General features: G+C 33.7%; 2 protein-coding genes and 1 long non-coding RNA gene across 4 annotated transcripts; 1 reads left to right on the top strand and 2 right to left on the bottom strand.

Moving 5' to 3' along the window:
- Positions 1-31,885: 31,885 nt before the first annotated feature.
- On the top strand, positions 31,886-64,064 carry LOC129223024 (putative uncharacterized protein DDB_G0291608). The gene is made up of 3 exons (XM_054857588.1): positions 31,886-31,999; positions 62,089-62,447; positions 63,656-64,064. The coding sequence occupies exons 1-3, from the start codon at positions 31,985-31,987 to the stop codon at positions 64,062-64,064; spliced, it is 783 nt and encodes a 260-aa protein (XP_054713563.1). The 5' UTR covers positions 31,886-31,984.
- Positions 64,065-83,445: 19,381 nt separating this feature from the next.
- Positions 83,446-110,951, bottom strand: LOC129222223 (mitochondrial ribonuclease P catalytic subunit-like). 2 transcript variants are annotated; one of them, XM_054856703.1, is made up of 7 exons: positions 110,875-110,951; positions 106,784-107,795; positions 94,284-94,325; positions 92,620-92,875; positions 89,897-90,033; positions 86,040-86,232; positions 83,446-83,665 (listed from the first exon to the last, which is right to left on the bottom strand). In XM_054856703.1, exons 2-7 carry the CDS (start codon positions 107,680-107,682, stop codon positions 83,540-83,542), a joined length of 1,653 nt encoding a protein of 550 aa, XP_054712678.1. In that variant the 5' UTR covers positions 107,683-107,795; positions 110,875-110,951; the 3' UTR covers positions 83,446-83,539. The 2 variants fall into 2 exon arrangements, with proteins under 2 accessions (XP_054712678.1, XP_054712677.1); XM_054856702.1 differs by lacking the exon at positions 110,875-110,951 and adding an exon at positions 110,152-110,416.
- A 20,654-nt stretch (positions 110,952-131,605) lies between these two features.
- LOC129222838 (uncharacterized) lies at positions 131,606-141,189 on the bottom strand. Its single transcript, XR_008580618.1, has 3 exons — positions 141,135-141,189; positions 137,723-138,277; positions 131,606-131,847 (listed from the first exon to the last, which is right to left on the bottom strand). It is a non-coding gene; the product is annotated as an uncharacterized LOC129222838 (long non-coding RNA).
- Positions 141,190-144,179: the final 2,990 nt, after the last annotated feature.

The raw sequence follows: 144,179 nt of genomic DNA, 5'->3' as shown, positions 1-144,179 counted from the left end.
TTAATTATAGTGCTTAGCTCTAGGTACAATAATTCTGATTCTAGGAAAGAGTTTTTTTGCTAAACTATTAAAATTAATTCAAGAAATTCTAGATAATCATCTCTCAAGTCACACAGCAATTTTTTAACAGATTGCAATCTATAGCTCTTATCAGCCACTTTTCCTTATTATTGAGTCTTGTAAAGCAGTGTTTTTCAACCTGTGGGTCGCGACCCCCCAGGGGGTCGCGAAGCCTTTGTAGGGGGGTCGCGAGAACTCAGTAAAAAATCAATAAATTTTAAAAAGGTAGATATATTAAGAAAAAAGTCGCGAGAACTCAGTAAAAAATCAATAAATTTTAAAAAGGTAGATATATTAAGAAAAAAGTTTACAAAATGATACTCGTTATGTTATTTATACACATTACACATTAACATACTACACATATCACACATTACCAAAAAATAAAATCTTCGAGTACTCGTTCATTTTAATGTGAAGGTTGCGCTTGATTTTGTTCAATCAATTTCTCCCATCGTGGATCCGTTTTTGCAACATTAAGTATTAAATCGTTTTCCAAATTTAAGCGATTCCTTAGTTTACTTTTTATTTGGGCCATTGATGAAAATGTCAACTCGCACAAGTACGAGGTAGCAAATGGAATCAAACACTTCAAAGCCTCGTTTGTTAATTCTGGGTATTCTGTTTTTCTTTTTAACCAAAAGGTATCCAAATTTTCAGACTTGAATTCCAATTGTAACATCCCATCGGCAGATAATTCTAGCAGATTCTCTTTGAGCTTAGTTGCTAAATTCGCCTCATTTATAGCTGCATTTAAAAACGGATTTAAGATCCATCTTTGCCCAGTGCTATCCGATATCTCTTGCACTGAGAAGTAATGACATAATTCTTTCTTCAAATTATCTAACACCATTTTCATACCAGATATATATGAATTGATGTTTATCTCGCTTCCGACTTCTTCAATGAAAGACTGTGTCGACGAAAATGAATCAAAGTTGTTTTGATTTATAGATGATGACCAGAATTCAATTTTTTTGATAAAGGCATGGAGTTTGTCTTTTGCTGTAATGACATTTTCATCCCGCCCTTGAAGACTTTTATTCAAGTTATTTAAATGCTCAAATAAGTCCGAAAGAAAAGCCAGTTTCAAAAGGAATTCCGGGTCAGAAATGAATTCAGAGTAATGTGACTTGGCTTGCTGTAAATATACTAATAGTTCAGCGCGAAGTTCCATAACTCTGGTCAGTACTTTGCCTTTCGATAACCACCTAACCTCTGTATGGTAAAGCAAATTTCGGTGGAGAGCCCCCATATCATCACAAATGAGTCGAAACAATCGAGTCTGCAACGCTTTTCCTTTAATAGAATTTACAATACTAATAATAATATGTAGAACTTGACTGTATTCTTGTGGCAAGGTTTTGGCTGCAAGAGCTTGGCGATGGAGAAAGCAGTGCATCCAACAAGCGTTTGGCATCTGTTCTTTCAGTCTAGCAATAAATCCACTCTTCGCACCAGTCATGGCTTTTGCTCCGTCACTACAAATAGCAATGCATTTTTGTGCCCAATCGATATTCATATCTTGCGTAGCTTCAATGAATATGTCATGCAAGCATTGACCTGTAGTATTTGTGGGAAGTGTCTTGCAAAATAGTATTTCTTCAATTAATTTTTCATTGGATTCAAAACGCACAAAAGCTACAAACTGCGCACAACCCGCAATATCCGTTGATTCATCAAATTGCAAGGACACAAAAGAACTTTTCTTTATTTTTTCTATGACTTGATCACGAACATCAGTCGCCATATTGCTTATCCGGCGTTGAATAGTATTGTCAGAGAGAGGTATACTTTTGAGCTTTTCGATCTCTTGCTTGCCAAACATAATCTCTGCTATATCTAAAGCCGCTGGTAAAATCAAATTTTCGGCGATAGTGTGAGGTTTTCCTGCTTTAGCCACACGAAAAGCTACTCGATAACTAGCAAGCAACGCTTTCTCATTTAGGTTGGACATTTGTCCTATAGCAGTTTTTTGATGTTCAAGAGCTTTTAATTTTCGCTCAAAAAATTCCACGGGTTTATTTTTTTCATTAGGATGTTTTGTGTTTAGGTGGCGTACCAACTTCGATGGCTTCATGCTTTCTCTTGACAAAATTTCAAAGCAAATTACGCACTGCGGTTTATTGTCAATCACAGTAAACCCAAATTTCAAATAATTCTCGTCATAAAGACGTTTTTTCTTTATTCCACTACTCCCGCTAGACGTTGATAGTTCTGATGATCTTTTCAGAAATTTATCCATTTTCAATGAAAACAAACAACACAAATAAATACGTAAAACAAGTGTTTGATATCTTACACACAGTCCGTATAACACCGTAGTTTCACTTCCGAATCGTTTTCACGTATCGCGGTCTTGCTTCCGATTTCACTTGCTTTGCGCTCATGCACTCAACTGCAACTCATTCTCATTCTCTCATTGAATGTTTCACAAGGCCTAGGCAGAGCCTATTTACCTCGAGTCAAGTAGGGTGATGAGAGTAGCCAAAATATGCAAAAGCATACCTAGAAGGGAAGAGAAGGGGGGGGGGAGAAGAAAGCCTATGGGCTCGTTAGGGCGACGAGTCCGGCGATGACGGCTTGGAGCTGTTGCTGCTGGGCCTGCATTTGTGAGAGCGCCTGTGCGAGCATAGTCAGAATTTGACTGGTGTCTGGCTTTGCAGAGGATGTTGACTGTTGAAGAGCAACGGGTCGTGGGATGAAGTCCAGAGGAGTGGTTGTCGGCTTGATGAGGGGGCGAGTCCAGGCGTTGCCGGATGCTTTCGGGAACATTCTGGGTGGTTTTGGCTGGCGAGGCTTGGGACGAGCAGGACAGACTGGTGCATTGGCAGTGTGTTCGCCGCCACATAGAGCGCAGCAAGCTGGGGTATCCTTTTTTTTCGTACACTCAAACGAGCGATGGTCCTGAGCACACTTAAGACATCTGGGAGCACGATAGCATTTGGCGGCAGTATGTCCATAACGCTGGCACTTGTAGCATTGTATGGTGGTGCTTTTGGGGCGAAGTTTTTCTATTCGGATTTTCAGGAAGCCAATGTCGTGTAGGTTGAAAATTTCATCAGCATTGTCCGATTTCTGGAGGAGCACGATGAAGAGGGGAATGAGTTTCTTTTCAGGCCCGGTCCGCATTTGGATGACTTTAATGGGGTCGTAACCTTGTTCCTTGAGAGTGGAACTGATGTCCTCGGTCGAGTAGTCAAGGGGGAGGCCACGGATGACTACCTTGAGTGGTCGTTGTTTCGGGAGAAGGCGGCTGTGGAATTGGAGGTTGTGGTCCAACAGGTAGCGTTCGATGATCTCAACATCTTCTTCTATGCTGAGGAAAACTTGAAGGTCAGAACCAGAAAGTTTTCCTTGGACCTTTCCAGCGCAGATGTCAGCAAATTCAGCCAGGAGCTTGGATGGGGAGGGAGCATCCGCCACGATTATGGGAGGTGGTGAGCGACGTCTAGCTGCACTAGGTTTGGCAGTGTCATCTGCTGCCGTACTAGGATCCTGGCTTTTCTGGGGGGGTTCTTCGGAAGCTAAGACGTTAAACTTGTTTTTGGTGGGAATGTTGACTTGCACCTCGGGCCTGTGATGGGGGGTCTCAGGAACGTCATCAATCGCTTGGTTGATCTCCATATCGTCGTCGCTGCTGTCGTTGAAGAGAGTTGCGATCTTGTTTTCGACGTTGTCAGAGAGAGCCATGATGTCTTTCTGTACTTGAAGGTCGGCTGCTGTCCAGTCGGTGGACTTGGCTGATCTGAAGAGGTCGGTCCTGATGGCCTGTAGATAATTTGAAATTCCTTTGAGGGATGGTTCGTCGGAGGAAGATTCAATTTTTGATAAAGTTTCCATGGGGTCAAAGTCATATTTTTCTAAGACAGCATTAAAGGATTTTGTAGACATGGTCCTGCGTCCGGATGAGTCGCTCCTAGTGGAGGTCGTTGAAATAGTTGAAAGAGATGGAGAAATGGGTTGATGTGCGGCCGCCTCCCGGGGGACAGTTTCGATGACGGAGTTAACTCCGCCGGCCCTGACAAGGGCCTCTACGCTGTAATCCCCGGAGCGACGGTTCGCAATCTTCCGCGCTGGTTGCCGTGGCATCGAGACGAAGGAAAAACACGTCCGACCAGGTCGGACGCTCAGCGTGGAATGAATTCAACTGCAACTGCCGTAGCCGACCGCCCCTTTTATAGGCCTGCGCATTCTAGCGAGAATCATCTCGAAGCGTAACGAAACGTCTCGAAACCTGTGGACCTTTCGCGCGGGGGACTACCAGTGCCATCTGTCGGTAGCACTCGGAACCTGTACTGTTTTACGTACTTAATTATATATTTATATTCGAATCCTAATAACGCAAACGCCTAAAACTTTTGTATGGATTAAATATTTTTAACATACATAAAATAAAAAAGGTCGGGGGGGGGGGGGGGGGGGGTCGCGAAATATTTTTTGATACTAGGGGGGTCGTGTCATGAAAAAGGTTGAAAAACACTGTTGTAAAGCATTTATCCGTATGAATAAACTCCCAGCAGGCCCTGAATCTGTTACAGAGAAGTAATTTTGGTGTAGAAATATAGAAACTGTGCATTTATTGAAAATGGCACCAATAATCAATTCTATAATGTGGTGTTGACATTTCAGAATTAATTATTTCTTAATTATTTTGTATTAGTAAAACAGGTGCTATTGCTTTTGCTAGTATTGATGCTTCTGCGGTCAAAGCGCAATACTTTGTCAACTTATAAAGAATTGGGCAGAATTGCATTAACTGCTACATCTTACAAAAAACATTTGTGTATTTACAGAATATATTTCATGGCTAGTGTAATGTTGAATCTGTGTACATAAAAACAGCAATTTTACAATGTAATTAATTTCTGTTAATGTAAAAAGCAATCATATTTGTGATTAGTTTGGTCCTTTGTCAATTTACTTATATTTGGCAATGATGCAAACTTCATCGGTTTTGAGCAACCTCTAACTATTATTCAAATGTTATAAAATTTTGTCCCACTTATTATCTTATGCATTGGAACAAAATGGAAGGGTAAGACTCAAAAAATTTTCACCTTCGAAATTTTGGCCCACCCTAATCTACATTGATAGTTAAATTGTCACTTTTCTTTCACCAATTTAACAACCTAAAACTGGTTTTTAAACCTAAAGGATTTGGGTACTTTATACAGATAGATTAATGTATAAGAAAAAGATATAGGGAAAAAATGGAGTCGAAGGTGAACTTTTATATTTCGTTTCTTTATTTTTCAAAAAAAAAAAAAAAAAAATCAAATGCGCTAAATGACATGTTGCCTCTAGACCGTGTCAATTTAAACTGCACACTTATGTGTCAATATAAAATTTTTTTCCCCAAATTATATAACCCTAAACACAGTCAAATTTTAAATTTTAGCACCATTTTCTTATCACTTTATAGACAAGAAAAAAAAACTTAAAGACTATACAATACGAAGAATATTTTATGATTTTAAGATTATTCTTATTATATTTTGTTTTTACGCTTCATACAGAGTATGATAATGTAGTTAAAAATTATTTCAAACTGATATTTTTAATTAATATTTTGTACCTTTATTTACTGTAACTGCTATATAATGCTAAATTGTTGATCAACTATGTATTCAGAAACAAAAAAGAAAGATAAAGAAAAATACTTAATGAACAATAAAATTATAAATTGACTACAGAAAAATAATAATTATAAATATTTTATTTGTAAATGTTTACACACTTTTTTTTTTTTTTCGAATTTATAGTGTCCTACACTTAAATTAATATTGTGGAGAGAGTATGGGAATTGTTTATACATAAGCTCCACATATTTTTGCAAGTGCCCTAGGACTAATTTGTAAAAATAAAGAAATCTTTATTTAACGGAAATAATTAAAAAATAACATAAATTTAGCTAAATGTTAATATAACAAAGTTGATACAACAGTTCGTAATAATTAAGTCTATCTTATTAATTTGCCTCAAATGTGCTTTCGCGTGAAGAAGACAACGATGAAATTCCATACACCTATTAAAACAAAGAAGTTGCCGCCACACAAACGCAAAACATCTCTAACTTTTTGCAACTGGCACTGCCATCACTTGAGAATTTTTCATGATTTTTTGCTTCAAGTTATCTTAGTAAAACATATTATGTTTTTCACGTGTCCGGTGTTCACTTGTGCTTGACTTTCATGTGTCACCATTAAGGCATGGATGTCAATGGCATAAAGAATTTTGAAGTCCAGTGTCTCACTAGATGGCGGCACCTCGGCTCTCTTCAATGAAAAACTGCACGACAGGTTTTAATTTTGCTGAGGATATTAAAAGCCAAAAGAATACCCAAGGGTTCTTTTACATGCCGCATAATTACACGGCATTGTTGATATTTTGCATCCCGAAAACCGAGCGACCGGCCACTTGGATTGCGGGGCGAAACCAACAGTGTATGAGGTCAAACTCTTACCTCCACGTTGCCCGATATCATTTGATATTATTTTTGTATTATTTTTTTTTTTTTTTAATCAAAAGCAGCAATTACAATATCCCCATTTAATTTTGTTCAAAAACGTTTTATTTCATCACATTATTAATTTATTTATTTATATGACTAAGAATATGTTATGTCTCCAAAGCAAGTTTGTAAAATTTATCAATTAACCTACTTTTAAGTGAATATTTACAAATTCTTTACGATTTTGAGAAATGATGAAATATGTAAAATGAAGATAATTTATTATTAAAGTTGTTTTAAAAATTATGCAATGAAACCTTCTCTTAACTTTTCCATAAAATATGAAACATTTTGGAGGTAACTGAAAAACAATTGTTCCAATTCTGAAGTAATTCCAAATACTTATGGTTATGAATATGTGGTTTTTTTTTTTTTTTTAACACAATGTAGTTTTTTTTCGTACTTTCACTTTCCTATTTTCTGAACCATTATCCTTAATATAATGCATAAATTTACATGATTTCACAAAGTTTAATTTTTATACTTGAATGATAAAAAATTTCACTAACACGATATAAAAGATCGAAGATAAAGCTTAATACAATTTTGATAGCCTTAGGTATAGGTTAGTTTAAATAAAAATGTTTTATGTTTATTGTGAATTTCTTACAATAAAAATGAAAACTGCAGAATAAATGAAACAAAATGTTACGCGTAATAAATTTGATATCTAATTAAAAAATTTGTAATCATGTGCCAAATCAATTGTAGCAGCTTTTGAAAAAAATAAGTACGATTTATAAATAATTTTTTCATATGCTAAATTTAAATTTCATATAATTATCGTTACATTTTAAAAACTAACGTGATGTAATTCAGTGTAAATACAAAATTATACATATTTTATACATTTATCTCAAAGACATTTATTAAAGGAATAATTTGACAGGATTGAGCGTGAAATAGACTGTCATCTGCATTAATTTAAAATTATTTTGTCATTAAGATTTAAATAAATCAAAATTCAGGGCTTGATAATAAAGTAACAAGAATAAAACTAGTGACAAGATTAGTTCGATAAATTTAGATCCTTAACGAAAACTAATTTGTTCAAACAATACTTTTTGCTTTCAAAAACTTCTTGAAAACTTTTATTTTATTTGTTGCTTGCGGAATAGCATACTTCATCAACTTAAGAAGATTCTGACTTTCTGTAAATATTTACACCCATAAAGATAAACATTTTTACTATAGATTGTAGGGGATTTTTTCACCAATTGCTTCAAAATTTACATTTATTTTAACTGTAGCATTAAATGCACGCCTCTTTTAGACAATAATACTATCCGTAATTCCTAAGGCTCTAAGGATTAAATAAAATGATGAAGTGATGCTTGATATAATGAATGAATCAATTAGATCTTCTTAGAAATATTATAACAAGTCACAGCAAAAACTGTTCTGTAGGATTTTTGTATAAATATTCCTAGTTCTAAATTATAAGACAGAGATCACTAAAAATTTTTTTAAGTTTGAGACAGGATCAAACAAATAAATAAAATGAAATAAACTGTTCATCTTTTAAGTTTTGGAAGCTGTGGATCTAATCAGATACCTATTGGAATATTTCACCGGTATTTATTTCATTAACGTAAAACAAAATTTTCTTCCAGATCCTCCTAGGCATTATTGGAATGACCGCCTCAAGCATCCTTCCTCAAATCCTTCCAGTTTATCCAAAGTATCCAGTAGTTCCGGTAGTAAAAGTACCTCTAGTCAAATATCCAGTTGTGCCAGTTGCCAAGTATCCTGCAGTGCCAGTTGCTAAAGTACCTGTTGTGCCAAGTCACTTGCCAGTTGTACCGGTAGCTAAGGTCCCAGCAGTTTTACCTCTTACAAAGATAGGTTATGAAACCATTCCACAGCAATATGTGAGAGATTACAGAGTTGATGGATACAAGAATCTTGGTTACGCGAAGTATCCCGAATACTTTGATGGATACAAGAATCTTGGATACGTGAAGTACCCCGAATACCTTGGTTACAAAGGATTCGCTTATGAAGCACCTTACTACGGATATGGAGATGAACTTCGTCGTTAGTTTGGACGTCGTGACGTTTTATTGATGGTAAAATAGTTAAAACTGTCATAAAAAGTTTAAAATGTAACTAATTATTTAAATAATTTTTGCTTTACAAAGCTTTACAAAGCTACAAAGTACCTATAGATAATTTAAATTAACAACGTAATTATAGAAAAATGATCAATCATTTCATTTACCCATTAAATTCCCATGAAATTTGAAGACAATTTTTTGATAATTTGAAAAAAAAAATGTCACCGCAAAGTGTATTTTAAGGAGAATTATTAGCACTGAATCCCAAATATATTTACCTTGAGATAAATAAAAATAAATATTTTACACTGTACCATGATTTCATAAGTTATAAAGCCATAATTAATTCCATCTTATTTTTTAGTATCATTTGTACTTTGCACTTTATAAACTATCATGTAGTTCTATTCATGAAATCAATGGCTTGTGAATGAATAAATAAATGGATTTGAAGAGTTATTTTTTTAAGAAAACTCTATGAAATTTAAATAATATTTTAATAACTGGACAGTTTAGTTTAAAAATAAATCATTGAAATAAAGTTTACTTTGAAGTTTTTCGTAAAATGTTGAAAAGATACTTGTAAAAAAATGAAATGTTAATTTTTTGGGGGGGGGACAGGGGGGCGTAAACGATAGGCTTTCAAAAAAAAAAAAAATCAATATTTCAACTAGAAATGGAAGTACATCAATGTTTTGTACTCAAATAATGTGTTTGTACATTTAATCCTCTAAGGTCCTTTTCTTTTTAGGTACCGTTACAAAAGAGAAATAAAATCAAGAGGGGAAAAGTCACATTTGCAATGCTAAAAAGAATTTTAGAAGATTCTTTCTAGGCTATACATGGATGTATATTTCTAGAAATGAAATAAATAAGCTTGACTCATTAATCAAAACTTATTTTTTGTGTTTTTGTTAATGATATAAATGCACTTTATGCGCAGATCATGTGTGCCACTCGAACTATGCAGTACCAGTAAAAGAAAAAATTCTCCAATATGCTACAGTCATAAATACAATGCTGCAGTACCAGTGTCATTAACATAAATACACTGATATGAAAACTGGATCAATTTGAATCACACTCAAAAACCATCAAATGATGTTTTTTTTACAGTTATGATTGCTCACATTTTTCCATTGAACAAGGGGTTTCCTTAAAACCCGAAACATATGTATGCAGTAATCTATACTTGTGTTATAAAACGTTGATTACTTTCTGTTACTTCTCGATTCAAAGTTCTTTATTTATTTCTCAACGCGTAGTGTCTTATCGCAATTCGCAATTGCGACAAACGAAATTTGAGTTCAAGATGTCAAAATTGAAATTAGTGCCAGGAGATAATGCTTTGCAGGCTGGATTTTATTCATTTATTTATTTATTTTTTAAATATTTTACTCATACTTCAGTTCAAAGCATTTTCAATCATTTTTCATTTAATAGTAAAATTAGCTTGTGTAATAAAATGTGCCCTATGTAGCAAGCGCAATATTAGATCTATTAATAATGGAATAATTAGGTGTGGAATCTTACTTTAATAATAGGATCATCATCCAGCGTAATTCGTTTTCACTGATGTTCCGGAAAAGGATGTGGAGAACAAAGAAAACAAAAGACCAATTTCCCACCGTATCCCATCATAATTCCGGAAATTTTCCATTTACAAGCTATTAGGCCGTGTACCCCGTAGTTCAATAAACTCATAAAAGTGTATTGGGAAAATCAGTTGAAATACTGATGCAGTAATTGTGTGAAATAAGTGCTTATATGAATTCGTGTAAAACTCTTTTGTTCCGGTTTACGTAAAGGTACTGCTGTATTCCAAGTCTGGTAAGCCTCTGGTGTTGAATCAGAATTTCCCTACTCGCTTTTAAAACACTAAATAAGGGAGACTGTTATGCCTTTGAGTACTTGAACAGATTTTAAGTATAAAAATCAAAAAAATTATTTTTATACTCGTCTTAAAGATACACAGCAGTATAAATCAATCTTGTCCATATCAAAATCTACCGCCTCAATTTAACAACATTTTTTTTCATTTCTAAAAGGGAAAACAAAAATTTCAGGAATATTTAGCACATTAAGGAAAAGTAGCCTAAAGCTGACACCCAAAAAACAGTTCCTAAGGTTAACTTTAAGAACTGTTTTTTGATTCCTGATTTTTTGGAACCAAAAAAGCTTAGTTTTTTGGTTGTTTTCAATCATTAAACAAAACATATTTGAGGTATTTCTTCTTAAGAAAGGATATCTCATTCTGAATTATTTTAGAAAAAAGTGTTCTATTCAAAGATGTCAACTTTGAGGAGTGTTCTTAGGGTGATAGTTTTAGGGAATTTTGCATCATGTTTACGTACCTTTGAGCACAGCATCATGTACTAATGTCACGGAAGTATGAATTTCGTGCTTGTGGCTCCTGGGGCTCCACCCCGTATCCACTAGTAATGTTATAGGCAAAATTTCCTCGTAGGAAGTAGTGACTATCATTAGCCGAAATGTACTAATGAACACTAAAGTGCTGTGAAAGTGAAGTGAAATGTGGACGCTCAAAAAGAGAACAAGCACCGCTACCACTAGTCTATTACACTATACGTATAGTGTTAGTTAATAATAATAATAATAATAACCAATAACAATAGCAATAATAATGACAACAGCAATGGTTATAACAACAATACTACCAATTAATAGTAATAATAATAACACTAATAAAAATAATAATAACAATAGTACTAATGATAATAATAAGAAAATTATTAATAATAATATTAATATTAATAATAATATTAATATTAATAATAATAATAATAAAGAAAAATTGCGTTTCACACTTTTAAGCAATATAATTTCGAAATAAAGTAAACTTTTTGAAAAAAAAAAAAGGAACCTGTTATTTTATCCACCAGCGTACATTAATCAATGAAATTATCTTAAGAATATATTTTTTTATGTGCTGAATTTCGTACAAGTTAACCAGGATTGTAAAACATGGTACTGATTTATCAAATTGTCTTAAGAGTTTGAGGTACAAGAAGAAATTGAGTACTTTTGTGCAGAAATTAAATGTGAGAGAGCAAAGATGTGATACCATAAAACAGCAAAGCAAATGAACAAACTGAAAACTTGCGTCTCGTAGCTCAACATCTTATAGCATTGAAAAAAAAAAAACGCTCCTTGCAGCTCCAAAACATTGGGATGCATAAAAGTGTGCACCTTTGTGCGACCTAAAACAGTTTTTTATCATCTAGATTTCCGAACCATATAAACTTGCCCAAAAAACAAAACATCGAAAGTAAAACAGTCTTTATTTATTTAGTTTGAACTTGACAGCCTCCGGATAAAGCGATAAAAATTCTTTCAAAATCAAAATAATTGGTATGAGAAAGAATATTGCATATAATTTACAACACGAGATTAATTTGCTTCACATCTTTGAAAAGGGAATAACTTACCACAGAGCGTTTATTACACATTCTGTGCTTTTTTTTTTTTTTTTGCCTCAAGGATGTTTTACACAGAAATGTACCATATTTTTTACGTTTTTATAGGACCAATCTAGGTGTTAGTTAACCGTTAATTATATTAGATATTTAAAAAAGTACGAGCGATCTCTCTCTCTAAACCTGAATGAAATATGATGAAACACCGACGTGCAGCACACATATACGAAGACATTTTTTCAGACAGTCATGGAAATCTCATATCTTCCTTCACATTTCACAATCAACATTACGACTTCTAATTATTGCTTTAAGCAATCGGTGCTGCATTACGAATTTAATAAGACTTGTAAATTTTTATATTTTTTCTGGACTGGAAAAGGATCAAAATATATGTAAGGATAATTTCTTGAGACTGAGAAACATTTGATTAATACATCCGCTGCATGTAAATACGATCACTGAAATTGCGAATTTTGCTCAAACAAGAAATTTGGGCGGAGTCCCAGAGCCCACGACTGAAGAATACAAAATCAAGAAACTGCACTCGACTAAAAAAAGAAAGAAAAACATTTTTTCACACAAATTTATTAGGGGTTATAAAGTCAATGGCCAGTCGACCAAAAAGAAAACCCCTTCAAACCACCTGCATTAATTTATTTGTTTGGTCGCAAAGTAGGTGTATTTAGGCCAAGGCGAATGAACAACTAACAGTCAATGTTATCATCTTAAGGTCATTGATAAGTATGAATTGGAAGTGATACCGATGCCAAGTTTTGGGACCCAAAAACCAATATTTTCAAACAACAAAACAAATTTCGTTATTGCCAATACTTTTTCATTTCGAATTATAAAGTAAAAGTGCACAGTAGTAAACAAAATTTTCAAATAACTGTTCTCTTATTTGAATCAGCTTTTAAAAATCCATAAAAGCCCTCATAAAAGAGACATCCGACAAAAAGTATTAACTGTCTGTAATGAATAGCATTTACGCTGCGTAATTCAGAAAGAAAAAAGACTCGCGTTCGGCAAGCACTAAGCGTAACACGTGTGAGCGCGTTCTACCGTGCGATATAGCAGGAAGCGTTGCTTCCTGACTTTTATGTTCCAGGTCATATACGGGAAATATCGAAAAAAAGAAAACTTCAAATCACAGGCAGTCGCTATCAAAGGGAAATATTTTGGGAATGATACCGCAAAAGAGGGTGCCGTTTGTCCCTTCTTTTGTGCCCAGGATTCGATACGATTACGATTTACTCACCAAGTGTCATCGATAATTCATAAAATGGAGCAATAGAGAAAAGAGGAGCATTTATGTTTTATGGCCGCACTAGAAAAGGTGCTTAAATTTATTTCGTGTGACAGTGACATAGTTTGGAGATTAGCGTGTAGCGACAAATTTCGAGAATAGCCGGACTTTTTTATTTATACAACCACCTCGAGACCAACTATTTGATCTAAATAGGATTTTTCCACGCTTTCGTCTGTATGCGCAATTTTGTAAGTTGGTCACTAACTCAAAAAATGACATTGCCAAACTTTCGAAACAAAACACTAAATCCAGGACTTGAACAAATGCCCCAAAAATGAATACACATGCTTCTCTCCTTCATAAATTTATTAATTTTCACTCAACTCTGACGGAATTCAATGTTTATAGTTTTTCAATGGCCTTAAAGTAGAATAAAGTCTAGATGCAATCCAAGAGTGTTCAAGTTGGAAAGTTAGTGAAGTTCAAGGTTCTCGTTTTATTTTACACTAGTGGTACTCGCACGGCTTTGCCCGTAATAGAAAAATTAAAAGGTCTTTTGGTTCGCCTGTATATTTATAAATAATGTATGGTGAATTTTCTCGCCAATAGGCTTGTACCCATGTTACAGTTGTACGTTATGATAATTTCGTATCTCGCAATTGGCTTGTGCTCATGCTACGGTTCCACGTTGTGATAATTTCGTAATTTACTCTTCCATCTTATGATAATTTTGTTCTTAAAATTGGAATAGAAAAAAAACCACATCGAATTTTCGAAAAATCGCTTTGAGGTGCACACTTCCATGCTACAAACTAACTTTGTTCCAAATTTCATGAAAATCGGTCGAACGGTCTAGGCGATATGCGCGTCACAGAGATCCAGACATCATCCGGACATCCAGACAGAGAGACTTTCAGCTTTATTATTAGTAAAGATCAAGTGTTTTATGCACAATCATACAGTCACACAGTTCAAATGTAATATAACGTTTTATTTTAATCAAATCTACAATGAAGAAGTAGATAAGCCTACTATTACACTAGCCACATCCGAACAGAAAAGTATCCTAATTTTTAGAAAAATTAATTCGACACAATTTTATAAGAGCAGCGTGATCTGTATCACCGCTTAAAATACATATAACAAATCGTTTAATAGCCAAAAAAAAAAAAAAAAAAAAAAGCCGAATTCAGTTTTAAATGAAAAACACTGAACATAGAGAAATGTTTTTGCAATGGATGCTCCTCCCATCTTGGGAGACGACATTGACGTCAATCAAGTATTTTACAAAATTTCGACACAAAATGCCTTTTACTGACTTTGAACCACGATAGTGAGTTCCTAACTATTTGAGGAACATTATTAGACATCTAACTTACCGAAGTTCAAGTTTATTCTGCAATTTATATAATGCAAATAGTTTATAAATTATATAATTCTTTCACGTTTTTGAGACAGCAGAATCTCAATATTAGCAAAAAAAAAAAAAAAAAGCTACTGTGTAAAAACCCAATTTTTTTTTAAACACCATGAACTTCAATATTACTAAGAACATAAACTCCAGATCTTATAGTCTTCAAAGGGTGAAAAGGCCTCATAATACATGCCAAGTAAGAAATCGTAAAATAAAGTAATTTTCCTCCTTTCTGACTAATTCCTAATAATTTTGGAGAATGGTAAATTTCAACTTCTCGTTTCATTCCAATTCATCAAAGTGAAGAAAATTGTTTAATGGGGTTGTCTTTCAGTCCTTCAGTCAAAAGTACTACTTTTAGTCACTGAAATTGATAGAATGAGTAAAAAAAAATAACACGGACCCAGAAAATACTTTCATTTTCCCCATTATTTATTTTTTAATTAATTTTTTAAAATGTCCGACTTTGAAAACAAGGCGTGGTCTTTATGACGTCACAAATGATGCATTTTGTGGCGCATCTCTCTACCACGTTTCTACGTTATGATAATCAAGAAGCGAATTAAATATTGAGCTCTACGCTTGTTATCAACCATATCGTTGCCAATACACGTGAGTAACGATGCGAATTAAATATTTTCCTCCGTGAATGGCAACACTAAATGGCATTTCATCATTTGTGATGTCACACGACAGAAACGTAAACAATGCTTACGTTCGATGAGCTCGACCGGTAGCGTCCGGTTAATTAATCACGTGACAGCTAATGATCACGTGCTCCAATCCACCAATCAACAGCTTAAAATGGTAACCGGTGAGGTAACCGACAGATGATAGAACGCTGCGGTTTGTAACCGGTTACTAATTGGTCGACCGGTGAGGTTCGTCGAACGCAACCAATAAAAACGCAGCGATTTAAGTAATTTTTTAAAAATATTAAACTTGAACAAATTATTTAAAAAATGGTCAAATCTTATATTTTTAAGCATGCTCTTTCAAAAAAAAAAAAAAAAAACACTTTTAAAATTTTGGAAACGACCCCATTCTTGCATAACGCTGCCTCTAAATATAAAGTTCCAACTAGACGGCGTAGCTTCTAAAAGAGAATTTAAATGGGGATTTAAAATGAACAATGACTTAAAGCGATGGTTTTCCTTCGTCCAGGGAAAGACGTTGAATATTTCGCAAAAGAGCTCAACAGCTCTTTTTCACTACGAGAAATTAAGTGATAACATGCCTAGTTCAAACTCAAACTGTAGATGATCGAGGAGCTCTTATTTAGAAATCAAAAGCAAAACATATCTTTGAACTAGACATGCTGAGGTATGTAAATGAACAGTTTCAGTGGCACAAAATTAGACTATTGAGTTAAGAGGTTCGAACGAGATAAATCTCCATCTCAAACAGGCAAAACTTACCTTCAAACCTAATTCAGGTTTTGATACGTTATTTTGTTTGTTTCATTGCTAACTTACTGTGATAAGATCGCAAATAATTCATCTTTCAAGTTTAGCATCCGAGAGCAGTTAGTACAAACTAAAATTTAAGCATTCATATAGCAATGTGCAACAGATATGTGGTATACGTCCTACAACAGACTATTCATCCCAGTGGGTTAAAGATAAGGTTTGAAAACAGAAGTAGCAGGAAAAAAATATCTCCTTTTTTTGATATTTTAATCTATAGTGTTTTTACAAGTGAGACCATTCATCAGCGAAAAGCATAAAAACACTACTTCGACTGAGGCATCCCTTCCCTCCCCAGGGGCGTCGGCACAGTCCCTAAAATACTATAGGTCACTTCCGAGAACAAAATTTTCCAGAAAAAAAAAAAGAAAGAAAGAAAGAAAGAAAGAAAAAGAATAAAACCCGAAAAACTCCTTCTCCTTCAACGGCACAGTCCGTGCAATAGCTTCACCCCTTTTAGGCACCCCTTCATTACCAAGTTCGAACAAGAGGTGAACAAGAGGTTTGAAACTAGAACGTCAAAGAAGCCATCTACTCTACAATATCACTATCATCATCCATATATCTTACTACTATTATATATGCGGAAGTTTGTCTGTATGGATGTATGGATGTTTGTTACTCTTTCACGCAAAAACTACTGAACAGATTTTGATGAAACTTTGCAATAATATAGCTTATGCATCAGAATAACACATAGGGTAGTTTTCGTACCGTTATGGGGCGCAAAACCCCCTTAGGGGAGCAATAAAATACAATTTTCGTATAAATTCTCTAATATAGGGATGAAAAAATACTTGCACATATTTACATTATATGTCCGTCGAAAACTCTGATTTTTCTGTTGAAGATGGCACCTATTCGAAATTTCTAAGTAGAATAAAAAACGAGTAATGAGCTTTTTAGTTGCATGTTCGAAGGCTTTCCTAAACTCAATACAGTATTTAGTGTATCATCTCAACTCCCTGTCGATAGCGACAATTGTTGTATAGTTGACTATCTTTGCTTTTCGTGACTGTTCAAGGCTTTTCTCAAGTCAAATCTTAAAGCAAGATTTTTGCACAAGATTGGCAAATAATATATGATTTGGCTGATCATTTTCCATTTAAACGGAACTTTAATGTAATTAATGGATTTTATTATTATTTATGCTGATTGAACACTTACTCATTATCCAATCAACCAGCAGATCGCCAAAATTTTTGCAGAAAGATTTCCGTAGCTGATGCATTTGGCAGTTTTTTTTCAACGTCGCTGTTTTTGAAGCCGAAGACTACGTCATAATGTTTCTCAGCTTTCACCATGTAAATAAAATATCGCCAATCAAAGAATCTTTAAAAAACTTTCTTTACTGTGTTAAATAATCCAGCAACTAAATTAGGCAAATCCATAAACAGAACAAAAACTTCCATTAATTTTCCTTTTTGCATAATTTCAAACAATCGCCAAATTTTACTACTTATTTTGGAAACATTTCGGATGAAACTGTTTAGCACCATTTTATGGTGACCAAAAGTATCTCAGCACCTGGCGATAATATCTTTGTAACGAAAATTAATATCATATCGTTTTACAAAGTAAGGAAAGAAGGAGGGAGCATCATCGAAGGTATCCCAAAACGATTCCCGCCAATTCGGTAAAATCGCACCAAGAGCCCACAATGATTGAAATTTCCCAAAATAACTAAAGCAAGTATAAGGGGATTACGAGCAACTTCAATAGCAATACAGAGAAGGTTTTAGACTCCATGTTAAAAAAAAAAAAAGTATCAACAGATTAATCTTTTTAATCATGAGAAGAATAATTTCATGTTTTGGAAATTTGTATATGCTTAAATATAGTGCTTTCGTTTCTAAAACAATACTATTTTGTTCTTTATACTTATTGCTATTTTACTTTTTTGGGTAAGGAAGAAACTCGATTTTTAATCCACGTCAAAAAGATGTGTTTTAAATTCTTTCACTTAAACCAGAAAACAAAAGCAAGTAACGATTTTTTCTCATAATTATTACTGACCCAGGCAACACCGGGTATTTTTGCTGGTGTCTAATAATTCTGCTTCCAGTCAATGCGCAAAATTCGATCAATATTGGCATACCATACAAAATGCAATGCATAAAAGAATTTGTTAAGCTTAGCACATCAAGTATATTTGAAAGCTTTACAATCGGTTTGAACTCGTAAAAACCATGACCTAAGATAAAAATACACTGATGTTCTCAAAAATATTCAATAATTAAGTTGTTTATTTCCATGTCAAATTTTTTTATTGATTTTCATTTAATCAAGCAAGTCATCGGAAAAAAATTCACAATCATTGTCTATGTCTGTCTCATAGTTCTTCCATTCCGTGAGAAAAATTTGATGAATTTTGGTGTCTCATGTAAAATGTAATACCTGAAAGATTTCTTAATAGCCAAGAAGATCAAGCATTTGAAACCTTTGAAGGGTCAAAACCATCGGTCTGTTCTGGTAAACAAGCATGACCTTAAATGAAAAACACTGATGTCCTCAAAAATATTCAATATCGATATTGTTTATTTCCATGTCAAATGTTGTGATTGATTTTCATGCAATCAAACAAGCCATCTGCAACTTCACAATCACTGTCCAGATCTATCCAATAGTTTTTCTTCCATTTCGTGGGCAAAACTTGATAAATTTCGGCATCCCACATGAAATGTAATACTTGAAAGATTTCTTAATGGCTAAGAATATCAAGCATTTGAAACCTTTAAAGGGTTGAAACCATCGATCTGTTCTGGTAAACAAACATGACCTCAGACGGAAATACACCAATGTTCCCAAAAATATTCAAAATTAAAGTTGTTTGTTTCTAGTATGTTGAATTTTGTGATTGATTTTCATGCAGTATCGTGTTTTCGAAAGGTCATGCGAAAAATCGAGAGCGGATGTTAAGTGGACACAAGAACACAAATAACCGGCTTGTTTGACCCACCATGCGTAAAACAGGGCTTCTCTTTTTGCTGTTCGGAGAAATACGCCGGGATTAGAAGCTGGCATGTTTATTCAGCCTTGTCTTCATATCCTACAATAGATATTTTTTATCCCATTAAAATAATGATGGGAATTTGTGCTCAGGCAATGCTAAATTCTATTCCCCATAAAAATTGAAGGTCGTTTAAATTTCCATTGTCCCGTGATCAAAGGGTTGATCTATCTAATGCCAACAACTGTGGTTCATCAATCAGAGCTGCTGTCTAACCGTAATAGGAGGGGGTGAACCACTTTCGCAAATTATGACACATCTTCAGAGCGTTCATATCAAGCAAGAGCAAAATTACCAATAAATAGCTTTATGCTTATTAAAAAATGCTTTTACTATTAATTTTAATGATAGTTTATCTATCAATCAGTTTTACCAAAAATGTGCTAAAGGGCTGGAGCTTTGACTGAGGCTATCTTTCGAACATAAAATGGTTTAAAAATTTTTCATTAAAAATGCAGCCTAAAATTATCACTCATTTACCTATGTACTCAATAATCAATAACAGAACGGGAGGTAGAAACCATCTCAATGCAGCTAAGATAGCCAACAAACTGACTGGTAGCTACAATGGACTAATTCACACTGAGTCCATAACAAGAGCGAAACTGCAGTCTCTGAATGTCACAAACGGGATGTTGGTATATTGCATGTACGGGGAGTTAGTCCTGAACGCACTCAATTTTTTGAGGACAAAAATTCAATGTCAAACTCACACCTAAAACAAAAAAAAAAAAAAGTATTTACTGTTTTTACCTCAGAAAAAAAGATCACTGAACTATAAAAAAATGATCGGTATTATTTTGAAATATTTTATTCAGCTCTGTGAAACGAAGGTTACCTATAGTAGTAAATTAATCTATGATAAGAAAGTGACATTTTATCCGAAAATACAGGGTGAGCTTGTTGCCATAATTTAAACTTTTCTGATGAAAAATGTCATATAAGTAAAATTCACTAAACAACATTATTCTATCCATATGTAAAATAAATAAAAAATGGTCATCCGCGGTAACTGTCAAAAGGATTATTTCAAAAGTAAGGTTGAAAAATAAAGATAACGTACGAAGATTTCCTTACCGTCACAGTCCTGTAGTTCTTTCTCGTTCAAACTTTTTAATTCAATAAATTTATTTTAAACTTGTCCAAGGAGAGATGGTGGATGAACTGAAAGTGCAACCGGAATACTTCATTTTGTAGTAGGTATGTTCTTAGACAGTTGAAATAATAAAACATCACCAATAAGGACTAATGCGGCATCCATACCAAACTTATTTAGATGCCCTATATTATGGCAAACATTTTTTAGTTTGTCACTATTGCGAAAGTTAACTAAGGTATTCGATGCGATAAATTCCATAGATGAAAAAGCTTTAACCATAAATGCGCTGCTACATTAGTTTTGAAAAAATGTACCAACTTAGTTAACTTTTGAAAACATATAGCTATTAGATAGAATTTGGTGCTGTGTCTACATATTGGCGAATTTTGAAACATCGTGGACATTTTTACGAAACATGGAGCCTTCTCTCATTCTTTATTTTCTTGTCATTGTTATTTTTAACCGATTTCAAAAAAATACGTTTTCAGAATTCGTCGGAGTCTTTTTACATATGTTCCCCAATTACTCGAAGGCGCCTGGACCGATTTGAAAAATTCTTTTTTTGTTTAAAAGGGTATACTCTTCCCAGGCGGTCCCATGGTGATTTGGTCTGTGTCTGATGAGAGGTCTTGGAGAAATCCAGATAACTCGTCAAATTTCGTACGTTGTGGCTACGTTCACGGCGCCAAGCAAATACAAAACTCACATCAGCGGGAGGAGCTTAACGATACATCACAGATCACGTGATTTAGCCTTGAATGGTGCACATTTTTACAGCGGAGGTTTTGTCTTCGTCTTGAACAATAATTAATTCTCACGACATTGGGATGATGAATTTTCAACGCGCCGCCTGTTAATTTTAATCTAAACTAGGTCCCATACTTTTGCTTGACCATATTTATTCTTTATAAACAGATGAGGGTAAAAATTAGAAAAAAAAATCATGGAATTTTCTTATTGAATGAATAAAAAACCCATTGTTAAAAAAGTGATTGCCATTGAACAGTAATCATAAGGAAAATTCTGAACAGATGCTTCTCTGAAGCAAACATGAAATTCATTAACTATCATTGCTGTAGTAGTCTTTTTATCTTTATCTATAACGGGGACAAATACAGAAACATAATATGACTTTTCCCACGAGCTTAGCGACACATTTTGTTGTGGAATATGAATTGGTTTGGGAAACTACTAACATTTAAATGGTTCGATTTAAATTTACACACAGATAAATCCCAATGTGGAACATGGATTAATTTTTAGTGCCAACAGCATAAAATTTTATTGCACTTAAATATTTTTTAAATTGATTTCAAGAAGGGAAGAGGTTCTTAATTCTTCGGAATGTTTTTCTGTGTGTCCCCTAAAAAGTCAAAGATTTCTGAAACGATTTGGAAAATTCCTTTTTTGTATAAATGGTTATACTTCCCAGGTGATCCCATAGTCATCAGGTCAGTATCTGATGATGGAATCCTGGAGAAATCGAAAAAACTCTTCAAATTTTGTGGGCACACTTAAAGCAATTTGGGTTGGTTTTTGTAGTGACTCGTGCATTTACTTCCGAAAAGCATGACTTGATAAAGTCGAACTGATGATGAAGACAATTTTCTTCGTACATGATAGCGCATTTGAAAGAGCCTTTCTCCACGGTCTTCGGGGGACTCTCCGAGACGCTGTGCCCTATTTCTTCCTCTATTGTGCTCACCTTTGTCGTTGTCAGACGTTCTAATTCGATATGCACGTAAGAAAAGCTTCCCCATCATATACTCTATCTTACGTACCTATTTTACACGAAGGTAAATCAAATATAAACCAGAATTTGACTCTAACGCTGCTGTTAGTAATAAATCTGAGGTGGTACTTTGCAAATATGTTGGTGGGGATATCTGAAGAAGGATTTTTGTTTTCCCACACACTTAGGAGATCTGGCCTGCTTCTGTACTCCGGCAAGAAGTGCAAACGTCTGTTGCGCAATGCATCATTATTTAATTTCTCACAAAAGAGGAAACCCAAATCCTTTGAAATTTTAAGCCAATGCCACGCACAGTTTGCGAAAGAGACACTTCACAAACTCGAGTGTATGAGTAAGGATAACAAATATGTGACAAGTATAACTTCAAAAAGTTGTTTTTATGATGGCAGTCAGCTAGTCTATTGATTTAATCAATTATTTCTTCATGTCTTATAAACAAATATGCTGACTTACATTTATCCAATTTAAATTGAAAATTTAACGTATTTTTTCATTTTTTTTTTATAATGGCAGTCAGCTAGTCAGTTGATTCAATCATTTATACCCGAACGGTTTACCCGCTTTGGGCCCCCTGGTAGGGCAAAAGCGGATTTTTCAAGTGTTTGTAATGTTTAATAACAAATAAATATTGGGTTTGAAATAATGCAAGAATCACTTTTTATTTTGAAGTTCGAGAACCCTGCTAGGAAACAAAACCGAAATTGTTGCGATAAAAATCCAAAAATTACAACTTTTGAGCATTCTTCGTTAACTTACCCGTTGTTGCCACCCTCCCTTATATGATGTGTGACAAAATTTGTAGTCTTGGACAAATTAGAGAATACTAGTCGACCCGTGCGGAACTCCACACTGAGCTTCGAATCGTTTCATAAGGCATTTCGCTCTTTAAAAATTTCAAAGAAAGAACATTATGAAGAAGAACCGAAAAAAAGTAATCGCAGAAGAGAAGGCATGTAATTTAAAGACATCAGTAACAAAACCTCGTTAAATACAACGTTGTGATAATTTGATCATCGCTCACCTTTTGGTCGTACATATTTTCAATGCAAACATAAATATCATTAAAAGTGGCTGAGTATTGACTCGTGAAAAAGCAACAATGGTGCACGTGAAAAAAACAGGTTGTGGCAAATGCAGTCCTGCCCATGTGAGCATCTGACGGGAAAAAAAGAAACATTAAAGAGATATTTATTGGCACGGATTCGAATTTGCGCCATTCTGATTAATAGCCCGACAACCCCAACAAACCTAGCAATTGCGCCTTCCTTTTCGAAAGCTATTTATTGAAGGTATCCGTAGTAAGAAACAGCAAAAAAGCTTTTTGCCAAAAAAAAAAAAAAAAATAATAATAATAATACTAAGATCATGCTTCTATATTTTGTCATTAACCAGCATGATACGATTTAAAATTATTCGTAAAGCATGAAATTTGATTAAAGAATGACGAATATCTCACGTAGCGATAGAAATAAACATTCTAGAGAAGTAATAAATTAGATTGAAAATAAGTGTTTTTATCTTTGAATATTGAACTATTTCACATAGAAGGTTGCTTTAACCGTTACGGCTTAAATGTACGCACATGTTTCTCTTTTAATCGAACACTTAAAATTCAAAACCAAAACCAGTTGAACTGAGTCCGTTTTTTAAGTGTAATTTTTCGAACGTAGACAAAATGTATTTTTTGGGTGAAACTCGGAGTTTTAATTTGGCGTAGAATTTTTTTCATTTGTATAAAAGGTCGAACACTGTTATTAGAAAAATCTACATTTCAGCGTACAAAGAAAATGTTTTTCTGCACAAAAAGGATTCCTTGAGGTAAATCTAATGCTTTTTTATGCTTACATTATGTTTAGTGGTCTGGACGGAGTCAAAGCTTAAAAAAAGGAAGAACACCCTTCGATTAACAGTCAACTTATCCGAATGATAACTGTAGCCTGCATAAAGGAATCGAAACACCAAGTAGCATTCCCACCGCATTTATTTTATTACGTATGTATGTTATGAGTACATGTAACGCGTAATACTAATATAAATTTGATATTATGTCGGACAGCCCAAGCTTGCCCGAAGTTCAGATAGTTTATAGCCGAACGCTCTACCGAAAAAAACTTATCAATTTAACCGAACAACTAAGTCCAGTGCTTTTAAGCTTTATTAAAATATAAACACACACACACACACAGGCTTTTTTTTTTTTTTTTTTGCCGAAAGCGACGTAAAAAATTGGAAAACTGCATTAGAACTTTGCTTTAAAAAATGCATAAGAACTACAGGCTGCATCAAGGTTTTGAAACAGCAAGGGCGTTTTCAAAAACTTGATTTTTCGGCCGTAAGTCTATTTTTCGTCGTTAGCCAGCCTGATAAATTTTAAAATGAGAGGGGAATAATATATAAGGTAAGATATTGAAGAGAAATGTTTTTATTTTTTTGAAAATTTTTACAATTTGTTACCGCAGGCTGCTTGAACCGTTATGACTTAGATGGCAGCACGTGTTCATCATTTAACAGCACGGTTAAAATACAAAATAAATTGAACTATGCTCTTTTTTAAGAGTAGCTTTTCGAATGTAGTAAAAATGTGATAAGCTTTTTTTTTTTTTTTTTGCAAAAGAAAAGAAAAGAAAAGAAAAAATATGTATTTTACCCATCAAATTGAAGTAGTAATTTTTTTATTTGTGCAAAGAGTCAAAAAACTCATTAGAAAAATATATATTTCAATATACGATTTATTATTTTTTTCTGAACAAAAAACAATTCTATTGTAGTCTGAAATCTTAAACTTGTTACTTATATTTTCACTTACATTATGTTTTAATTTTCCTACCAGAGCCAAAGCTTAAAAAAAAAAAAAAAAAAAAAAAAAAAAAAAAAAAAACGTACAATTCAGAAGTACTTTAGCACAAAACCACATCAATTTTTCATAGCAGGAAATTGCGTTTCCTACTCATTTATTCTATTCTCTCATATTTGTTATTCACTTAATTAAGTATTCATATAATGCACGATATTTCTCTAATTTTTTGATGCAGATTGTCCAGACGAGGGCCCGAACACGCATTCTCCTGGTTACGAAGAGAACGGCTCTGCCGATCAAGCTATTCAGCTCTGTCGGTCTTGGCGCAAATTAAAGTTGTAAGTTTAACCGAAAACCTCATTCTGGTTCTTTAAAACAGGTTTTTCGGCTGAAAAAAACAATTTTTAGAACGTGGGTCTATTTTTCGTCAGTAGCCAGCACCATAAGCTTTAAAATAAGGTGTAAATCAAAGAAATCGATCAAGAATTGAGGAAAATCTGGCGTAGAAACCAAAAACAGGCTACAGAAATAATATATAAGGATTAATCAGTTGCTAGAAAGTACTTGTAGTTATGCAGGAAAGTAGGCTCAAATTCGCAACTCCAACAAACTATAGGGGACGCTGCAGTCACTGTCAAATGGCGGACGAAAAAACTAAAACAAACGCACGCTGTAACGTATAAATTGCTTCTAAACTTAGGAAATGACAGAAATTTTTGTTCGCAGGTATTATTTTTTGTTCTTTATTCATTTGAAAAGATTTTTCAAAGTCTTTTGGTTATTTTGACCCATGTAGAAAGAGATTAGAAATCAAAAAGTATTACGAAAGTAAAAAAATAATGCAGAACACACAGTAAGTTGTTCTGAAGCAGCCATTTTCATGATGTTGAATTTGGTATTCATAAATTTTTGGTTCGCTTCGAACAGCATTTACATTTTTTACTGTTTTTTCTATACTTCTGTACATATTATGTCCAGTTTCGTGACATTTGTTGACATTTTTGTCACATAGTGCACATACGTGACAGAATGTCAAGAGTAACATTTAACACTAGACAATTTATTTCTATGACTATATGATTGGATATCAAAAAAAAATCATCATGCATTGAATTCATTCGTCATGGAAATGATTTAACTGATACGCGAAATATTTTCGAGATACATTATTCTTTCACACAATACTAAAACCATAACCCTATAAACAGATTTTTGGCGAAATTCTTCAACCGATAATGTCAGCTTTTGCAGAGCAATAAAGTAAATTTGGCGCGATATTTTAGCGATAAAAATTCCAAGCTTTTATTTTTTATTGTTCAAATTCTTAAAGTTCTTTCTGGATTTTTCAATCTGTTCTGCTATAAATATTTTCAAGAAAATTTATTTGCATACTGTATATTTCAGTTGGATGCTATAGTAACAAGGTTATTTACATCATTTATGTGGAATTAGGTTTAGGAAAAGCAGTAATTTTTCAGTATGGCCCTATAGTGTCCAGTCAATGTTGTTAAGTCCGCTTTTCTACATCGAATTGAAAAGCTGATATTTATTCAAATTCACTCAGAACAAGATAAATAAAATGTGTACTCTCAGTTTATATCAGATATTTTTGATGTTACGCTGTTGCGGATGACGATTCCAAATGATAAATTACACAAATAAAAAAAAATACACATAACAAACTGTTTGTTTTCCCCACAATGAGCACGTGGAACGCAATGTTTTAGTTTTTTCGGCAGTTTTGTAAATTACCGCAAGGTAGCGTATTCAAGCTCTGGAGTTGCGAATAATTTTAGACGGAACTTCTTGATAATGAATAAAATAATATTTTGAGCGGTCATGTAAATTATTGTTATGATTCATTAAATTACATTTATTATAATAACTTATACTCATTTTTATTCATAAGATATTTTCATTTCTGTATTCGCAACTCCAGCGCTCGAATACGCCACCTTGCGGTGATTTACATAACTGCCGAGAAAACTAAAACATTGCGTTCCATGTGTGTCTGTTGACGTAAATATAGGCAGTTTGTTATGAGTATTTATTAACGCAATCGATGTGTCTTGGATTGTTTTCAGAAATAGAAAGTGTTTTGTCCCTTAATGTTATTCTCGAGCTCCTCAAAATAATATTACTCTTTATTAATTCCCTCTAAAAAGTGAGTTGACTGTCGTAAATGGCGTGAAATCCTAAACATTATGAAAACTCTGGATTAACAAAATTCGCATCTGCAAGTCTATTCGAAGCATTTTTTTTTTTTGGAAGAGGATAACTTTATACAAGGTAAATTCTTTTATCGTTTTGTGTAAATTTGTAAGAATATGGTTTTTTTTCTTTTAATCTTAAGCTGAAAAGAAGGATAGTATGCAGTTTTATCGTAGAACGGAATGAAAAATGTTTAACGCTAAGAATTTTCATCGCCAAAATAGTGCGATTATAGTTTAGAGTTATAGTTTTAGTATTGTGCGAGCAAAGAACACTTGCTTGGCGAGATTTTGCATGTCAGTTCTGAACCATTTTTATTTTTTATCATGCGTGGATTAAAATGGTAGAAAAATAACAGAATTCGATAAGTTTAAAGAAATAATGGAAGATCAATTAAAATGAAAACTACCGCCATGTATCCGTGAGAATTTTATTGATGATGCATGACAGAATTAAATCATAATTCAGAAATTAGAAACATACGAAACCGAATGCAAAACAATTAGCGATAGTCAAACAAAACAAAGAACTTTCATCTTCCTCTTTTGATAACACTGATAAACAAAGGTTTATTTACATGAAATATTTATAGTGTTCATATAGCTACAATAAAAATGTAGTTTCATCAAGAATTGATACATTTCGAATTCAACATCGTGGAAATGGCGGCTTACAACTACGAACTACGGAATTTGTATTAATTTCTAATGTTTAGTAATGCTTCTTGAATTCTCATTTCTTTTTACATGGGCCAGAATATCCACAAGACTTTGAAAATTAATTTAAAAAGAATAAAACAAAAAAGTCATGCATACAAACAAAAATTACTAGACTTTTAGCATTTTCTACGCTACGGCGTGCGTTTGTTTTACCTTTTTCATCCTCCATTAGACGGTGGCTGCAGTGCCTCCTATAGTTTGTTGGAGTTGCGAATAGTTGAAGTTCTGAGGAATAATAATAGCGCTTTTTTAAATTTCACTATTATTTTAGTTTTTGGCCCTTTATGTCGCTTTCAAGACTCACTTTCATCAGAGAGAAATCGCCAAGTGCTACTGTTTAATAGGTAAGACTAGCCGCGATAGGCAACCGGCTAGTCTTGCCTATTGATTGGAATGGTTCTGCGCCCTACTAAAAAAAAAATATATGAATTTCCATAAAGATTCCGCGCATATTTTTTAAAAAATGGCTAAACGTGTCGTAACAAAGTAATAATGGATGATGAAAATCCCCCCACCCCCATACACAAAGGCTGTGCTATATTCGCAACTCCAACGAACTATAGGGGGCACTGCAGTCACTGTCTAATGGCCGACTTAAAAACTAAAACAAACGCATGTGGTAACGAAGAAAATGCTAAAAGTGTTGTGATTTTTGTTGTTATGTATGATTTTTTCGCTTTATTCATTTGAAAAGATTTTTCAAAGTCTTTTGGTTTGAGATTAGAAACCAAAAAGTATTATGAAAGTAAACAATTAATGCAGAACACACAGTAAGTTGTTCTGAAGCAGCCATTTTCACGATGTTGAATTCGGAATTCATAAATTTTTGGTTCGCTTCGAACGGCATTTTCATTTTGTACCGTTTTTTCTATACATTAGTACATATTAAGTTCAGTTTCGTGACATTTCCGGCATTTGTTGACATTTTTGTCACATAGTGCACATACGTGGCAGACTGTCAAGAGTAACGTTTAACACTAGATAATTCATTTCTATGACTATATGATTGGATATCCAAAGAAATCATGCATTTAATTCATTCGTCATGGAAATGATTTACCTGATATGCGAAATCTTGTCAAGATACATTATTCTTTCACACAATTTTAAAACCATAACCCTATAAACAGATTTTTGACGAACTTTTATTTTTTATTGTTCAAATTCTTAACGTTCTTTCTGGATTTTTCAATCTGTTCCGCGATAAATATTTTCAAGAAAATTTATTTGCATACTGTCTATTTCAGTAGGATACTGTAGTAACAAAGGTTATTTAAATCATTTATGTGGAATTCGGTTAAGGAAAAGTGTCCAGTCAATGTTGTTAAGTTCGTTTTTTTTTTCATCGAATTGAAAAACTGATATTTATTCAAATTCACTCAGAACAAAATAAATAAAATGTGTACTCACAGTTTATATATGGTGGTAGTTTTCTTTTCAGTTGATTGACCATTATTTCTTTATACTTATCGAATTCTGTAATCTTACTATCATTTTATTCCACTCATGATAAAAATTAAAAATGGTTTAACTAAAAACGCGAAATCTCGCCAAGGCTACTTTGCTCGCACAATACAAAAACTATAACCCTAAACAAATTTGGCGAAACCTTTCAGCTGAGAATAAAAGGAACAATGTAAATTCTTTCTTGGTTAAACATTTTTCATTTTGTTCTACGATAATAAATTCAAGAAAATATTTTGCATACTGTCCATTCCAACCAAAAGCTGCTGTAAAATATGATTAGTTAAATTAATTTAAGATTAAAAAAAACTCATATTCTTACAAATTCATACAAAACAATAAAAAATTTTACCTGGTATAACGTTATCCAATTTTGTTAATCCAGTGTTTTCTTGTTTACGCTTCCACCATTTAATACTTTTTTGAAAGAAATAATTAAAACTAACATTATTTTGAGAAGCTCGAGAATACTACTAAGGGACGAATTTATTTCTGTAGCTGAAAGCAAACTAAGACACATCGATTGCGTTAATAAATACTCAGAACAAACTGCCTGTGTTTACGTCAACAGACACACGTGGAACGCAACGTGGCAATGTTTTAGTTCCATCGGCAGTTTTGTAAATCACCGCAAGGTAGCGTATTCGAGCGCTGGAGTTCCGAATAGCGGAAAATTGTCAGGGGAAAAAAAGACAAAAGCTCTTCCATTAAGAGGTGCTTGGAACACCGAATAGAGTTGTTTCTCATTTTTCAAAAAAATATTTTTTTTCAATTTTGTTTTTGAAAGAGTATGGGTCGAAAACAAGGGGTGAGTTACCTTTTTCTTAATTCTGGTTTATTCTCTTTCTTAAAATAAGTTCAGTCGCTGATTTCATTTCCGCTGCTGACGTCACAAGTTAGCAAGTCGCTTGGTTTACCAGAACAAAGTATCATTAAAATGCCAAACTTCGCCACATGGATATTTTATTAAACTAACAATTCTCGTTCCGCTAATAATTGTTCTCAGTGAAAAATGACCAAAAGGCGATGTCTTGCCAGAAAAGAAATCACGCGCTCTGATTCAAGATTTCTGTCTTCACTTGTGACCTCACAAGATGAAACATTCACATAAATTCCCGAATATGAGAGTGAAAAATTACTTGCACATATTAATATTATATATCGTTGAAAAAGGTAGAATTTTCGCGTTCTAAACAATTTGTTTCAATGCTCTAACTTAATTACGGCGGTTGTAATTTGCGTTTTTAGCTCGAACTTTTTTAGGCTTAGCTAAAATTTAGGCACTTTCTTCATTAATTCTGTCAATAAAAAGTGGAGGAATTGTCCCACAGTTTTCTTTTTGACACCATTGGAAAAAGCGACATTTTTTACTCCAGATCTCTCTCGAACTGTGGTCGAAAAACTTAGCTTCTATTTTATTTTAACTCTACATAAGTGAAATTTATATAATAACAAAATTTCTAAATTTAAATAAGTTTAAAACATTGATTTTAGTCTTTAGATACACTCAAATGAAATGTTAAATCACAACTTGTGACAAAAAAAGTTTGCAAAATAAATCTAAATTTCTCAATTTACCATGTTTCATTATTTATTCTAAATGTGTTTTTGAAACTAAGGAAAACAAAGTATAAATATGCTGATTTTTGAGTTACAATACAACAATTAGTTTTTTCATTGCAATCTTCGTAGAAATATTTCTCAGTTACAAGTGAAAATATTTTCAAAAGAAATATTCTTCTCCAAATAATACTACTACCACACTAAAAATATCATGCAGTTTTAATGACTTTGAATGAAGTTCTTGAAAACATTAGTTCTTAAACTTAACGCAATTTTAAAATTTTGAAGTGCATTTCGAAATACAAATTTATTGCATACATTTTTAGCTAATTTTGTATCGATAAGAAAAGTACCTAGTTATTAAAAATATTTAAAGAATTCTGCATAAAAATGCATTTAACGGCAATCAGGGTCGCCCCGATGCGAGATCATGGGAGGTCACTGAGACCTTTCAAAAATTTTCCTTATTTGGTAAATCTTCTCTAATGATTTGGCAAATTTGGGAATATATAATTTCAATATTGCAATTTTTAAATTCTTGATTATCTCTTTTCATTAGATGTACTTATGTGTGCTTATCCGTATTTCATCATTCGGTAAATTGAGAATTTCTACTCTCCCAAATCTTTTTTTAATTCAGAGCACCCTGACGATAATTTAAGCAGAGGTACCCCCTATGAGCAAGGTCGCCCCTCCCTCCAAACATTGCTAAGACCCCAAGAGAAAAAGCACTCTCCAACAAAAGAAAAAATAGCTCTAAAAACACCCCCCCCCCCCCCTACAAATTTCAATGGCGCAATCTGCACCATGACCCCCCCCCCAAATGGTCACCCCCTGATTTGAATACATCATAGGGTTGCATATTAAAAAAAAATTAATCGAAGTCTAAAAACCTTTACTACATTAGGTTTTATTCTTGCTAAACCGCCATCATGCTCCAAAAGTTCAAAAGATGGAATACTCTGAACATGCGCAGTGAGGTTTACGCCCCACTGACAAGCAACAACATTATTCAACGAGTGGATCTTCACTATAAAAACAAGTGTTGCATGTGGTCACTCGAGTTAAACCTTCTACTCGCGGTGTCACGGACCGCGGAACTATTTGTTTTGTACAGTTACGGATACAGACTTCGTACCCAAACAGAAGGATTCTAAACAGCCGCGAAATGGATAAACTACTCGTAAGTAATTTACGCATATTTACATTCATATATTTTGTACATTTCGGCATTTATGAAATTATTATTATTTTTTTCGGTGTACAAACGTATTTAAGTTTCATTTGCAATATAAATTTTAAAAGCATTTAAAACATAAGATTCTTATGAAATTATTTTTTTCAATTCTCCCAAATATGAATAATGAAAAATGAATTCGTATGTGCGCGGAATGTATCAAAATATTTTCATGGAAAATGTTTTTCGAATTCTCACAAAATAAGAGAAATGAATTCGTATGTGCGTTGGGTGTATCAAAATAATGTTTAAATATTTTAAATTTTTTTGCTAAACTTAAACTTCAACACCAGCTTTTAAACGTTAAAAGTTAAAGATAATTCTATATTTTTATCACGCATTCATAATGAAGATCTGGACAAAAATGATAATTCAAACAGAAAAAAAAAATGATGTGTACTGCAATGTGCTTTGTACTACAAAAAAGATCAAGCAATTCAATGGAATTATTTAACTCTGGAGTTTAATTTCAACACCAGCTTTTTAATATTAAAAGTTAAAGAAATATTCTTGGTTTTATAATTTTCATTGGGTATTCTTATAGAGGAACTAAAGAGAAAAATCATAATTCAAACAGATAAAGAAATTGATGTGTTCTGTAATGTGCGGAATATTGAAACAAGAGATCAAGCAATGCAACTGAGTCATTTAATTCTGGAGTTATTCAAAGGGCTTAGTTGAGATTCTTTATTTTTTACAAAGATAAAAATAGTGATAAATGAAAAAAAGTGCATTTGAACCTTCAATCACACGAGATTTTTATTAAAAGTTGCGTTTTCTTGCTCTAATAAATGCTTTAGTTAAACTGAATTGTTAATTATCATATATTCTAACAGATTAGACTTAAAATCAGTTCTTGCACAAAAATCTTGAACAGTTTATTGTAAAAAATTGAAAAATTCAATAAAATTCTTTTAGATTAAAAGTTTTATTTTGTTTTTCATGTTATCTTTTAAGGATAATTATTTACTAGTTGAACCTTCAACTATTACTACTTCCTTTTACAAAAAAGGAAGAATTGTATTCGCAAAAAAATTTTCACTCAAAAATCGACCTTAATTTCCATTTTGCTCACCCCCGAATGAATGTTGAGTTTTTTTTTTTTTTTTTTTCGATTCGACCACACGTGGATAAAACCACAAGTGCCTAAGAACGTATAGACACGCGAAATAACTATATTGACGATTCCCGAGAAAAAAACAACGAGTTTTCTTGTGACGTCTGTATGTACGTATGTTTGTGCGTATGTGCGTACGTGCATATGTGCGCATGTATGTCGCATAACTCAAGAACGGAATGTCGTAGAAAGTTGAAATTTGGTACGTTGACTCCTAGTGGGGTCTAGTTGTGCACCTCCTTTTTTTTGGTTGCATTCGGATGTTCCAAAGGGGGTCTTTTGCCCCTTTTTGGGGGGAAATCATTGTTAATTTCGATGTAAACTCAAGTGGTGTTATAACTTGGCGGACTTTTGGTGATATATCGCCCGTCTTTTAGTCGCCAACTTGGCGACAAATTTGCCGATTTTTTTTTATTATTATTTTTTTATTTTTAAATCTGGTTTCAATTTGGCCACTATTGGTGATATTTAGAGAGTTAACTATTGAATCACATTAAAAGTGCCAATAATGGGAAAATGACATGGTTGCGCTTCCGTGAAATGTCAAGCAAACATATTTGCTTTGAAGCTTAAGGATGTATTATGGTTTCGGGATTCACTTAATTCCGTTCCATTTTTACTTAAACCTTGCACAACTGTGCAATGCATGTGAAGGAAGAAATTCGATAAGATCTCAGAGCAGCCACTAGAAAAATAAATTCCGTTAGCCAAGCTTAATAATTGGGCTGTTTCCTTCAGTCAACTAATTTTAGTCACTAAAATTGCTAGAATAAGCAAAAAAAAAAAAAAAAACACGGAGCGAGAAAAACTTTCATTTTCCCAACGCTTAATTTTTAACTATTTTATTAAAATGTCCAATTTCGAAAAAAGGGCTTGGTCTTTGTAACGTCACAAATGATGCACTTGACGCATCCCCACTGGCGCGCTGAATGCTTACGCTTGCTGTCTACCGCGCTTGCAGACAATGATAATTCAGTAGCGAATTAAATATTGCGCTGTACTCTTGCTATCAAACATATCGTTGCCAGTACACGTGAGTAAAGATGAGTTTACATACTGCGCTCTGTACTAATGGCATCAGTGAATGGCATTTCATCATTTGTGATGTCATGTTCAGGAGCGTAAAAAATGAAATTGCACCGTTTAAAATAAGTGTTAAAAATATTAAGCTGTGTAAAAGTATTTAAAAATGGTTAAATCCTATGTTTTCAAGCATGCTCTTTCAGAAAAAAAGTACTTTTAAAATTTCGGAAACGACCCCATTCAAGTCAAGTGACCCACACCTCTTGACTAAGAAAAACTGATGTAATAACATATCTATGGTTTTCCTTATTTTTTGACACTTATTTATGTAATTTTTCCCGCATTCCATAATTAAAATATGATAAGTAATGGACTCTCTTTTATACGAATGTTGACACGAGTAATTTTCCATGATAACAATTTCTTGAATGAGTTTAAAAAATTTATCTATACTTGTAATTTTACCATATTTTATCAGCAGCTTTAAAATAATAAGTGTCAATTTGTCATACCATGAACGAAGTTAAAAAATAAAAAAAAATAAAAGATTTATTTTTACAGTTTCAATTTGCAACTCCAGAGCTTGAATGCGCTACCTTGCGGTGATTAATAATACAGAAGAAAAAAAATAAAACATTCTATTCCACGTGTTTTCTTTGGGGTAAATTACAGGCTTCAGACAGTTTGTGGTGTAATATAATTTCAGAAGAATAGAAAAGAAAGTTTCTCACAAACACGATGAAAAATTACTGCCATTCACTAAGCGTCAAAGCAAGTTATAAGTTACGGCATGCGTTTGTTTTACCCTTTTCATCCGCCATTAGACAGTGGCTGCAGCGCCCCCTATAGTTTATTGGAGTTGCGAATTACAAAAGTAAGAAAATTTAAATGTCTCTAAAAACATTCAGTGAACAAGAATTAAAGTGGATCACAACAGTTCTAATATCTAAAAAGTAGATCCCAGCACTTGAAAATTTGCGATCCTCCGACGTAGAGAACATAGCGCTGGCCATTTACATTTTTTTCATGTCATAAATTTACTTTCAATGTTTTCATTTTTCAATCTTCGAGAAAGTAATTTTTATTTAGTTTTAAAATTTTTGTAGATATTTTTCTAACATACTAAGCATAGTCGTAAGCACGAAAATCCCCACGAGTTTCGTGGTAACCACATTAGTTCTTAAAAACAAACGCTAATACGAAATCGGCAAAATTTTTGCGTTGTAGATTAACTAATTCCATGCTCAGATGTATTAAAAATACTGCTTTATGCGTAATTTATTCAACATATTCCGTGTAAGGGTACTTAGGTTACCTTACTTATGGGTGCAATATAAATCCTCTGAAATTTTATTACAGTGATAATCGAACTCTCGAAAGTTTTATTCAACCTTGAACACTAAGCCTTGTTTTGATTTTTTTTAAAATTATTTCTTTACTTGGTTACTTTTACGTGTTCAACTTTACTTAGTCATTTTTGTTTAGTTTGCCTCTACGGGGAAAAAAAGGTTACACAATATTTCAGTTTTTCAGTACGGGCAAACATTTTTCCAGTACAGGCATTACTCGACCTGATCCTCTTCTGGTCGTAGAATTTAATAACTTCATAAACATCTTCGCTGTTTAGCATTGGAAAATTTATTCCTTAAAACGTAATGACCTGAAATACGAACTGTTCAATAATGTTAAGTATTACCTGTCATGTACCATCTCTTCTACATATACTCACTTGCAAATTAAATTTACTCAACTAAACATAATCAATCAAACTTATATCTGCCCACTAAATGATGTTTCACTATTATTTTGATTTCCTTTACTTGCGTGTATCGAAAGCAAAAGTTGAAAATCTACTTTCAGAGAGAAAAGAAAGAGAGAGAGAGAGAAAATACATTCAAACATCATGCAATACGAAAAGAGTATTTTTCAACACTTTGAGAACACTTAAAGTGTAGTAATGCTAATCAAAGAGCTTTTTTATAATTTACATGTATTTTTAATTACGTTTTTCAAAAAAAAAAAAAAAAAAGTTAATAAATATACGAAAAAAAATTCCTTAGATGCTATGCAAACAAATAATTTTCTTGAAACCTATTGAATTAATATCCAAGTTAAAGGTTAAACAGAAAAACGGGACTATATGGGTCATTCTCCTGCAATGTGGAATTTTGCAATCCTGAATTTTTAATTTTTGAACTTTTCCAGAAGGATGCAGTTTGGCATTTTTTTGAAAAACAAAATATGTGCCTTGGTAAAACTACAATAGTTCATTAAACATGTACAGTCATCGAAAAAAAAAACGAAACACTCGATCGTATTCAAAGACTATTGACACTAGAGACACGTGTAAGGTGTCATTGTTTCAGGAATAAAAAGTTCTACATAATTATGGTAAAAAATTGTTGTTAGGGGTCATCTTCATACTAAAACGAGCATCAACTTCAAAATTTTCAATGAGAACCCCCTTTTTTTATCACATATTTGTGATCAGCATCCTTTTTTAACTTTGTATACAAAGTTTTGTTTAATGCGATCCAGCCGTTACTTCAGAATCGAGTTTTGAAAAATTCCTCTCGTAATGATAAAACGTATTTTGATATTTTTACTCATAACACAAAGAGTAGATTAGGCACGGCAAAGATTGTTTTTTTATATAAAAATATGAATCGACCCAATAATAAAAACATAATTTACATCACCTAAAATGTAATTTTAGTTTTTTTATGAATTATTTTAATATTTTTTGAAAAAAATATGATTTGAAACCATATTAAATTTTAACAGGAAAACAATCTAGAAGAGCTTTTATGTAGGAATCCAAAATTTGAGCTCAAAATATTCAGTAGTTTTTGCGCTATGCTTAAAAATTTATTTTTTCCTACTTTAGGGGATCGTATACTTTTTTAAAACAGAAATTATGAAAGTTAGTTTCTTCGTAAAATAAGAAAAAAATTGTTCGATAAAATAAGCAAAACGTGGTTTCTCTACATTAGAGTTATGTCTATGAATTCTTTAAATGCATAAATTTATTCGCTGTCTCTGCAGAAGAACAACACAATATTTCAACCGTCAGTTTTTTGTGAATATCGTTCAGACGACAATGCGTAAATAATGCGAAACACTACTTCATTGTCTAATAAAAGAATATTTTATAGAACTTTTTAAATTAAAAACTACACTTAAAATACTTCTGTTTTTTTTTTTTTTTTTTCCTGCGTTTAGCCATATAGCTTTTTGTAAAACAATAACTCAGAAATATATATATATTTATTTATATTAATTTGAATTTTTGGCATCTTGAATTCAAATAATGTTTTTCGCAATCACGAGCGTGTGTATGTATGCGCGTGTGTGTTTGTGTAAGCGCATGTGTGTGTGTTTGTGTAGGCGCATGTGTGTGTGCGTGTGTGTATGTATACATGTGTGTGCGTGTTGTGTATGCAGTGCTGTGTGTGTACGCGCGTGTACGTATAGGTGTTCGTGTGTGTGTGTGTGTGTACGCGCGTGTGCGTGTAGGCGTTTGTGTGTGTGTGTGTGTACGCGCGTGTGTGTAGGCGTTCGTCTGTGTGTGTTTATGTAGGCATATGTGTTTGTGTCTGTGCAGGCATGAGTGAGTGTATGTGCGTGTATGTGTATGTGTGTGTAGGAGAGCGTGTATGTGTGTGTATGTATGCGTGTGTGTGTGTAGGATATTGACGCAACCTGGAGACGGTTTTCGCCAGAGGAGCAGCATCGTGAGGCGGCCGGCCGACGATGGTGCTGCGGAGGGTGCTGGTGGGGAGATAAAATAATAGCACATCAAAACAGTCAAATGAAAGCAATAAGCAATCCCGATTGCTCAAAAAAATTAACATGCACAACTTTTTCACAGAAACATACAGCAAAACCTCATTGTCTTGCTAGTCATATAGCAATAGACAGTGTAGAATTAATGGCTCTTCCCGATGATAATTTACTAAAAGGAAAAATTATTGCATTGTCTAAATCGGGAAAAAGTACTCGAAAAATAGCCGACAGTGTGAAGTTTTGCCTTTAACAGTATCCAGATGGGTCAAAAAGTAATATTTGCTCTTAGATAAGTTTACTGGTGTTTAGGAATTAATTTCTTTTTGTATAGTGTTTGAATAATTTTCAATGTGTTAAGATGTAGGAGAGGAAATGTCAGTCGCATTAGCGGGCCGCATGCTTTGAGCTGTATTCTGCACAAAAGTAGTAGTTGTGGCTAATTGTGAACTTTTTTTTTTGGACTTCGTCAAAGATTTAACAAAACATTAATTTGCGCGTTGGATTAGGTTGAGTTTTTGTCTATTCTTAATTATATTTTACTGTTTTTCTATTTACATTCTCGGTCATTGCCGTGCATTTCACATTAAAACCATTCTCGCAAGACAAAGATAAAATTTCAAATTATTTTCTTCTCTTTTGAACAACATGGAAAAATATCGTCAAAGAAACAAAATGAAAAAAATTATTGTTATCAATTACTAAATGCCTATCTTATTAAATGCATGTTTTTCAGAATCCAGTATCTGAATATTCGGCTTCAACTTTATGACACTGGAACTAATTCTACTTTCTGTTCTTATTCTCTGAGCACACAACGGGCCACATGGACCAACTTCGCGGGCTGAATGTGGCCCGCGTCTTCACTGCGATATAATTGCGGTTTGTTTATCCCATTCGATGACTGCTGTGGGTCCTAATAATGAGCACAACAGCCCTGAACTAGATTTAACCGAACAATGAAGCAGGTGTCATGTCATTGAAGTTGAGAGTGCCTAAAAACTGGTGGATGAAGAAAATTTATCTCACCAGTGAGATGCCGTAAACATACAGCAGATAAATTTACTTTACCTACCAGTTTATTCGGACTCTCAGCTTCAATAAGCTGACTTCTGCATCCCGCACGATTAATTACGAAGCCAGTCTGCGAAATCTACAGTGAGGACGAAGTTGTAGCCTCGGGATGGATCAACTCGCCTGGCGGGTATGCTGCGTATAGTATTGCCATAGGTGCGCCAGCCTAATGCCTGATACTATAGAAAATGTTAGTTTGCAGGTATATAGTGCGCGAAACAAAATTAAATAATGCTAAGTTTTGTTTGTAATGTCACAAAATCGGAGAAATGACAAGTCAGATTTCGGTTTACCTTGGTTTAAGCTAAAATAACTTTTGTCTTGTTAAATTACGGGTTGGACCATCTCGAATCTCGTTGCTAGAAATAGCATTGGGAAATTACTTTCCTAAATTGCTTTTAAGAGCCCTTACATGTTTAACTAAAACCGCCGATTGTGTTTTGCCTTTTTAATAGTACCACGCATTATGATCTTTCGCATAAATTATAGGATTTGAAACAGATTCTCTTTTTTATCCGACTTCAAAAAGGAGGCGGTTATCAGTTCATACCGTATGTATGGTTTTTTTTTTTGTTTGTCCACTCACCGCGTCTCACCTAGTGAACCGATTTTGATGATTCTTTTTTTAATGGATAGGGAATGGCTTAACGTAGGTCCCATTACTTTGTTTGATCATATTTGTTGTTTAGAAAAAAAAGTTATGGGCAAAAAACAGCAAATTTCACGCAATTTTCCTATTAAATGATTAAATATAAAACTCATTGTTACAAAAGTTTGGTGCCTTACGACAGTAACATTAATAGTAGTTGTATACGACAGTAACATTAATAGTAGTTGTATACGACAGTAACATTAATAGTAATTGTAATGATAATTTGGAATGAAGGCTTCATCAAGTTTCTTCAGGTGGATATTTCGATAATCGGGAATCTGGCGCTGTCGTCTCATTTTTGACGTAAATAATTTTATTTTGGTAACCCTGCTGATTTATGATGTGAATTATCGAAATCTTCCCTTCTTCAGTGTTATTGCTCCATAGTGGGGGGTAAACCTAACCTGGAAGGAAGCGAGGTGATGCAGTGATTAGGATCTGCTTAGCCTTCACAATGCTACCATTAGGTTTGCCTCAACTACAATAGTATTTTAACCGTTATCGTCAATGCCAATAACAGATGATCGGGGTTAAGTAAGAAGATACAGGATTGCATCATGAGCAACTTAGATGCTGTGAAATGTAAATTAGTTAGGAAAAAGGTAATATTTAAATGGTTATAATTAAATTAATTACACATGAATTCCAGAGAGGAAGAAAGATGAGTTTTTAGTGCCAATCGCTTAAAGTTTAATGCGTGTTTATAGAGTTTTTTTTTTTTAGTATGGAGCATTTTGATGAAAAAAATGAGGTGTAGTTTCGTGATGGTAACTTCTTACTATTTCTGAAATACCTTCTGAAATACCTACATTTACACTAAAAAGAATGAAATAAAAAAATTTTGAAAAAAAAAAAATAGAACCGACTTCTAAATTGCTCTGAAAAGTGAAAAATGATTTTTTTCCTTAAACACCATCGATAATACTTTAAAACATAATTTTTGAAGTTGGCACAAAAACGATAGATAAAATCATTCACAGCCATAACTCAATTACAACTATAAATTTAACCAGGCCCAGTTTCTTCACTATCACATACATTATGTATTGCTGACAGCATATTTGAATAACGATATAAATGCTTCGTTCGTAACTTTGGATGCTTTTCTGAAAAAAATATGGATTTTACGTTTTTTTTTTTTTTTTGCGCCAACTTCAAAAATTATGTTTAAAATTATTATCGATGGTGTTTAAAGAATAAAATTATTTTTCACTTTTTAGAGCAATTTAGAAGTCGGTTCTATTTTTTTTTCAAAAAATCTTCTTTTGATTACAAAAAAGCCTCTAGAACAATCTCTGTGTTTCTTCACTGGGTTAATTCAAATAACCAAATTTTTCCCAAATAAAGTTCCAGTATGAACGGTTTGCTCATTAACGGGTATTTATATTCTCCTGTTTCTGTTTTGTTTTTTAGATTGATACTTCGTTCATTTTATGTATTTAGAGCTAATTTTCACGGAATAAATTGACCTTGCTTCGCTCGAGTCTCCAATCTATTTAATGGTGCGTCTTCCCACGTAGTGCGGTACATTTTTTATATTTTTGTGTGCGATGACCCAAACTTCTGCCGATGTTCTGCGAAATTAAAAACGCGCAATTCCATTTTACATCAAAAGACTTTCTATTCATTCCAAAATAAACCTGTAACATAGGTGCAATACATTTATCAAACATATTCACATCATGTTTCTTGGTATTAGGTTGGATATTTACATTTCTATGAGGCTAATTTGCTGAATGATTATATATGCAATCCAATAGGTTCATATTAGAAAAGGCAAAAAGTTCCATTACTTTTAATTTGTCATTATTTGATTTACTAAACAACGACCTATACGATGGACCAGCCAAACCCCATCCGTCTTTCTTAGGTTAATCCAGATAGACAAAAATCAGTAAATATTTTTACTATTTTTTTTTCAAAAAAAAAAAAAAAAATTGACCGTAAATCGCTTTTTGCTGCAACATAATCGGCTAAAAAGTATCGATTTACGGGAAAAAATATAACTTCAAAAAATCATGAATTGAGCTGGATCATCTCGATCTTTTTTTTCTTTGTTTACATTCCGTTACTTGATAAGCCGTGACCTTGAAAGAAGCGTTTTCAATGTGGTGACGGTCCCTCAAACGTTTTTCGTTAATAACTCCTGTTCTACTGCACGGAATGCAGTGAAATTTCGCATCCTGGCTGTATTTTGCGGTCTTAACATAATAATGTAGCAAAAGTTAGGGGTTCCCATTTGAAAATCAAGAGTTGGTGCTCATTTTGCTTTGTATATGGTCCCTTATCAAAATTTTACCTACGCAGTTTTAAAGAAGGCTTTAAACCAAGTCGGATGACACCTTTCTTTCTTTTCTAGCATGTATAATGGCCGAATAATTAAAAGTGTTTCGTTTTTTTTTCTATGACTGTACATTTATTTTTCAGATAATGATGCTTTAGTTTGTACAATGGACAAAAAGTGTCATTACCATCCCATGTTAAAAAATCATGTAGAAATTCCAAAAAAAATGTATATATTTTTAATGGTTTCTAGGTTTACAACTAAGCACCAGCAATAGCCTGACAGAAAATAAAGAACAAATATATCATTTTAAGTCTTTTAATAAATTAAAAATAATTTTGAGATTCTTTTTTTTATATAAAAAATATACTGAATGCATTACATCATTCATTTTCACTCGGCACACACTTATCGTTTTTCACCACTGCATATTAAGGTCTGAATTAGTTATCATCATATGACAAATTACATTTAAAACTAATCAAATTAAAATATAATGTACTTTACAAAATGATAATCAACTGGGAACCATTGACCATTAAAAATAGCAGCAACTCACTGCCCAACAGGTACTTATTATATGAGATAATTTTAAAAAAGTAAGTTTAAGAAAAATTATGCATCTAAAATATTAAAAGCTATTCAATGTACTGAATTTGAAGGTAAAAATGTATATAATTAAAAAAACAAAGCAAATAGTTTTATTCTACCCTCAGTCTGTCATTACCATCCAAATCTTTATACTTTGTGCTGGATGGTAATGACGTGGATGGTAATGATATTTCACTTTATTTTACCTGGCATGAGCAAAATTGTAGCTACCATTCTAAAAGTTTTGCACATTTTGATCAAAGGTTCATCTATATGTAAGCAAATAAAAAACAAAAGTACATAATAATATTTAAAATAACTATCAATAGGTATGGATAGTAATCACAGCAATAAAAAATTTTCTACTTAATTTAATAGCTACACATCTGAGCAAGACGCATGAAGATTTCCACACAGTAAATTTCTGCTTTGCAAACAACTTAAGTTGGCTGCTACTAAAACTGAATACTGTTTGGGTTAATAGTGCCACCAAGTGGTTATGAAAGAGTGTAAAACCTGTTGGATGGTAATGATGCAAAATGTCAGGGACAAATTAAAACTGTTTAACTAAAATTTCAAAACTTCAATCAAACCCGAAAAAGGAACTTTGTTTTAAATTTGATTATGTGAGACAATTATGAAAAAAATCTTCAAGACATTTTTTAGTTTTATTTGCAGTGTAGTTAGATCACAAAAGACAAACTTTGAGTCGAGTGACAGTGAATGGTAATGACTTTTAAGTACATCGTTTTAGTCTCAACAAAAATAGGTATTGTCTATCACTGTTAAATCCATGTTAGTCAAAATGTGTTGATAGTTCTTATTTGTAGACATTAAAGGTCCTAAGAAATCGACGTGATAAGTGCTTAAAGGGCGATCATCTTTTGGAATTGGATTCAAAAATCCATCTTGCTTTCCACGTTTTTTATTTACCAAAATACAATGCACACAATTGGAAATAACAGTTTCGACAGCTTGTTTAAGGTTAGGGATAAAATAATTTTGTTGTACAACATCAACAGTTTTGGCTACTGCAAAATGACCATTTTCATGTACATGTTTGATAATCTCTGTTTGCATACCTTTGGGTATAACGAGCAATTCGCGATCATTTATCAATTTGTACAAAACACAATTTTTAACTACATAGTCATTTACTTTATTTACCTTGACTAGGGCAATTACTGTTTTTAAATTTTCATCATTTTGTTGAGCTGCAGCGATTTGATCTGTCAAGCAATTTTGAGTTATCATCATTACAGGATATCTACTTAAGGCATCTACATGGTTCATTTTTGTGGCGGGGCGATGAATTATATCGTAATTAAATTCTTCAAGCAACATGGCATATCGGGCAATTTTAGGTGATATATCTTTCTTAGATAATGTTTTCTTGAACGCGTCACAATCAGTAACAATCATAAATTTAGTATTCAAATAATGTCGAAATTTTTTAATTGCTTCAATGACTGCTAACATTTCAAGTTCATAGCTTGAATAATTTTCTTGCTGAGGGGTCGTTTTTCTACTAAAGTAGTAAATTGGGTTATAGTTGTTATTCGAAGACTCTTGTAGGAGTATAGCACCAAATCCGTGTTTACTTGCATCAGTGTGTAACTGAAGTTTTGCGCCAGGACGAAAAATGTCGAGAACAGGATAAGAAGTTAACTTTTCCTTTAAAACAGAAAATGCCTGATGTTGTTCTGGTCCAAAAACAAATGGAGCTGATTTCCGAAGCAAATCACTGAGTGGTTTAGCAATTAATGCATAATGCTGAATAAATTTTCGGAAGTAACCAGTAAGTCCTAAAAATTTTTGAATGTCTTTTTTTGCAGTGTAGTTAGATCACAAAAGACAAACTTTGAGTCGAGTGACAGTGAATGGTAATGACTTTTAAGTACATCGTTTTAGTCTCAACAAAAATAGGTATTGTCTATCACTGTTAAATCCATGTTATTTTGTGTGGTAGAAGGTGACAAATAAATAGTATTGAAAAAAATAATTTAAAAAGATTTATGAGGTTACAGCGAACATGGGACGGAAAATTCCACATTTCTAGAGAATGACCCATATGTACTGAAACATCATGCTAGTTAATCAAATGTTTGATTTTCGGTAACGCAACACAATACGTTCCTGTAGTAAAGTTCGCCTTTTGAAAGTTTTGTTGAGTGTTAATTATGCAGAAATGTACGATAGTATTTACCGCAACTTAAGAATTGCAATCTGCTAAGTTTGAAAGAAAGCTTTTAATAGGTGGTCGACATTATTTTTTGTTAGGCACTTAAAATTTCAACTTTTAATTAATTTTTTGTATGAAGTTTTTTTTTATTATTTTGAAGAATGCCGACAGAAAATTAAATTTCAAATAAAACGTACCGTAAACCGGGGTTACTTTGATACAGGTTTCGCATATTTTGTATTGTAGCACCCTCATTTTTCAAGATATTTCAACAATTCTTGAATCAAACGATAGCTTAACATCTCAGCTTTAAATTGCCGTTTGAATTTCTTCGATATATTGAATAGGGAGGGAGGGGGTCAATTTTTTTCGTACTAATGTTACGCCATCATCCGGGGTTACTTTGTAACAACGTGTTTTCTCCATCTAAAACGACTGTTTCGGTGGTTTGTAATAAAGTTACCCTTTCCAAAAGATAGCCTGAGTTTTTTTTTAATAAAATTCAGTTTTTCCACTTTTTTTGAATTTAAAAAGCTGGTTTTAAATGAAAAATGGTTCTTAAGTCACGTAGAGTTGTTCCTACCACTCTAAGCATGCTCATTTAGTAGGAATCAGGTTTGAATCAAACTAAAAAGAGAGAAATTCATAGGAAACTTCTTTTATTATAAAACTAGCCGCCTGCGGCGACCAGCTGGTTCGCCTTTTTACGCAATTCGCCTTTCTATGCAAGCAGCCACCTACGGCGGCTGTTTGGCTAACTTGTCATTTACCTTTTCACTTCAAGTTTGCGACCTTCGGCGGCTGTTAATATAAATTTGGCAGCAGTATTAATCAATCCATCTCTATCTTTTTTTGTGCCATTCACATTTTTACGCCAAGATTGCCTCTTTCGGCGGCTATCTACCTTTACGATCTATCTCTAAAATTTCTTATCCATCTCTATTTATTTTAACCTCCCCGGCCATTTCCTAATAAAAACAAAAAGATCACTCAAAAACCGCTTTTATTTAAGTAGAGCAAAAAAAAGTTATCTCCAAAATTCCCCGTAGTGTGCAAGTAGCGTTTGACAAAGAAAAAAAAAAATATCGCTGTTTTTTATTGAATTAAATGTGCACAACTATGAAATGTAACGTACTATAGAGAGAGATACAGCAAAACGTCCAGCTGGGGGGGGAGGGGAATGGAAAAAGAAATAAATGCAATCTCCAAATAAAAAAATAAAAAGGAACGAAAAAACTCAAGCGCTGCCGGAAAAACACGTGGTCAACACGTCATAAAATGTAGAAGTCAGCTATATAGTAAACAAAAAGAGATTAAACATTGTTTGCGATTAAGATTCCATCGTAAATATCGAATCGAAATCCAAGTAGTGACGTCAGAGGTATAAAAGATTGAAGAACGCTTTCTTCGACCGATGCTTTGAAAGACATAATGTGTTCAACATTAAAAAAATTGTAAAAAAAAAAACTATTGCGTATTTATAAGAACTTTTTTCTTCTAAAGAGGGCAAAATGTTTTTACTATTACCAACTTAAATTTCAGATATGAGGCTTTGATACTTCTCGCAGGATGATATTAGAAAAAAATAAAACCCGGGAAAAACTGAAAATTAAAGGTTTTTTCAAAAATTCGTAAAAAATACAAAAATTGCTCTGTCTTCAAATTTTTTTCATTCATCATATTTAAAATTAAATTTCCGACACTATAGTACCAAAAATATTTGTCTGGCGCGATTGGTTCGGGGTCTGTGAGGTTAAAAGTACTAAAAAGTGCTAAAAATCACATAAAACATTAAATAACTTTTTTTCTAATTAAAATATCAAAAATCGAAGCCCGAGGTGCACATCTTCAGCAAAAACTGCACCTGTATACCAAATTTCATCTTTCTAGGCCTTACCGTTTTCCCGGGATGCGCGCCACACACACACACACAAACATCTTATTTTATTATATGTATAGACATCATTTGAAAAAAGCTTGAAATCACATCAAGCGTGTTTTTTAAATGTAAAACCACAGCCATCGTAATGTTTTTTTTTTTTTTCATTTCGACAATAAAAAATATCAAGGTAACTTCATTTGATTAGAATAAAATAGAACTTGAACTAGAACTTGAAAAGAATAGATTCAAAAATTATAAACACTCGAAAAGAAATTAAGAATAAGGCACAGAAATCACAAACTTTTTTAAATAAATGAGGCACATGAGATCTTTCGCGAACATTATCCAAGGTGCACTCACAGCAGTCTTTGACTATGACTTCAAGTCAACTGAAAACAGTGTATTCTCAGTGTAACCCCATGGCCATGTTCAGAATTCCCCATGTATCAAAGTTACCCCTTCAACTTGTGTTGTTTTGTGTTTTAATTCATAGTAAATCGTAGAATTGAGTTACAGAAATAATAAAAAAGACAAAATCATCTTGAATAATTTTGTAATCAGAAAATAACTCACCCGAATTCAAAAGGTTGCTCAGTTGGTGGCACCAGAAGAGGTTAGGACAACAAACTGAAAACAGCTGATATCACGGATAACACATAAATCAGTGTTACCAAAACCATTTTACTGTTTCAATCAATTGGTGATGTCAGCGCACTCTGAAAAGTGATTCTTGAAACCCTGTGACCACCAGGGGGTCGCCAATTGTAAAATTAAGCCCGCCAGAACGGTTCAAAAATAAAAAACAGGTTTTTATAAAGTTACCCCGTCAGTCTAAAAAAACCCCGGTTTACGGTATTGCTTGCAAATCACAAAACGATAACGCATATTGCTTAGCTGAAAATTCTATGTTACTAATACTTCTGAAAACGTATCATCTATTTCTTGAAAATTAAAAATTCCAAGAGTTATTTTACAATGATCATGCAACGTTACACCGTGCTTCTTCGAGATTTCTTTTCTAATTTATCCTCATAATAATTATTTTAGCGTATAACATTATTTACTCCAGCGTTTATAGCAGGTGTTGCATAAAACAGAGTTTCTTCCCCTTCCGTGCCTTACCATGTTTTTTGATTTATTTAGTATTTTTTAAAAGGAATGTATATTACATGATAAAATACAGTTTCTTTCACTGTCTCTCACTCTCTCTTTTTTTGAAAAATCACGATTGCTTATTGCTTTCATTTGACTGTTTTGATGCACTATAATTTTATTTTCCCCCCCGCCACCCTCTGCAACATCACCGTCGACCGGCTCCTCACGATGCTGCTCCTCTAGCGAAAACCGTCTACAGGTTGCGTCAGTATCCTACACTCACACGCATACATACACGCACCTACACACACACACACACACACACACACACATATACATATATACACCCACACACAAACACATACATACATACACCTACACACATACACAAACACACACACACACACTCACATACACACAACTACCCACACACTCATGCCTGCACAGACACAAACACATATGCCTACACACATACACATACACCCCCCACACACCTACACACATACACACAACTACCCACACACTCATGCTTGTACACAGACACAAACACACATGCCTACACACACATACCCCTACACACAAACACACGTACCCTCCACACACAAACACACACGCCTACATACACACACACTCGTGATTGCGAAAAACATAATTTGAATTCAAGATGACAAAATTCAAATTAATTTTCTCTTTTTTTTTTATTTTGCTCTTTCTATCCAAAAAGCTTGCATGTCAATCAATGTTTTCCGCTCGTGTTAAAAAGTAAGAAAATCACGCGTCAAGGTATGACGGGTGAAAAATTACTCCTACATTTGAACGAAGCAATTGCCTGTTTGATGATAATTTTGGTAGTTGAAAATTTAACCCTAACTCCAGTGGAATAACCCTAAAATCCAGTAGATAGCATTAATTACATATCACTTTTTTCTTTCTTCATTCATCTAAAATGAAAGTCTTACCAGTAAAACAGTTAAGGTACCTAATTCAGTCGAAATAAAGCATTTCCTTCATGTCAAATATTGCCAAAATTTATTATCAAATTACCTTGCCGTGGTGCGAGTTTTATTGTTGGTGACGCCAGGAACGTTACTCGATCAGTGAATTCGTTACTATATATATGAGGATGAGTCGTGTAAAATGAATTCATGCAACTTAAAAAGAGTCATGTATCTTATTCATCAATGGGTAAAACAATTTTCAATAACTTGGAAGGTATTATTTAAGATTTAAAGGGTCGCCAACACATAAAAAAAATTTCTCGATTTTTAACATGGGTCAAAAATTAGAATGATCAATTCATTCATTGTTAGTTAGAAAAGCAGCAAAAATATTTGCACACCTGATGGTCGATAAATTGCAACAAGTATAAAGATCGACTCTCGTAAAATGTATATTATTCTGTTGCTCAAAATGGGTCGTCAATTTGATAGTTCTGAAGCAACAGAGCTGTGTATTGTGTCATTGTTCAAAGTTAGAAAAACGCACTTCATCTCGGATAAAGTGAATGTTTTACAATCTGAAGTTTTGAAGATTTTAAGGAAAGATAAAAGAACTGGCCGACTAAAATGTAACCAAAGTAAAATGTGGTAGAAAGCTTGTCAAGACTGTCAGATACGATAGCAAATGAAGTTAATTGCCCAAAAGAATCACTTTAAAAATGCTTCTGCCATCAGTAAGTGTTGGAAAGAATAAGAAGTTATCGTGTCTAAGTCAACTACATTTGGAAAATTCCATAAAGTGCAGTTTCAATTGCGAGTCCTCACAGTAAAACTAAAGATGAACGTGAAACAGAGAGAGACGTGCACAACTCCCCTGGAGCAAAGAGAAACTCATCTGGATGCAACAAAACTGGTGAAGTAGTTTATTCAAAGATGAATCTTTATTTCAAACATTTGTTGACGAAAAAGATGTTCAGGTTTTCTGTTTCATATGTGAAGCGTTTGAGAAAACGCACGACGCTCAGTCAAATTTGAGGCATCTTTTGTGGTATGGGGATGCATGATGGTTGCTGGAACTAGGAAACTATATGTATATTAAAACAAGTTGTAAATTCCGTTGTTTATCAAGATATAATGGATTACTGATTGATACTTTTTTCTGAGGATCAGCAGTGATACATGCACTGACACAATCAGCTATTCAGCTTTCAGCAATATTCCGCTTCGTGTTACATCTCTAAATCGACTCGCAAACAAAAAGAGAGATTTCGGTATTAAACTGGTTAAACCACTCTCCCGATCTCAATATGATTCAGACTTTGTGGCAGAGTCAAATCTAAAAAAAAGGTTCAACACTTATTACCCCCCCCCCCAACAAAACTAACCTCACTGCTGCATTAAAGAGGACATATAACAATTTTCAGTAAGTTACCACCCTATAGCCAGGGCTAAAGCAGAAATACATGAAATACACCGCCAGCTCAGTCATTCATCCGAGGACTGCAGTTTCGTGCTTATTAGTACTCATCAGCCCGGAATCGGAAGTGACTGAGCTGGAGGTGGAAAACCTCTTAAGGTAGCCATGAGTGCCAAACAAACTGGTAGCTAATATAGAAGTGCTAATAAACACGAAACTGCAGTCCTCGGATGAATGACTGAGCTGGCGGTGTATTTCATGTACAGTACATATAACAATATTAGTAGCGATACATGTAAAAAGCTGGTGGAATCTTTCTCTGAAGGGATTAGAGTTGTGAATTCAGCAAAAAGTGAGGTGACAAGATATTTGATTCAATGTAAACCGTAAACACCAGAAACTTTTGAATTATTCTGTTTATGATTACTTTTAATTAAGTATCTACGAAATGTAATGTACACTTCAAAGTCTAAGAAAGGTGGCACGTTCATTTAAATACCTACTTTGCTCTTATATTTTGTTACATTAAACTTTCCCCCGAAAAGAGAAAAGTATTCTATTCTTTTGAACTTGTGTTGTAGTACCATCTTTTTATCTCGAAAGTTTATGAAATTATTAGTTTGAATTCTCATGCACAAAGAATTTAATCATAAAGTTTGGCAGCTTTTTAACCGCATAAGTTTTTTTTTTAGCTATCACGAATTTACATAATTCAACCATCAATATATTCTCAATTCGGATTGGTAGTCAATTATTAATAGGTTTGTATACCGGGTACAATTTTGACGTTTGCAGACACTGGGCATGTATTTGGTTTGTTCCCCTTGTCGCTTATACTATGTAGCGAAGTAATAAAATGCTTTAATATTTACATATTACTGTAACTAGCCAAATTTTGGAGGTTAATCTTAATGTATGTTAAAATATATATTAAAATTATTATATACGTAGATATAAGTAGCAATAAAAATGATATCTACGTGATAAATGCACATTATGGCAGATGTCGTTAAACTTTGCATGGCTGCAATAGCACGTTAATTTCAAAACTTATTATATAATTTTTAAATATATTAATATTATAAATATAGCATTCAGCATGGAGTACAAAAAATTTTCAAAAGCGAATGAAATTTTAAGGTATTTTTTTCCTATATTCAATATTTCTGCATAAATTACTCACTTTTTTCTTAAGTTAAAAGCAAATTTGGTGCCCTGGGCCGCTGCCCATTGTGTACCTGACTCAATTTTGCCCTACTTATAAAAGTGCTAAAGCAGCAATTCATCGACATTTAAAAAATGTTCTTGGAGAACTAACATCAAAAACTAATGTTTACAGAAGATAAAAATTGTTGTAGAGAAAAGTCAATACACTAATGTGCAATCCAGCCTCCCCCCCCCTCAACCACCTCCCTTTCCCGAATCTGTTGCAGAGTCAGTAACCTGTGAAAAGAATTCCTAGAAGGGTGCTATTGTTTCTAATGAGAGAATTGGATAGAATTCATAGACACGCAATCTCGCTCATGGCATGTGAATTTTCAGTTCCGTTTATATTTCATTTGAAGCGCAGTAAAGGAGCTTTGGCCGACAGAAATTATCCAGAGGAAGAAATAAAAGACTATTTGGGAAAGGAAGAAGCTGAATACTTGCAGAGCAGGGTGGTTTTTACGTTTGTCACTACTTATAAATGTCTAGGTATAAATTTTATGCAAACTGACGCATTTGGACAATATTGAGTAAAAAGAGAGCATGTGTACTAAAGGCTCACAGGGCTAATTTTAGCATTTGAATTGAATTTATGGGGGAAAATTGATTATTTTTATGACAAAGGTTTTTCCGTCAAGGATCACATCATTTTAAAAAGTGTATGTTAAAACTTGAAACGTTATTATTTTTTTGCTTCAAATTTCTATGCTCTATAGTGCAGTTAATTAATTCATGGGTTTTAAAGTTATAGTTTTAAATAAAAATCAGACCTTCCTTTTCCGTCATTTTCTTCGCCCTAAATATCACACAAAAATAACGCTTATAAATATTAGCACTTTAAAATACATACCACAATACATAAAAAGGCCATCAAAAATAAATCATGTGCGTTAGTAAGAACTGTAGTATTAAACAAACCACACAATTTCACAAACGTAAAATATGTATAGTAAAATCCCGTTGCAACGAATTTGAACGAATCACTAATTTTATTAGTTATATTGGAAATTTCGGTTTAATTGAGGTCAATGAAAAAATATAAATTACATTTTATTGAAAATGTTCTTTTACATGATTTTGTTATTGGGATCGTCAAATTATAATTTATTAAAATAGTACTAAAAATACAAACAGTCAAAATTTAAGTTGGGAAATGGGACGCACAAAATCCTTTTTTATTTTTCAAAAAACTCCTTTATTTTTCAAAAAATGTTAACTTACAATTACATTATTAGTGTCTTCATTAAAATATATTATTAGCACCTTACAGCTAATTCAGCATTTCTTTCATTTACCAGATTTGAACAAAATTTTGCGTTAAATTTAACATTAAAAAATCTTTCACTTACGTTTTCAAAATTTTGTACGAGCTTCATTCTAGCAAAAATGTTACAAATCGTGACCAAGACGTTGGAATTTATTTTATTCATTTTTTCTTATTACCACCAATTAAAAGTAATGTTTTTCATTGATTCGCCATTTAATTGTGTGTCATCAAGTATCAATTGTTTGTATATAAGTTATTTATGAAGAATTCACAAGTTTTTGCTTTGGAATAAGAAAGAGAATAAGTGTCCTAGCATCAAATCATTGGAAGATTATTAAAATACTAGAAAGTCGCACATCGAGGTATGATGGATGAAAATTGCTTCTACTCTTCTACATTTGAACGAAGCAATTGCCTGTTTGGTGATATTCTGATAGCTGAAATTGTAAACCGAACTCCAGTGGATTAACCCTAAACTCCACTAGGTAGAGTTCATTGTTAACCATTTTTTCGTTTCTTCATTCTCCTGAAATTAGATGTCTTTCCAGTAAAACAGTTAAGTTACCGGATCAAGTTCAGCCTTGTCACAATAAAGCCAAAATGTTAAACATTATCAAAACATATTATCAAATTATCATGCCGTGGCGCGAGTTTCATTGTTGAAACACGCGGATTACTCGATCATCGGATATTTTTTATATGAGGATGATTTAAGATTGTGCTGAAATGCAACAACCATATAAATTAACTGTTGTATCATATCTTTTACACAAAATTAAAGTTATCACCCAGCTTGATGAAAAAAAAGTCTGTTGAAAAAAATTTTATTAACAAAAAAGATAAAATTTATTAACAAACAAAATACACATACATAACAGTAAGCAAAATTAAAAAAGTAAAGTTTAAAAACTTACAAATTATAAAACATAAATTACAAACGTCATAACAAAATATTAAGAAAATCTTGACTATAGTTCAACATGAGTTAGTATTAAATTCAACACTAAAGAGTGCCAAAGGCAGTGGCGTAGCTAGACTCGACTTTCGGGGGGGGGGGGGTTGTTACTTCTTATATATATATATATATATATATATATATATATGTATAATCGCTTGGAATTTTTTCCTTTTCTTCTTTTTTTTTTTCTTTCTCTTCTCTCTTCTTTTTCTCTTTTTTTTTTGAGATTAACTTTTCGGGGGGGGGGGTTTTGTCCCCAACCCCCCCCCCTTAGCTACGCCCCTGGCCAAAGGCACTGTCCGCAGTGTTTTTTAATTGGTTTAGTATGGAGTACAAACACAAATATGTATTAACAGTAATATTTACAAATTAATTTTACACAAGTAGTAAAAATGTTACACATAACAATTATTGGACTGTTTGACTCCAGAAAAAAAAAAAAAACACACACACACACAATAACTCGCATTGAAACATTCAATAGTATAAAAAATACAATACAAAATCCCCCCCCCCGGTTGGCAAGTCAGTATATTTTATCAGCTAAAAGTTAATTATTGATAGAATGTCATTATTTTGTATATATTCATTGACCCTTTGTTTATATTTTTTGAAGTTCTTCTCATTCCTAACATCTTCCGTTAGTTCATTAAACAGCCGCGGTGCCAAGTAAAAGAATTGCTTTATAATAATCGTTTTATTTGGTTTTATAACTTTATATTGTTTACCTGAAATTCGAGTATTATATTGTTTTTCATTAATTTCAAACCAGTTATTGTTGTTATGCAAAAAATACAATATTCTCTGTGCATATATTTCTCTGATATTATAGATTTTCTCTGACTTTTGTAAAATAGTATCGTTTTTATTAAGTTCTTGTTTAGATCCATAAATTATTTTCAAAATTTTTGCATAAGTTCTATTTAAATTGGTAAGATTTGTTTCATAATCCCCCCCCCCCCCATGCACAAATACCATACGTAATTATTGAGTTTATCCAAACGTTTATTTTTCATTAAATGTCCCTACATTTTCTACTCTTCAAATTGTCTATGCTGTTTCCTGTTTCCGCCATTTCGAAAATAAAATAAACAATAACATTAAATCATGCAATACGTATTTTACTGAAAACTATGTAGTATTACTTCCGTGCTTAGTTAATTACATTGTAAAAGTTTTTTGTAACCTTACTCCATTAACTCGGTGACAGCTTAGCTGCTTCCACTGCTCTAAAGTAACTTAACTGATATAAATGGTGTAAAATTACATATCGTTTGTGGAAGATTACACCACGGTAATGTAACTGTAGCGTAACGTCTCACTAATTTCTGCGTTAGGATACACCAGAATTTTCTGTACATTTACAGAGAAATTGCTTGAAAGGTTACCCATTAGCAAAAATTAAGCTTTATCTTACTTTCTGGAACGGGTGCTCATTTTTTATTGTAAGTAGACTAAAAGTTAACTGCTCGATGGTTTAAAAACTTCAGATATATTGAATGATCAAGCAATAATTTCTTTCTATATCTTTTAAATTGAAAGTACAAAAATAAAATTCGTGGGTTACAATGCTTGAAAATTCGTTATAACATTATTTTTAAAAAATATTCCTAAAAACACTTTTTTTTTTTATAGCTCTTGCCTTTAACTATACGTTTATTCAATATTTATCTAGTTGATGCTTTTTGTCAACCAATATACACCAAATATTTATTTTAATATACAAACAAGACATTTTTAATGCACTAAAAGAGAAAATGACCTAAGTGGTGTTCGAACCTACAACAAACGAATCTCACAGACAGATCACAAAGCAGCTAGAGCTTTTACCGCTCGGCCACTAAGACCGGTTTTCGTATCGCTAATAAGAGTTCACCCGATCTGAGCTGATTCTGATCTTTACGCATGCGCTTTGAATTCTACTGAAACCACAGTGCAAGTTTTCTTCAACAATTTTGAGATTTAAAAAAAAATGATACTACACACTGTAGAATTCGTGTAACGCTACGCCCATTAATACTGGTAACTTTACATATTTTTTTACAGTGTACTTTGAACAATCCACAAGCAAGAGGAGGCTATGGGCCTCCTTCATGTGAGGTAACTTAGTTGAATCAACTTTCAAACGGGCGGTTATTGGGAAATGTAACCAGGTAGAGAAGTCAGAAGACCGCCTGTCATCCTTCAAACGAAAGTCGACTGTGCCACTACCATTCTCATCCCGACGAGTGTAACCAACTTTTTAGTTAATTACACTTATCAGGATGTTTCCAAGCGTTTACAGTACTCGAGTAAACTAATTGAGGGTCTACGGTTCAGTTTTAACAGTGTTGTGGAGTAGCTGCTCGAATAAATTCGATCTATTAGTAAAAAAAAAAGCCAGAAGTGGTCAAAACATATAAATATGATTTACAAATCACTTATAAACAAACCATTTGCATTTTATTGCATACAAATTAAGAGAGAAACAATGAAAAAAAAAATACAATTAGCGAATGTAACTTCTTTAAATCGATTTTTTTTTAACTCAAAAGTGTTGAGTATGATTGTTTTTGTGAGAATGACCCACGGCGCTCCCAATTATTGCACTCACAATTAAAGCCTTTTGAAATTTTTTTATCTTTAAATGGCACAGGGATGAATGAGTTCTTTAAATAAAACTGATAGTTTATTTAAATCGCTGAAACGCATGGGTAGAGTTTAGAAAACACTAAATGAATTCGATGAATGTTTTGGAGTGTAATTCGTGAATAACTAAAATTAGTAAGAAATAAGATATTTTCTCTTTCTTTTTCACCTGTAATTAAAAAAAACAATTAAGCGAAGCTCATTAATTTTAATTATACGATACAAAAGCTCATAAAAGTGATACTTCTCATGGTTAAAAACCTTTCGAAATCCCTGCATGAACGAACAGGTCATCAGTGAAGGTTGCAGCAGAGAAGTACCTTTATTATGCTACGTCACATCTCTATCAGCCCTGGGGAAAAAAAGGAAAGCAATTATTAAACAAGAACAACCCATCAGTTAGCAACTTAACAAGCAAAAATTCCTTCTCAGTATACTTTCAGTTACATCTCTTCAGAAACACTTGGACAATCGTGAAATAACCGGAGTCCAACCGTTTGAGAGCATCGACAACAAAGATGATCGTCCCAAAGTTCACGGTTCTGTGGTCCAAATTCGAGTTAATGTCCTGAAAACAGTTAACACTTCAAAGCATAGGAAGCTTCGCGTGTAGAAGCACATCATTGCGAAAGGCGTATTGTATCATGTCTGATAATATGAGCGGGAAACAACAAATAAAACATGAATTGTTCCACCTTTTTTACGATTTCACTTGTCAAAGAGGAAAAAGAAAGCGTTGAATTGCACAACATAATTCGTGGAGCGTTTTAGTTTGCAAAACAAAACTTAAAAATGAGGTTGCAACCTTCGTTCCTGTTCCAAGCTTTATAATAATCTGAATCTTTGGAAGGAACCAAAAAAAAATAAAACAAAATAAAATAAAACAAAAATAAAATAAAATAAAATAAAAACTTAGCAACAAAAAAGCTTTAATGTCAAAATGGTTTTTAACTGTGGGATCTTGAGGTGTTTAACAAAGTAGGAGAATGTGGGGAAAAGTGAAATAGCGGAGCAAGGTGAAATATTTACTCTTCTTTTAGCACCACCTATCAATTAAAATTTTAACTATGTAGTAACACATATAGTCTATTCCAGTCAAAAAAAAAAAAAAAAAATGCATCTGAAAATCAAAAAAATGATATTACAAGCAATTTTCGAAAATTAATTGTAATATTTTGATTTCAGTCAATCGTTAATTTTGTTATTATTAAATGATAAAGTTTTTGCTAACTACACTTTAAATATCAGTTGAGACCTACTGCTATAATATTCTGTACAATTTTTATTTGTTTAATATTAGGCTTATTTGTATTTTACATGCTTTATACAGTTAGTCAAGTACATGCGGGGCAAAGTGAAATATAGTTCATTTCATTTACTTATTCAATCCTTTATCTTAACTTACGTATTCTTTTATTAATTATTAATTTTAATTCCTTCATTTTCTAATGCTCTTATATTTATTCTCTCATTCACTTATTTTCTTATTCATTCGCTAATTAATTCACTCATTTATTTTTTCTCAAAAATTCATTTATTTATTCATTTATTCGTTTATTGTTTGATTTCCTTTTCATTATTTCATTCATTCGTTTATTTACTCATTTATTTGATTAAAAATATCTTGGATAATCGAACAGAAAATATTAAATTAGAAAAATATCTTATTTTTCACTTTGACCCATAAAAAAAAGAAGAAGAAGAAAAGAAAGAAATGGAAAATGTTCACATAATTTTTTTTTAAAGTACAAAATTACTGCCAAAATCATGAAAAAAGTTTCAATGGAAGTTTTATCAGAAAATATATTGTTTCTTCTTTATGTTCAGTAACTTACAGAACAAATTTCCAATTTGTTCTGAAAGATTTTAAAATTTGAAAATTGGAAAATCTTTGAAAGAAATTTCCAATTTGTTCATTTTGAAAAAAGTAAGTTATCTTACCTATTTTACTTGCCCCACATTCCCCTACATTCTTCCAATTGGAGAACCGCGTCTTAAATCCATTTAGCAGTTCTCCTTCTTTCATTAAGTATTTAAACGGTACTCGATAAATTTCTTACGTAAATGCAAATAAATTGTGTGTGTGTGTGTGGGGGGGGGATTAAGCATCACAGACATTAAGTTCCTAAGATGATCCGGAAACAAATTATTTTAAAATAATGTCTGAGTGTATGAACTACACCGCCAGCTCAATCATTCAAGCCGAGGACTGCAGTTTCGGGCTTATTAGCACTCATCAGCCCGGCATAGGAAGTGACTGAGCTGGAGGTGGAAAACCTATTAAGGAAGCCAAGAGTGACAAACAAACTGGTTGCTGATATGAGTTTAGCACTGACCAGACGAGTGACCGAAGCAGTGGTTCGGTTCAACTCGAAGATTGAAGGAAAGGCATGGTATATTCATTATTATTATATTGGTTAGTGCCTTACTGAATATAGAATGCCTTCAACAACTCACATAATCAGGTGTTATGCTCAGAACCTATCATGCATTCATTTAGTCAATTCTTTGCATTTGGAAGAAGAAATTTACCACTTCTAAATCATTTATTGCTTTTCATTAGATTAATTGGAAATTCTTTCAGTTTTTTTCCCCCTAAAAGTAAAGTTTTTCTGTTTCAATAATTGAGTTACTTAATTATTTTGCTTTAGAAACGACGCTATTTTCCCTATGATTTTGAAATAAATTATTTTATTAATTCTCCTTTTCCAGAAGTATTTATGCAGAAATTGATAATTTCTTTGGTAAATTCAAATTAATTGCATGTTTTATGTTTCTATAAAGGCAATGTTCAACATCCCAAAAATTATTCAAGTGTTATTTTCAAATTCTACGATACATTTACTTATGTATTTATTTGAATTTGAAAAGAAAATTTTTTTCTTATTCTAAAGTTTGCATTTATTTTCTATGAGAATAATCCTGGAGATTCTTTCAATTTTCCCCCCTAAAGGTTAAAGCATTTTCTGTTTCAATAATTGAGATACTTAATTATTAGACTTCCTTCTTTAATGGCAAATGTATGGCCTTATAAAGGAGAAATAACATGTCCCACAGATTTAATTATGACAAAATGTCTGTCAGAACTAATATTATCTGGTAGCCTGTGACTTAAGCCTATGGTTTCAGTAAGACAGCGTTTCTTAATTTTTTTAATGAGTAGAACCTTTTTAAATAACCTCTTTTTCCGTGAAACCCTCTTTTTTTTGTAAGTAGAATAATTTGAAGCAATGTTCTTGAAATGTTTTATTTACAGTCAAAGTAAAAATTATCATGCCAAAACGTAATTTCAAAAATTAACAAGAAGTAAAATCTTAAACAACTTCGAAAAAAAAAGACATAAACAAAATTTTAAAGTTTAAAATTTCAGTTTAGAAAATTCATTTAATAGATTTTTTAAGTTTTTTAAAAGCAAGGAAAATAAAGATTGAGAGTTTTTGGAAACCTTGATTGACCTCCATGGAACCCCTGGGTTCCGCGGAACACAATTTAAGAAACTCTGCAGTAAGGAAATGATCAATAAGTTCTTTGACATTTTAGAGAGCCTTGACGGAAAGTACGATCTTGTGTCGAATTTTTTTTTTCCAAAACAGATTGAACAAAACTCCCAACAATTCAAAAGAAGCTAAAAAGACGTTATCTTCATCATGCTTCAGAAACGAAACCATTTATTACTGAAATTCCTCCTGCGCCGCTACATTCATTCTGTCTTTTTCCTTCCCAGAATGTACAGAAACCTTTTATCTGAGAGCTTTCGAAACCCTCAAAAATCATGACGTTTTAACTAAAATTTTTACCAATTAAATTACTTAAAGTTAGATGAAATTCTATTCCAAAACTAAGTGGAAACATAGTCAGTGAAATAAGTTCCAATATGCCTCAAAAAAATGTCGATATTTCTCTTCTTCAATTCATTTGGTTTCTTCTTCAATAGAAATATGAGGACATATTTTTTCAACGCGATTATTACAATAAAAGAAAAACGAAAATTTTGAGAAATTACTTACATTTGACTGTTTAAGATTGGAAATAGAAATTTCCAATCTCTCCCCATATTTCTATTACACCGACTGTTCTCGAGATTTCTTGGGGAGCTTTTGTGATTGGCAAACGAAGTCAAAAATCATTGCAAAAACTTAGTTTTGTGTTGCTACGTTCTAAAAGAGCATCTTTTCTCTTTTACCAAAAACTGCTGCTTGAATTAGCACTGAAAAAGCCATTTGTAGTATGAATTCAGCTATATTATCAGAAAATAAAGGAAATTAACTATAATTATCAAAATATACAAGGTTTTTATAAAGTCTTGCACAGATAAAGAAAATTTATTTTAACAAAGCTACCTCAGATTTGAACCGAATTCTTTTCTTATTTTGATCCTTGTTTCGAAAAGTTTTTACACAACATTTATGCACTTCTAGCGTACCTCTTTCTCAGTTCCGAGAAAACTTAGACGCTAATTCGCACCAAGCACTGACGCAGCTAGAGTCAACCTTCTAGAGGGTGAGGATTTGGTTATAAAAGTCCTTATATGAAAAAGAAGTGAATTGAAAATATGTGTTAAAAGCAAAGGCTCTGAGGTGCTGATAGTACCCTCCTCCCCTTTGTGATTCTCTGGGGGTGTTTTTCTTTCTTTCTAACTTTTTTTTCATAGATATTATTTTCAGTCTTCAGTGTCAGCGCCATCTACATGTCTTCAGCTAATAATATACTAATGGATAAAACAAACTTGATAAGGATGAAAATAAAAAAGAGTTATGTATAAATTAAAAATTTTTTTTAAATAAATTTTCTTTATCAGTACCAGTCTTTATAACCACTCTTTATTATCAAAGAATAAATTTTCAGCAATATTAATATTGCGACCCGGATGTAAGACATTGGTTTCAATCTCATTTAACTTGATATAAACCAATCATACAATTAAGGAATGCTCAAAAATGCTCTAAATTGACTCTGCAAACCTGTTTGTAGATTATTGCTTTCAGGAAGTGTATAAAGCATCTAAAAGTCTATATCATATGAAATGGAAAACAAGATTAAGTAAAGATATTACCGTATTGGAAAAGATTTAAAGTTTACTAGGTTAATAAAAATACTTAGATATTGATCTGAGGATTTAAAGGCTTGGTTTGGAGTAAAAGATGGTCAGATTGGAATTTATTCAGTTATTTAAATGTAAAGCATTGAGAGAATTACTTGCACAGAAGATAGAACAGGGGGTCATCATTTTCGATATTTTAATTCCAACAAGCTAACCTAACAGTTAGGAAAATTTTGTACTTCAAATGGTTTGTAATATATTGAAAATGCTTGACCGGAAATATCTCTTACTTATAATGGGGTGAGCAGGATACTTTTAAGAGGGCTCGTGATCTTCATTGAAGACAAATAAGCTAGGAGCGACCAGTATAACTGAGATAAAAACCAGTTGAAGTTCGTTACTTTTGTTTTGGTAAATACGGAAAAAAAATTTTAAATATTTTTTTTAATCTTTCGTTAGACAATAAATCAGTGAAACAGTGGTTTGGCATGTAAAAAAATCTTATTACCTCACTTTGAAGGAAGGTTTTCTTTGAAAGAAGTAATCAAGGCACATAACTTCCTCTGTTCTTCAAAGCGTCTTATATGAATAGTATCGTACTGTACAATAAAATCAATAACATTCCGCGTGAATCAAAAGATATATTGCTCAACATTTCAGAAATATAGACAGGAAATATTTATTTTTCTGCTAGAAACTTTTTCACTCTTCGCGATGCAGACATAATTAGGTAAAAGTATAAGATTATGTATCAAGTATGTTTTATGAAACTTTGTTCTAAACTCCAAAGTCTTTTTAACTTAACTTTTATTTCTTCAATCTGAAACTTTCTTAAATAAGTGTTATATTCTAACTGTATTTTTTACAAAACCATCTCATGACTTCAATATCTTTTAGCTGATTGGATTGTTGATAGAGATAATACCATTGCTCACAGCGACCGAGCCAACAGCCAAAGTCAGTGAACAAAGTGAACGCAGCGGTCGAGCTTGGCACCATGCCCTTCCAAACGCACAAACACTCCAGCAACACCAGCAGAATCAAGCCCCAGTTTTCCTGCAAACTTCCACCAATCAACCTGTTGAGAGCAGCGGTCAACAGTTAGATCCCAACGGATCGAGCAGAAATTTCGAAGAACAAGATAAAGCTATGCCATCTGCGTCAGAGCAGGACTTCATGTCTAGGCATTATGGCTTCTTCAATATCCATAGATTTGATCCAAGTTATCCTTATTATGATAGAGCTCCGTATCCTAGGTTTGTACAGTTGTTTCATTAATTTATCAGTACAATGCACCAAGCAGTACGGCCATTATCTTGCCAAGCCATCCGTGGTAAAACAATGGCCAGTTTTAAAACTTATTGCCCTTTTTTAAAATCTTGGTCAAAAATCAAAGCTAGCAAAAAATCATAAAGTAGGAAAAAAATCGTTATGTAAGGAAAATCTTACGGTCGTAAAGTGGATCAAATTATTCATCAATTTTTCATATCGAATCAACAAATATTGCTTATGTAAAGGGATTTTGATTTGTAAATAATAAAAAGGAAAAAATACATATTATAACCGAAAGTTAATAGCATAATTTTATGTTGACGATTCCTCCATCTGCTGAAATGGGCGACAATTCGATTTCGATAGATGTGAAGATGACTTGATTTTTGAATTACTTACCGATAGTATCCAATACCAGGTGGTGAGATAGTTTTGACTTTATGTGGATGTTTCAAATTTTGCTGCCTTAAAGAGTCATTATATGCAAGAAAAACATAGGAGTAATTCTTTTTTTAAGAAAAAAAAAAGATTAAATTACTATTTAACTCTCTGAGGCTGTCAAATTGATAATTCCACGAAACATCTTTAAAAAACCTCAAATAAAAAATGATTAATTAGCCGAAGCAACAACGACAATGAAGACGACGACAATGATGACGATGACAACTGTTCTGCTTCTAAGTCTCTCTGGCGTCAATTCATATTTCATGCTGTCGAATTGATTATTGCATAGCAGTTAAAAGTGCAGGCTCTACTAATATTTAAGATAATTTTAATTTCCTTTTCCGTCAAAAGAAAACCTAATATTTATACTGAGACAGTATAACGTATTGATGAGCATAAGTAAAAAAGTAACTGAAAGATTTAAGATTATTGAATTTGAGTCAACATTGTTTTTCGTGACTTGGTTAAAACAGCGCAACTCTTCTTCAGTTCAGGGCTGCAAGGATTTTTTTTTTCAAAGCAGAAGACGCAAAATGCGGAGAAAAGAGTATCCGAATGTTTTCTTTTTACGTAAAATACAATGAAAAAGCGGTTCCTTGTAACCTCGAAAGATGTGTATGCAATAATTTCCAGTTGTAGCTATCCGTTAATGTGGTTTTATGTAATTTAATTTTAATGCACCATGGTAAAAATGTATAGAACAAGTTGAAAAACAAAACTCTAAAAATGTTTGCCTCTTTTTCTTCAGGTACCCATCCCCACACATGCCTCGATTTGGCCCCGGCTACAGAAAGGATAAATACGGTCACGGATACGGTTACAGTTGCAAGCAAGGTGATGATTGCGACGAAGTGAGAGCCGCAAATCAGATTCCAGCAGTGCCTCCTCCGTTGCCATCTCATGGGCCTCACCATCACCATCCTTCTCCTTTTGGAAGTCATTACCCAGATCTTCCACCTCTGCCAAGTTTGCCCTCCTTTCCCAATATTCCGTCCTTCGGTCCGTATCCAGGCTCTTTCCCTCACCCACCAGCAAGGTTTAACGACCCCCATGCCCCATTGCCGCCACAAATGCCACCTTCAAGGTTCTACCACGCAAGATACTTGCATGAACAAGACGAAGGCAAGAAAGAAGAGGTGGATCCGAAGACAGAATAAACCATTGAGCTAGGCCGGCAAACGAGATGAAACAATCATCATCAGAAACTTTTGACGAGCTAAAACCGAACAAGCCTTAGAATCGGCAGTCAAAAGAGATGAAGAAATTGCCAACCAAGTTCTTGGACAAACGTTTTGTCAAGGATTTTTAAAACGACCTCTAAGGATATAAACAGATGGAACATCATCTTAGGAAGCTCTTAGAAGCAAAGGGGTGTAGGTTCCACCTTAAAAAATTGGATAACCAGTACGAATGGTAAGAGAACCTCTCCTCTGCTTTGGGGTCAGAGATGATACTAGTGCTGCTTTAAGGCAAAATTTAGCAAAACTTTCAATGAAAGCCTACCTACGGTTTGCAATTTTCATTCCTTTTAGTCGAATAGTAAGAAGCCTATTTACACCCTTTTGCTTCTTACTGCTTCACAGAATCTAAGAAAACTAAATTTTATTTTCGTAAGGGGAATTTGGAAAACATTTCAAGTAACGTGCTGTAAATTTTATTTTTTTGGAAAAGTAGAGAGTTGTCTTGAAAGAAATGGGGTTGAGTTGTAAATTAAAGCAATGACATGATCTTTATTTAATTGATTTGGATAAAATAATTTCTATTCAGTTTTTAGAAATAACAATTTTACATCCATTTCTATTTTTTAGAAAGAGTAAAAAAATCTTAAATATTTAAGTATAGTCGGGTCGAACCTAAACTGGCATTATTGTGAAGGTTACGCATAGCCTAATTGCTGCATTGCGGCGCTACCGGGTTAGGTTTGCCTCAACTAGTGACATTGGTTGGAGAACAGCTTGTTGAAAGTTGAAATCACGAATGTTTTTAAAAGTCAACTAGAATTTCATTCGGGGTATATGTTGAGGAGTAGGAAAGTATGAATTATATTTTTCTTCATTTATTAATCGCGGAGGTGCCTAAAAACAAAATTTTCGCACTTGAAAAAAAAAAAATGATCAGAAATGGAGGAAATTTTTTTTTTCTGAGGCGAGAGATTGTTAGTGAAATTTGAAGAAGCTTTTCTCGGCAATTACTACTTGCGAAAAAGCGTATTTTTAAAAGAGGTATACTTATTCTAGAGGATTGCTAAACATGCACACATTTGTTATTTATTGTTCATATCACTGTTGCATTTACAGACTTTCATTTTTCTCCCTCCAGTGCATTAGTTATATTTTCGTATGAAGCGATTATTGGAAATGAACTTAATGGTAAAGTGCGCGTTTTTTTCAATATATATATATATATATATATATATATATATATATATATATATATATATATATATATATATATATATATATATATATATATATAAACTATAGAATTTGATAGCTGATTAATACTTGCCACCATTTTCAATTAATGAATAAAAGTACATTAAAAATGAAAATTAAAGAATCCAATACTAACATTCTCTTAAAGGGTTATTAGATTTTATGATTGTAAAACAATCAAATGTGTAACCTTTTGTAGAAAAAATAATAAAATACAACATTGATGTGAAAAAATGTGGATGCACACGAATGAAATGCTGCCAGTTGTTTTGGTGTAATCTTCTTTCATTCAATCAAATGGAGTATGTCAAAACATTGTAAAAACAGATTAATTTTAATTAATTCATAAACAAGCTTGTTGCATTATATTTCTTTGTATATACTATGACAGCCCAAATAAACAGAAATTTGAAAAATAATGTGTCATTTTTTATAATATTCAAGTGGTCATGTTTCTTTAAAAAAAAAATTTATAAAAGGTGATTGTATACAAAATGGTTTTGCATCATGAAACGACTAGCTTCTTATATCGCCAAAGAAATTGTGAAACTTTGTTTGCGGCTGTTCCTTGTCCAGGAGAAACCATAGAGCACCTACAGCTTTGACATTTGTACAAAATTACTTTGGACCAGGAGAGTTTGCACCTCGGAGATTTTTTTTTTTTTTTTTCAATTTCGAATGAGTTTTTTTGTAATTAATTTTTTAATCTAAAATTTCATGTAAATTTTTTTTATCGAAGTGATGAAAGATTTTCAATATCTCTAAACATTATATATCATACGAAAGAGCTCTTTTTCTGTACAAGAGGAAGCTTGTTCAAATTCTCCCTAATCAAACAGAACAGGAGATACAAAGGTTTCACTTTGGAGAAAGACATAGGCTAAAAACTCAATTCAATGTCGGAGCTAAACAGAAAAATGTTACTGGAGACTGAATTCGAAGACGACTTTTCAAGCGTACAAAACGGTCACTTTGCTATGATGCTCATTACCTCAGGAGCCCCTAAGCGTCTATAGTCTGAAATTTGGTACTACAGTCGGACCTCGATTTAACGAAATCATAGGGACCAAAACTTTTATATGTTAAATCGGGGTTATTCGTAATATCGGGGTGCGAAAAAAAAATTCACTTGTCTTATCTGAAAGCCCTAATAAGCAACTGCATAAAAATAGCCATAGCTAGAAAGTGTACACTTTTTATTCAGCATTCCCTGACTTATTACACACTAGATAATTTGAAATTTTAAAGTACTGAGTAATAGGTGTTTGACAATTTCCTTGATAATTGATTCGAAATAGTTCTATTTCAACTGCATGGAAAGAAAAAAATACTGTGTCAGTTATAGCTTGCTGCAGGCTGCATGAGATATGATTTTGCAGTTTCCAGGTCGTGTAAGGCATTAGAAAAAGTAAGTGTTAATGGGAGTTTCATTTTCGCTTTCTGCATCATAATCGCTATTCATTGCCCCCTTGCCCGTCAAACATTTCTGATTCCCAAAAAAGTCTTTTTCTACTTCGGACAAGATGGATGTATCATTAGGGAAACAATCCCGTATTTCCAAACTCAATTTAACCAAAAAAAAAAAATCGGCTGTTAAAATAATTCGTTAACTCGGGGTTTATTATTCGTTAAATAGAGGTTTTTGCCTTCATTTTACTCTGGGAAAAAGAAAAATTCGCTAAATCGTGAAATTCGTTGAATAGAGGTTCGTTAAATCGGGGTCCGACTTTAGTTAGTTTAGGATGCCAGGGAAGAGATACCATTTTTTTATAAATAATTTTGTTACGTATGTTTTCATCAAGTTCTTTTTGTTTTTGGAAAGGGGCGGTGTTTTAATGTTGGCCTAATTTTTTATGAACTTTTTTCGAAAATTTTATTTTCTATGGAGCTGGAATTTCCTTTTACTCTAATTATAACTCGTATTTCAATCTGATTCTTTCTAAAAGTCAATTTAAATCTTCGTGAATTAAAGAAAGATTGTGAAGCTTCGGCGGTTGAGATGAGCGCCAACGAGCAGGGGGCAGAGCCCCTTAGAACTGGAAAATAAAACCCCGCTGCAAAAGTTGTTTAAATCTCTTATGCAATATAAATCAATTATTTTTCTTTTTGTGGTCGAAATATTTTTTCAATAAAGTGATATAAAACTGATACAGACTAACAAAAGATACTGGACATTAATTTACTTTTTATTTAATATTAGGTATCGATTAGGAAAGATGTAACTGTTCTATTCGATTTTGCAGTAGAATTTCAGGAAATATTTAACATAAAGATAACAGTCAATGAGGATATATAAAAATATTTTTAAATTCTTAAATATTCTTCTTCAGAATGAGCAATATTTCGTTCTTAGAAGTAGTCACTAAAGATAAAACATTTTTGATTTGCTGAAATTTCAGCTTTTTGGAGTGCATTTTTATAGATTAATGCTGAAAATAATAATAATAATAATGTCTTGCAATTGGTGTGAGAAAGAAAAGTCATTCAGGGTATTAATCAGTTTTATTTCTCCTTTTATTTAGGGAAAGTAGGCTTCTAGCATTCAAAATTTTATGTTTTATATAGTAAGTATATTGAATGAATAAACTGAAAATGGAACAGTGGTCATAGTTTGACGTATGTGTGTGAGAGAGTAAGAAAACTATGTATTAGTACAATGGGAGATGAATGCAACAAGTTTTATTACACTCATACACATATGCACCAAATTATAACCACTTTTCCGTTTTCCTTTGATCAACTCTAATACTTCCTGCAGCCTAATGCTGAGGGCGGTCATTCTAAGCTCGTCAACTTGCGAGATCAAGATTCTCGCTCACGTGATCGGTTGTGACGTATAAATGTCGCAACCGATCACGTGAGCGAGAATCTCGATCTCGCAAGCTTACGAGCTTGGAATGACCACCCCCACTATGTCAACAGCAATGAAATCTTTGTTGCAGACTTTCAATTCACGGCATCGAAGCTACACAATCTAGTAATACTTCCTCATGCTTAATCATTGGATTTCACTTATCCTATCATTAAAAATTTCTAACAAAGAGGGGATTATGTTTTTTTTTATTATGCTGAGACTTAACATGGAACAGATAAATCCTAGTTATTGGTTTGATACACATGGCAAGTCCATTAACAACAGAGATATTCTATTACGGACTCAGATGGGGAAAATTAAACATTAGAAAGGAATACGAGATAGTAAAATACTTTACTATGAGCACTTAAAATTATATCGTGAAAAGTTATTACTTATTTCTTTTATTAAGAATTACCATACAGCCACTTGTAATGTACATAATGTGAGATTGGTTCTGATTTCATTTCAATAAAATTTTTAACTTAAAAAAAAATGCTAAAAAAGAGAAAAAATGAACAAATCGATTTCATGAGTTCGCAAACACACAACATGAAGTAAAATTATCAGAACATTTATTTTGCATTATTGTTATGAAATATGAAATTTACGACATTTTTATTCCTAAAAGAATTTGAACTAGATCGGTGTACTGAACATTTTCAAACTTTTCACTAATTTCTTTATTTTCCTTCGCATATTTTTCCTCCTAAGCATGCCGACAATAATTTAGTTAAATATGAGTTCTAACATCGGATTTTCATTTTCGTTTTGAAACATTCCGGAAGGATTCGATTGCTTCTGTCGTGGCACGCTAAGTTTATTCCAGCGCCATGGAGAAAACTGGCCAGGAATCCAGTAGAAGCTGAAAAAAAGGAAATTTTGAATTTTAATTAAATTCTTTGAAAGAACTTTTCTGTAGAGAGAAGCAAGTATTCGAAGCTTCACTCCTATTTACTACCTGAAACTATTTCAAATCGCGATGTATTTCTAACTACAAAAGACAATGTCTTTGATAGTAGGGGAACGTGGGGCAAATGGAATAGCGGGGCAAAGTGAAAAGGTGAAATATTTACTCTGCGTTTAGCGCCACATATCTGGCAATATTTTAGCAATGTTGTTGCAACATGTAGTCAATTCCAGTCAGGAAAAAAATACCGCCGAAGATTAAAGCTTATGATAACACAGGCAATTTTCAAAAATTGATACTGTTATTGTAATATTTGTTGTTAGTCAAAAATTATTTTTGATATTATAAAATAATAAAGTTCTTGTTATTCACATTTTAAATATGAGTTTAGGCCTTCTAATATGCGGTGCAATGTTTTTTTTAATTAATACTAATCTTATTTGTATTTTAAATACTCTGCTCAAGTAGTCAAGTGCATGCGGGCGAAGTAGATAGGGCAAAGTGAAATAACTTATTTCATTTACTCACTCGATCATTTACTAAAGCACTTACGTATTCATTTTTTAATTAATGTATTTTCATTCCTTCGTTTAGTAATTCACTTATTTATTCATCCATTCACTTATTTTCTTATTCGTTCACTCTTTTACTCACTCGTTTGTTTTTCTTCACATACTAATTAATTTAATTACATTGTTCCATTTCCTTTTCATTTATTCATTCAAAATTTTACTTACAGTTTCATTTGATCAAAAATGCTTTTCAAAAGCAAATAGAAAATATTTCATTACAAAAGTAGTTCATTTTTCACTTTGCCTCATTAAAAAAAAGTGAAAAATGTCCACCTTTTTTTTTTTTTTTTCAAGGATCAAAATTACCGCCAAAAATAAAAAATAATGTTTCAATGCAAGTTTTATTGTAACGTACAATGTTCTTTCTTTTTGTACTGTAATTTTCAAAACAAATTTCCAATTGGTTCATTTTGAAAAAGCTCAGGCATCTTAACCATTTCGCTTTGACCCCATTCCCCTACATGTCAGGGCAAAGTTTAGTGACAACAATGGTCACAAGCCACAAAGTGAGAGATTTGTAAACCTCACAGAAGTTATATTGAGACACATTCCTAGTTTTCTGTGACTTCACTGCAACGTCGAGATAATAATGTATTTATGACATGTTGAAGACGTTACTACTGCAATGTCACTTTGTGACATCGCTGTGAGCTGACCATTTTGTCACCGTTACGCGATGGTTATATAGAAGAGCGATTTGTGGCCACCATTCGACGGGGGCCGTTATGTGTCAGTTACGCAACTTTTACATCTGGGTCACATTTTAGTCACTTGTGTGTGTGCTTTTAGAAGTAATGCTAAATACAATACAAAGTTTTAAAAATATTTAGAAGAAAAAAAAATGGAAAAACTGAAAGAACGAAATAGCACAAATATTGTTATTTTTTACCTTCCTGTTTCGTCAGGAATGACAAGTTGGTAAGCCGGATCGATTTCCATGGAAAATTTCTTAAATTCTTCATCGGCTGCTTCCGCTTCGTTTCTAACCCTTGTTGCCCAGCGCGTCGAAGGCGACATACCCCCATGAGTCTTCATTTTTTCTTTGCCAGATTCGATCTTTGCTTCCTTTTCAAGATATTTACGTGGCAACGTCGGGTATAAATCTTTTGTTGTTTGAAAGTATGGACTTCCCTGCAGTAAAAATATACGAGGATATTGAAAATAAAAAGCGCAATATTTAAACACATGCAATAAATTAACACAAACGAATACCGAATAGTTCAGTTATAGCCAGGGGCAAATACAGAAATGGATTTTTTTTTGGGGGGGGGGCACCGGTTAATAAAATTAAAACTTGCCTCCTCATGCAATGTTTCATAACTAAGTTGTAACAAAATTCGTTTAAATTCTTTTTAGGCACCCTTACAGTTAGCTACCTATTTCATCAAAGAGGAATTATTGGACAAATCGCAATTTTACGTAGTAGGGGAATGTAGGGCAAAGTGAAATGGTTAAGATGACTGAACTTTTACAAAATGAACAAATTGGAAATTTATTTTGAAAATTACAGTACACAAAGAAAGAACATTCTATTTTTCATAAAATTTGCATTGAAACGGTATTTTTTATTTTTGGCTGTAAATTTGTTCCTTCAGAAAAAAGTGGAAAATTTTCATTTTTTTTTCATGGGGCAAAGTAAAAAATAAAATTTTTTTCAAATAAAATATTTTTTGTTCAATTATAGAAAACATTTTTTATCAGATAAATCAGAAAATAAAAGGTGTAATGAATAAATGAAAACATAATGATGCTATGAACTGAAAATTGAATTAATTAATCAACATATGAAGAAAAATAAATGAAAGAGTGAATGAATAAGAAAATAAGTGAACGAATAATTACTAAATGGAGGAATGTAAAAGAATGCATTAATAAATGAGTGAGTAAATGATTTAGTAAATGATTGAGCGAGTAAACAAAATAAACTATTTCACTTTGATCCGCATGTACTTGACAGATTGTAGAAAATGTTTAAAGTACAAATAAGCTTAATATTACTCAAATAAATATTTCAAAGAGTATTAGAAGGCCTCAATCAATATTTAAAATGTTAATAATAAAAACTTTATTATTTTATAAAAATAAAAATAATTTTTGCCTTGCAGCAAAATATTACAATATGAGTAACAAATTTTGAAAATTGCCTGTATTGTCATACGTTTTAACATTCGGTATTATTTTTTTCCTGACTGGAATAGATTACATGTGTTACTAAATGTTACCAGATAGGTAGCGATAAAAGCAGAATAAATATTTCACCATTTCAATTTCCCCCGCTATTTTACTTTGCCCCACATTCTCCTGCTATTGAATCCTCTTCATATGATTAATATCTATCATGTATCAAAAGCCTCCTAACAGATACCTTTACCGAACATGCAAAAAATGATAACTCTTTAACCATAACAGCATCTAACGTAACATTTGCTTGATCCAATGGTATCATTAACTCAAATATGAAAAATGCGTTTGTTTCCGCAGTGTCAATATACAGAAAACTACCTGGTCTTGCCTACTCTCCAATGACAAATACTGCCAAAGAACAACATATTCTTCCTGCACTCTGAATTGACACTAGTAGAATAAATAGAGAAACAACTTATAAAGCACTGAAAATTTCCATACAATGTTTCAGAGCTAATTTGTTGATCAAGTTTGCTGCCAACCTTCTAATATATTAATACTCAATGAAAAATAACGAATTCTGTAAAAATTGTTTCTCTGCCAACAAAGTGATAATATATACAGAGAAAACAATTTGATCTTGCATACTCTGCATTGACAAAGACTGCCAAAGAAACAACCTATCCCTCCTATATTCCGAATTGATCCTCTGTTAAAAGATTAACAACTTTTACAGAATTGAAAATTTTCATACAGTGTTTCGGAAAATATTTGTGGAGCAATTTAATTTCTTACATGTAAACTCATTGAAAACTAAATAATTTTGTGAAAAGTGCTTGGATGGCAACAAAGTGATAGGGGGAAAAAACAACCTTGCCTGGCCACAAATTGCATTGCTTTGACAACGAACGGCAAAGAGACAACCTTCATTCCTTGCTACATTCTGCATTGACTCTGTGATAACAGAGAAACAACTTTTATAGAAATGAAAATTTCTATAAATGTTTCGTAGAAAATTTGTTGCTCATATACAAAAGTTCAATTAAAACTAAATAAATTCTGTAAAAAATGTTTCTCTGCCAACAAAGTGTCAATGCAAAGAAAACAACCTAGCCTTGCCCTATTGTGTGCATTGACAACGACTGCCAAAGAAACAATCTATCCTTGCTACATTTTACATTGACTCTGTTGACAGAGAAAGAAGCTATCAATATGAACTTTTAACTGCAATGTTTCAAGCAAATACTATTCTTCAGTTTAAGTTACAAGTTCAGTGTAAGATTTATAAATGACCAGGAGATTGAGTGTATTATTGAAAAAATCATGGGGAAAGACAAGGTACAGTGAAGCTGATGGACATTTGTAAGTTATTTTTCAAGAATAGAAATATTGCTCGAAACCTATTCAAATTCTGCTCAGAAGCAGAAAATACAGGACTAAAAGGCTATTATACTTGTGAGCATGCAGAATTTTTAACAGAAAAGAAAAAAGAAAATTTTGTTTCATCGTACCTCGTCTTCCCCAAGGTTTTTCTTTTTTTGCATTTGAGAATATTTATAGAGTTTGCAAAGTTATATGGATTTACGAGGTTTAAGCATGACGAGCTTGAAGAAGGTTGACGACCATTGCGGCACGATAGGTATGAATCATTGAACAAATATTTTAAGCAGAGAAACTTTGTGGTTACTAGCTGAGCCGCCATCACGACGCATATTTTTGTTTTGCTGTCAGGAGACATTCCGTAGCGCTGCGGAAATTCAATAGAGTTAGAATGCTATTTATCGCTCTTTTGACAGGAAATGACATAATCAAACCAATAATTTACATGGATCGTCAATGCATTATCGCGCCCAGAGAAATGCAAATGCCTGTCACATGACAATAAAGTGACAGGTGTTCACCAAGCTTTTCTCGCGATTCCGGAAGGGATTACTCTCGCTGCTAGAATACTTTGAAGAATACCCTGACTCTGATAACTTGAAAAGTGAGGAATGGAGGATAAAACGATTCCATTTGCTGAAATAGAGGTTAGGCGATCCGTTTTGCTTCCCCAATAACGTAGTGCGATTTTATTGAATTTATGTCTTGTCCATGTACACTTCATCCATTCCTCGCAAAGTTGGACGAAATTCATCCAAGGTTAAGCGTCTTGTCATCAGAGCCATACTATACAAAAATCAAACTTGAAAATAACATCATTTCTGTAACAGCAAGGCTTGTGAGTTGATTCAGTACATTGACATCCTTTTAGAGCAAAACTGACCACATTCGAACCAGATAACTTTCGGTTGAATGCAAAATACTTCTGTCAGTCTACAGTTGCTCTGGGCTCTCTCTCAACAGGGCAGAAGAAGAGCTTTTATTGATTTTTGAGAAAAAAAATTTTAAGAAAGATTTTTGAACCAATAAAACAAGATAACTGTTGGAGAAAAGAGTATAACCATGAAATTTACAAAAAGTATGGTGAACCTAACATCTTAAAGGTTATAAAGGCATTTCGCATTAGGTGGCTGGGCCACATATTTCGATATGCAGATGCATTCCCCACAAAAAGAGTTACCTTCTCCAACATTGAAGGAAAATGCCGAAGAGGGAGACCCCCTGTCAGATGGCTGGATAGGGTAGAAAAGGACTTAAAGGTAGTAGGAGTGAACCGATGGAGGGCCATTGCAGGGGATAGGGTTATAGGTGGGAAAGACTTCAAGAGACGGTCTTGACCTGCAACAGGCTGTAGCACCAGCGACAAGAAGAAGCAATAAAATTAAAATATCCTAACAAATACATTTGACAATAATTTAATGCCTGAAATAGACGCGAATACCTGAAACTCGACCTTTTGTCTTCCACAGTACTTTTTAAATGAACATTCGACAGGATATCCGCATTTAAAATGATATGAAGGCGAATTCATTTTCATAGTATCTAAAACAGAAAAGAGAAGATAAAATCAAATGTTGGTGAGTAGTAGAACTCTTAAATCAACCTTGAAAGCGTAAAATCGGAAATGACAAAAAAAAGTATTTGTGTGTACATTATTGCGACAAATTTTGTATTCAGTAGCTTGTGTTTCATGTAATTACTTTGTTGTAATTTGGTGTTCATTCGTTACCGTCGAAACGCCGTGTTACCCCCGACGGCTTCTGCCCCCCCCCCCCCCGGCCCAAACGCTTGAAGACATCAAAAGGGAACATAGGCACTTTATGCCAATGTAAATAATTAAATGAAAACTACTCATATTGTTCCCGAATTTGCGAAATATACTCTCAAAAAATTCAAGGTAAGAAAATAAAATATGTAAGCGTACTTTAAAAATTTAAAGCTATTCACCTACCGACGGGAAAAGGGCCTTCTGAAAACGAACTAATTTTTATTACAAACTTCAAATTATTCAGTCACAAAATAAAAGCATTGGCAGTTAACCTTGAACAAAAGTCGTTGCTGCGCAACAAAAATATTAACAGTAATCATTATGAGATTTTTGAACGAAGGCTGCTCTGAAGCAAACATGACTTCATTCAAAATCACTGCTGTGGCTAATTAGTAACTACCACTGTATATTTTAGAAAAATTCACCAAGAATGCAAAAATTTTTTCACTGTTTAATTTTGTTCATTATAAAAGCTGAAAAATGGTTTTAATTACAAAAATTTAATTTTAAAAAGTGCAATAACAAGTAGGGTGACAGCACCAGTAATAGAGAAGGGTCCAGTAACAGACAGACATAAATTTGGATTTAAATAATAAGAATTTTAGGCGGATTAAACTGATGTTGCTGTGGCCAATGAATATGGTGCAGTCATCTAGTGTTATCCGAGTGAATTTCATGAGTCAGTTGGTACGTACAAGGCAGTAGTGGAAGGTTATGAATTGCTACCACGAAGTTAGCTGGTGTTTCATGCCACAGCTAGCTGTTTAAGTTATGAAGGTGAGTACTTTCAACCATCATTGGTAAAATGTCGATATCAGTGCATGCTGGAGGTATTTTTAATGTTTGAACTATGCTCTTTTCGGTTTTCGCATCGTTTTTCACGTACAATCACTTATAATGTAAGTTTTATCTATGTCTGCTACTCATCCCAGAAAAACTCGTTTTTCTAGTAACAGACACCCATATTTGTTATTGGTCCTTGAAGCCTTTTTAATTGTTTCCTCTTTTTTTAAGCTCCAGAAGAGGTTATTCATTGATATGATTGTGCCTACATGTTCAATATTGAAAATCGAACAACGTGACTAGTCTCAGATAGGGTATTTGTTACTCGTCCAAAGGAGTATCTGTTTCTCATGACATATTTTTTGTAACCTCAGAATAGTGAGCAAACCTGTTTTATTTTAGTTCAGGATGCCCCCCCCCCATCTGTCAGAAAATTCTGTTACAGTGAAGGACAGATGCAAACAGCCTTATTGGATGTAAATAGTAATGGTATGAGTGTTGCCACTTCAGCAAGAAAAAAATAGAGTCCCACAAGTTACACTTTTGAGCAAAGTCAAAGGGGTCCTGGCATAAGCAGGATGGATCCAGACCCAATGCTTTCAAAGGACGAGGAGAAAATACTGGTACTCTGGATAGCCTCATCATCTAAAGCAGGATTTCCGATATTAAAAGAAGAATTTTTAGACAGTGTGCAGTTGCTCTTAGATGAATTGTGGAGAAATAATTCTTTTACTGATGGAAAACCTGATAAATAAAGGTACAATTGTTTTCTTAAACGGAACCCTTCAGTCGCTCATAGGATTAGTGAAAACCTCACATTTTGTCCCGTTCAAAAGTAACCACAGAAAGCCTAGGCAATTGGTTCAAGAACGTTTACAACTATTCAAAAGACAACAATCACCTTGGCACTTTAGAAAATCCAAATAAAATTTTTAATTGCGACGAAACTGCATTTTTTCTCAACCCAAAGAGATCCCGATTGCTTGCAATTAAAGGAGACAAAAATGTATACCAAGTTGTGAATAATGATGAAAAAGATTGTGTAACAGTTTTATTCACTGCAAACGCTGCTGGCTGGGCATCTTCTACCACTAACAGTGATCCATAAATACGTGAGAATCCTCATGGTTGGGGATTAGAAAAGCGGGATTCAGGGTGGATGACAAGCAAGACGTAGTTTGAATTTCTGGCCAATGGATTTCAGTCATGGCTAAAAACTCAAAGGCTGATTTCAGAACCAATAATTCTATTTGTATATGGACATGTATCTCATTTTAAACTTGAGAAAAGCAGATTCTGTGAATAAGGGAAAATATTGCTTTACCCCCCCCCCCCAATCCCAGTAAGCAAAATATCTTGCCTCAGTATTGCATAAAGGTTGACATGCAAGAAAAATCATCTTGCATTAATACTGCCTCAATGTTGTTATGTTACTCCCTTTATGCTGTCAGCAGGCTGCCACAATATTGACTGACAAGGTGTATGCAGCATAATATCAGGAAAATATCAAGGTAGGCTGCTTTTGTAACATTGCATACGTATTGATATGACAGGATAATATCAAGATGTTGTCATGACAGCATGAAATCAAGGTCTAGGCAAGATGATCTTGCTTTTGTAATCTTGCATACGTATTGATATGACAGGATAATATCAAGATGTTGTCATGACAGCATGAAATCAAGGTCTAGGCAAGATGATCTTGCTTTTGTAATATTGCATACGTATTGATATGACAGGAAAATGTCAGGATACATTGACATGACAGTATGAAATCAGCACGTTTGCAAGGTGTTTTATCCATTTATTTATTTGTATTATTTTCACTTCGAACTCGAGAATTAAATTTCATTCTTTAATTATTTCTGTTATTCTTCAAGATAGTTTTCTAGCCTGAGAATATTTTCTTAAAGCTGACATATGATCGGAAATTCATATAAAGATATTAATAGTACTCGCGATTTAATTTAAAAAATGAAAGTTTCTTCGTTTTGCGTAATACTTGACTTATTTTTTAAATTCATGCTTCTAATTGTATTATAAAGACATAAAATGCTTAGTTAGGAATAATTGCGGAAGTTTTTATAGCACTAAAGGTAGCAAAATAATAAATAAATACAATAAATAAGTACATTTTCAAATGGATGTCAGCATTGAAAATATCCCATGGACAAAACATATGAATTTATCTTAAAGAATAACATAAATACCATTGAATAAAATTAATCTTACGTGAGATTGAAGTGATAATACGAAATTCTGAGCTTCATGTCCTTTGTTTCAAAGTCTAGGGACGAAAAAAGTTATTTTCGCCATTTCTAACATTGATCACACATCGTCTGCGATATGACTTGTTTAGTACTATATTAATAAACAAATACAGTTATCAGTCATTCATAAGTTTTTCCTAAAACAATACTATTCCAGACTAATAACTAAGCAACCAACTTAACGAAACCTAAAAGAATGCAACGCCACGTGCAGCACCTCTGAACCGATTGAGGTCGAAGCAGGAAGAATGTGCCAGCAATACGAGGGATGCTGGGTAGAAAGAACTGTGCGCATGCGCAAGTAGCAACGAAGGTCCACCTGTTCTATTGTGTACTAATTACCTTGACGGCGACAGCATGAAATCAATATCATCTTGACGGCGACAACATGTATGCAGTGTTGTTATTGTAAGGTAATATCAATATTGATATTTTAAGATGAATGCAATGTTGCATACGTGTTGTTATTGTAATATTGCTTTTTAATCTTTATGCAAGCTTTATGCAGTATGAAACACGTCAATATTGACGCCGTCAGTATAATATCAAGATCTGTCAAGGTTGATGCAAGAAATTTTGCTAGTAGGGATGCTACTCATATTTTAGAGTCATTAGATGTTTCTGTTTTAAAGCCCTTGAAAACAAGTGGAAAATAACAGTGAATGGATGGAGAAAAAAGAGGAAAGTGTCATCATCTACAGGAGAAGAAGAAGAGTGGCATCCAGCTTAGAGTTCAGAAGGAGGTGAAGAATTATGAAGAAGACTGATTAGTTACGTATTTTTATTTTTAGATTTGCATAGTTTAGTGAAGAGGCTGTTAGGCAAGTTGCCTTCCTACCTAAATTACAAGTAAAATGTTTCCAATTTGGAAGTTTAATTCCAGATAATTGCACGAGTTTAAATCTCATTTTTGTTTGTAAAAATCTTGCTGCGTCGTCTTAAATTCTATTTTTTTTAATGAAAATTTTCCAGTTGGGGTTGCTAATTACTCAATTATTGTTCATTTGAATTTAAAGGCTTTTGTACTAGAAATAAAAATTATTTGCAAATTTTTAAGAGAAAAGGGTACTTTTGTCTATTATTACTCATCCTGTCCGTCACTCATCCTTTTAGCCTGTCTGTTACTGAGTATCATCAGATTTATCGGTGTCTGTTACTGGAGTTCGGAGCTTTCTTCGAAATTCAGCAAATAAAAATAGAATTGACTAATTCAGTGGATCCAGAAGCAGCCAAACGTTAGATGAGATGTTGTTGTATGGGAGAAAAATAGTTTTAAAAGTTTAAATACATACATTAAATGGGTCAGAAAATTGAGTTAACCTGAAAGCGATGTTAAGCATGTCTGTTACTGGTACCGTTACCCTATAGTTATGATTCTTAAATACGTATATTCACACCTTCTTATTGTGTTATATATCGTTTTCTGACAAACATTTAAGCCTGTCACTTGAATAAGTTTCCTGGTTGAGTACTTTCCAGTTGATGTAAGTCTGCTAACTCTTCTTTCATCACGCGATGACAAAGCTCTAGGTCTTCCCCCGGTGTTTTTTTTCACCATAATTGTCTTTCTATCTTAATAAATTATTGACCACAGTCCAAGATTTTCCTATTTCTTTCGCAAGAGTAAGGCTATTCATCCCCGTTGAAGAAAAAGCTTCAATCTACCCTCTTTCACGATCAGTTAACTTCTTACCTTTCGACATCTTCACAAAGAAAACCAAAACGAAGAAATTAATGAAAAAACTGCCAAGTTGAAGGGTTTTCCCAATCTTATTAATTACTGTGATATTTATTCCAGTATATCTACATTTATTATGAAAGAAGTACTGGTGGTCTTAAAGTTATTACTCTGGCTGAAACACTAACTTTGACTATTACTGTTTTTCTGGTAATTGCATACTTCAAAAAACTTGTCTGTTGCGTTATTTCGTACAAACGAACATTAATAATTAATAATTCAATAGTGTTGAAATCCCTTTAAGCTAATTTTTTTTTTTTCACAAGAAAACTTACTGGCCTTAAACTTTTTACTCAGGTTGTATATGTGTATGCGTATATATTTATGTGTATGTGTGCATGTTCCCTATATAAATCCAGTTTACACCAGATCGTGACCAAATTTGGCAAGGAGATACTTGGGGATCCGAGAAGGAACGTGGGGGGATCGAACGCCAAAAAAGTACCGAACCGTTCTAATTTTAATTTTAGGGTCTGAAAATGGTATTAAATAGTTCTTTCTACCCGAAATAGTTATCCGATCAGGTCAAATTTAGCGCCATTCGAAAGATCGCGAAAAAACCTCTGAAATAGAAATTCCTTCGAATTTCAAAAAAATAAATAAATAAATAAATAAATAAAACAAGGCTGTAAAATAACTCGGAAAAAAATTTAAAAGCATTTTTAAGCCTAATGGAACAGATTTTCATGTCGGGAAAATTATCGTTAACTTGATCTCATTTTAAATTAGCGTGAAAACCATTCAGAAGGCTGCGATTAAATAAAATGTTGTTTTTGTTTCTAGGTAAAACTTTCCCCTTTTGATTATTATTTGTGAATTTATCTTTTTTATTATTATTATTTTTTTATTTATTTTTTTTTCAATTTAAGGATTTTAGGTGTATTTATAGAGGGTTGCGTTTTTTTGACAGGAACTTTTAGAGTATTATTTTTTCTCTAATTGAAGCCTGAATGTTGAACACGCATCATTTGACATAATTTCTATTTTTGAAAGAGTAAGGCTATTCATCCCCGTTGAAGAAAAAGCTTCAGCCTACCCTCTTTCACGATCAGTTAACTTCTTACCTTTCTACATCTTCACAAAGAGCACCAAAACTTCGAAGATATTAATGAAAAAACTACCAAGTTGAAGGGTTTTCCCAATCTTATTAATTGCTGTGATATTTATTCCAATATATCTACATTTATTATTAAAGAAATACTGGTGGCCTTAAAGTTGTTACTCAGGTTGAAACACTAATTTTGAATATTACTACTGTTTTTCTGATAACTGCATACTTCAAAAAACTTGTCTGTTGTGTTATTTCTTACAAATGAACATTAATAATTCAACAGTATTGAAATCCCTTTAGTCTAATTTTATTTTTTTTTTCACAAGAAAACTTACTGGCCTTAAAGTTTTTACTCGGGCTGTATATGTGTATGCGTACATATTTATGTGTATGTGTGCATGTTCCCTATATAAATCCAGTTTATAGCAATATCTAGCATAGCATGAAGTACACCGTGCAAAGCCAGGCAGTACAGCTAATCTATAAATAAAACAAAGAATATGTGTGTATGAATAGGTATAAGAAAAAGGGGGGTCATGTGATTTTTTTTTTTTTTTTCATTTCTTAATTTCTCAAAAAAAAAAAAAAAAAAAAAATTTCTCAGAGGAAAAGTGTTCACATGATTGAATAGTGTTCTTTGTGCCCTGGATGTTTTCCAGGTTTTAAAAACAAAATATTTCTTTACTTCATAGAATTTTTTTAAAATGTCCTCAATTGCTCACATGCACCCCTACAGGGGGCACACATGAACAAACACTTGGGGCACAAATGAACACAATTGAAAAATACAGGATTCATATTTCAACAAAAATTTCTTTAACATGAAACATACGGGTAGTATTCCAAAAATTTGACATTGTCCAATCACTACAGTGCCCGCCGCTTATTAAAATCACATTCGTTCGGGGTATATTTGATTTTATAAAGCGGCTGATTTTATTATCCGGCATTCAAAAAAATAAAAGGTTTTGATGTTTAAATACTCTAAAAATGAATTGAATTACTTCATTTATTTCTGTTTTAAGTATTTCAAAAGGCAGTTATCATTTTAACTAAACATGAGGTTCCTTTTTTTAAAATAATTATTTGCACATGGATCTTAAAATTTAGGTGTATTGTTGTTTGCTTAGCAGAATTGGGAGAGCCAAGATTCAATATCGTTTGAGAGTTTACAAAGTGTTTTGTAACATTCAACATATTTTCCTTTTTATTCTAAAGTGCATCGTACATTATCAAGCGCTTTTCTGACATCTATTGAAAATGAAGAGGCAAATTTGACTCTGAGATTTCCTCATTTTCTGAGACTGATTCCTTCACTTCTTGGTGCTTCTTTAAAAAATTCTTTGTATGATGTTCAAAAGTTTGATTTTATAAAACGGCGATAGTGATTTTATTAAAAGATGGTTTTAACATATTTTGGTATTGCAATGATTCTGTTCTTCCAGATTTGATTTTAAAAAGCAGCTGATTTTATAATCCAGTGATTTTATTAGCGGCGGGTACTGTATTTGTTTAAAATAAAAATGCTTAAAAAATCATACTCTTTGTTAGGAACCTATTAAGGGAAAACTAAAGGGAACACACTTTAACTATACCACACCCCTCAAAACAAGGGGTCAATTTTCCACACACCAGGAAATTATCAATAACTTAATTATTGTAATAAAAAAATAAGTTACAAAAATCAAATGTATGTTAATGCATGACAAAACATGATCTATGTAAATCCTTCCTTAACAAATATTCTCAAACAGCAAACACACTAAGACACCTAAACTAAACCAAACTGTTTTTGTTTATCAATCAAAGGGTGCCTTTGTTTATCTGAGCAGCTGATAACAGCCAAATTTTCCCTCCTTTGTCTCAAGTCGCAATCCGTGAAAAACTACGACCAGTAACAGTGTAAATGCTAACTAAACACTAATGCCATCTATTAGGAAAATAGCAAATTAAGTATCCTATAGACCAGTGGTTCCCAACCCATGAGCCACGGCCCACAAGTGGGCCGCTGCCTACCTGGTACTGGGCCGTGGACACTACATGAATAAAATGAACGTTGAGAGTTATTATTAACTTTAATTCCAATATTGAATGTCTCATGGACCAAAAGCAATGTTAAAAATCCCATTAAGATTTTTTTTCCAACTTCGATCACTTGCTTTTGAGTTTTCTCACGGTTGTGAATACAATAAAATTCTATTTTCCTTCTAAAAATGTTCTTTAAGTTTGCTTGTGCAGTATCTCTTACTAATTACTCAGATATGTAGGCATCACACATACTCACAAATATCTAATTGTCATTATAAATTTTACGTGGATATATTTAGTAGTGAGTGGGTCTCAAACTTTTTCTTACATAACTGGTGGTCTGCACAGCTAAAAAGGTTGGGTACCGCTGCTATAGATTTTAATTTTTCTCCTGCCCAAAGTCCATTCAAGCATCACAAATACGTCACATAGTAGTAGTTGCCTAAACTGGATTCAGGGGACACCGGCAAAGGGTTCTTTGTTATTCAGCTTTTATTGCACGAAAGTCAAGATTTTATTTTTAAGGCCATCAGTCATACAATTACACCAACACAAAGCATTTCATCTTCAAACAGAATAAAAACAATTAGAACATACGAGAAAAAACAGACTTCAATCACATTTTTTGATTTATTTCCACATATTTTTAAAAATTAATGTATTTTTTAGATACACTGATGTACAGAGCAAAATTTATTTTGTACTATATTCTACAGTTTTCATCTCTGAATACATAACCAATTATTCAAATGCTCGTAAGGATCCAAGATTATTTTATCATCAAAAGGGATATGCCAGCCATGATCCATAGCTCCTTGTAGAGTAATGCTATGCTTCAATGGCTCCTGGAAAAATATGACCATAAAAACAAGTAGGTTATTTACATAAATATAAGTAAAAAAAAGTTAAAATAAAACCATATATTCTGAATGAATTGAATCATCTGTAAGCAGGATTCAACCAGCCGTAATGATAACTGAAGTAGTTTCTGGTGTACTTTTCAATTTAATTCAAAAAGAGACTCCTAGTTTTGTCAGCAATTTTGAATTTCATTTTCAGTCCAATGCATAGCTTGAAAAATAAAGCTTTTCTTGAATAGTTTACTTTCTCTTTAGAAAAAGGTTTTTTGAACCAATGTTGATTTCAGTGAAAGAGCTCTTTTTAAATACAACCTTAACAAGAGTACATTTTAAGGGATCAGCTTAAAAATAAACTACTTAATTCCTAGAATTCTCCACCTCCCTATCTGGTCATTTTAACATATTTAAATATTTTCCCGCTTTTTCACTGTTAAATTACTAAACTTATTTCACTCGTAACAGGATATTTATAACAGAATTCTTCAACAAAATTTGAATAGTTTCACTAACTTTTAAACTTTTCAAAAAAATTCTGCTAGAATATTTAAATGAATTAAGAGAAACAAAATACTAAAAGAACACCGAAGGAACAAGAGAGCACATTTATAAATGATAATTAAAATATTAACATTTTGAGAGATATGTTAGATACAAGGGGTTTTTTACGTAAGGTCCGTTTTGTTTTAGACACCAGTAGTTCATGCGCATACCACAACAAGTCTGTGCATCATGTACCGGCATGCCTCGGGAACAATTGTGCTCATTTTCAATTCTGTAGCTAACCTATACGGTTCTGTTCTATGCTTTCGTAATGTTTAAAACTATCAACTCACTCACCGCATCTAGTTTTGGAAAAGAAATAAGATACAATCATTGCTACATGTATTAATATTCAGGGGTGGATACAGACTTGCAGGTGTCAATAAAAGGTATCAAATCAGCAAAGAATAAGGTGCTTAGTGTGCCACAAATTGTTTAAATTAATATCAGAACGAAAAGAAAGCATTTTAAAAATACAGACAAAAAATGAAAAACTGATAAATCAAAATGATTATGGAAAACACTTCATTCATAAAAAATTTGAACACAATGTGTAACAATGTATTTGCAAATAAGGTTTTACATACAGCCATCTCATACGCAAATTATTAAATTATGATCGCATTTAATAACAATGGATGGATAATATTGTCAATGGTTTAGGGGGTGGGAAGGTCATGACCCCCATGACACTCCCCCTCTATCCACCCATATTAACAGTACATTACAACCAAACTACAAAGCGTTCAGTTACAAAGATACAGCTCTACTATTGTACATAAATTAGATCCATAAAAGAAATAGTCTCTAGAAATTGGTACTTAAGTTCTGAGTTGGGGTATAGTGACATTTTTTTAGCGAAAGATTATAAGGCTACCTAAACATGAATATATGTGGAGCAGTGCAACATATATTTGTATGTGTAATTAAATGAAGAAATGTGCTGATTGCAGTAAATGCATAATTGAATCACTGTGCAAGAAAAGGAACAAATTGTCTAAAAATAGGTCAATGCTTCATTTACAGCACAAATAAAATAAGATACAATCTTATTATTACAGGAATACAAATTATTGACTGAAAAAATCTTAAATGATCAGATTTTCCATTTTGTAAAATTATCCTCATATAAATAATAGCTGATGATCAAGTAACCCACATGTTTCAACAATGCAACTCGCGCCAGGGCATGATAATTTGATAATGTGTTTTGGTAATGTTTAACATGCAGGGAAAGGCTTTACGGTGACAAGGCTTAACTCGATCCGTTTTACTGGTTAGACTCATTTCAGGGGAGTGAAGAAACAAAAAAGCGGTCAACTATGAACGCTATCTACTGGAGCTTAGGGTTTATCCACTGAAGTTAGGGTTAAAATTTCAACTATCAAAATATCACCAAACAGGGAATTGCTTCGTTAAAATGTAGAAGAAGAGAAGCTATTTTCACCCGTCATATGGAGTAACCCGCTTGTTTCAACAATGAAACTCGCGCCACGGCATGACAATATGTTTTGGTAATGTTTAACGTGGCTTAATTGTGACAAGGTTGAACTCAATCCCGTAACTTAACTGTTTTACTGTAAGACTCATTTCAAGGGAATGAAGAAACGAAAAAATGGTCAACAATGAAGGCTACCTACTGGAGCTTAGGGTTAATCCACTGGAGTTAGGGTTACAATTTCAATGATCAAAATATCACCAAACAGGCAATGGCTTCGTTCAAATGTAAAAGCAATTTTTACCCATCATACCTTGACGGGCGACTTTCTAGTTATTATTATAATGATTTTTTTTTTTAAAAAAAGTAAATGATACTCACAATAAATTTTATAACTCCATTATCATCTGGCAAAAGGAAAATTTGATGTGACTGTTGCCAATTTTTAAATAAATTTATCAAAAGTGGATCGTCCAAGCGAGAAATGTGATCCCTCATCAAGTCTGAAGAAACAAAACGCGTCTTCGGCCCACTAGATAGGGCAGCATACACAACAAAGGGATCATCCTGAGATCTTTAAAAGAAAAAGGAGAAAATTATATGTGAAAAACATAAAACAAATATAGAAAACTTTATTCCACTATAATGTTATATCAGCTTTTTAAAAGAACCTACACCAAATACATTAAATGCAATATTTTAGGGAAAAAAAGACAAAGAAAGACTAAAATTATATATATAAAAAAATGAAGTTTTAAAAGTATAAAACAATAATTCAGGCAATTCTGCATTGGAATAAATCAAGATTTCGAAATGGGCAGATTTTGCTACTTACAACTGAAAGTTAAAGTTACAGGATGTCTTTAGTACTCTAATAAAAAGATTGCAGAATATTGAAGAGTTTTGTATAATCATTTTATAAAAGGTGCAAAATTGGATTATCTATTTATTTAATATTATCATTATTAATTTTTTTGCTTTTAGTTTATTATTCTAATTTATTTGAAAAAAAAAACAGTAATAAATAAAACAACATAGAAATAAAGAACTAAAAAACTTTTTTATGAAGGAAGCTTCTTGTTAGCGCCATAGTCAAACTATTTTTGTAATTTAAAAACTGATCAATAAATTTTATTTCTTCTCAGGTTACAACAAAAAACGGCAAAATATTTATTTAAGATTCTTTTGGCTTATTTTGTTTATTTATTTATTTATGGCAGTTTTTGCAGGGAAGAAAGCGAAAATATTTTGTGTTCAAACAATTACAAACTTTATGGTAAATCCAAGAGCAACTTGAAAGTGAAGTATGTGACACTTCACGTATGGCCCAGAACGAAGGGAGAGCTAGTTCTTCACACATAAATAGTGACAATACTTTGATATCTGCATCAGTTGCTAGGAAGTTGCTGCCCTGGAAGCTTCGACCACACTAGCACTGAAGATGGCCGCCACAGATGCAGTCGAAATGTTTGGAGTAACAACACTCAGACCACGGCACAATAGTCCGGAATCTTACAACATTATTGACATCGGCCATGAAAGCCTTCATTCTTACATTAAATTCTCTTCATTTGACAAAACATCAGTTGACATCAACAAAATGAAAAGTATAATATGAACTCAAATATTTCGTCAATAAACCACCAGGTAAGTATCCACAGCTATCTGATTTCTATTTGGTACTAAAATCCATGCCACCGGACTAAAATAAAAAATGTCTTAATGCGGTATAAAAGATTTAACTTTGAAACTGTAATGGATTTTGTTGTCAAAGGAAGGAAATAAGAAACAAAACTAATACTAATTCAGCACTTAATATTACATAACCACTACAATATTTTAAATTTACATGCACCAAAAACAAATATAATTTAGCACTTTTTAAAGTAAAGTTGAGATCAGTCATTGTGTTGGTGAGATATAATAGAAAATGTTAAGCATCCTAAAATTCTTAAACAAGTATTATAGTATGCAAACAGATAAAAGAATAAAATTAAAAAGGCACAGAGTTTTGGCATTGTTCTAGACCAGCAGTTCTAACCTTTTTAAGGCCCCATAAAGTGGATAATACATAATCAAGAACTACCTCAAAGTTTATTTTGAAAATAAGTTAATAAGTTTGCTATTGAATTTATTTATTCAAATTACGAAATATAAATACTTTTGTTACTTTCAAGCACTAAAAAAAATGTTTTATAATCATTATTTATTGAATTAAAAAGTTGTCAATGTGAGTTGATATTGCTTACTTCTAGAAATTTGTTTCATAAACATTTCGAGCAATTTTTACCCAAACAAAAGTCTTCTTCTAAGCTCATAAGTTTTGCAATATGACAGGCCGATGATCTAATTCCTGTAATTTTTAAACACTAAAATTCCATTTCGCCCCTGTCAGGGAATGAAATCCCTGCCCCAATGAAATCTTGTTCTCTCTGAGCCATTCTTCCTTCTATATATAGCCAGAGCTGCAAACTGCTACGAAAAATTCGTAGTTTCTACAAACCTTGAACTAAGACGCTACAAAATCGTGTCCAAAACTTACAATTTTTATTTCTTTTTACAGTCCAAATAAATAAATAAATAAATAAATGAAGCATTACAGATAATATACATATTAAAATAAATTACGAAACATTGCTTTTGTGCTTTGTAATGTTCAAAACTTTTGTTTCAAAATAAAAAAAGTATTGTAATAAATGATTTTAAAAAATAATTTTTTCTTTTTCAAAATAAACTGTTACTTGTCCTACTGACAGAGTTGCCACTGAGTTCCACTGCTAAAAATAGTTGCTTTAGTGGCCTGTAAAATGAAAAAGTCTCTAAAAAGTCGCCAGATGAAAGAAAAGAGTTTCCTGACTTGGGTCAAATCCTTTTTAAAGAAACTTTCTGGTATGAGTTTTTGAGTCTTACTGTTAATTAAAAACATAAGACTAACAGCATAAAAAGAAATAGAAATGAAGCATTTGCGATATCTCCAATTGCATGAAAATTAGCTCTCATTTTCAAAAAAAGTTCTCTTAAAAGCCTAAAAAAATTAAAAAGCAAAATTTTACTGACATTCATTCAGAATACAAACAATAGTTAGTAAAAATAGTAGCAGCGGAAACAACTTTTTATAAAGAAACCACGATCGAAAAAAAAACCTTTGTGTTCAAAAATATGAAAATCACAAACTTTTAATTGTAAATATGTTTATTACATTTAATTTTTCTAGTTTTTAGAGCGCTTATTTTCAAAAAAAATGAAAGCAGTAAAATGTTCTTGTTTTTTATTTTCTTTTTCCCCCTGGAAAGTACCAGTGCTTGCCATATTTAATCATAGAAAGAAAGGTAACTTGAAGTCAAAAATCGCAGACAAAGAAAGTAGCTCCTCCTTACGCGCGCTATTGTTAAAACTCTTGCCATGCTTTTTGTAGATTATTGCCAAACTGCTAAGGGCATCTTAAACGAAGCAAATTGCACTTCCGTCAGTTTTTCCTTGTCAGTTAAAGCGGGGTGGAAGAGCAGATGACGTCACTTCCTGAGCCATTTGACGTCAGTTTTGCTTGAACTTTAAAAATTATTTTTAAAAAAAAAAAGTTATCGTATTACAAAACTTTTTTCACCAATGAAGTTCATACATGTTATTCTATCATATAAAAATAAAATTGAAAAATCTAAAACTTCCCTATTTCGAACATAAACGTTCGCCTAAAAAATAATTAATTAAATAATTCTAACAGTACCAGTTACACAAAAGGATGTCTTAGTAAATGACAGTGCTCCTTTGAGAAGACAGAATAGGGAGGAGGAACATTTATCACATTAATATCTGTTTTGACTTCAACATTTGCTAACAAAAGTTCTACCTTCATGCAATGAAAGAATTAAATAAAAATACATAGTTAAAGTTATTTACTTTATCATACTACTATCAAGCGTCATACTAACAATTTCAATTCAAAAAAGCAACTTTATAGTATAAGCTTGGAATAAGAAAAACTAATAGTCATTCATTTATATTAATGCATGATTGCTTAACTAAAATTGCAGAAAAAAGTTAAGGCTGTTGTTAAATTAGCTGTAGTTGTATTGCTAGAATCATGTTCACCATAAGAGGGGGAAAAAATCAATTTTTAAGCAGAGATGAAAAAATAAAGAAAGCAATTTTTAAAAGAAAATATAAGCATCCAGTCATTGGTTAAAAAAAAATAAATAAATAAAAACTAAACATACAATAAAAATGAAAGGAAAACTTACATGTTCTGAGTAAGGAAAACACGAGCATATAGCATAATTTCTCGCAATATTGATTTGGGCCATCTATTCATTTGATATCGGCCCAAAATTAAAATTTTCCTGTTATCTTCAGCAAGTTTTTTCACTACTTTCAAAAGCTAAAAATAAATATTGACATAAAAATTTAATTCAGTTTTGAGAAACAAATATTCTTATTACAAAACTTATTTTTGTATTACGTAATTTATTTATGCATTAAAAGGTCTTGGGATATAAGTTCTTTATTATACATCTATGATAGAACTGGTTTATATACTTAAATGAAGCATTTTTATTTTACACAGCAATATTATAACGTCATAGTATTCCTAAAAGAAAAAAGAAAACTGATGAATTCAAAAACAAGTGTTTGGAGTAAAACTACCAAAAAGAAAAGGAAAAACAGGATTATTGCTTTAAACTGAAGACTGAGAACAGATCAATATTAATGCATCATCATGTCACCAGAAAACTTGGTTAGACTCCTAATTTAAGTTAACTTTCTTGTTTTTACTATTTAAAGGCATTACTTTTTATAATAAGAAAATTTTACATTATCAACTCCAATGACATATGCAACACATTTTCATACAGAATCTATTCTCCAGTTGTTTCATCTTATTTGATTTATTTTTTCACAAATATCTATGACAAAAAGTAACAAGTAGAAAAAATACTTTTATGACTCTGCAAAATATTTCATGCCATTTACAACGATGTTCTTCATTCAGATGGATTTCTTCATTAAGATGGATTACATCAAAACTAAGGCAATTCAAATGCAACCATTAATTTCAGGATTTCGCTTTTATGTTTACAAAAAATGTTTGCAAAAAATAATATAGCAAATATATCGGTTTGCAAGTGTATGCATGTATAAATCAAGATTCAATTTTCAAGAAACTAAGCACAAAACAACCTAGAGGTTCAACTCGACGTTAAATCCCGGTTATCACAAATTTGCCATTTCAACTGCGCTTGCACACGGACTTTGCTTTTTGGGCTTTCTGTTTTAAGATTTCGTGTTGCTTGTTTATATTTAGGTTAGTCCCAACAAATTAATGTATTTTCACAGCGATTTAGGGATACATAATATGAAACTACGGATATGAATAACTGATATTCTTTATAAAGAAAAGAGAAAAATGACGCTTCAATATTTATTGGGTTGGAAATATTTATTTAACGTAAACGTAAAACACGTTATGTACTTCAAAAATGATCGGAATATTACAAATATCCGTCTTTCGCGGATATTTTACGTTAGGCGAAAACAGCTTAGTATTATACATTTGTATTTAGGTTGAAGGTTCCGCTTTGTATTGGAAGTGATGCTGCAGATCGAGTACGCTCTTCTGAGGTTAAAAATTTGGCCCTGAAAAGGGTCTTTGTTTGATAGAAAAATCAGGCTCCGAATCCATTAATAATTAAGACGCAAAACTCAATCTTTACCAAGGCGTAAAAACTAAATCAAAGACAGCTTTGTAATTTCTAATTTTTATCTGTTCTTATCTCATTGTAACAAATTTAAATGCTTTTCATTAGTTTGAGCAAGAGTTTCGAAATCAGCAAAGTCCGCGCACAAGCGCAGTTGAAATGGCAAATTTGTGATAACCGGGATTTAACGTCGAGTAGAGGTTCATGGTTTTCTGCCCATGCAAGAGCTTTTCTAAAATGTTCTTTCTAAATTTGAAAAAAAAAAATTATAATAATAATTTAAGCTGAAAATTTAAAGATGCTTCTGCTCCATGATTTGACTGACATGCCACTGGTCACACTTCAGAGCAAGTCCACCGAAGAAGCCTGAGAATGCAAAGAAAAAATTCAGCATGAAACATTCTGGATAGTACTACAGGAGGCTCTGTTAAGTTGAGTCAGAACCTTGATAATGTTTGCTTCTTTTGGAAAAATACGGGAGGGTACTTGGCATAGAGTTGAGTTGGGTTACTTTCATTGTAAATTCTAGAAAGTATTCCAACTCATAACTGCCAAATGACCTGCCCCTTTCTCAGTCATCTCTCCAAAAAGAAGTAACCACTGTCAAGGTTATGGCTCAACTTATCAGAGCCACACTATATGTGGTCAAGTAGTTAGGATTACTGTTTATCCCCCAGATGATCTAAGCTTGATCATCTGAGTGATTGTTGACACAGGAAGAACATACCACTTCTTCCGTACAACCTGGTAACCCATAGTAATAGTAGAGAAAGGAGGTGGGAAAAAAGAAAGACCCTGGATGAATCCTGACTTACAAGAATGGAGTGTACATTATTGACAGTGACTGGGAAACCACAACTTAACAAAGTTTTTATTTTTTTACGCAAAAAGTAGACGAAAATGCTTATAGTCACATTTTAAAAATGTTATGGGAATTACCAAGTAGAGTATATAATTTCTGTATTTACGACATAATTACCAACTAAGAAGTTTACATTATTTATAATTAACATTTAAAGAAAGGAATTTTAAAGACAATGACAGTTAATTTTAGGATTACTTAGGAATCAAAATTCAAAGGTTATGGTATAGTTTAAAAGTTAGGAATGATAAATATCTTTAAAAGACAAATTAACTAGTGTAAACAATTTATTCTTTGAAAAATAATAAAAAACAAACTTTTACACAAAATGATAGACAGTCAAGTAGGTTAATGTGACAAACAAAAATGTAAATGATAAGTAGAATGCTAAACATGTTTTAAGTACCTGAGATGCTAAACTGTAATGGTTTTTTTTTTCCGAAGACATATAAGCTGCATTAAGTCCATCAACAATTACATCAAATGGTTTTCTCCCTTCAATAAATCTTATGAAGTTATTAAATTCTTTTTCAGTTGTGTTAATGAACAAATCACCTTTTCTCACAGATCTTTCTAAAAAAGCCAATCTCAACCGGGTGAATTCTTCATCAGTAAGACCCAATAGCGTTAAAGCTTTTTTGCACTTACTACAGTCTCCATTCCTAAAATTGAAAGCAGTGAGTTACATTTGGTGGTATATGACAGCATATAAAATCCATTAAGATTTTCAAAACATCTAACAATTTATTAATATGTAAAGATTTAAACTTTATGTAATAGTATCAGGGCCAGATTTGGAAGTGTGGAGGCCCCAGGGTAACAAAGGAGTGGAGACCCCTAATCAGGGTTCAAAAAGATTATCATATTTTCGAAAAAATCCGATACTTTTATATATATCTGAATATTTTGATATATATATATATATGTTTCCAATATTTTCGATTTTTTGACCCGTGAAAGTTAGAATATTTTGTAAAAATTTTATTGTGGGGCCCCCTTTGTTGTGGAAGCCCAGGGGCAGTAGCCCTGCCTACCCTCCCTTAAATCCAGCCCTGAACAGTATTAGTTTTTGTAGAAAGGGTCTATTACACAAAAAGTAGTCCTAGCAAGCTGAAGTTTTTTTTTTCACATTACAAGAAAAAGTCTTATTTTTAAAATAAAAAGATGCGTGTTTCTTCAAATTTCAGAATCATTTTCAGATAAATAAAACTTTTATTTCAGATTTTGGCAGATTTTGATAGCTACAAAAAAAAAAACCATTGTTACAGAAATAAATTTAAAAGCCAAATTTTTTTTTTTTTTTTTTTTTGAGAAAACTAACAAATATTATTAAAATTAATGTTCTACTATATTCTACTATAATTATAGGTCCTACATTTTTAATAAATTTTTTAATAAGCTCTAACCCCTAGAAAGTACCTGGACTGCTTCTTTTAATCATTCGTGTAATAGAAAGGTGTAAAAGTTTTTCTCCGAGGTTAAATTGCAGGACTAAAAGAAAAATATCCCATATTATAAATTAACTTGAGACAAAAATCACATAACTTGACTTTTATCTTGTACATTTGATAGAAAATATTTAATAGGCTAGGGTTTTTAAAAAGAGGTCCCACATGTACATTTTTTCATGGTGTTCTTCAAAAGCTGAATTTTTTAATTGAGTGCAAGGGGAGAGAATTGCATTGGAGGAATGCATGATAAAACCCGGCCAAAATCTTTTTTTTTTTTTTTACCACCAGAACATGAACTGGTTTTATTTTTTCCTAAAAACAGTGAAAAAAATCTTTAAAATTAGTCCTTAATAATTTGTCACAAAAGAAAAAGCAAAAATGCTTTTGAGAAAGAACATGATTTATATCATCAACATCACAACCTGACTTTAAGTGCCTTTTTAACATTTTGATAAAATCAAAAAGGTTATTATTCTGATGACTACCAGGAAAAAAAATACTCTACTAGCAATAATTTTACAGAAACCACACTCATACATTACTCAAAGCCGAAAGGCAGCAATTTTGTTTTCTTGATAATTTTATAAAATAATTTTATAAACAGAAATGAAAATGTTACTTTTCAATCTTGGCAACAGAAACATTCCATTTTGTTGAGTGCCTGAAAATAAAAAAAAATAAATAAATTTTTCTGAAGTTTAAAATATTAAATGATGAAATATGAGATCAGCACAAATGATAGACTTTATTTCAAAATATCATATTTTTGAAAATTTTGCTCCCATTACAATAAGTGATACATGAATTCAAAGAAAAATATACTAATTTTTTTTTTTTTTAGGGCTCAGGCACGATGTGTGCTTTTTGCTATGAAACAAACGCAGGGGCGGATTTAGGGGAGGGCAGGCAGGGCTACTGCCCCGGGGCCTCCACAACAAAGGGTCCCCCACAATAAATTTTTTACAAAATATCCTAACTTTCACGGGTTGAAAATATTTTATATTACACATATATCAAAATATTTGATGTATATCAAAGTATCAGATATTTTCGAACTCTGATTAGGGGCCTTCACTTCTTCGTTGCACCTGGATCTCCACACTTCCAAATCCGGCCCTGAACAAACATCTAATCTGTAACCCATTTTATTCCACCCACACACTATGTGATTCTTTTTATGGGGTTACAAGAAAAGAAAAATTACAACTATTGATGCCGAAAACATAACCTGCATTTGTACAGCATTATGAACCTTTAACTAAGAGTGATACAAAAATACTGCAGCATTACTAACCACTGATAGAGTGATGTCACAAAATGTATAGAACAAAGTAACAACAATTTGACCGACTTGTGACCCTATGATCACAGGTTGGACGCATTCCATGTGACAAAGGGTCACACATCGAACAATTGTAACTGAAATTTTTTTTAAAAAATAGGTAGATTTCTCTTTACATTCATGCACCGCTTAATTGTAATGTGAGCACTAGTTTCGAAACATTTTTTGAAATTTGGTCCATCATTGTGCTCCTTCTGTAAATTGTTTTCATTCATGTATTAGGGGAGAGTGTTGTACCTTGGGGTGTTTGTACCTTAGGACACTGCCAATTCTTTAGAATCTATTTTTAGCAGCCACAGGGCCAGATTCAAAGCAGGGCAGGCTGGGCTACTGCCCCAGGGCCTCCACAACAAAGGGGCCCTCTACAATTAAAATTTTTTACAAAATATCCTAACTTTCACAGGTCAAAAATATTGGATGTATACATATATATCAAAATTATCGGATATATATCAAAGTATCGGATATTTTCGAAAATATGATGATCTTTTCGAACCCTGATTAGGGGCCTCCACTCCTTCGTTGCTCTGAGGCCTCCACACTTCCAAATCCGGCCCTGAGCAGCCATGTTTTTGTAATCTCCAATGGTAACCTTCACCACTAAATGGTGCCATAGTAAAAATCAGCATCAAATGAGTAAAATTGATGATTTTGTGAGAGAAAGAAAATTTCATGACTCCGAAGTAAATATTTTCTTCATTTTTATTTAATTTTCTGTCTTTGTATTTGTAAATTTAATCAACTGAATTTTACTTTGTTGTAAAAGAGAAGTACTTTGAATGTTTTGCTTATGAGAAAATACTGATAGTGAATCTAGATTAACCATCATTTTGGTTTTTCTTAAACCACATAGTGATTGTAACTTGGGACAGTCAAACATATTGAACCTTAGGACATGTTTCAAGGTACAACATATGCATGGTTCTTAATAATTAAGATATGTTTAAGAACATAGAACAATGTTCTAATCGTATGTAGTCTTTTAAGCACATTTAATATTAGGTCATAATTCATAATTAATTATTCGTGATTTAATTCACTACAATGAAAAAATATATTTTTTGTTTTCTGGTGCAACATTGGTTCAAGTATATGGCTCTTTCCTGAATCTCCTGAATCATAAAGACTTTCCCATAGTACAACAAGATGTGCTCCAGGGTACAAAAGGATGTCCTACTTTGGGACAGCTTGGAACTTTTACTTTCAATGACTAGCAATATTTTATTTTCAAACTGTCTGAACTTTAAAAAATATATTGCCTCAAAGTATGTTGAGGGTAGTTTAAAGTGACTTTTAGATTTTAAATTTGATTCAAATAATTGACGTTAAAAATTAAAATATGAAAAGTGTCCCAAGATACAACACTCTCCCCTATACACTGGAGGCAGAGAGAAGCAAAGGGACGTAAGTGCCAAAATAAAAAATTTGGAGATAACCAGTACACATGGTAGGCAGAACCTCTCCTCCATTTTGAGGCAAGAGATGGAACTAGAAGTACTAATAGGTGCTGCTACACAGCATGATTTAGAAAAACTTTTCAATGAAAGCCTACCTCGGACTGGAACTTAAAACATGTTTTACTCAAAACTGGAAAATGTCCACTTGCATCCCTTTGCTTCTCACTGCCAGTGGCGTACTGGGCCGCCGGGATACCGGGAAAATTCCCGGTACGCCGGTGCCATACTCTTTTTTTTTTTTTTTTTAAAGGACTTTGTACTGGATATTGCGGCGCCAGAATAAGACGACTTGACATCATAAAACTACGTAATAGGATTGTTTTAAATCAAAGTAACTCCCATTTATTGGTTTATTCAAAAACATTAATGTAAAATGTTTTTCTCGTTCCCATCCAAATCTACTTCCTTCACCCCCCCCCCCCAAAAATGGTGTCGGAATTTTCCCCTCTTTTTTCAAAATAAAAGTGATATACTTCATAGGATTTTTTTTTTAAAACTATCAATTCACGAATCATCAAAACAACAATAAGTAAACATTCAGCGCCGACTTGAATTCATTAGAAACTAATAAACCTTTAGATTAAAATTTTTGGGTAATTCCCGTGGTTCCAATATTTTTTAGAATCAAGGCGCCTACATCACATTTTGGACATCTAACCCTCCTACGGCGCCCTTCTCTCTATAACTCAGTAGCAAAGTAAATGTTTTAGTCCGGGGAGGGGGGATGGGCTGAGGTCGAAACTTTTTTTATTTCATCTTGATATCGCTTCCAGCGAAGCAAAAGAAAAGCAAAAACTTCGGTTTCACTATAGTTTGCGGGCGGGGAGTGCGGCTGCAGCCTTACACACACACACACATATAGCTCCTTCCCTATATTTGCCATTAATGTAACTAATCATAACTAACAGGAAAAAAATGAACAAATTTGGTAAACAGCATTGCATAGTCCTTTAGTGTTATTCATGATTCAGGAGCTCTGCGGAATATTACAACAGTTTCATATTTCGTTAATTATTGTGAAGTAATTAAAAATTTCGTGGCGCCGGCGCTGTGCTCCCATGAAGACTTGATTTACCCCCCCCCCCTAAACAGTTTGGGAATCTAAATTACAGGTCTAATACTTGTGTTATAGAAGATAGTATATATACAGCGCCGATCCGAGTTTGGCATGCGACTGTGTAGGGCGCCGAGCACGAGGGGGGGGGGGGGAGTGCCAAAGAAGGGCGAAATGAAATTTTTTAAATGTTCTTGAAACAATTTTTTTTCGAAGCTTGTTCGCATTGCACTTCCCTTCCCCCCAAAAAAATCTGGAAATATTAAAATATGCTTCATATTCTGAATTCAGGAACCGTACGTGATTAAAATGTGCTTTGTTTGAGGATTGTATTGAGTGGCTTAAGTTGGTGGTGCTACCAGAATTTTCTTCTGGGCAGGATTTTTTTATCATACAGTCATCCGTTAAGCATTGGTAGTAATAAGAGGGTTGTCGATCGCCTCGGGCCCCAAGATATGAAGGGCTTGCTGAATTGTATTTCATTTTTTTTCTTTAAATATTATTCTTTTTTTTTTAACCAACACAATTGATTTAATTTCTTACTATTATGACAGACATAAATTTCAAACTACATATTCAACTGTGTAAAAATTAATATAAAATATTAGGTAATTTTCCATTATACGCTCCTTATTCTGTTAGAGTCTGGGAGGGTTGGGGCGCCAGAAAATATTCGCCCTGGGCGCCGTCATCTCTTAAGACGGTCCATCACCATGCATTATTACCATTGTCTAAAAATGTCCAAGAATGCCTGAGCACAAATCCACTACCGCATCTTTAAAGTTTCTCATTAGGGTCGCAAACGCTTGCATTTCAAACAAATAAAAATTATCAGGCTGGTAATTTAAAATTTCCTCATTGAAAAACCAAAGCGCTCAAATGGTTTGAGTGTAAAAAAGGAAAACTGGGGGAGCGTTTTGAACACTACCGTCATCAAAGATGGCCTAAAATTACGAACGTACTTAGGATTTAAATTTTAAAAAGCTTCCAGAAGAGCGCCCCCACTCAAACATTCGAGAAATGCCCCCACTCCATCATTGAAGATCGCCTAAAATTTCGGCTTTAGGACTTGAATTTCTAAAAGTTCCAGAGGTTCCCGACCCTCCCTTCCCTCTAATACACAGAGCCCGATCATTCTGAGATTGCACATGGGGCACATTTCTAATTCAGGGCCCCCTAGGGTCCGACTAAGATTTTTGAAGACACTAGGCATGAAATTCTACTTAATTCCACCTAAAGCTATTTTGTGCTCTCTCCCTCCCCCTATTCCCACTTATTCTATATCATTAAGGTATAAAATATTTCGATTCTTGCGTAGTAATACAACCATACTAAATTTGGTGGTACCTCATACATTTGAAAATTAGAAGAGCAGTATACGATAATTGTATAAGACTTGGTTAAATTTTGCCCCTTGCATTAAACCGTAAATATCAAAATTATCTATGATATAACTTTTAATAGTAAGTACAGACTAAACTTGGAGTAGTTTTGGGATTTCCAAAGACATCAAATTTTTAAAGGGGATTTTTCTCAACAAATAAGAGATTTTTTCCTTGTCTTGACACTGCAAAAATATCAATTATATCATTGTACTCTAGATTCTGCAAGAAATCATTATTTTTAATTAGTATGATAATTAAGGACAATTTGGGCCCCCTGAAATCAAAGAAGAGGGGCCTGTGCCCCGCATGCCCCTGCGGTAATCAGGCTCTGCTAATACACCAATGGTGGTCGTCCTTTGGATTTCTGATTTTTTTTGAGACTTCTGAAGCTTTCTGAGAGGAGCCTCCGAACTGCCTAATATCATCGTCAGAGATAATCTACAATTCTTTTCTGGAATTTCAATTTTGGAAAATTTCCGAAGGAGAGCCTTCAAACGTCGTCGCCTGCTAACACTTCCAATGATCGTCTAAAAGCTGCGGTCTAGGAGCTAATCTCGAAAATTTTCTTGGGGAACAATCCTCTCCCTCGCTCCAACATAATTAACGATTGTCTTAAATTTTGTTTTAAGGATTTGAATTTCAAAACGTTTCAGGGTATAGCTTCAAAGAACTCCTCTCCCTAACACGTTGAAAGTCAACTAAAATTGCGTTTTTAGAGCTTCCAATTCGGACAAAAATGCCCGTCCTCTTAACGTTACCAAAGACAACCTACAATCGTGTTTTTAAGATTTCAATGTCAAAACATTGCCGGTCCTTCTAATGTTACCAAAGATAGACTACAGTTACGTTTTTACGAAAAATACGTGTTACGTTTAAAAAATCCCGAGGGGGGACCCCCGAAACTCTCCTCCCATAACATCACCGCAGATAGTCTAACTGCGTTTTTACAGATACAATTTCGGGGGAGAGCTCAACCCCCTCTTTCTAATCCCCCGTCCGCAACGGTGGTAGGTCTATACCCACCACCCGGCGGCCAGGCGGGGAAAATTGTTTGGTTTCATCGTAGGTAAACCCCTTGACTGGGGCGTAGTGTCGGCTCTGTGGCCAGGGCCGGGACTCGGCCTGCGAAACTAGAGAGTAGAGACTCACCTACCTGTCCCGCGAGAAGCACTTGCATGCATTCGCATGGTTGGTGAGGAGTTTCTGTCCCCCTCTTTCTAAAAAAATCACATATAATCAACCATGGGCGTCACGGCCGGGGGGGTCCAAGGGGTCCGGACCCCCCCAATATTTGAGGATCGGACCTCCTCAATATTTGAAAATCGGACCCCCTCGATCATTGTCAAGATGAAATTCATTATTTTGGGGAAATTATTTTTGTTGCTCTTCTCAGCAAGTTAGCTGACATTGGAATAGGAGGAAAAACTTTACTTTGGGTTAGAAATTGGCTTACTGGTAGGAAGCAAAGAGTAGTTGTGAGAGGAAATCATTCTAATTGGAGTGATGTTTTAAGTGGGGTTCCTCAGGGATCAGTTTTAGGGCCTCTTTTGTTTATTATATTTATGAATGACATCAATGAAAATATTTCTGGAAGCATGAATTGTTTTGCTGACGATGTAAAAGTTATGGGGATTGTCGAAAATGAAGAACAAGTAAAACAGCTGCAAGAGGATTTAGATCATATTACTAAGTGGGCAGATAAATGGGGTATGGCAGTTAATGTAGGGAAATGTCAAGTGCTACACTTAGGTCATGGAAATAAGCGTATGAGACATCGTTTACAGGGTTCAGTCATAAATCAGGCAGAAAATGTTATGGATCTGGGTGTCTTTATAAATCAGGACTTCAAGTTTAGTCAACAGTGCAGTATTGCTAGTAACAAAGCCAACAAAATGCTTGGGTTCATCAATAGATCTATTTCAAACAAATCTAAGAAAGTTCTTCTGCCTTTATATAGGAGTTTAGTAAGACCTCATTTGGAGTATGCTGTTCAGTTTTGGTCGCCTTATCTGAAGAAAGATATTTTTGTATTGGAAAGGGTTCAAAGAAGGGTAACTAAATTAGTAAGGGGACTCTCAGATTTAGATTATGATACCAGACTTAATAGGCTTAACATGTATAGCCTGGAGCAAAGGAGAGTCAGAGGGGACATGATTCAGTTATTTAAATTTATCAAAATGAAAGATGTAAATGGATTAAATTTTTGCGGGGAAAGCAGGACGAGGGGTCATTGTTTTAAGCTATTTAAATCTCAGGCTAACTTGGAAATCAGGAAAAACTACTACTTTAGCAGGGTCGTGGGCACTTGGAATAGCTTACCGGAAGAGGCGGTAATGAGCAAGGGAGTGGATAGCTTTAAGAGGGCCATTGATCTTCATTGGGGACTAATTAATTGACTAGGACCAGCCTAGCTGGGCCCAGTGCCTGTTGCTGGTCGTCACATTTGTATTTGTATTTGTATTTGTATAATACATAATTTACCATGTTTAATTCACATCAAATAAAACGAAATGAACATCGAAAAAAAATGAACTAAAAAAAACAAAATAGGTGATGTGTATAGTGAACGGAAAGTCGGAAAGTGAACTCCAATGACAAACCATGGCTCTGCTCTCCGCGGAGGATGCTAGAAAGGGGACACCTTCTCCCTAGTGCTAATAAGTCAACAGAAGTCAGACGGGGATCTAAATTTCTGTCCCTTTCTTTCTTATCTCGTTTCTCGGCGCTTCCAGGTTTCTGTTCCGAGTTTTGCAGTGTTTGTTTCTCCGATTCGAATCAATTTATAGCGACCCCAATGTTACCCAAACAAAATGAGACACCAGACCTCTTTGGCAGTTTTTTGAAGCTGGCAACAACACCCTGGCCAAAGGATGCACAAAAAGTTAGAATACCACTTAGCTGGTCAAAGTTTAAGTTTGGGGTAGAAAGGGAAAGGACGTGTCATGTGTTTGACATTATTCAACACGTGGCTTCAAAGAGCCTTACCGAAGCGCGGTTTCTCAAATGGGTTTGTGGCATTTAAATTTGACCAAAAAATCGTTACGTTATAGAAAACAAAGAGGAGGAGTCTAAAAATTAACGTGCAATTTCAAAAGCAAATTGTAAGCCAGCATAGCGATGGATACTGTGATGTCACTTCCAATAGATCAACGAAAAAAGGAGCACAAGATGACCAGAAAAAAAAAAAAGACAGAAATAAAAGGAGCTTCCCTATTGGGGAAATGTTCCGACAAAAATAAAGATAATTTCATGTGGTCTTTTGGTCTCCTTGAGAGTAGGTGACCTGAAGAACGCTCCTATTTTGGTAAAAATAATTTTTTTTACATATTCGATTACGGCTATGGAGAGATGGCTTGAAACGGAAAAATGTAGCAAACCTTCTACATCAAATGAACCTGAGCAATTTTTAACTACTGAATCATTATCAACATCCACGGAACAGTCTTCAAAAAGTCAAAAGAACGTGATAGGTAAGTACCATTCTGTTTAGTGTAATACATGCAGGGGCTCGCCGATTTTATACTATTCAAATGGGGTTACTTCTCGATTTTCCGAATGAAATTCCTAATTACCCACATCACTACATCTAATGAAAATATCTTTTTGATGCATTATTTCACAAAAAACTACTCGAAATTTGAAGACTCGTCAGACAAAATTTTCTGGGAAAGGAAAGTTTATGAAAGTTCACAGTGACCTCCTATCTAGTAGCCCCTGAATGCCTGCTAATCAGGTATGCTTTACAGTCAATATTTTGACATTATGAGACCTATCGAAGCTAATGTGTTAAATTTTCTCTCTATTTTTTTTTTTTTTTTGAAATGTTTCATCTTTTATAAAGTTTAATGGAATAAGTAATACTCCTTTTAGTTATTATAGCTTAACAGAAAATTATCCATTAATAATCCTGCTTTATTGAACAAATTTTATTAAGTAACCATTTTAAAACTTATTGTCACGTGGCAGAAAAAAGCAGTTCATTTCTCTATCTCTTTCCCATCGTCCGCTGATCAGAATTCAATTATACACCAAATGCTGTTTGTTCTCATTGTAGGCCAGTACTTTTCAATCTGTGGGGTGTGCCTCTCAAGGCAGGCCTGTCACTTAAAGAGGATCAGGAGGGGAACTTTCCCTACTATCTTTGAGAAATCAGAAATTAATGTATTTACATGGGCATGGTTTTTGCTGTTTTTTGGTTTCATATGCATTGAGTGTTTGGAGGATTCAACAAAAAAGCAAAATTTTGGTGCATTTGTTACAAAAACCTGAAAAAAATTAAGAAAATACTTTAAAAGGTTGCATTATTAAAATATGATATCATGAGAGCTTAATTATTTGTGTCTTTTATTTTTGTAGTTGTGTTTTTCGTAGGTTCGTGAATGTCATAACGGTGAATTATATACTTTAATTTTTTGATTAAAAAACATCAAATTAAACTCCTTCGAATCCAACTTGTGGCAAGAACTTAGAGCTGCTGGGTTTATCACTATGTAATATAAAAATTTAATTATACTGTTGTCGCAGCTTATATGAGTCACATTTTGTCTAAACTTCTTTGATTCTATACGGCGGCTGATTCAATAAAACTGGATTTCGTTTTTGATGATTTCATTCATTAAGAACGGTTAATTCGATTGTCCACTATTTCAAAATGTTGAAAATTTGGTGCGACTACTCTTGGTGTGCCGCCCTTCGTCGTGTAAAGCTGAAAGAAGCTTCAGTGCACTGAGAAAGCTGAAATTGTATCTTCGGTCGACTATGACACAAAAGCGGTTGAATCTTGGACGAAATTGATCACAAAAAAATAGCACGGATATTCGTATCCCATGTGCAGTCTAGAAAAAATGTAATTTTTGGTATTTAATTTTTTTAAACTTATTGTGAAATATGTAAATCAAGATGTTCCCGTTTAAAAGTACTGTATTAAATGTAAACCCATATCTATTTGATGATGTCAAGTATTTGTCTTATATATAAATGAATGTTTGCCTGTATGTCATCCATGAACTCAAAAACTACCCGGCAGATTTGGCTGAAACTTTCACCGTTTGTTATTTTTGGTATACTGGGAATGTTTATAGACCAGTTCGAAAAAAATCCGATCGATAGTTCCTTTTTTATTCCAATTTAAGTTACAATCCATTGGATAAATACGAATAAAATGATCGGCTGCAGAAATTAATTCGCGTGAAAGATCTCATTGATAAGAAGTTAGCTGTTACCATTTTTCTTGAGTTTGAACAAATAAATTCTTTCTTTATTGTTTTCATGCAACAGGGGGATTTAAAACTTTTTCTATTTGATATTTTTAGCGATGGATTGATCTTGCAAACTGCGTGAGTACAAAATTTGAGTATAGTCACGGCTTCACTTGATACCTGGACCGATTATTATGAAAATTGCTATATATATATGTGTATTTTTCCACGGAGAAGGTGCATAATATGCTCATTGAAGCCACTCGCCACCAGGTGGCACTGCAGAGTAGCAACTTCTGCCCCGTTCAACCAATTGTCATGAAAATCAGTATAATGATATATTTTTTTTGTTGGCGTGGCAACGCGCGTCGGGTACAGCTAGTGTATATATATATATATATATATATATATATATATATATATATATATATATATATATATATATATATACGAATTTTTCTTAATGCAACTTGAAAATGACAGAGTTAGAATGGTCCCCCCTAATAAATTTCAGCCGACGACGCCAATGTAATCAACAATTGCGTTTTTAAAGTTTCAATTTCGAAATATGGTCGTGGAGCATCAACGAACATCTTCAGCCCGTAACATTACCAAAGCCAATCTAGAATGCACTTTTAAAACCCCAAATTAGAAAATTTTCCGGGGTGGACCCTCGAATATCTCCTTTCCATAATACAACCAAAATCGTCTAAAACTGTGTTTCAAGAGCCAAAGTTGCGAAAAAAATTCCCCGGGAGAGCCTCAGAACCCCTTTTTTTTAAATTTTAACGTTTCAATCCCGAAAATGGACGAGGGAGCCCCGCATTTCCTCTTCTCCTCCTAACATGACCAAAAATCGTTTAAAATGCATTTTGAAAACTACAAAATCATAAAAGTTCCGGGGGACAAGTCCTCACACCCCACACCTATTTTTGAGTGAATATTATTCTCATGATTAGGTTCATATTGTCAATATTTAGATGTAGTAATGACCAGACTCTTAAACCAGAAGCTGAAGACATTCTCTTTCTCTTAATTTTAAATATGTTTGAAACAATTAATGGGCCATCAATTTCATAGGGGGGGGGGAGGCTTTTTACTATCGTTGACCCCTGAAAAAGGTAGCAACAGTAACAGTCCCACATTTAATAACATCTAAAACAGCGTTTCATGTCATCAATTTAAAAAAAAACTTTGTGGGAAAGCTTCCCCCTCCCACGTCCACGAGAATCCTGTCACAAATTTAGAGAACTTCGTCTAAAGTTTAATTTTTAGATGTTCGAACTTTTGATTTCGAAAATTTCCGGAGAGGAGTAACCCGATCTCCATTTTTTCATTTTCAGGTTTTATCAAAGATAACCAAAAGTCTGGAAATTCCGTATTTAAGACTTCAATATCAAAAAATTTTCGGGGACAACCCCTCAAACGCACTGTTTTCCCTTATTAAAGATCGTCTAAAATTTCGTATTTAAGACCTCAATTTTGAAAAAAATTCCCAGGGAAAGTCCCCAAAACCCATGTTTTCACCTGAAGTTATCAAAGATGACAGACATAAGCATATTTAGGATTTCAATTTTGAATAATTTCAGTGAGTGTGTCCCCGACTCTATCCCTCCCCAAAATTATTAAAAAATAGTCATTATTTTATTTTTTTTAGGACTCGAACTTCTAAATATTTTCATAGGAGAATGCCCAATCTTCATCCTTGAAGTCAACAAAGATAGTCTACAGTTACGTTAGGGCTTTAATTTAAAAAAAATCCGAAGGAAAAGTTCTGAACAATTCACCTCCCCACATCATTAATTTCGTTTTTAGAACCTAGTATTCAAAAACACTCCGATGGAGAACCTCAGACCTCAGCATTGCTACAAAATTCTTAAAAACAGTCTGAGTTTTCGTTTTTAGGACTGCAATATCGGAAAACTTCCGAGGAGTTTTTCCGAACCCCAACCCTCCTAACTTCACCTACGATGGCTTACTATATTGCGCATTTGAGACTTATTTCGAAAAATTTCCATGAAGAGTCCCAAATCTCATTCCTTCTACGTTCACTAACGTTATCTAAGATTTTCCCGCAATCGCGTTTTGGACTTCAGTTTCGAAAAACTTCGGGTTGAGCATACCCCCTCCCCCACAAATACCCAGAACACCCCTTTTTCTAATATCACCCAAGGAAGATAAAAAAGAAAAGAAATCTCTCATTTCGACGAACTGGAGGGAGCGCAAAAGCTTCAGTCCTCATAAAGGACTGAGGATTATATACTCCTCTAATAGGAAGTTCGTCAAGTTTAATTTGTTAGTTGAGCTTGGCGGATCGGGGGAGGGGGGGGGGTTACGAAAATAGGAGAAGGCGCCGGTCAAGTGTTTTTTCCCGGCACACATTATCGACCCAGTACGCCACTGCTCACTGCCTCATAGGACATACATATTTCAAAAGAAAAATGTATTTTTTAAACAATATTTCAATCAAATTTGCAAAAGTTAACCAACAATTAAATTACATAATAACGAATAAATATATTTGTACTTGAAAATTGATTGATTGAATTACCAACATTTTAAGGTACAAAAATTGAAATTTTTGTGCATTAAAACGTTGGTAATTCATTTATTTAATCAAGTTACTGCTTTCTAAAGCGTTTTATAAGGAAGCAACATCAAAAACTAGAGAAAAGATATGTACCTTTTAAAGTAGGATGCAATAACATTTGCAACATCTTCATCAATAACTGTTCCTCTACTTTGAATGTAATTGAATATTTTTAAAACAAAAACATCTGCCCTCCTAAAATCATTTTTCTGTATCTGCAATGCATGTAGCATAAACTGCTTGAACACTTCGCTGCTAGGGTGCATATCAGGCTTTATCCATTTTGTTATTATTTCCCATGCAAGATTTTCATCATTATTTTTGACTGCTGCACATGCAAGTGCATTATAAGTATCCATAGTAGGTTTTTGAGGCAATTTTTTCAAATACTCAAATGAGTCCCGCCAATACTTCGTAGCACAAAGAGCCTGGACCACATACTCTGTCCTTTTGAAATCCAATACTGGAGCAGCATCCACTTGAGCCTTGACCTTCTTGAATGTTTCGAGAATAAGTTCTTCACCACACGATTCTACATTTTTGCTACACAAAGACATATATTTCATATAAGTTAAAAAATTGATGCTCACATGAGCTCTATTTAAATACTGTATAAAATTATGAGCTAAATCGATTTTATTCAAGTGTAGCAAAGATGACATCACTAAAGTACTAAAATTGCATTCAGAAATCATTTCATAACAAGTCATAATATCATTCTTAATATCAGACCATTCAGCATCATTTAAAATTTCCTTATGCAACAACATGTTTTTTAATCTCTCCTCTACTCTTTCATTCATTGGAGCAGGATGGTACTTACTCCCATATCCACCCTCCTTGAAAAATGATGGTGGAATGTTCACTCTTGAAAAACATCTTTTTATCAAAATATTTGTAACAACAGTTTGATTAGCACTGCATAGTCCACAAACAAAAGTTTTCAAGGGCTTTAAACCTATTAAAAAATTGTAATGAAACCGTGATATCATTGTAAGCTAGTGGCACAAGCAGTTTCAGACCATTTAAATCACAAGCATTCTGTCTTAGCCCCAGCTGTGAGACGATTATTGATTACTTCATTTAGATTATTCTTGAACATTTCCTATAGAAAAAGAAATTTTCTTTCAGAATTTTAGAGGAAGAGTAACAATTTCAAACTAAAAAGCTTTTTCCTCAATTTAAAAGCCTTTAATTCCTCTTATAAAAATGCTTCAATACATTAACATTATTAAAATGAAAGATGCAAATTTTGCTGACTTTACATTTTAAAAAATGCAAGAGAAATTAGTATTTATCAAATGATTATTTATATTTATAACATAACACACAGTTGTTCACTAAGCAGAGGTTCATCTTAAAATGCTTACAAGAGTACCATAATTTGAATTCTCAAAAGGCTTTCTATAATAGCTTAAATTTACTACTTTACTTACCATTAAAGTTATCAAATTCAATTCCAGTTTGTGGTGTTTAATTTTTTAAGAGCTACATTCCAAAAACTAATTTGAATATCTAATGAGGAATAATCTATAACTTTTTAAAAGAGATAACAGTTCCCTACCAATCAGGCTTATTCAAGACAAAAGCCCTCCAGGGTTCTAAATACAATATTGTGGTATCTTCTTTCATTCTGGGACTCCCTTAGATAACATTTAGTGTCCAACCCCTTCCTAGCCTTGGAAGGGCACAAACAGCACAGGGAGTGTAGGCTATTTCTTATCTTTGTAAGAGCTTTTTCCAAAGAAGACTTGGTTGATTCTAATCTAGAACCCTCAATGTAAAATGCTCAGAATTGATCAATGAAAAAATATCAGAAGAAACACCAGTCTAAATTTAGCAAAAGATTGTTGGCTTACAGGGTGTGTCAAGTGGAGAGTTTTTCACCCACAGCATTGGGTCAACCGTTGGAAAAATAAATGTTAATTGAGTTAACTGGAGTTTCACTGTATGGCATACTTTTTCTTTAAAAATACAAACCTTGGTTTGGCTACTTGCTTACTTTTTACCTTGGTAAGAATAGAAAAAAGTAATTGTCATTATCTACAAATATATGGCAACCATGAACCAAGTGACGTACCGTTAACAGAAAAGTAGACTGTATTAACAATATACATTTTTAAAAATACTTCTGAAAAAAAAAAAAAAACTGATTTCAAAACTGCAGCCCCAAAATTGCTCAAAAGTAAAAAATTATTTTATGCTTTGAGCACCATTGATACTACTTTTATACGTAATTTTTGAAGTTGTAGCAAAAACGATAGGTGATGTTTAACCATATTTTGCTTATATTTTCCAGAAAAACTACACAAAATTAAGAATGAAACATTTATACTGTCATTATGCAAATTATTGTTATTATCACGATATATGCGAAAAATGCTATTGAAAAATTTGAGTTTATAAAACTTAGTTTTGTTATGGAATTCTAGCCACATATGATTATATCAATTGTGTTTGTGCCAACTTCAAAAATTATGTTTAAATCATTGATTCACAGCAAAAAAATATTTTTAACTTTTTAGAGCAATTTTGTCAGCAGTTTTAAAGTCAGTTTTTTTTTTTTTTTTTTTTTTTTTTTTCAAGAATATTTTTATTTCATTCTCTTTTAGAGTAAATATTTCAGCAACTTCACCGTTTTTTTTTTCCTTTGCTCTTTATTTAAAAAAGGGTACAAAACCATTAATGCATTTAAAGTTGAAGAAACGGAGGATTTAATTGTATGCTAATTTATTTAAAACCATTTAAATATTGGCAGTTTCCCAAACTAATTAATACTTCACAATGCTACAAGTTACTTGCGTTAAAGGAATTCTATACTGACATGGCTGTGTCCATTATTGGAATCTAGAAGAAGATAAAAAATACTACATATCAAAGATAGTCAGGGGCATACACAGATATTTTGGGGCCCGTCACAAATGACTTTTCCGGGCCCTCTCCAAGTTATTTATCTCTATATCTCACGTCTAGCTTTTAAATATTGGGCTCTTTTCAAGCTTGAACAAACAGGTGTCCTTTCTCCCCCTGTGGGGAGGAGCCCCTGTGCGCGTCCCTTAAGATAGCAAATTAATTTAATGTTTGCTTCAGAGAATCTATCCCTCAAAACGCTCATTAAAACAGCTATCAATATTACTGTTTTCAAGCAACCAATTTTTTTCAATTCCTTTTAACTTTTTCAGTTTAAACAGGGAAATTTATTGTTTTTTACACATATTTTTTTCTCTACAGAACAAATCTGCTCAAAGAAAGGTACGGAACCGAAAGAACCAAAGAAAGGTTAGACCCTCCCCTATCTATTTAAAAAAGAATCACCAAAATTGGTTCACTTGGTCAAACGTTATGAACTAAGAGAAAATATCGCCTCCTTTTTGAAGTCGGCAATAAAGTGATTAAAATTCTCATACGCATTTTGTTTGGGTTTTGTTTGCAGATTTCAAAAAAGAAAAAAATCGTTATACCGTGATCAGTGGTATAAATCAGAAACCATGTCAAAAATGCATTGAAAATTTTCCGAAGAAGTAGAAAGAAGTCTTTCATAAGCATGAAGATTGCATAAGTCAATAAACTACCCGTTGCATATCATAAAATAACTTTTCATCAAACACTTTCAACAAAAGAAACATAAATAATTGAAAATAATGGGAGATTATTCCCCCAAATAAATATTTAACAAATGCTGATACAATAAATTAGTGTCAAATTTTCATTTTCATACATGCTACACTTTGCTTTGATTGTAAACAAAGTTTGCACAGTTACAGTTTAGTAACTTAACTGTAGCTTTGTCGCGTGATGTAATCTAGAAAATTTTTTTTTTTCATAAACAATTCTTTCTCAAAAGAATTGCTTAATGATACTATTAATTAAGCACAAATAAAAAATGAATTCTTCCTCGTCGACTTTGAAGAAAAAGGAAAGAAGTAAAAATGATGAAATGAAAAAGTTTACTACAAGGCCGAAACAAGTGACGTCATAATCAAGTAAATTATCATTCGTGCTGCCATCTACTGCTGGCTGTACACTCTAATGTGCGTAATGATTTACGTAACAGTTTTGTAAATCATTTTACGAACTTTTATACATTAGAAAAATTAAATAAATAAATGAATGAAGAGAAAATGCAGAAAGCTAGAACAAGGATTCACAAAACCTATGAGGAAAATATTGTATGTTATAATTACTTTTGTTGTTACGATTGTCTTTGAGTTTGGAGGTCAGGGTCCCATTGCCACTCAAATGAGCCATACTGAGCTCAAGAGGACTGATCGATGAATCCCCCAAGAGGGCGCCAAAAAAAAAAAGAAGAAGAAAAAAATCCGAAAACGCTAAACTTTGTAAATTGTAATAAAAAATAAATAAATAAAAAAAAAACTCTAATTTGAATTCCGAAATTTTGAATTCAAATTATGTTTTTCGCAATCACGAGTTGCGACAAGACTCTACTGGTTAGAGTTATTGTTTCTAGAAATGGCTCCCCCGCCCAAGCATGTCCCTCCTCCTGGGTGCTTACGTGTATATAGTTGTGTGCGTGTGTGTGTAGGCTTACGTGTGTGCACGTAGGCGTGTGTATGTGTGTAAAGGCGTGCGCGCGTAGGCGACTGTGTATGCGCATGCGTGTGTAGGACATGGACGCCACCGCCCAGCAAAAGTGGATTCCGGGGGTGCTCAGGACCAGCCGCGCCGCCGGTGGACGGTGGTGCTGCAGGCCTGGTCCAAGCTGAAAAAGGAACCGGAACATCAAGGATTGTCAAGTGAGAACAATAAGCAATCGTGATTGCTCAACAAATAAAACTAAGAAAAACCGAAGGCTCAAAAAAAAGGAAAAATAAATAAATAAATAATGCGCATAATTTCCATAATTTCGAAGGTGGAAAAAAAAAAGAAAAAAAAAACAATGGCACACAGAATTAAGGGAGCATTAGAAAAAAAATGGGCACGCACACGTTCGACAACGCAAATAACGTAAAATAAAATAGAATTAAAAAAAAAAAGGCTCGAGAGCGGGTGGGGAAAAGAAAAAAAAAAGGCACATATGAGGTGCAAAAGAAAAACCGAAAGAGCTCAGGTTTAAAGAAGGTGCAAAAGAGAAAAAGTTCACACAGGTGTGCAGGGCACCAAAACATAAATAAATAAATAAACAAAATAAAAAGTTCAAGGGTGCAAAAAAAAAAAAAAAAGAAAAGAAAAGGAAAAAAAACTGAAAAGGAATGAAAAAACGAAGTCGCATAGGCTTGAGAGAGCAAAAAAAAAAAAAAAAAACATTAATTAATAAAAGGCGTTCAAGATCAAGAGCGCAAAAAAAAAAAAAAAAAAGGGCGCAAGGTTTGAGGGCGCAAAAAAAAAAAAAAAAAAAAGCGAAAGCCCAAAAAAATAAGTAAATCTTTACTAATATTTAAAGCTGAAAGTCTGTGTGTCTGGATATCTGTGTCTCTGGATGTTTGTGTCTCTGGATGTCTGTGTCTCTGGATGGCTGTGTCTCTGCGAGATCCACGATCTCTGGATGTCTGGATGTCTGTTACGCTCATAGCGCCGAAACCGTTCGACCGATTTTCATGAAATTTGGCACAGAATTAGTTCGTAGCATGGGGATGAGCACATTGAAATAATTTTTCGAAAATTCGACTTTTTTTTTTGAGCAATCACGATTGCTTATTGCTTTCATTTCACCGTCCTTGATGTCCGGTTCCTTTTTCAGCATGAACCAGGGACACCAGCACCACCGCCCACTGGCCTCTGCAGGCGTGGCTCCGAGCACTGTCTCCTGGATTCCGTTTCTCCTGGTCGATGGCGTCCATTTCCTACACACACGTGCTCATACTCACACACACACGCTCATACACACAAGCCTTTACACACGTACACACACGCCTACGTGCATACACACAGGTCTACGCACACACGCAAGCCTACACATGCACGCACGCGCGTCTACACATACACACACGCCTGCACCACACACACAACTATACACACGTAACCGCTCAGGAGGAGATGTAGGCTTGGGGGGACAGGAGCTGTTTCTACAATCACACACGCTTACACACACATACACACTCATGCCTGCGCACAGACACAAACACATATGCCTACATACACACACACACAAACGCCTACACAACACGCACACACATGCATATATACACACTCATGCACCCACACACATGCGCCTACACAAACACACACGCGCATTCATACACACACACGCTCGTGATTGCGAAAAACATAATTTGAATTGCCAAAAATTCAAATCAATACATTTTTTTTTCTATTTCAATTTTAAGAATTTTTTACCGAGCAAAATTGTCAGAAAGTGAACGAACAAATTACCATAACGTGGACTAGCAATTTACCGTAACGTGGACGAGCAAGAGCAAACTACCATATGCGACCATGGGCGAGCAAATTTAACAAAGCAAATTGGCGAGAAATTCGTATCCATTATTTGTAAATATACAAGCGACTCAAATGACCTTTTCATTTTCTACTACTGGCAAAGCCGTGGGGGTACCGCTAGTAAATAAATAAGTTAGGTGTGCAGAGGGTGTTTCAGGGTGTACAGCGGGCCGGTGCGCCCTGTAACTTACCGTATTACCCCACATTAGGTGGAATGCCGAAAAAAAACCATGTTTGACTAGCATGCCGGGAAATTCAAATTTTCCGGCATGCCGGGTAGTTTGAGGTTTATTTTGCAACAAAACAAAAGTAACTTTCCCCATTCAGTTCCAATCAGAAAGCAAACCACTGCAAGGAAAAAAAAAAATTCGGAAAGTAACCTTCTTTCAAAAAAAAGTGTATTGCATGTAATATGTGCTTGTTATTTCTGATAGGTCATTATAAACGGATTTATTTATATGCCAATAACTTAATCAATTCAGAAGCAATCATTATTACTGCGATTTGTTCATAATTTTTTTAATGAAATTCGGTTCCTTTTAGAGCGGTAAGTTTAATTTTTACTTATTGAATAGCTATGGTAAATTCTAGTGATGGGCATAATCGAGTTCTCATAATTGAATCACTCGATTATTCAAGATCATTCGAGAACTCGATTACCGCGAGTTCTCGATTATCGTATCTCGAGTTCTCGATTACCACTTTTCGAGTTCTCGAGCGATGAACTTCTCGAGTTCTCGATTATCACTTTTCGAGTTCTCGAGCGATGAACTTCTGGAGTTCTCGATTATTACTTTCCGAGTTCTCGAGCGATGGACTGCTCGAGTTGTCGAATATCACTTTCCGAGTAATCGAGCGATCAACTGCTCGAGTTCTCGATTGTCAATTTCCGAGTGCTCAAGCGATCAACTGCTCGAGTTCTCGCTTTGAACTTCTCGAGATCTTGAATTCTCGAGATGTTGAGTTTTAGAGATCTTGAGTTCTTTGAAAAGTTAATGATTTTACTTATGAATGGGCATGGTTTTTGTTGTCTTCCGAAAAAATTTGCATTGAACCCTTCCCCCAGAAAAATTTGGAGTGACTGACGGGCTGCGCTGAGGTGCCCACAGGGGAGGTGGTTCATAGCGCAGACTGCGCCACTGAAATTCTTAGTGGACGTTAATCTTTTTTAGGGAGTATCCTTCTTGGAGGGGGGGGGGGTCCTGATTTTGAAAGGTGTGCCAGCACACTTGAGGAATAGATACCCTTGCGATCTAAATGGTGTTAGTATCAAATAATTGTCTCTCGAATGTTTCATTCGAATATTGTTATAATTGAATGTATGCTGTCGAATGCTTGATTATTAAAAGATCCTTTGGGATGCTTTGGTAGTCTAATGATATGTTTGGTGGAAGTGAAGGTTGGGGGCGCTAATAAGGTTCTAACTTGAGAGGCATTAAAATCAAAATTATATTTCAGGTAAAAAGCGGAATACTTAAGTTGAAAACCTGAGGGGACGTCTTCCCCCTTACGTCCACCTTCGACTATACCATTGGGTAATGATACAAGTGTAACAGGTGTTAACAAACGTTTTAGAGTCCAAATATACACATTACTGCAGACACGTGTTTCGGGGTTTCAAGGAACCCTTTTTTTTTCAACGCAAAATAGTGAGATTGTGGATGTAGGGACATTACTGGATGTCTTTGGGGACCATTCATTAATTACGTAAGGTTCCTGAGGGGGAAGGGGTTGTAAAAATGTCTATATATTTGGGGAGGGGGGGTTCAAACCCATTCTTTTGCAATATTTTCCAAGTCGATGTTTTACATTTGAAATTGCGCGGTCAAGTGATTTGACAGGGATTATATATTTCATTTGCGTCTGGAAAATAAATAACGTATTAGGATAAGCTGTTTTTAATTTGTTTTACAAAGAATGAATAATGTTAAACATAATAAAAGAATCGCACTATGCATGGCATGTTTTATTTTTAATTAGTATCGCATCATATACAAAAAAATGTCAAAAAAACATTCAGTCTAAATTCCTACTTTCTAGTAAATATTTAATTACACAAAAAAGTTTAATTTAATAATAGTAAATTTAATTTCGATTCCAGTGATGTTAGATTCGTTATTTTATTATTTTGAAAAACGAAATGGAATCTTACGTAAGAATAGGGGGAGTGATTTGAAAAATCTTCCGTACCCTTACATGGGGAGAGGAGGGTCAAAAATTGCCAAAATCATCCTTACGTAACTAATGAATGGCCCCTTACATGCAAAAGCTTACTATTTTGTTGAAAAAAGAGCACCTTAAAACTCCAAAACAATGTTTCTGCAGTACTCTGTTTTTTTTTTTTTTTTTTTTTTGGGATACAAAACGTTTGTTATTTGATGTTACTTCTCGGCACAAAGGTACTTGTTTATTTCTTAATAAAACAAGTTTTACTTCTGTAATTTCTAACTGTAATTCCTTCTTATGGGTGCAAATAAGTTTTGACACAAACTGTGGGATGGTAATTTTTAGGAGATTTTGTCTCTTTTGGGAGTATTGCTCTTGGGGAAGAGCTTCATAGGTGTTGCGCCTTCGCTCTTGGGATGGATAGATTTGGAATGATTTTAAAATCAAATGATTGCTTTTCGCTTGCTTTATTTGAATGGGGTTATAGCTGAATGTTTGGCGTCGAATTTTCGATAATTGAGAGATTTCATAATAATCGAACGATATTTTTCGAACGAAAATTGTTAATTATCATATGAGCGGATTTATGGAGGGGCACGCGTTGTGTGAGTGGCGGATACAACGGGAGGGTCATGGGGGTCATGACCCCCTCCCTCCCACCCTAAACCTACAATATCCGTACACATTGTGCTCAAACATTTCATGCATAAAATGTAAACGATGACATATCTTTTCATTTCATTAATTATTTTTCAAAGTAAATATTTGAACTACTACTTCGTTCCATTGCTCATGAAATTAATTTGCAACGTTTATCTCCAATTATGTGCCTTTTTCCTGATCGATTTGGTGCTTTTTATTGACTCCCAAACACGTTCAGACATTTTTCGTAAAACGGGAATTTCGTTCATGGGGGTGGGGGTCTTTTCTTCAACACGACCCTCCCCCCCCCCATAATGGTTTTCTGTATCTGCCCCTGGTGTGATTCGGCGGTGAAATCTTGAAACAAAGGGTAGAGAAACGCTTTCCATACTGTTTTGAACTTGACAGTTATTAAGATTAAATATGTACAATTTTTATTAAAAAGTGAGTGATAATGATAATAAGGGCGGGTCTTTGGGCGACACTAGCAGGTTTAAACTTGAGAGTTGTTAAACTTAAAAATATATTGAACTAGTATTGCACAAACTGTGTAATTGAGAATTTAAGGTGGTCTTAGCTCTTTTTCGGATCCTTGTTTCTTAGGGGGAGGGGGAGGTAGAATTGTCATAAGAGGCACGCCATTGCTCACAGGAACAGACGAACACCTTTGTCATTCTATAAGGTTTCAGAATCAAATAATTGCTTCTGAAGTGCTTTTTTTTTTCGGATGGGGTTACTCAGAGAGCACTCTTCGTTGAGATAAAGGTTTTAAAACGATTGTTAACGCTGTGTGTTGTTAACGCTGTGACAACCATGTCAAAACGTTTGTGAAACGTTTTAACGCAATGTGTTTATAATGCAGTGGTAACCATTTCCCCCCCCCCCACCTGGCGATGACAATCATCCTTCAAATGCGACGAAGAACCCATAGAACGAGAGCCCCCTAAAAAATAAGACGAAAAGCCCTCTTATAAGTTACCCTCTCCTCTTCAAAACTTCAATGGCGCGGTCTGCGCCATGGATCCTTCCCCCTCCCCCCCCCCCCGCCCTCCCTCTCTCTCGTGGGAACCCTTGTATAATATATTGCTTGTTGTGGAATGTTCGATTATCGAGCGTCTCGGATAATTTGAAAATCCAATACGTAATCTGCTTTTCAGAAAAACTTGGTAATCAATTTGTCCTTTTTGAGGACCAGCACACGGAAAATGAAGCGTAGCTTCGAAACCTTAAATGGACCGTCGCGAACCATTTTCAGCAGTTTTGCCTCAACACACTTTACAAAAAAAAAAAAAAAAACTCATAAAATCAGCACATTAATTGACTGCAAATTTTTAAGTTGAGTAAATAATATACTAATCAATATTTATGAAAATATAAGGAATATGACGTTAAAAATATAAGGAATATGACATAAACAGAAGCGAGTAAAACAAGAAAAACATTTAAATTCAACTACGCACGCAAAAATAAATGCTACGCACACAAGAAGTCACAAATGTCTTGCTTATGGAATTAAAAAAAAACAAAACAAAAATCTGTATAAAATGTCATTTTTATTTTTAAAAAATGGGTCAAAGAGTGGAAGCTAAAACTAATCCCACACGACAATCTTCAATATTTCTTTTTAATGCATTCAGAAACATTTCAACTTCACTTCTTGCACTTTTAATTACATATTTAAGTCAGCGAATGAAAAATAAAAATAAAAAAGAGCGAATCGAGAAAGAAAAAAAAAATCACGAACTTCAATGCACTTTAAGCCACACTTGTAACTTTCAATGCGCCGGGAATCCCAATCTTCTGGAAAACGCAAGCAGAAATATTTTACCCTCCCACCTCATGTATCAGTCAGATTAATATAATTCTACTAACAAGAACACACACACACACACCAAAAAAAAAAAAAGCAAAAGCAATAAACAAGAATAAATGAGTCCTTTTGCGCAGAGCAACGATTCCCCTACTACCGTTCGAAATAATCACGTGATATCTGAGAATCATTACTTTAAATGCATAGCCGTTCGAATAAATCACTCAAAATGAATGTAAAAAAAATAAAAATCGAGAAATCAACCCGTAACACAAATTGAGATGGAAGGGAGAGGGGGTGATAGCGTATCATTTCAATCACTCCGGGGAATCCCCCTGAGGGCCACCAAGAGTCAAGGGCCCGTTGCCAGTTTTTTAGCCGCCACCCATAAACTTATAAAAGTTTATACTACTCCAAGCCGGGTCGTCCAGATGCCGGAATCCTAGTTTCTGATAAGCTAACAGTAGTGTTGACAAGCAATGAATACAATAGCTTCTAAAAGCCAGGAAGGTTCGCCCCTTATTATACCCCTAAATGATAGGCTTAATGGCACATTCCTATTTCGAGCGTACCCCTGCCAAAACGACTTGGGAATTCAACTGTTCCAAAAGTTAAGGGTATCCCCCCACCCCCTTTTGCTGGGCGATATGGCGCACCCTATCAAATGTTACGGGGCATCCGTCTAGAAAGAGTTCCCCTCAACTCCGGAAATGAGATTGAAAAATCTCTCAAAAAATCACTTCTAAAAATTTCAGTTTCGCAGGCAGCGCTATGGACCCCTCCCCCCTCCCGAAATTGAGATTTAAAAAACCCTCTCAAAAAACTAGACCTCAAAATTTTAGTGGCACTTACTGCGCCATGCCCCCATCCCTTCCGGAAATGGAATAAAAAACACTCTGAAAAAACCGGCCAATGGCGCAAGCTGCACCATACCCCCTCCCCCCTTTTAGTAAGCACCCTTGTAGCAGTAAACTCAATTCTGGAAAAGCTCAGAAAATGAACTACTTGAGTACTCGATTCAAACGTCTCGAGATCTCGATTTGAAACATCTCGAGATCTCGATTAAAAATATCTCGACACCTCGAATCAAAAGATCTCGAGAAGTCAATCACTCGAGTACTCGATTATAAAGATCTCGAGAAGTCAATCGCTCGAGTACTCGATTATAAAGATCTCGAGAAGTCAATCGCTCGAGTACTCGATTATAAAGATCTCGAGAAGTCAATCGCTCGAGTACTCGATTATAAAGATCTCGAGAAGTCAATCGCTCGAGTACTCGATCATGGGCGGATTTATGGGGGGTCAGAGGGGGGCAATGCCCCCCCAGTTTTGGGAGGACTTTATGTAGTAACAACACATCTTCCAAAAATTTATTTAAAAAAATCATTATTTTTTAGTTTTTGAATAGTTCAGAAGAGCATGGGTGGATTTGTAGGGAAGGGGGGGCAAAGGGGACAATGCCCCCCAGTTTTGGGAGGAGTTTATATAGTAACAACTTATTTTCCAAAATCTTATAACAAAAAAAAAATCATTATTTTTTCTTTTTTGAATAGGAAATTAAAGTTTATTTTTTCTTTTAAACTTTTCCGTTTCTTACAAAGTTTGAACAATACAGTAAAACCTGTAAAGTTGACCACCCTTGTAAGTTGACCACCTGTCTATGTTGACCGCTTTTGTCAGGAACAGAATTAGCCCTATCTCATATAATGAAGGAAAACCTCTGTAACTTGACCACCTCTCTATCTTGACCACCTGTCTATCTTGACCACTAATGAACACCAAGTTTGGTCTGGAGTATTGTAAAAAACCCTTTGTAAGTTGACCACTTGGTTTATTTTTTTAAAACTTTCTTCAGCATATTATTTTACTTTATTATTTATTTATTTATAATAATAATAATTTTTTTTGACAGCTTTCAAAGAATGTTTTTAATGCTTTGATGACATACTAGCATTTTACTAACTAAACAGCAGCATAAAGCTTATGCTGCTTTTTATTCTCCAAACTTGTTTTTCATTTATTGTTCTATTTGAGATAGCTTTTTTTACTCTGTTTAATGAAAATAGGTGTCAGTCAAAAAGTTCAAAGTCTTTTCTTTCAGTTGCAATACGTTGTGGCAACACAGGAATTCTGCTAAAAAGAGCAGGCCCGGATCTATACATTTTGGGCTCCCTGCAACAAAATGTATAGGGCCTCTCCCTAGTGACCAGCAGTGTCTATTTGAAAAGCGAATAAGCCTTAGTACTAGTTTTTTTTCTATTTTTTCAACAATTTCTAGGGCCGTTAGCCCTTTTAAGGACGCGGGCCCCTCGCACTGCGGATACACAGATCTGGGCCTGCTAATGAGTAATGAGTAAAGTTACATGTTTCTGGTGCAAGGGATTCAGAGATAGGACATTTTAATTTTGCCTTTATGAACTGGGTAAGTCGAGCTTGTTGCTCTTTGTGCTATAAGTTTTACATAAAAAAGCTTCAAAAAGAAAGTTAGTGGAACTTGAGATTAATAAAAAGTATGAAATATTAAAAGTAATTAAAAATGGAGAATGCCAGAGAAAATTAGCTGTCATTTATTTAATTTCTAAAACTACAGTGTCTAATATAGTTAAAAACAAGGGAAAAATAACAAAAGTATTTGAATAGTATTTTTAATTATTGTTTTACTTTCAATAATGTTAAACAATGAAAGCGGAGCTGAACAGAAAGAGTAAGGGTGGATTCCTCAAAAAATGTATACATGGTGCAAGAAATGAAAAAAAAAAAAATATTACCGCCCTTTATAAGTTGACCACCTGTCTAAGTTGACCGCCGAAGTACTGCACCGCGAGTGGTCAACTTACACAGGTTTCACTGTACTGTACAAGTGTATAATCTACTACTCAATTTCAGAGACTGGAAAGTGCAAATTATTGATAGGTTCTAAAATCCCTGAAAAGAATTGGCGCAGTATAGCCTACAAGGGCTCTTAAACCAAAAACCCAATCTAACCAACCAAACCTTGAAAATAATTAGACAAGTCTTTGAAACTCCTAAGCAAAGTGTGCTTCAATTTTATTTCTTATCAAGTGTATAAATTAAGAATTGTTCAAATGGGTAGTATGTTACTCTCTAGATACCTATTCTCTAAATGTGTGCACCATTTCTTAAGTATTAACTTGCATCACAAAGCACTTTTAAAGCATAAAACTTAAAAAAAAAAAAAAAATACTTGTCTATTATTTCCAATTAATCCTTATAAGACTTCAAAATGCAGAATTTTATATCCATTTTAGATAATTTCCGCCGGGGGAGTAACCCCCGGGCCCCCTAAAACTGGAGATATTCTATATCCCACTTAAAAGGGAGCATTGCGTTACTCTTAATACCAGCCCCCTCTCTTTTAAGGTCAATTTAAAAAGGACAGCATGATTACACAGAGTAATGAAAACGACACATAATAAAAGTAAAGAATGGCCTTACGCATCACAGAAAACAGACAAAAACATGGGAGGAAGGGAGGGCAATTAAAAATGTTGCTCCAAAAAAAAATCCTGCCCCCCCAGGAACTCAGTCCTAAATCCGCCTATGTACTCGATTATAAAGATCTCGAGAAGTCAATCGCCCGAGTACTCGATTATAAAGATCTCGAGAAATCTATCGCTCGAGTACTCGATTCCAAAGATCTCGAGAAGTCAATCGCTCGAGAACTCGAATCCAAAGATCTCGAGAAGTCAATCGCTCGAGTTCTCGATTTCAAAAGATCTCGATTATCAATCGCTCGAGTGATCGACTTGAAAAGTTCTCGATTATCAACCACTCGATTATCAGAAGTACTCGATTCCCGAGATCTCGATTATCAAATGATCTCGATTATGCCCATCACTAGTAAATTCTTTAGCATTGGTTCAGGGGCGATAACTTACTGCTCAAATGTTTGCTTAGTTTTAATTTAATTTTTATAAAGTTATTCGTTATTAAACAATATTTTTCTCGTTAAAATAACAAAGGAGACATTGTTAGTAAATATTTCTCAAAATTAAACTGTCCATTTTTCTAATAAGATATGTATAAAACTTATATTCATTTTAGAATTGAACCTATATTTATTATAGTATTAATTTTTTTTCTTGACCTTGATTTTTCCGGCATGCCGGAAAGGACCAGGCAATCTGGTGACCCCCGAGTTTTGCGGCATGCCGGATAATGCGGGGTAATACGGTATTTCATTTCATACTTTTCAGTGCAAATTATGCTTATAAAAATAATTTTTTGAGTTAAAAAATATATATATTTTTAAATATTTTATTTTAAAGCTTTTTCGCTTTGAAATTTATTTAAGGTGAAATTTTTTGAAAGTTAAAATATTACTCACTTTTGCTTCCTATTCTTATTTATTTATTTATTTTTTAAAGTTGCGCATAAAGAGAAAATACCTAATACTAGTCTTTACCATTAATCTGCTCTGCAAACTTGTACGATCGAATTTAAAAACAATTTTGAAATTAATTAACTTTACTAACAAAACTACGATGTGTGAGTCGAAAAATAAGTTTCCTCTGGTGACTGTTGGTTTTTTTCCCTCCAAGGTCCCTCGTACCTACCACTGTTTGTGGTTTAAGGTGACTGTTACAGTGGTGTTTATGAAAGTCAAACAATATAAGGAGATATGAATGATGCAATATAATTCTGTTTGTCGAAGCACGTTGAGACATTTGTCATACCGCTTGACAAGCTTCAAAAAGGAATAGAACCAGGCAGTGGCGTAGCCACGGGTAGGACTTTGGAGTTGAAACCCCTCTAAGAAATTAAACACATTCATTCCTCCCCCCTCCCACAGAGCAAGGGGGAAAAGCAGTGTTTGAACTTCTCCTAACGTAATAGGTTTCAACAAAATATTCTCTATAACAAAAAAATCGACGCACCATGAAGCAATCATCTGATTGCTTTGAAATTTCGTATGCATGAATGTTTTAACCAGTTATGCAAATTATTAAAATTTAGTGTCCAATGAAGGAATAGTCTCATCTCTAGCGCATCGAAACTGCGCATCCAGCAGATGTATAATAAAGAGCAGTTCTTCAACAGTTGTTAAAACTTTCGGTTTGATTGCGATTCAGATTACTTTTCAACAACTTAAAAATGCATCGCCGCATGGTTCGTGCTCATTACGAGCAACTGTCAAAGTTTAAAAGAGGTCGCATCATTGTATTGAAGGAGGCCGGTTGGTCAAATCGGAGAATCGCTCATCATTTGAGTCGAAGCGATGCGGCAATTCGAAGATGCTGCGGAAAGGATGGGTGGAAAATGGCAGAGTTTAGCGTCGGGATGGTAGCAGCCGACGTAAGGTCACAACAGATCGTGATGAGAGAGTGATTGTCCGATCAGCTGTCACAGCACTTTCTTCATCTCTATGAACCATCAGACATTCAACGCAAACACCAGTGTCCGTCATGACCATTTACAGACGGTTGGGACAACGAAATCTACGCTCGCGTCGACCGTTACGCCACCTGCCACTGACTCCTACACACTTCCGAGCCAGATTACAGTGGTGCATGGCTCGATCAGGTTGGAATGGCGTCGACTGGGGACGTATAGTCTTAGCGACGAATCCCGCTTCCAATTTTGTCATTACGATCATCGAAGATGTGTTTGGAGACACCCAGGGCAGAGGGGGGATCCTGGTTTCACTTTTGCACGCCACACTGGCCCTCAACAAGGCATTATGGTCTGGGGTGCTATTTCCTTTGATAACTGGATCCCTTTGGCCGTAATTAGAGGTACACTTACAGCACAGTGGTACGTCGACGACATCCTAAAACCTGTTTTGCTGCCGTTCCTTTTGTAGTACCTTCAGTTGGTTTTCAGCAGGACAATGCCAGATAACATACGGCACATGTTGCTATGAACTGTCCGCAAGCTTGTCAAACTCTTCCGTGGCCTGACAGATCGCCGGATCTCTCTCCCATCGAACATGTCTGGGATATGATGGGATGGCGATTGCATCTGGCAAGGAATGTTGATTACCTCATCCCACAATTGAAGCGAATTTGACCGGAAATACCGCAGGACACCCTCCGGGAGCTTTATCGGTGTTTCCCACGCTGTGCTTCAGCTTGTATACAGGCTAGAGGCGGGTCAATACCTTATTAAACTTGTTACTGTAACTCTGACATAAATTATTCAATTGTTCTGAAAATTTAATCATTTACTATTCTGTGCATTGTCTTCCTATTCACCACTTTTCGTCTCAATCGGATCACTCCTTCTTGGTGCGTCGATTTTTTAACCGACTTCAAAAAGGAGGCGGTTATCAATTCATACCGTATGTATGTTTTTTTTTTTTTTTGTTTGTCCACTTATAGCGTCTCACCTAGTGAACCGATTTTGATGATTCTTTTTTTAATGGATAGGGGATGGCTCAACTTAGGTCCCATTACTTTGTTTGACCATATTTGTTCTTTAGAAAAAAAGTTACGGGCAAAAAACAGTAAATTTTATGCAATTTCCCTATTAAATGATTAAAATGATATTGTAGCGAAGTTCGCACTTTTTATGAATGGATAACGGTGGCTCAGTGGTAGAATTCTCGCCTCCCACACGAGCGACCCGCGTTCAAATCCCGACTAGGACAAAGTGAGTTTTACTAAAATTTCGTTTCTACTGTTTCCCGTATTTTCTCGAATGTTCTAATAATTTCTATATCTTTCCAAGTTTGGAAAGTTCCAGCACTTTCTCAAGTTGTATATAGGAAGATGTAACGTTCATTCGTGGTTCTGAATAAAGATCTCGAGTTGAGACTAACGAGTATTCGCTTCATTTTGCTTTCACATTGTCTTCGCTATCTTCATCTACACGACAATATGAAACTCATTGTTATAAAAGTTTGGTGCCATATAACAGCAACATTAATTGTAATGATAATTTTGAAAGAAGGCTTCTTTGAAGCAAGCATCAAATTTCTTCAAGGGATATTTCGATAATGGGGTATCTGGCGCTGTCGTCTCATTTTTGGCGTAAATAATTTTATTTTAGTAACCCTCTGATTTATAGTAACCCTATGTGAATTATCAAAATCTTCCTTTCTTCTGTGCTATTGCTCCATAGTAGGGGTAAACATAACCTGGAAGCGAGGTGATGCAGTGATTAGGATCTGCTTAGCCTTCACAATGCTATCATTAGGTTTGACTCAACTACTCTGTAGTATTTTTATCGTTATCATCTATGCCGATAACAGATGATCGGGGCTAAGTAAGAAAATACAGGATTGCATCATGAGCAACTTAGATGCTGTGGAATGTAATTTAGTTAGGAAAAACGTAATACTTAAATGGTTATAACTAAATTAACTACGCATGATTTCCAGAGAGGAACAAAGATAAGTTTTTAGTGCCAATCGCTTAAAGTTTAACGCGTGTCAATAGTTTTTTTTTAGTATGGAGCATTTTTAAGAAAAAAATGTGAAGTTTCGTGATGGTAACTTCTTATTATTTCTGAAATACCTACATTTACACTAAAAAGAATGAAATAAAAAAATTTTGAAAAAAAAAATAGAACCGACTTCAAAATTGCTCTAAAAAGTGAAAAATAATTTTATTCTTTAAACACCATCGATAATGCTTTTAAACATAATTTTTGAAGTTGGCGCAAAAACGATGGATAAAATCATTTACAGCCATAACTCAAATACAACTATAAATTTAACCAGGACCAGTTTCTTCACTATCACATACATTATGCATTGATGACAGCATATTTGAATAGCGATATAAATGTTTCGTTCGTAACTTTGGATGCTTTTCTGAAAACAAAATATGAACGAAGCATGTTTACACTGGATTTTACGTTTTGTTTTTGCGCCAACTTCAAAAATTATGTTTAAAAGCATTATCGATGGTGTTTAAAGAATAAAATTATTTTTCACTTTTTAGAGCAATTTTGAAGTCGGTTCTATTTTTTTTTCAAAATTTTTTTATTTGTTATAGAGTGTATCTTGTTGCATTGAATGATCCAAACGCAATCGCAAATTATTTTCCAATTAGAAAATAAAAAGCAATATTTCATGATGGTTCCCCCTCCCCTCTTCGGGTATAAGAGAGTTAAACTGTTTTAATAAAGCGTTACTGTGTCAGTATCACGGTTCTTCAGTACTTTCAGCACTACACAAATCCTTTTTTAGGGAAACCTAGCGAGAGAGGAAGCTCTATATACCACACCGGATTTTCTGAGGCTCTTTCTCAATTGTCATCGAAAGATCGAAACAGTTACTAGCTTCTAGCATTTGACACTCATAAAGACATTGATGTATGCTTGAGGAGGAGGTTTTAAACAATCTCGCGACAAAAGAAGCAAAAAGAAAAAAAAAAGAGTATAGGATAAAAGTAAGACTACTCCGTTTTAAAGTCATAGTGATATCAGTACGAATTATAAATTGTTTCTACGTAAGTTACATTAAATGAATAATTAGTTCTCTATAGAAACTCTTTGATTTAGTATATTGAATATTTTTAGATTATAAATGAATAGGAAAGTAAGCGATAAATAGCTTTAATAAAGCTTCCAGTTAGCTTTTCGCCAACTTTAGCTGCTTTAAGAGCCATTGTCTGTAAGGATCAGGCAGGTTGTGATTGTTGACATTTTTAATTTTCTTTATTTTTGCAAATTTTGTTCCTTATCATAAATGTAATGTTTGTGCAAAATATGAGCTTTGTCTGCCTTACCGTTTTTGGAAAATTAAATTTTTAAATTTAGAGGGCGTGGCACATCTTTGCGTGTTTTTCAAATTTGCAGATTTTAAAGTTCTTGTTGCTTTAAGCGCCCGTATAATGACATGGATTTTTTAATTCTATACTATTATATAGTCCTCTTAGATACTATTACCGCTGTCAAATCGGTGTCACTACGAGGGCGACGGCCACAAACTCCATTTAAAAATGACCGAAAATGATTTTTTTTACTACATTCAATGCCAATTTTCTCAAAACGCCTTCATGATGACACCAACGTTTTTACATAAATTCCTAGCTACACTTGCATACATCAAAAATATGTAATAAAATTGGTGCCACTGTAAGGGCGCCAGAAGATATTGGAACTTTTATGTGATAAATTTCACAAAAACGCAAATGTTTAAAGCCTAACTACTACTCTCGCTCTCATAGCAGAGATCTGAAACCAATTAAGTTTGATAACTAACATGTTCGTCTAACATATGAAATAAAAAAATCGGTGTCACTCCTATTACTTTCGGAAATATAATCATTCGAAATTAGTATGTTATGGAGTTATTTAAAAAAATACTTTTTTTAATTCGAATGGCTTTTTGCACGGTTTGTTTTAAACTTTAATATAAAATTACAGTAGTGACACCTAAAATAATATGTTTCTAATGCTTTTTATAAAAAGAGCTTTATAAAAAACATTAGAAACACAGTAAATCGATATAGGTGCAGATGGACGTATTGTGTAATGTGCATTATGGCTAAAATAGTCGTACTAATATTCATATTTTTTCAACCATACTAATTTTTTATCTGTTATTTATATTAAAAATGCAACTATTTATAACATAATGTCTTAAATAGTGATGAATATAATGTATTATATAGCGATCATTCAGAATCTGAAACATAATTTGAGGATGACGTAGACTAAAACAAAGAAAACATAAAAAATCAAATCACTCATTGATATCTGGTAATTTTGTAGCACTAAAGCTTGGGAAAACATAGTATCCCGGAGAAATAGTAGAAGTTGACCATTTGCAAGTAAAGGTCAAAGGCATGGCAAAAAGGATTGGAATAAATAAATTTATTTGACCGAAAAAAAAGCCAGTATTGCATATTATGCCCAATAGATCCACCTGTACCTATATCAAAACGAGCATTTTCTATTCAAGATAAAGACGCTCTAACTGCCCAAAGCTGTTTATGTTAAACGTTGCTTTTTTGTAATAAATTAAAAATACATATGGTCAAAACACTATTTGGGTGTGATAAGATTAAATTAACAAAATACATAAATAAACAAATAAAATAAATTAAAAAAATAATAATAAATGAAAAAAATGCACCACAACATACAAACTTCGAATGATTATATTTCCAAAAGTAGTAGGAGTGACACTAATTTTATTAGTTCAAATTCACCTAGACAAACGTGTTGGTTATCAAACTTAATTAGTTTCAGGTCTCTGCTATGAGGGGGCTATTTGTATTCAGATTAGCAAATGGTCGACTTCTACTATTTCTCCGGGATATCATGTTTTCCCAAGCTTTAGTGCTACAAAATAACCAGATATCAATAAGAGATGACCGTCTTTCTGAAACTGGGTGATTTGATTTTTTATGTTTTCTTGGTTTTAGTCTACGTCATCCTCAAATTATATTTCAGATTCTGAATGCTCGCTATATAATACATTATGTTCATCACTATTTAAGACATTATGTTATAAATAGTTGCATTTTTAATATAAATAACAGATAAAAATTAGTATGGTTGAAAAAATATGAATATTAGTACGACTATTTTAGCCATAATGCACATTACATAATACGTCCATCTGCACCTATATCGATTTACTGTGTTTTTAATACTTTTATAAAGCTTTTTTTTTTATAAAAAGCATTAGAAACATATTATTTTAGGTGTCACTACTGTAATTTTGTATTAAAGTTTAAAACAAACATGCAAAAAGTCATTCGAATTTGAAAAGTCTTTTTTTAAATAACTCCATAACATACTAATTTCGAATGATTATATTTCCGCAAGTAATAGGAGTGACACCGATTTTTTTATTTCATATGTTAGACGAACATGTTGGTTATCAAACTTAATTAGTTTCAGATTTCTGCTATGAGGGCGAGAGTAGTAGTTAGACTTTAAACATTTGCATTTTTGTGAAATTTATCACATATAAAAGTTCCAATATCTTCTGGCGCCCTTATAGTGACACCAATTTTATTACATATTTTTATGTATGCAAGTGTAGCTAGGAATTTATGTAAAAACGTTGGTGTCATCATGAAGGCGCTTTGAGAAAATTGGCATTGAATGTAGGAAAAAAAATCATTTCGGTCATTTTTAAACGGAGTTTGTGGCCGTCGCCCTCGTAGTGACACCGATTTGACAGCGGTAATAGTATCTAAGACGACGATATAATAGTATAGAATTTAAAAATCCATGTCATTATACGGGCGCTTGAAGCAACAAGAACGAACTTTAAAATCTGCAAATTTGAAAAACACGCAAAAATGTGCCACGCCCCCTAAATTAAAAAAATTAATTTCCCAAAAACGGTAAGGCATACAAAGCTCATATTTTGCACAAACATTACATTCATGATAAGGAACAACATATGTGAAAATAAAGAAAATTAAAAATGTCACCAATCACAAATGCCGTAAACTGCCTGATTGTTACAGACGATGGCTCTTAAAGTGTTCTGCTTTGTGTTATGATTAGAAGCAATGGTCATAGCTTCAAAGAGCGTTTGCTTTTTTCATAGTTCCAAAGCAGTTTTACAGAGTTACATCAAAAATTAGGTTGTACCGTTCTTAGTCGTTCATAATTATTACTTTATAAAACACTAGCTGCGTTGCTCAAGGCTGTATCTTCCTCGAAAAAAAAAGGTTTGTCAAGTGACACATGTTCAATAATAATAAGGTTTAAATAAAAGAATGTTTTTCATCAACATGTAGAAAAGAGCAATTTTATGACTCAAACTTTCAGTTCAGGCTTCTTTGGATTTTCTAAAATTCCAAAAATTCAAACCTTGTGACTAATAGGCGTAAACAGCCCATTTCACGGATTTTCTGGTGAACCCCTCCCTCCCCCATGTGATTTTTTGAGCATAAATGGTCCTCTGTTTCAAATTTGCAGTAATCTTACTTAAACTGTGGATTTGTATAAGAAACACACACACACAGCCATTTGTATATCATACATTATTATTTTGTCTGTATTAACGTTAAATACGAGTTTTTCCAGTACTATTTTTTCTATTCTAAGAATAATTAAATGCATGTGATTAAGAAGGAAAATAATCAGCTTGAAGAAGGGCACAAGATGGGGTAGGGTGCAATATCAAGCAAATTACATAATATGGAGCTAGTAACTTTCTTTTCCTGAGAAAAGGAATCAAAAATTAAAATCAGAACTTTTGTTCGAGAACGATGAGGGGCAAATTTTTGTAGGTACGTGTTCTCCACATACAATTCAGTTGTAAGCTCTCACAAGCTTGATCATCTGTATTTAATGCGTTTAGTTATTAGTTTTAAAGACTATTTTAGAAATGATCTTACCTGCAAAGAAAATTGAAAGTCTACTAGTAATAAATTACAATTTTATGCACATTATTATGAATGTAAATTATCAGAAAGTCATTCATTATTTCCCAATGACTTTAGTGCAGAGAAATGAATCAAATAAAGATGTTTTAAATTATTTGAAGAAATAGGGTGTAAAGCAGCCATATTTCGTCCCTCTAAGTTTCTCTGGTCATCAGATGTCACCACCTTTGATATTTTTTCTGGTTGCAGTCAAGCGCATACTTTGTGGCAGTTTCATGGGTCTAGTCCGCTGCGTTGCCATTAAGGAGCGCATTTTCTGATTCTTGAAAACTTGATTCAACGTAATACGATCTATTTGCGATTTATTAAAATGTGTTTATTTAGTCGTGTTTCACATATTCGTTTAGGGTAAACTGTAAACTGAATGATCTGGGCACTGTGGTACGTAAATTTTCACTTCACTTAGAGCAGGAAGAGGTCATATTGGCGAATATGATATTCTTATTTCTGTCCCAAACCAATATTGGAGTAAGAACTTTGATGGAGAGGTAAGAACTATGGGCCGAAAACGCTTTTATGAAGACAAATATGGAGACACGTATACTGGCCTCAATGCAGTGCAGGCAAACACAAAATGTGCCCAAAGATGAAGAGCAAAAAAAAAAGCACAATTTGTGACTTTTTTAAAATTACGCAGTTCTTATTATTACAATTTTTTTTACCCAGCATTTTCCCTTTTTGAAAGTGTGTGTGAAACGAAAGTAAGACAACAATTTTCAATTCTGGGTAAAGGTGTATTTTTTTTTAAATTTGTTTCTTTATCGGAATATAATTTGCGTTTAATGTATTTAAGCTTAAATACCATGTGCAAGCTTAGTGGATGGTATAAAATAATTTTTTTTGGATTATTTGATAGTAACATATGCTAATCATAGGCCAAAAAGCTTAGGGAGGACGAAATATGGCCCTTTTACCCTCTAAGCAAAAACTTTTTGTGATAAGTGAAAGGTCAAGCTAGTTTTGTAAAGTAAAGCAAATCTGTATTGGATTGTCTATAAATCATGTCACATTTTTTGACAACAAATTTCACTCCCCTCCTCTTTTTGTAGCAAAGTGTTACCCTTCACCTTTCTCTCCCCTTGTCACAAGTTATGCTGTCTCTCATGAGCATTTTGTTATATGAAAAAAACACGTCTCAAAAACTCCTTCAGCCTCGTCAAAAAATTGTCAGAATTTCACAATACCTCCAACGTGGGAGCCATTTACGCAGCTCAAAGCCAGAAGGACGTAAGTCACATTATGATAATTTTACAGGAGAGAGGAAAAACTTTTTTTCTGGTGCATGCAAAGGATGGCACAAGTACTCTTTCAACTTTAGTAAAAAAAATGGAGAGGATTTTTTAAAAAAAGAATTACGTTCACATGGCTCGATGCGGAATATGCTTCTACATACAATGCACTAATAAATGGAAAATCGCAATTTTTGGACTAACGTCAATCTGGCTCTGAGGTACAAATTTGTGACGACCATTTTACGACCTGTAACACTTGAATAGTATGTAAGGTATGCAAAGAAAGAAATCAGACACAACAATTCATTATTAAATAATATTTTACATACATACATCAAAAAGAGTAATATTTACAAACATTGATCATCTTATTCAATCTCTTGCAGAATTAGATTCGTAACATCTGCGAATGCTGGCTTTCTTTACACTGGTGCATTTTCCTCTACTGAATCTGATTGACTTATTACCAAACAAAATTGAAACTTCCTAATAACGTAAAACAATGTCTGAAAATCTGCACACGAAATAACATTCAGTAGACTTAACACTTCACTTGCTTCTGAATTCCCATTTAGTTTTGGGTACCTGTTTGAACAAAATAGAGAAAGTGAGTCCCCCAAATTTTATAACACACAATGTATTGAAACATCGCAATAATTTTTAAATTAGGGACAGATAGTTGGTTTGTTGGGTGAATTATACATTAAAAATGTTACCGAAACGTTCATTTCACGTTAATTATATTTTTTTTATAAAATATGAAAGAATTTTTTTTAAAAACAAGTCATAAACATTCGAAATTCTGAAAAAAAATGTCAACTCCTTTTTTTAATTAAAACAAAATAAGGAAATTAGGAATAATATTCAAAAAAAAAAAAAAAAAAAAATCTGACGGTGGACATCAGATTACTTCTTGGCAAGCGCGCCCATATAGGGGGGGGAAGGGAGGCCCGAGCCCCCCCCCCTTGAAATTATAACTTCCTTGCTTTTAGTACTTTTTCTTTGCAAAAATGTGAAAACATTTATTCTCCAGTCATTAATGAATAAGTTATTACAAATGAAATATTTTAATGACTCTAATCTGTCCTTAAAACGGTTTCCATGGAGAAAATACCCTCCTAACCCATAGGGAAAATATCTGAGCCCCCCTTACAATTTTTGCATATGGGCGCCCTTACTTCTTGGTGCTATTTATTAGTTAAAAATAATAATTTTTCTTGGTGCATGAAAATTGAATGGTACTTCCCAATTAAAAATCTTCTTGAAACGTGTTCAAAAAAAAAAAAAAAAAAAAAGAGATTTTGGGACGTCTCCGTCACTAACACGATACATCAGTGGTGACCAATTTTTTTTCTATCCGAGCGCCGCACCTTATATTAAAATGATTCTCGAGAGTCAGAAAGCATTTAAAATTTCAAAATATTAAAAAAAATTCTAAATAACGTGGAAAAATATAAAAAATGAAAGAAATTTTAAAATCAGAAATTGATGAATAGATGTAACAACGTTTAACTGTCAAAAATTGGGCATTACTGCAGTAGTTCGCAATTTTTGTGCAATTAAACCTCGTTATATCTTCAGTAAATTACTGCCCATTAGCCAGGGCTAAAGCAGAAATACATGAAATACGCCGCCAGCTCAGTCATTTCCAGCCGAAGACTGCAGTTTCGTGCTTATTAGCACTCATCACCACGTCATAGGAAAGTGACTGAGCTGGAGATGGAAAACCTCTTAAGGAAGCCAAAAGTACCAAACAAACTAGTAGCTAATACAGAATTAGCACAGACCAGACGAGTGACCGAAGCAATGGTTCGGTTCAACTCGAAGATTGAAGGCAAAGCATGGTATATTCAATAAATTACTACCCATTAGCCAAGAGCTAAAGCAGAAATATATGAAACACACCACCAGCTCAGTCATTTCCAGCCGAGTATTCATGTATTTCTGCTTTAGCCCTGGCTAACGGGCATTAATTTACTGAATATACGATGCCTTGCCTTCAATCTTCTAGTTAAACCGAACCATTGCTTCGGTTACTCGTCTGGTCTGTGCTAATTCTATATTAGCTACCAGTTTGTTTGGCACTCTTGGCTTCCTTAAGCGATTTTCCATTTCCAGCGCAGTTACTTTCCTATGCCGGGCTGATGAGTGCTAATAAGCACGAAACTGCAGTCCTTGGCTGGAAATGACTGAGCTGGCGGTGTATTTCTTGTTATATCTTATTTTACTTTTCAAGTATAAAGGTATTTTTTTCCGTTTAACCAGTAATTGTTGTAATCAATTATACTATGCTTCTTTTATTAAGTGCATCTATTTTTCAGAAACCAATTGCTGAATATTTTGCTCCAAATTTGAAATAGTTATTGATCGCGCTTTCCGATTTGTAACATCATTCAAAAACAACGGGGCACTCGGATAAACATCGCGGCCCAAGATGTGACCTGCAGGCCGTAGGTCGGACACCACTGCCATACATTAATATCATCTACTCCTATTGCTGGGACAAACCTAAGTTGGCTGCATTTAACAATTTAAAATTGATTTGCGTTTGATTAGAATGGAAATTTAGATGGAAATCTGAATGAAAAAGTTTCGTGAAAACAAGAAAACTTTTGCTTTGCAAAAGGAAGTAAAAGTGTAACAAATTAAAATATAAAATAAACCAAAGCTGATAAGAGTCGATAATCTATTTCAGCTACACGTTCATAAATTTGGAAAAGTGGAGCGGGAATGAAAAATGAATAAACCTGTGAGATTTAGAATGGATTTTGCTTGTTTATTATCTGTTTCAAGTTATTTAGAACAGATGCATATTGACTTGAAACCTGAATTCATCAGAAAAATTGTGCAATTGAAATAATTTAATATTTTCAATAAATAATAACTAAACATTCAACATAAGCATTATAGTGGAAATAATTGCTTTCAAGGTAATGTTTATATATTCAAATCTTGAAACTGTAAATGAAATAAATGCCCATGGTTTAACCACTTATAAAAAGGAAAACTAAGTGAAATTACAAAGTTTTCAATGACATTATTATAATATGCTTCGCATCGGTACAGAAATAAAAGCAGTTTGACATTTTTATTCTAATCCAATATTTCTTCTCCAATAAGGGCGCCCCTGTTTCTTATAATTTTCAAATTGTATCATATAACTAAAACTTCTGTTCAACTTTGTTTGGACTTTTTTTTTTTTTTTTTAATGTTTTTTGTTTTCTTTTTACATCAAATACATCGATCGCTCAAATTGATCTAAAAATAAAGGTTAAATGAATAATCCTTTACTGTGAAGAAAGAGAATATTTTTGGACAGATTGCTGAGTGGGTGGAAAGCTCTATTTTATTCATCGATGCCATTTTAGAAACTTTTAAAATACACCTTCACAACACTCAAATCCAGGTCAATGGTTAAAAATAGATTGAAGATTAAAATAAAAGAAATTTAGTGAAAAAGAGGTAAGTAAATATAAAAGTAATAAAAATAGCTGAAGTTACATTTTAATAGTTCAATCTCATTGTGAAAATAAAAATGTATATCTTTCTTTCAGTTAAACTCCCAATTTTACGTGTACATTGTCACACTGCACATTTGGGATTCTGTGCACATTACAATTTTAAACACACCTCAGGATGGAAAAATTGGTGCCGCAAAGCATTTCCTAGGAGTTCCTTGATGGAACAATACTTGAAAACTTTTTCAAATGAAACATACAACAAATCAATGTTATTAAAACCATCGTACCACTTTTAGTTTGTAAACGCTTTTCTTTATCTGTATCTTTACTAATAATAAAGGTGAAATCTCTGTCTGTCAGGATCTCTGTGACGCGCATAGCGCCTAGATCGTACGACCGATTTTCATGAAATTTTGCACAAAGTTAGTTTGTAGCATGGGGGTGTGAACCTCGAAGCGATTTTTCGAAAATTCGATGTGGTTCTTTTTCTATTCCAATTTTAAGAACAAAACTATCATAAGATGGACGAGTAAATTACGAAATTATCATAACGTGGAACCGTAACATGGGCACAAGCCAATTGGCGAGATACGAAATTATCATAACGTTCAACCGTAATATGGGTACAAGCAAATTGGCGAGAAAATTCACCACACATTATTTGTAAATATGCAGGCGAACCAAAAGACCTTTTAATTTTTCTATTACGGGCAAAGACGTGCGGGTACCACTAGTATAGTTATAAAAAGAGGGGGCGGGGGAGAACTGTCGACTCTACTGGTGGAATAAAATATTACCATTTGAGTATATGAAACTAATTGCCGCAAAATCATTGACACATTCCTGAAGCGAAAAACAGAATACTATGAATTTAAGTTACTAACTTCATTAAAAATAGTTTGCTGTCTATTTTTACCAAAATCCACAAAATAATTTTTTGAACTTTTCCGAGTGGGGTGCGGCAACAGCCGCTGAAAATCATCGCGTCCGCTGGTGGACTCGCATTTGCACCAATCATATTTGAAATTATTCACGTTTGAGAAAAACGAGCAAAATCGTGCGGGTACCACTAGTATCTAATATAAGGTGTGAGAAATAGGTATGTGAATTATTCTTTTAAAAAAGTTTCGAGAAGTTATTCAAATGACCAAAAAAAAAAAAAAACATTAATCACAATGGGGTCGTTTCCAAACTTTTAAAAGTATTTTTTTCTGAAAGAGCATGCTTAAAAACATAGGATCTGACCATTTTTTAAAAAATTTATTTAAATTTAATATTAAAAAAAATTACTTAAATCGAAGCGCTTTCATTGTTTACACTTCTGTTCTCTGACATCACAAATGATGAAATGCCATTCAATGTTGCCATTCACGGAACAAAATATTCAATTCGCATCTTTACTCACGTGTATTGGCAACGATATGATTGATAGCAAGTGTAGAGCGCACTTTTAATTCGCTGCTTGATAATCATGACGTGGAAACGTAGTAGAAAGATGCGCCAAATTGCATCATTTGTGATGTCATGAAGACCACGCTTTGATTGAAAAATTGGACATTAAAAAAAAAAAATTAAAAAAAAAACCTGTTGGGAAAATGAAATATTTTCTGGGTCCATGTATTTTTTTTTGAGCAATCACGATTGCTTATTGTTCTCATTTGACCGTTTTTGGTGTCCGTGCCTTTTTCAACTTGGACCAGAAGCCTTTGCAGCACCACCGCCCACCGTCCTCTTTTGGCGGCGTGGCGCGGCGCGGCTGCTCCGGTTTTGAGCTATCTGCTTCTCCTGGTCGGCGGCGTCCATGTCCTACACACACGCACGTTCACACACACACACATACACACACACGACTTCACACACATACACTCACACACACCTACGTGCATACACACAGGTCTATGCACACACACAACTATGCACAAGTAACCGCCCAGGAGAAGAGGCAGACTTGGGGGTACAGGAGCCGTTTCTAGAAACAATAACTCCAATGAGTAGGGTCCTGTTTCAGTTCGTGATTGGGAAAAACATAATTTGAATTCAAAATTTCAGAATTCAAATTAATTTTCTTTCTTTCTTTTTTTTTTTTTTTTTTTTTTGTTCATTCTATCCATTTTAATGACTAAAAGTAGTACTTTTGACTGAAGGAAACCACCCCATTTCAAAGAATTTCTACAAACATTTAGAATTACGAAACTTTTTACTCGCAGAATAACAATAATCTAGTTATTTCTTTCGTCGTTATTTTTACGAAGCAAAATTAAATTTAGAGCTCATTTCTTGTCTTATCTCTTCTTTAGTCCTATTTCTAAATCCCTGATGGAACATTTTCACCCTTTATCTCTAAGTTTCATTAATCTAGGGCTTATCTTTTGATTTGCCCCTAAAAATAATTACCTCATATTTAGATATAATTATAGCGCTATCGATGTTTCTTATTGGACTCCTCATCTTTTGATGAAACATACCACATTTTTTTGGTGAAGAAATAAGTTGATTTAGGAGTAAGAATTTAGGTAGTCATATGTTCAAAATGCCCACTCATAAGTGTATTACTGCACCAACAGTTTGATAGTAGCAAAGAGACAAATAAAGAACAAGATGATTTCTCTACCATTGGAATGTGAAATAGTGCGATTAATTTGTTTTTAAACTTATATTTTGGCACAATGATGTTCTTTAGTACAAAAATACATCTACTACTATTATGAGTGTTTTGATTTTTTGCTGGTTTTAAACAAGAAACGAGTAAAAGTTGTCACCTGGATTTATACTTAAACTTATAAAAGGAGAGTTTACTCTTCATTTTTCTATTTCAAGTCAGGAACGAAAACACGGCAGCCTTTTAAAAGCTTATCATGTTTTTGTTGGGCAAAACTTCTGAAAGTCATTGCAGATGCTGCAAAGTAACTCAAAACACTTAGAACTATGGCCTTCTGACAATAACGTTTTCAAAAAGAACATTTAAAAACTTTGTAATTTCAAAGTGATGGTATGCTTACTTTTTCGGATGACGAATGCTACGATGACCTCCTTTGTAAGAAACCATTTGGCGCAGAATAACTACTGGGGTTCAATCTTCGAAAAAAGCTTGTTTGTACTCCAGGCTGCCCGAATCCTTGGCGCTGGAATACTGGACCTGCACTCTCGGGAAAAGCTGCATTAATTTCTTGCCTCGGATATCCATCATTTTCTTCTGCAGAGAATGGACTAATAGATTGGAATCCGGTGTTCTGTCTCAATGGGGCTACGGGTTGGAATCCGGTGTTTAGGTTCAAGGGGCTTGCAGGTTGGAATCCGGTGTTCTGGCTCAAAGGGCTTGCAGGTTGGAATCCGGTGTTCTGACTTAAGGGAGCCGCAGGAGGCTGTCGATTGAAACTTTGTAATTCGAATCCACGGACATCAGAGGAAGGTCTCTGTCTTCCTCCAAACTGAGCCAAGTTGATGGCAGGATAATCGTAGCCATGGCGTGTATAATGTGGAATAGCGCCTTGCTTCTCAGCAACTATGAGATGAATATCGTATGCCAGGGTGGCGCCTACACCAACGACGAAAATCTGAAAAAAGTTAATTGATTAATTAATTGATTTGTTTTTGACACATTAAAGTTTCCGCAATCAAGCATTGAATCCATACTTTGAAACATTGTTTTCATATATTTTTTGAAACGCCTTTTTTAAGAATTTCTATGCTCTATTGTTAATTACTTTGAGTTTCTAAAAGTTACTTTTGTTGAACTTTCAATAAATCTTTTTAAAAAACAATTCATTCACAGTGAATAACATATGCAAAAATTACACGAAAATTCGTATCATTTAAAAACCTACACCTTAATGCATGAAGCAATCATTCAAAAAAAATAAAATTATTTTTTCAGTAAGAAATGTGTGCAGTTATAATAAAAGAATGTAACATTTGAAAAAAAAAAATACTTTGAAGCAGAAAAAATGAAATTGAAAAACGTATTCTGAATGAATTCAGATAAATTAAAAATTTTCCATTTCAAATGCAAATAGACATTGAAACGCCATACGGTTAGCTTTGAAGTTTTCAAAAGGTAGAATATTGATTTATAATTTTAGCTATTGATCGTCAAACTTCTTTTGCATGCATGAAAATGAAAAGAAGCAAGATGAATATTAAAAGAAATCCCAAATATTATTTATTTTTTTAAAAAGAGAAAGAAAGAAAGTTATTTTGCATTTCGTCGCCTCAGCGCAACAGTAAGATATCTAATCCCAGAAATAACACTACGATATCTTACTGTTGCTCTGAGACAACGATTTATTTATTTTAAGTACAAGTACCTGGACGACCGAGCCTCGTGCGGCTTTAAAAGAATTATTTTTTGTCAAATTGTGTTTTTTTAAGGTTCAATATTTTCCAAATATACTTGAAAAGCTTCACGTTAAAGAAATATTAAGCACTCGACCTTCTTATAACACTAAAGTACCAAACAAAGAAGATTCTGAATGCAATTATATATCAACATTTTGCTTTAAACTACCTGTTACATTTGTTTCCACTATACAATTTTCTTGTCAGTAATTAAAATATTTTGACCTTAGTTTTGCTACGGTGAAATCGATTTTTAACCGAATACTTCCTTTCATACTATGATGCGTTTCACGATTTTATCCATTGAGAATGAATACTACTTATAAATAATTTTTATAAAATTTTTTATTATAAAAAATTTATTGGGATAAATGATTTTATCCCAATCGAGATTTTCTTTTTGAATGAATACTTTTAGTTTTTACGCCAGAAATTTCTACATACAGCATGATATCCATCAAAACTGATGATCCACAAACCATTCCAACAAATGATAACAACTGACTTAACAAAACATAAACAATCTCTAGACATACGCTTCTTCGAAATAAAATTTAGATGCGTGATTTAGAAAATAAATAAATAAAATAAAATAAAATAGGATGGTCAAGCAATAGTTTCACTTCAAAAAGAAAAAAACCTTACATCGACTTACATAATGCTTTTGAATTTGTTTTCAGCCAAGTGTGTTTGAAATTAGCCAAAGTGGCCAATATCAGCCAAGCCTGGCAACCCTAAGCAAGTATAAAATTTTAAAGCGAGAAGAGAAAAATTTTCATTGTTATGGTTGCAAATCGTCTGCCTGATGCGTCAACTCACAGTTTACTTCAAGGCTTAGCTCAATTTGACTTTATATTAAAAAACTGTTTTTTGTAAAAAAAAATCGCGTTTTTACAGAAAAAACACTGATGTAGATGAACTTAGAATGCAAAACTACAATTAAATCCAAAATTTCATCCAAATCGATAGAGCCGTTTCCAAGATAAGAAATATATATATACCCACAAGAATTGCTCGTTTAAAGATATAAGATAAAAAAATTACATTGTTATAGTATTCTGAGAAATAAATATGGATGTACCTGATTAAATTTTTAATAAAGTCTAAAAACTATTGTGTCTCAAACACAGTAAAAGGAAAATTTTGTTTCTAAAGGGGAAAATACAAATTAGATAAAAATTATAATCATTTTAGAAATCAGTAAAAAAAAGGGGGAAATTAATACTACAGGTATTCAGAACAATTTAAGAATTTAAGAGCATTATTGTAAATCCACGCGATAAAAGTGGTTCGTTTAAATCATCTTTGATAATTAGTACTATACTTTTAATACAGGTTGCAGGAAAATAGGAACTTGTATACTTAGAATGCGTATGCGAGGCGGAAAAAACGGCATTTATTCGTTTTCTCTACCGGAAAAACTCTCAAATTTAATCATTTATTTAGTTGGCAGTTAGAAAATATTTCAGCTGTCGATTTTACGCACGGAACGAAGGCAATGCACCATAGCTATGATGTACTCAACTCTACTAAGCTGAGGCTCTGAATAATAATAATAATAATAATAATAATAATAATAATAATAATAATAAAAGTAATAAATGCATTACTGGTTTAAATAGTTCATTTCCATGAATTGAAAAATTAAATCTTCTTAACTTGGAGACAAATAATAGCAATTTTCATTCTATGATGTTACATTCCAAGTCATTTTCCCCCTCAAATAATCTTACACAGTTGCTATCTGATAATGTGCATACATGTCTTCATGAACACTTATTTTTGTTGCACGTATTTTGATTTACGATTAACGTTGTGATCCTTTATTTTGCATGATAAATATTTCTCAAGGTATTTTCATTGGTAAATATCAGTTAAAAGGCAACAAACGTTTTTTCTAAAAAACTAACAAATGAAGAGCGACATTTTTTATAGTAGATTCAAATACATAACGATATTAATATCCAAAAATTCAAAAATGATTTTCAGATTTGTAGCGATAGGGGGAAAAACCAAATATGTAAACGATTTTTCAAAGGAGGGGAAAAAAGAGAATAAACGGTTGCTGAAGCTTACCAGCAATTGGAACATGATGAACGAGCGCTATAACCTGTCACAAGATTTGCTACAGAATCAACCAAACTGATCACAGGGTTCATTAACTGTTTATATACATTTCTCCGCTTGACATACTTCAGGTAGATCACAAACACGTGACTCTTCCGGCGTTGTTCCATCGAGCGGAGCGAGTTGCTTTTTTTTTTTTTTTTTTTCCGTTCTTTTTTGGAGAGGAAAGAGTTTCGTTTTTATCCCTCTTTAGATAGAACATTGTATGGCGTTGTTACAGTTACTTAATGCAGGTCTTGCCACTATTTCTATGGATTAGCATGTGGGCGAATTTGATTGATGTAGGTTGAAGCGGTTAGTTTGAGAGAATTCGCGGCTCGTACTGATTTGCTCAGATAGTGTTTTTAACTGTAAGTTTCAGGAAATTTAAAATTTTATGTATAAATTAGCACCATTTGACTTTTAGTGTACAAATGTAACACACTATATTTCAGAAAGTGGGCAATGATTTTAACATGAAAAAATAAAACCATTAATTTTAACCGATAAACGAATGTTTTGCAATTATTTCGATGGATTAGCAAATGAGTGAATTTGATTGATACAGGTTTAAATGTTTAGTTTGAACGAATTCGAAGCTAGCACTGAATTCAGTAAGTTACCGCCCTATAGCCAGGGCTAAGGCAGAAATACATGAAATACACCGCCAGCTCAGTCAATTCCAGCCGAGGACTGCAGTTTCGTGCTTATTAGCACTCATCAGCCCGGCATAGGACTAACTGAGCTGGAGGTGGAAAACCTCTTAAGGAAGCCAAGAGTGCCAAACAAACTGGTAGCTAACATAGAGGCTGGAATTGACTGAGCTGGCGGTGTATTTCATGTATTTCTGCCTTAGCCCTGGCTATAGGGCGGTAACTTACTGAATATACCTGCCCTGCCTGCAATATTCGAGTTGAACCGAACCACTGTTTCGGTCACTTGTCTCGTCAGTGCTAATTCTATGTTAGCTACCAGTTTGTTTGGCACTCTTGGCTTCCTTAAGAGGTTTTCCACCTCCAGCTCAGTTAGTCCTATGCCGGGATGATGAGCGCTAATAAGCACGAAACTGCAGTCCTCGGCTGGAATTGACTGAGCTGGCGGTGTATTTCATGTAGCACTGAATTGTTCAGATAGTGTTTTTAACTGTGAGTTTCTGGTTAGGGAAATCACAAAGTGAAGCCCACCAACTCCTTGATCAGAAATACATTCCCAAATCATCACGGGACGCGGGAGCGTCCCGCCCCGCCAAGGAAACCAAACGTCAGTAGCCAACAGAAGCAAATCCACCGCCAAAGACGAAAGAAAATAAAAGCGACCAAGACCAAGATTACACGACAGAACAAATTGGGGTTTTTTGGGTTTTTCACCCCTCTGTATCTCAGCCCCATGAAGACCCCCGTTGTTGATTTTTGGTACACTCAATCTCTAGTGGCCCCTGAAGCCGTAAACCAAAATACAATCCCCTGGACCATCAGGGGGAGGAGGTATTAAAGTTATAAAATCGCTGTTCAAAAAAGTTTTCGCTTTCTTTGACAGGGCTACAGCCCAGACGAAAAAAGGAATCAAGCTGAAATTTCGTACACACATTCCTTGTACCTTACTGATGTGCCATTTGACCCCCCTCCCCTTCCCCCCTCGTTTTTACCCCCCAAATTGTACCTTCCCGGGGTTCTATCACAGCCCCCCTGGGGGCTACGGTAATGATTTTTTGTATACATATTCTTGGGGGGCCATTGAGTACATATACAAAAATTCAACCCCCAGGGACATCATGGGCCGGAGTAATTGAAGTTTGAAAATCACTAATTTTCCCTAAATTCTTAGGTACTTACTCTCAGCTCATAGGGTTTGTTTATCTCGGACTGCAATTGCAAGGTTAGAACAGATCTAACAGTTGGTCCAAAGATGTCTTAGGAAGTGAAATTCAATCAAGATTAAAACATATCCAACAGTTGCAACTAGACGTTAAATCGCAGACATCACAAATTTGCTACAGCGACCGCGCACGCGCTCAGACTTAGCTCATTGGGCTTTCTGTTTTCAGATTCTATGTTGTTTGTTTATACTTAAGCATAGAAACAAATTAATGAATGAGATTAGAATGCTGTCCTCCCCCCCCCCCCCAAAGTTTTGCCGATACGAAATTTCCTTCCCCCTGTTTTTCACTTTTGATATATTTATGGAGGGAAGAAATTTTAAATGTCGGCGCGAAACTGGGGTTAAACCATTACAATATTTTACGTGACTAATTATATGAAACTGTACGCATATGAATACGGCACATATAACTTTTTAATTGAAAGCGAAAAATAGCACTTTTTTTTTGGTTTGCTTATTTTCTAAATTAATGGATTTTTCACAAACAACACATAATGAATTGAAAATATATGAAATACGTGCGTGGATATCCGTGCTTTGCAGTAATTTGTTAGCTGAAAATATTTTTGCGCGCAACATGCGCATTCGCTATGGCAGATTTGGGATATCCGCGATTTGACATCGAGTAAAGTTGTATAGATCTTCTGACACATTCAAATTTAAAATATTTAATGGCTTAGTTTTTTTTTTTTTTGCTTGGTGATAACATGCGTTATTTCGTTTTTTAAATGAACTTTTAAACAAAACTAGGTATTAAACAAGACAAGGACTTCTATCAAGAAAAAGATAAATCACCAAACAATTAAAATTATCCCATAAAACGTAAAATAATCCACGATTTAGGAAAAAATGTAATTAAACAAAAGTGAAAATCCCGATTAAAATAGCCCTGAAGCTGTAAAACATTTAAAGAAACCTTCATGAAAATGATGAATAATCTGTCAAATAAAGAAACTGTAATAGAATTTATTGCGAAGTTGTAAAATACTCGAAAACAATATAATTTAAAATATAGTATTTTATTATCCAAGAAGTTTTCTTTGCAACAGAGAGGATATAAGGATTGCAATAAAATTTAAACCGCTCAATTCTCGCAAAATGAACATAGAATCTTAATAGTCAGGAAATAACTTGACG

Source organism: Uloborus diversus, chromosome 5 (assembly GCF_026930045.1).
Source record: "Uloborus diversus isolate 005 chromosome 5, Udiv.v.3.1, whole genome shotgun sequence".
Lineage (NCBI taxonomy): Eukaryota > Metazoa > Arthropoda > Arachnida > Araneae > Uloboridae > Uloborus > Uloborus diversus.
Note: the sequence above shows the minus strand (reverse complement) of the source record. Positions and strands in the feature narration are given on the sequence as shown.

Coding starts and splice junctions, on each gene's coding strand:
- LOC129223024 (XM_054857588.1), top strand. Junction 62,448..63,655: donor GATAGAGCTCCGTATCCTAG/GTTTGTACAGTT, acceptor CTTTTTCTTCAG/GTACCCATCCCCACACATGC.
- LOC129222223 (XM_054856703.1), bottom strand. CDS start 107,682: ATGATATCACGGTTTCATTACAATTTTTTAATAGGTTTAAAGCCCTTG. Junction 92,876..94,283: donor TCTGTTGCCAAGATTGAAAA/GTAACATTTTCA, acceptor TTTCAATTTTAG/GAATGGAGACTGTAGTAAGT. Junction 90,034..92,619: donor ATTACAGTTTAGCATCTCAG/GTACTTAAAACA, acceptor ATTTATTTTTAG/CTTTTGAAAGTAGTGAAAAA.